This window comes from Larus michahellis, chromosome 6 (assembly GCF_964199755.1).
Source record: "Larus michahellis chromosome 6, bLarMic1.1, whole genome shotgun sequence".
Classification (NCBI taxonomy): Eukaryota; Metazoa; Chordata; class Aves; order Charadriiformes; family Laridae; genus Larus; species Larus michahellis.
The window spans coordinates 18,359,950-18,489,777 of NC_133901.1; the positions used below are offsets into that span (position 1 = coordinate 18,359,950).

Below are 129,828 nucleotides of genomic sequence, written 5' to 3' on the forward strand. Positions count from 1 at the left end.
GGCATTTCCCCGCAGTTTAGGATTTGAAAAGTAATTCTCCACAGAATGTTGCTGTTTCATGTTTTCCTTCCCATTTGAAATGATAAATATGTCAAAATATTGGGATTGTGCTCAGAGTTAATGAGGGACCGTGTTTGTTTGTTTTTAATTCTTCCTCCAGCTGTACTTCTGAGCCTTCCCAACGCTTTCCTCTTTGTAAAACACACCATCTGTCACTTCAGTTCCCAGAGACGGCCCAGGAGGAAGATCCTGGAGAAGGTCCCCAACCAGTTTTCCTGATGGGGTCACTGGGACTATTCTGGGTGAAAATACGCTGTACCCGCTACTGCTTGATGCCTCAGGGTTTCACCTGGCGTCACTGACTGCAGCGGTGCTGCTCACAGCCTGCACTGCCCTTTTGGCTCCACAAATCCTCAGATAACCACACCTCTCAGAAGAGCTGGAATCACTCCTGCTTTTGTCTTAACGCTTACAAACTGGCAGATTTCCAGAGGTGGGGGCTTCACCCAGCTGAGTCCCACGTTTTCGGAGAGTTGTTTGTTTGCTGGGCGATATGAGATTATTCTTTGGTTCAGTAATTTTATAAGCTAATAATTTTTTAAAAAGTCCCTAAAATACTTGGTTTCTCAAGCTTCAGCTGCAACTTCTACTCTTTGAAACATATCCAATATATGCACTTTAAATTTTAGTAGAGCCTTAATTCATAACTACGGTTCTTCATAATCTGTTCAGGTTTGTACTGAAAAGCAAAGTGAGACTTTTAAGATACAGTAGAATCCAAACCAGAGAGAAACCTCCTGCAAGTTGATAGTTTTTCTACTGGAAAATAACCTCTTTGTTTCTCCCCTTTGCATGTAGATTGTTTCTTGGAGCTATTCTGCAGCACAGTGCTCTGTATCTCTGTCGTCTTGGTGGTGGGTTTGGGGTTTTGCATTCGGTTGGGTCTTGGCAGTAAGTATTTGGCACATGGGTTGGGTTTTTTTTTTTATTTTTTAACTTTTTTTAAACCTTTTTCTAGAGGTATCTGAGGTTTTTTATTTTGTTTTCTTCCAAAACTCCCAAAAAAGTCATGGTATTTGATTGGTGAAGAGTGTTTCAGAAAGAGGGAGATGGCTTATCAGTGAAGTCAACCACTGAGGCAGCAGATGGGCAAGTTTTTGTCAGAAATGAAGCCACAAGCCGAGGTTATTTGGCAAAACTCATGCGTCTAGACTCAAACTCCCCAAACACAGCAGCAGCCAGTGGCGTTAGCCCAGCTCAGGGCTGTAGTGGGCCACCAGCGTAGCCCTTTTATCTGGTGGGATGTCTGGCAGAGGCAGGTGCGGGCTTTTGGCCGCCGTGGGGCCGGTGTCGCCCGGCGCCCGCTGCAGCGCCCAGCAAGGTCTGGACCAGGACTTGCTGCTGGACTCCGTGGTTGCCTTGTTGCATCTCAGGAGCGCCAAAAAGCACCTGTAAAACTATCGCACACACGGAGAGAACAGCAAGTTACCAGGGGTTTCATTCATTTCACTTCTTATAAGACAGGCTTCATCTTACAATCTTTTTATATTCATTTCAATTCCTGGGCTGGTCCTGAAAAAAAAATGGATGTAATCATATTTTGTATTAGAAACTGAATTGTTTTGTAGGAAACACTACGTCCTTGTGCTAAATGGGAGCTCGTGCTGAGGTCAAGGTCTCTATAAGCTAAGGTGGGATGCTCCCAGGGAGCAGGAGCTGGGGGAGAGAGATGCCTGCCTTTTTCCTTCATCTGGGCACACAAACCCAGCACATCAATGAAAGAAGAATGAAACCAAGGAAGAAAAAAGAAGTCCTTTTGGCCAGTGTTTCACAAACAAGGCAATGTTGGCACAACTGCAATATTTCAGCACTACAGGGGATGGGTGAACTGCTAAAATCCAGATGGGGCATTTTGCTTGCTTGCAGATTGGGTGCTGTATTTATTTAGGGGCAGTTGGATTTTTTAATTCATTTTTTAGATCGATTTATATTTTCATTGTCCCTTGATTAAAAAGCAGTAGGGAGGGGAGAGAGCCAGGAATGAAGTTTTCAGGCAGGCCTGTAACAGTCAACCTGTGGTTTTATTTAATATAAATATTACTGACTATATTACTCTACTCTGCTCTGGTGAGACCCCACCTGGAGTACTGTGTCCAGCTCTGGAGTCCTCAGCACAAGAAGGACATGGGCCTGTTGGAGTGGGTGCAGAGAAGGGCCATGAAGATGACCAGAGGCTGGAGCACCTCTGCTATGAGGACAGGCTGAGAGAGTTGGGGTTGTTCAGCCTGGAGAAGAGAAGGCTCGGGGGAGAACTTACAGTGGCCTACCAGTCCCTAAATGGGCTAAAGGAAGGATGGGGAGGGACTCTTTATCACGGAGTGGAGTGATAGGATGAGGGGTAACAGTTTCAAACTGAAAGAGGGGAGATTTAGATTGGATATCACGAATAAATTCTATCCTGTGAGGGTGGTGAGACACTGGCCCAGGTTGCCCAGAGAAGCTGTGGCTGCCCCATCCCTGGAGGTGTTCAAGGCCAGGCTGGATGGGGCTTTGAGCAGCCTGGTCTAGTGGGAGGTGTCCCTGCCCAGGGCAGGGGGGTTGGAACTAGAGGATCTTTAAGGTCCCTTCCAACCCGAACCATTCTGTGATTCTACGATTCTATCTAGCAATACAGAGAATAGGAAGGACTAAATGCTTTTTAGGCTGTTTTCAGGTTTGTAGGAGCCTGTTACCCGGCTGAGCTGACCACATGCTCAGCGGTAAATGCTGTCAGTTTGTTGTGGGGTGGAGGTTTTGGGGGGCTCTGACAGACCGCTCGTGCTACCCTGCAGTCGGGTTATTGATGTATCCCGTTACTAAAAGCATGGCAGGGATTGAGCTAATTGAATCGCCGATGGAAGCGATGTTGGCTGGTTCGATTTGTGTTTGACATGGGAAAAGATGAAAAGCTGTGTAACGTGCTTGGTTTAAGCTCTCAGATGGGGTGGGGTTGGCATCCCTTATTCAAGGGATTTTTTTTTCAGTTGCACGGAAAAACATACAGCGCATCTGAGAGTGGGGGGGAGCTCTTGCGTGAAGTTAAGGAAACTGCCTTTTGCAGAGGAAATACATATTTTAGAAGGTATTTTAGACATATTTTAGATTGTCTGCATGGCCTCCCTACAACTGCACAGTCAGACGCTGAGAGCTGATCTCTCTAGCGTCAAGAGAGTCCAAACCAACTTTAATAGTGACTCTCTGTACAACGCAGCTGATAGCAACAAGCCCTGACAGCTCTTGCTATTGGCAGACAAGGGAAAAATCACGCTGCTTTTTGTCGGCAGGATTGCTTCCTAGGGAAAATGGCTTTTGAGAAGTTTCACACAATTTTTGCATCAGCTGAAAGGCCTTTTTTTTTTTTTTTCATGAGAAACTGAAGTTTCACAGGAATTACAGACTTTATACAAGAAAGTAATTATCATCTTTATTTCATTATATTATATATAATGTGTGTATATATATATTTTACTTATTAAAATGTCTATTTTTCTGGGGTTTGCTTCCCCCCCCTCCCCTCGTGGTCGAGTTTGTGTGGGCGGGTGAGGCTCTTATCAGCCATCTTTCTGTAGTTGCTTAATCCCCAGGAAATTTCTGTTACAGCGTAAGAATCTCTTTTATCTGTTTAACCTTCACCTACCCCTTGCCTGGAGGCACTCGCTCGACACAAATGTTATTTTATCTGGCCTGTTCTCTGATTTTTATCCAGCCCAATCAGAGATTTCTGAACATTTACCAAAGCTGGGGGGAAGCCGGGATGTAGAAGTGTTTTAGAAATACCATGAAATTAGAAATTAAAACTGCATGAGTTAACAAGATATCCCCTATAGGTTTCCATAGCGTCAGGAAAGCTGTCTGTGTTGAACATTGTTATCTGGGTGACCGGCACCTCCTGTTTGCACCCCAAATCTGCACCCCCGGGAGGCTGGGTGCGCTGCTTCTCCCTGTCCTTTCCCAGCCTTGAGTTTGCAAGAGGCCCCAGGAATATTTTGCAAATCAAAAAGGCAACAGGGATGCTGCTGGAGGAGAACCACCTCGCTTTGGGTGTGAGGGCAAAGGGGTGATTCTGGTGCAGGTCTCATGGTACCGGACAGGCTGTAACTCTCCAGGAGCTGGATTGCTGCTGGCAGACGGATTTTCCTGCAAGAGCTGGCTCCCAGCTGGTCTCTACTCTGCTGCTCATCAGCACAGTGAGCTGCGATCCCAGGGGCAGCTGACAGTCACGCAGGGGTCAAGGAAACCCCCGTCTCAAAACGGGAATAAAACATCTGGGACCAGTTAGATGATCCAGCAGCCAAAGAGGTCAGACATCTAAAATTCACGTATAAATAAACACCAACGTTTTGAGTGCGGCATGAACAAAACACGCTAGTTCCTAGGAGTTCCTCTTGTGACCATAGTTGTGGAGCTTAATTTAGAGATATGGAAACCATTGACCTGCAGTGTTAGACAGGAAGGGCAGGCTGCCTGAGAAGGTGGATGGGATGGAGAGGGCGGTGGAGGAGAGGTGGAGGCAGCACTGAGTCGTGCTGAAACATAGCCTGAGACAACTCGGGTTAACTTGCGTCATTATTCTGTGTGTTTTGGCGTTGGTTTGTTTTTTGGTTTGGGGGTTTTTCTGTTGCATGGCTCACTAAGGAGTAAATCTCACTTTATCCTGCTCTGGCCATCCCTCCTCTCTGCACACAGCTCACTTTTGAACCAGTTTTGGAGCAAGATCTAACGGAGGAATTAGCAATGCCACTTTCCTAGATGAGTTTTATGAAGGGAGGCAGCTGGACAGAAGTGGGAGAGCTGGAAAGACAGAGCAGAGGAAGCACGAAGGGTCGTACAATCCACCACAGAGCCCTCCCTGGGCAGAGCCCGCAGGACCCTGTGTTTCGTGGCTCTGCTGCCTCCGGAGCAGCCTCTGGGTGGGCGCTTGGGGTGTCCCTTGCATGGGAAAGGCTCCGGTGTTTAGTACGAAGGATTTCACACATGTGTGTGAAACATCAAAACAAACTGGGTCAGCGTATTCTGATCTGAGGTGCTTCTACTGTCTGCTCTCTTGAGCGTAGTGAAACTCTGAGTATTGACTTCTTGGTGGTCTGTACTGAATATAGAAACCTGAACACTGATGGTTCCTAAAATACTAAATGAGCAATGAAAACCGAGTGGCATTTAGAAGAAAAATAAAAAAAAAAACAAACGTGTACGTAACCCTGGTAGTAAAAGTTTAGCGTGAACTTAAGGGATGTGTTTGACATGGATAAACCCTGTTTAATTTGTGTCTACCTGCTGCCTCTAAGCAATATATTTAGTAAAAAGATTAAATAAGAAAGCAGCCATAGAAAAGATAACTCCTCCGCACCCTCTCTGTTGTTTCATAGGGTGATGCTTCCAGCCCATGAACATGTTAATATCAGCCTGTGATTTTTAACCTGCCTCTCCTGATTTAACTGGGGTGGAAGTGATGCAGAGTCGCCTTCGCAGGGCGGAGGCTCTGGCCATGGGAATGGGTCAGGTGCAGAGCAAGGTGGTGAGTGGAGAGTCAGCCAGACGACTTCTTCGTGCCTCCACCACGGGATTTGGGATGAGACGGCAGTTACCAGTTACCGTAATTAGCTCAGGCTTCCACCTCTCCCCTGGGTACCCGGATCGGCAGGTCATGCTGCTGCAGTTTACAAGCTTGGCTCTGGCTAGTGCTCCCAGCGTGGGAGCAAGGCTTGGGGCTGCGGGAAGCACAAGGGAAGCACTGGCAGCTGTTGGGCTGGCTGGGTGCTTTTCCCCTGGTAAGGGATGGTAATCTCCCTTCAGTGTTCCAGGCAGCTTCATGAGAGAATTTATTTAAAAAAAAAAAAAAAAGGAGAAGGCAAAGAATTGTTCAGGTCACAGGGAAGAAGTCGGGGAGTTCCGCAGGAGGCTGAGCATGAGCAGAGAAAGCAACATACTCCCCGAGCTGTTAGTGACAGTGAGTAGAGCTGACGGACCGTGTCATGGAAACTTTTTACTCCTCGGGAATTTCTCACGCACCGGTAAAAACACCTACAGTTACTGCCAGACTTCAAATCAATCCTTTACCATCATCATTTGTTTTCGAGAGGGAGGGAGTGATTTACTGTCTGTGCTTCCTAACAGCTTCCAAAACTTAATTAAAGTGGAAGATTTGCTGGATTCAGAGAAACAAATTATCCACCTGCTATAACACCAGAAATGCAAAGAACAATGAAATGTGCCTGACTTACATGGGCTGATGGAGCTGTAGATGGTTGAGGGGCTGAACTAGCTCTGACAATCTCTGCTTGTTCTCTGTAGATCTCTGTTCACCCCCCTTTCCTCTTCTGAGGTTTTATTCTCCATCCCTGTGCAAGGGGCTCCTGCCCATTGTGTGCTGTGCATCACCTTGATGTGGAGGTGTTCAAGGCCAGGCTGGATGGGGCTTTGAGCAGCCTGGTCTAGTGGGAGGTGTCCCTGCCCAGGGCAAGGGGTTGGAACTGGTTGATCTTTAAGGTCCCTTCCAACTCTAACCATTACATGATTCTATGATTTTTGTCATTAACAGCATCATGTTTTCTTAGCTTGCACAAGAAAATGTAGCCTACTGGGAGGGGAAAGGGGAAGGTTTCATGATTTCGAACTCTTTTCCCTGCTGGATCGTGAGTTTTCCCCTTGCTGGGTGTGGGACTACAGCTGGGACCGGCACATGGTCCTCCCCCTGCCCGCATGCAGGGAAGGGCTCAGTAGTACCTAGGGGGTACCCAGGGGGTTAGAAGTGTAAATAGGGGAAGAGGAAGTTGATGTTGCAAATAAGAGACATGACCGTGGGCAATGCACTGTGCCAGGGCATGGCGTAGGGTAGCAAAGGCTCACGTCCTTACAAGACTTCATGTGTCTGAATCAACTTCAGACAGTATCTGATGCCTTCATGCTTGCCAGAACATTGTTCTCTTCTCCTCCACATTTAACTTGTTGTTCATCAAATTGTGTAGTGGAAAGAAAGGGCCCATCAGTTGCCATTTGGACATGTGGGAAGTTGGTTATTTAACTTCCAAAAGTCTGGACTTGTCAATGAAATTTCCTCCTCATAGCAATTTTTCTGTGCTTCCCTTTCCTGGGGTTTTTCAGTGATGTGACCAATACACTCTTTATTTCCCCTCGTTATTTCTTTACTTCCTGCATACATTGAATCTGAGTAGACGTAAGGATAACGTTTTACTTACCTGTTTGTTCAGAAATATGTAGATGATGGGGTTGTAGACTGTGCTGCTTTTGGCAAGGATGGATGGGATGATGGTGGCTGCAGGGGTGATGAGACCAGGTTTCCCAAAAGTAGCTATAAGTGCCACAGTCGCATACGGCAGCCAGCAAAGGAGAAAGCAAATTACCATCACCACCACCATGATCAGGACGCGCTGCTCCCGGGTCCGACCCACCCCTTTGTTGATGCCACTCACCTGGGTGGGAGAGAAGCACAAATACACTATTAGCAGTGCTCATAACGGGAGCAGATGATGACACATGGGAGCTCCTGGAGCGGCCGCACTAGGGACAGGGTTGGCAGTGCCATCTGAAATGTTGTTGGCTGGAGAAGAGCTGGCCAATGCGGGCAGGGTTTGTATGTTATGTACCCAAACTGTGCACATAACGGTTGGAATAGGATTAGCAATAGTGCTTTTCATCTGGAATAGCCTTCTCCAGCTTCCTCTAAACGACAGCATTTAACGTGAGTATCTTGGGCCGGAGGGAAGAAGGGGGAACCTGCCCTGGTCTAACTGGAGGATGGTTGACCCAGTGGTCCCAGAAGGACTGCTTGTCCGTGTCCTACCAGCAGCGATGCACCCAGCCAAGGGTGGAATGCTCTGTACCCAGAGGCCACTGAGGCAGGACAGGAGACAGGCAAGAACATGAAGAACAAGGGTTTGAGAGAACTTTCTCCCTGGAATCCATTGGAAAAGTCAGAAGTTGAATTAAACAACTGATTTACAACAGGCTCCTTCTCTGGACTTGGGGTTCCTGTGTACTCATAAATAAATCATACTGTATAGAAATACTGCTGTCTTATGCCTCACCTTGTTTCCTAGTTTTCAGTATGTTTTGAAAATTGGACCTTTTCCTGATTGCTGTGTAATGCCTGCACTGCAAAGTGCTGCCATAAGCACAAGAAACTATTACAAGCACTTTTACGGGGAATCCAGCGGGATGTATTCGTGTGCTGGAAGTCACCTTGAGACCAATTAAAAAACCAAACCAAAACTGTTCAAAAAGCAGAACATATCTGTAGTTGCCTGCTGAGGGAAATCTCCTACCGAATACTTTATAAATATCCTGTTAATGTGCAAATGAAATCTTTTATGACACTTGTCTGTGATTTAACAGAAAAAAAAAAAGTGGTATTTGCCACGAGGCAAATAAAGTTGTTAATCAAAATATTTCCATTAGTGAGAGGTGAATATTTCACTCAGACGCCCACAGGCATCAGTAGCTCGGATTTATTCACAGACATCTCAGACAGAAAGCTCACATTCATCTTCTTATGTTTCATGGAGTTGATTCTGGATGACATTTTCCCTGTGTTCAGATTTTTTGAAAGTCTGCCCCAACTTGGTAGAAAACTTTACAAGTCGCTCAGGCTGTGGGATGAAGTAGAAGCAGCTGGATTGGGGCACATGGATACAGGGGTGGAAATGGAAGAGGAGCTGCGTTTTGCATCAGGTGCGCTTGATTTTAGGCTCCTGAGAAGAGGCACCAAAAGGCATCAGCAGACGGCTGCCAGAGTCCTTTCCTTTATCCCCATGAAAAATACCCATTTCATTGTGCCTTCCTGGGGCCCTTCTGTCTGCCCTCCCATGCCAGGAGACACCCGGGGCAGGTGATGAGCGATGCCTTGTGAGTGGTACACCTTGAGGAAAACCAGAGCTCCTTTTTTTTCTATTGACTTCTATTGATTTTAGAAATGGCAAGCTAACAACCCTTTCCTCTTTCTTCAGGTAAGGTCAGAGAATGCAAATGTTTTCTGGATGTTTTCTAGATGAAAATCAGCATGGTCTTGAGAGGAGAGCGGGACTCTGGAGATATTTCCTATCTAATAACCTCCAGCAGAGCTCAGGCCACAGGGCAGCCGGTGTATTACTTGGTTTCTACGTCTCTCCCTGAATATCCTGATGCTGTGTGGCACAGCTGAACAGGGAGAAAAAGCTTCCTTTTGTCACTGGCTTGAACACTGAAATAAAGCTAGTGGGGTACTTCTGATGGCACGCGTTCTACCAGGGCAACAGCACCCTTCTCAGGCAAACCTATGTCATGTATTACTCTCTTTACTTTTTAAAGTATTCTCTCCTTTCCTTAAAAAAAGAAAAGCTTTCAGTTTTCAAACTGATGCTGCCAGGGAATCGTTTCATGGGTAAGCAAGGAAAGGTTTTAATTTCCTTGCCAGCAGTAGGAAGTGATTATTTTCGTCCTGAAGCCAGAAATTTTGAATATCCTCCCCCTTCTGTAATTCTTGAAGCATTTTTGCTTTCAATTGCGAGGCTCCCCTGGTCAGTCAAGGAAACCTGGGACCTTGATATTAATATTCAAGGCACATGCAGAAAACTTTTGCAAAATTAAACAAACTCAGCACCCTGGAAATGTTGCTGGCACATCATCAGCAGATGATGATGTGCATATAACAGACAACGCCAGGGCTGTGCCCCGACTTTTTCTGTCGGATCGACTTCTGTGGATGGACAGGAGCTTGTGCGATGCTGACAAGTGATGCCGTGGGCTTTTTCTTTAATTTAAGTCCTGATAACTTCCAGGGAAGGTAAAAGCACAAGTCTGTCGCAGGTAGCTTGTCCGTAGTTGCTGGCCCGTAGAGGTTGGAAAGTCAGCCCGGGTTGTTTCTGTCTTAGGGCTAACAGCAGTGATGCTGCTGCAGGAATTTATCCCAGGGTTACCCTGGCACCGCACTGAGCTGCTGTAGTGTCCTTCACTTCTGGTTTGGTCAAAAGTCTAAATCTCAATCTGCTGTGCAAGAAATAAAAAACAAAACAAAACAAAAACCCCCTCACTATTTCTGTAGGTTTCGGTACAGAAAACACCCACAGGAAACGTGCTTTTATAGCTCTATTTTTTCTTTCTGGAAACTGAGTCTCTGTTTCTCCTAAAAATGATCTTCTCCATTTTCTAAAATTTACGATGCCTCTGTATCACTCATTCCATACATTCCATGTGTGGTCCAGTGTACGGAGTTAGCAGGATTGGGGGGAGGTGGGGGGTTCATCTCCACTGTAATTGGAGGCCCTGGTCACATCTTGCTCTTAGAGTGTGTGAAAGACTGGAACTTCAAAATAATTGTCTCAAAGCTTACTTAGGCTTCTGCAAATCGACGGCAGGCCTGCAGGCCGACAAGAAGCTTGCTTGTATCTATTTAGCACCTTCTGCAGACCATCCTCCTGCTTGCCAGTCACCACCCAGGATTGCCATCAGCTGAGGAGGGTGAGCTGCCCCCCAAGCTGGGGAGGGTGCAGGCCTCTGGCTATCAGAGTGGCCAAACCCTGCCTAGCCCGGGGGCCACCTGAGCCTCTGATGTTAACTCCAAAACTGCTGAAGCACGTGCCAAGCGCTGCCCAAACAGCAAGCGGGCAGGAAAAGCTTATACAGCAACCGTGTAAAATGACAATTAGCCGGCCAAAGGCCACCGTCACGCTGATTGGTCAAGCTATGGACCCCCACCTGGGCTACCTGGACTATAACCGGTGCCGTGACCCACCACAATTTGGGAATCAGGACTGAGACTCCCACCACCATCAACCACGGATCAACGGGACGCCGCTGAACTTCTGGAGGATCGCTGAGATGTTGTTGTGCCTGTGGTGGTGAGTATACTCTTGCTACGCTCCGTAATACTGCTTCTCTTTTCTGCCTTTCCTCTACTTCTGCCTTTACTCTATCGCTTGTCTTAGTCACTTTTGCTGGGGAATAACAATAAACCTGCAAACCTGCAGTGAGCAGCATCTGACCTTATTCGCGTCTTAATTTTGCACTTGGAATCATTGCGAACCTCTCCTGGGCCCGATGTAGTTGGACTGGGATGTAACAAAAGTGATGTTTTCACATGCTTCCCACAGGTGTTAATTTTGACACGGGAAACTAAAAAAAGGTCAGGAATAGTTGGCAATCTCTGCAAACATCTGCCATACCCAGTTAAGGTCCTAATCACGTTTATCCTGGGCTCTGCTCAGCATTCAGTCCATGGACAGCCAGCAAAGGCTGACGTTGGGGACCATCACTGCCTAGTGAAAAGATGGTTTCCCGATGGGCTGGAGTCACTTTCCATGAGAACTTACGTGAGCAGAACGAAGGCTAATGTACTGGAAATGTTACTGTGCATTCATTCTTGCAAGTAATCTGTCCTTTTTGCCATAACAGTCTTCACTGTGCCCTTTCCAGCTAAAATTCAGCTAAAGCTTGATCACAAAGATGCCAAACACTGGGGCCAATGAAGTATTTAGTCCCATATATTATATAGGCATTTCTAGATGAGCTGATGGAATATGCATTCTCCTAATACAGCCCATGACTCTGCGGGTTTGCTGGATGCAGCAGGAGTCTGTTGTGTTGCCTGTTTGCCTCTGCCTTGGACATTATAAACCATGATGTGCTTCTGCCGTGTACGAACTTCTGCTCTTAGACAGGATCCATGGTGGAGACGGCCATGGATACAGGAGAAGGACAGTCCCTGTGCTGAGATCTATCATTTAATAGCCAAGTTACTTTATGTTTTCTACCACAGAGAAGCACCTCTAGATGGTGATTCAGCCTGCAGAAGTGATTAATTTGCCTCTCTTTCTTTTTTTTCATTGACCGTAATCTGTTAATGACACATCCATCCTCCTGGTGTAGGACGGGCATGCTCACAAATACAGCATTTGTGTGGTGTGGCACTGGGTGCCACGGACAGGAGAAGGACATGGATGAGAGAATAATGCAACAAACAATAAGAACAGGTTTAAATAGAGGTCACTGTGGACACAGCACATTCCTGGTTGATATTGCTGACACATACTGTGCAGAAATAACGGAGTCATCACATTGCTAGGAAAGTCAAATATGCTTTTTCAGCAATGCATATGGGATTGCTCAGTAACATCCAGGACAAGAGAGCACAGCTGAGTACACCCAGGGCCACCTGGGAGCTTTAGCCATGAAGCTCCCACTGGGATTAATTCCTGAATCCCCAGGATGATCTGAGAATCTCAGCTGAGTGACTGATCGTGTTTTCTGTTGGGTTTTTTTTGTGAAAACACCATAGTATTTAGAGCTTGGAGAGCTGACAAGGATACTCACGGGACTAGGAGGGGGATCTTTGAGAAAAGTTGGAATAAAGCGAGATGGAGGGAGGAAAAAAACCTCAACCAAACTGGTTATGCGATGGCCTGAGCACACCAGCTGAGTCCCCTGGCCTACGTGAGCAAAGCTGATGTATTTCTCTAAAACAGGCAGCACAGACACCCCTGAGCTGTGGCAGCAGCTGAACCACCTCAGACATCACTGCCTGTGCATCAAGAAGTAGTGCCTGAGAGCTATGAAATCCCATATACCCCGTCATACTCTGCCCTGGTGAATTAATAGCGGCAGTTACTTGAATACGTACTAGAGAACCAGACTATAATTTAAGAAAGTTGCAATTAAATTGGTTTGCCTGTACATTAAAGGTCAATTCAATCTCCTAAAGTGTGTGTGAGACTTCTTGATGGTCCCTGCACATCAGCGTATGCCCTACTTTCAAGACTTGATAAATGTCGGTAGTGGGTTTGCAGTAGATATGCTGGATGCTTCAGGGGAAACTCTCAGCCCTTTGCAGTGTTACTGTGCTGTCTGTTCTTGGTTGATGCTCATACCTCAGGTCAGGAGAGCTATGGGCACACACGTCAGTACATCTGTGTGTTGCTTGGAAAGAGCTACGAGGTGCTTAAAATGCCATCAGGCGTATCCCATGCACAAAGCCAAGGGAGCCTGACGAGCGGGGACAAGAGGTCTAGAGTCCACGAGACCTCTTGGCGTGAGAATAGCCTACCTCTGCAAGCACAGGCTTGCTTAGCAAAGGCTGAGCTAAAAGAAATGGAAGCCCAGCAGAAAGCTTCAAAAAGTCAATAGGGTGCTTAGAGAAAGAAAGAAGTTAGCCTCAAAAGCTTAATGAGAATGTCCTTGAAGCTCTGAGACAGGGGGCAGTGATACGGTGGCTGGTTTCACAGTAGCTCATGGTCTCTCCTAATAATGAGAAAAAGTTTGCTTGGAGAGGAAATACTGATGTTTATCAAGGAAAAGAAGTGGCTGATGCTACCATCCAGAAACGTTGCAAGATCAGGTTAGATTTTAATTTTAAGGAAGTTTTTTTCTATCCTTCCTAGCATCTGAGTCTTTGAATTATGCTTAAAATCTTCTCACTGCAATCATAAAACCTAGAAACACGTTACCCGTGTTGATAATGACAATATTTTCATACAATCTTTGATTCAGAGCTTAGGCTTTCTTAAAATTCCCGTGCATTCAGTGCCTTGTTGTGGAAACAAGAGTGAGAAAAGCAAGTCGCCAACTTTATGTTGTTTTTCCATTTTAATGCTTGTCCATGGGAGGAGCGCTTTGCTCCTGGCAGACCTTGGGCTTTTACTTCACCAAACAGATTTTACATCGGTGTAACAGGTTTGAACCCAGCTGGTCAGACTGCAGCACAGCACAGAGAGAGATGGGGAAGAACAAAACAGGAGACAGGGCTTAAAACGACTTGAGGCAAAAAGCAGCAGCAATGCTGGTTTGTCACTTGGAAACTTCTACCTCTCCAGTTTCCTGGTGTGCTGCTTTCCTGGTCTAGATCTGGTAAACTAACATCTCGTGAGGCTTAGCAGTATCACTGTCTTAGCGGCAAAAACTCAGATTCCTTCATCTGAGTCAAAGATAAACCTTTTCTTGTGCCCCTTGTGCGATAACAGCTGGTTGGCCTTGTTGGGGTCCAGGTCTTTCCTATGTACAAGAGGGCAGCTGCTAAACCTCTCTGGGATTTATATATTTATTTTTTTTTGCATACTAGCTTTTTGCATGTGTGCGATTCCTTGTAGAAACTGTGAAATGGAAGAGGTTTGTCAGTCCTCCGCAAGTCAGAGAAAATGCACCACCACCTCCCGCAGCTTCCCCGTTCTGCCTTCGGTGAAACCGGGAGGTTCTTCTGGCTCCTGCTTCAGCCCGAGCAAAGCTGAGCTAGCGGTGGGGAGCAGAGGTGGAAACTGTTTTAAAATACTTAGTTTCAAGAGCAAAAAATGCAATTATCCTCAAGATTGGGAAACCTTCCTCGGGATTTCCAGGAAGGAAGCGAGCGTGTCGGCAGGTGGCGGGTGGCGGGCTGTGGAGACTCTCGCAGTAGCAGTTGCACATTTCTTCCATGACCACAGCACACAGCATTCTTGGCGCCTGGTTTCTTGCCTGGGACTAAGTGTAATTTTATGGATAGTGGAACACCTTATGCACAGGGAGGACTAAAACATCCGTAAGAAATTGCTTTTGCCTCAAACCACTAATCAATTTCAACCAGAATTCCATCCTTTTTCTTTTTTTTTTTTTTTTTTTTCAAAAGCCATGTAGCCTGAGGGAGCTGAGCCTCGTGTGTGGGTTCACTTAGGAGATGCTCTGCTTTCCCTGCCCAAGGTCTCTGGTCTCACCTGCACTGCCCCTCTGCCCACTTCTTGCCCGAGTAGAGATTTAAGAGCGAACGTCTGTGGATTACACTGCTACGAGATGGCACCCTCTCTTCTAGGGCCATGTGAAAATGCAAAGAAATCTTTAACTAGATGAGTACATTTTTATTATTGAGGCTTGATGACAGTCCACGTAAGTGATCTATTTTTCCAGCCAAACATTTCCTTTTCCCTGCCTTTTTCCTATGCTGTTTCACCTTTCACTCCCTCAGTGACTGAGGCACAGTTTGGGCTGACCTGAGCATCCCATCGCTTTTGGAGTGCTGTAGAGACGTCCACCTCACCCGGCTACAGGGGAAGGGAACCAGATGACAGATGTTATGACCATTCATGATGTGCAGAATGTCTTGTGCTCCTGAACCCCGCTAATGCTTATGCATGAAATTGTATTTAAAAACACACAACTTCAACCTTAAAGGCAAGTTCATATACCTTAATGAGTTGGGTTTACGCCAGAATATTCCAAGTTTGCTTATTCTTACAGAGGGGACACTAAGAGGTGGGTCCAAATAAAACTCTTGACCCTTGGGCTGTGCTCTCGGTGCTGCCCGGCCCTAAGAGTCAGGTGAAAACTTGCCTCCGCAAGTCGTCTTTTTTTCCAATAAATTAAAGCCATGTAAAATCTCCCGTGGTAAGCGTATTAACAAGAACGATACTGTGGAAATTTGACCAAAAGCACTTAAAGGTGGTCCCAGGCTTTGTCCCGTTGGAAGGGGATGACACGGCCCCTGCAGGGACCTCCACTGATTGCTTTCTGGAAGCTGTGGTTTCCAACATTAAGGCAGACCTCTGCCAAAGATTATAGGGAGGCAAGCCGGGGGAGAGAGAAGAAGAATTCCATTTCCATCTGCTGTGCTGACCTCTTTCACCTCTGCTATTGTAATTTTTCTCATCTCTGAGAGGGCTTGGAAGGTGCCAGACGAGTAATAGTAAGGGCCTTGTGCTGTGCGAGGGAGAGAGCGCTGTGGCTCAGACATGCCCTCAAATGCTCACAGCATCCTCTTGCACCTACCCCCATCCTCACAAGGGTGGACCGCCTGATTTAAGATTAAAATTTAAATCTAAATTCAGTTCCTCGCTTGCCTTTATAAACACAGAGGGCTCTATAACTGTAAGGAGAGGTCTTGTAATCACTACAAGTGGTTAATTATTCATATTAAATATCAGAATATTGAAATAATTCATCGTGGTTGATGTTTGCAAAAGCTTACGTACCAAGTGCGGGCACGGTGCAGCGCTGCTGGGAGGTTTCTGGGTTCTCAGCGTTGCCTCGTCCTTCTCCTATTTAGCTTTCTGTAATGCAGCGGGTGAGCTTCTAGGCTTTGGGGCGCTTAGATGGGTAAAGCAGGAAACATTTACAGTTCGAAGGAAGCATGTCCTTCGGAGTTATTAATCTGCATAGCACATCTGTCAGTGAGAATGAATATTAAAATACTTCAGCGCTATTTCTGTTCACACTGGTTTGGTTCCCCTCCTTCTGCATCTTTCTTTGTTGCTGTAATTGGTAATGACTGTGATGATGGCACGCGCTTCTCATTGAGAGTGGAGCTTTTCTCAAACACTGTGATTTCTAGATATAAAATCAAATACTAGGAGAATAGGACCCTCAGGATATGTTCACCCAAGTCTGTCCAGCGTGTCCTTGGGGTGTCCAGGAGGGCAGGCTCACTCCTGGCACGCAGCAGAGCCCACCCATGAGGAAGGGTGTCCTAGTGCTTCCCCTTCCAGGGGAGCGGGACACCCTGCACGGGTCTCCCAAAGAGCACAGGCAATAGCCGTGCTCAGAGATGGGTGTGTTTTAAAAGAAAATTAATTGAATTAGTGCTACTGCATGTGGTAACAGCCAAGTATATCTGTATAGCAACTCTGTGCTGATGTGCACTCTTAAGTGGGACCTTTGCAATTGCAGGACATCTCGGAGAAGACTCTCAGGCTCCTCTGTGTGGAGGGTTTGCAGTGCCAAACCTCGTCTCCTAGTGAAGGGGGATCCCTCTCTGTGAACCCAGGGAGCTGGCGATGTGCTGCTGTGTCTGTTGTATCTTCCGGTATGCTCAGGTAGAGTATTTGGCCATTTGGGGGTGAAACCTGGCTGCTATCATGGAAAACCTATGGTGTTTGGAGTAGAGCTTCATTAGGCTTGAAATGGCTTTGTGCTGCGGGTTAGTGTTTTGCTCTCCTTTCGGTCCCCTGCAGATCTATCTCTAGTTGTCTGGGCTCAAAGAGCGAGTGGGAGCCCCTTTGGGGGCAGGTTACTGTCGGGGCAGGGGAGCTCGGACACAGTCCACCTGTAAAAGTGAGGCAGTGAATCTTACTCCCAGACTTGCATTTTTGTGGTATTTTTCTCTGCAGAGCCTTAAAGACCAGTCATTAGACCAGGGATTGATGGGTGAGCGGGTGTTCTCCCAAAGCAACTGCTAATGAGAAGTGATTTGCATCTGGTTGCTGAGTTGGAGGGGATTTTAAGCAGTGCTTCAAGGACTGCTGCGAGGGGTGCTCCCCTAGAAAGGTAGAGATGGGATTTGCTCATTTGCTGAGTCTCCTCGCTAGTTTTTTTTCCTTTACCTAATGATAAAATGGCTGAGTTCTGGGGGCCGATTTCTCCCTTCTCACTCCCACAGCACACTTTCCCTGCAGGTTAGATGGTCGTGGGCTGAAACCCAGGGCAGTGATGGGGCAGAGAACAGGATGGATGGAGACACTGCCTGGCAGGTAGCACAGTGCGGGATGTGAGCCTGGGCTGGCCCCGCACCCCTGCGATACGCAGAGAAGTATCACGTAGAGCCAGTGGAGGAGGAAAATGTGGTTTCTGGCGCTGGCGGGTGACTGTGCTCTGGGAAGAAGGAAAGTGCAGCTCTGCCTGCAGGGCACGGCTGCTCCCTGCTGTCCTGCAGCCTGAAAGCAGTCTGCAAAACTTACCTTCCCCAACTGCAAAGGCTTCAACCCTTCGCTTCTGAGTTTTTGAAACACCTGCTGAAAAATATTTGAGCTAGAAGGGGGGAAAAAAACCCCCAACGTTCACAGCTGCTTTGTTTTCAACTAGAAAAATCCTTAGTGTGTTCATCAGGTAAGTGACTGCTGTTGGAAAAATCTCTGCTGCACTCAAACGCAGTGGCAGAGCACAGGCTATGTCTCCTCCTTGGAGAAGCTGAGGACAGTCGCAGTGCCCTCCCTTAAAGCAAATCCTACAGGGAATCACAGCACCCGGGGGTGGAAATGTTGCCCCTTGCTTCAGAGCCACCACGTGGCCTGTTGCCCTTGTTGTATTTGTATTTTGTGTTCGCGTAGATGTCTGATCTTCCAGTGCCCATGGTTATCATTGCTAATGGAAGAGTTCCTCCAGCTCTGAGAGTGAGCACTGACTGCAGGAGAACCTGCAGCAGAGACCAACCAAGTATGGGCAGCTCTGATGATGAACCAAGTACGAGCAGCTCTAATGAGGAGAGCGCCCGCTACCATTCGAGTGGGGAAAATATAAATGCATCCCACAGTTGCGTTTTCTCTGGGATTGAAGTCGAGTGGAGCAAAGAAAACCAATTCCTTGTTTATTTTGTACATGGGTAGATTTTCTTGTTTCTAAAGGTGATTGCTCCCTTCCATCATTGGGGCTGTGCTGTTACTGCAGGCTCCTCTGGGTTCAGCTGTCTGAAGTCCGATTTCTCTTATTTGGCATCTGAAGGGTTTCAGTGCTTAAGCTTTAATGCTTCCTGCCTTTGGGAATGTGTTTGTCTCACATGCCCAGTTCAGTCTCAATTTGCTCTGGGTAAGCAGTGCAGCAGCATTAATAATTGTCTTGATAAATGCTCGAGGGCCAGTGTAATTACCCTTTCCCCTTCTCATCAGTGGAAGGGAATCGTTGTCAAACAGTGCTGTTTCCCCCCATTTTCCTCTGCCCAAGCCATACGAAACTATTACCCCAACACTAGAAACTGTTGGATTAATTAATGAAATTAATATATAACACATCAAATGCCTTGCTATGTTTTTTTTTTCCTTTCTATAACACTTGAGGAACTAAGAGGGCAGAGGTCTGATGGAAAGCGTGCCTAGATCCTGACTTTTCCTGCCTTGCTTGTGATTCCCCCTGGAGCGAGGGGGCTCAGAGGGCTCTGCAGTGGGTAACGAGGATGGTACGAGCCTGGATACTCTTTAAGAACCCACAGGTGATTATTTCCACACCACAGTCCCCGACATGCCTTTGGTCCATGGATCCAGCATGCCTGGGAGGTGCTGGGGGCAGCGAGCATCGCCTGGGGCTGTGCTCTGCCTCCTCACCCTCCCCATGCCAGCAGGCCAGCCTGTGCGTTGGCATGGGTGCCCATGGCATGAATGTCCTTGTGGGCCACTGGTGCTGGCTACCTGTCCCCTGGCTGGTGTCCCAGTGCCAGCTGGAGAAGGGGAGATGAGGCCGCAGCCCTGCCAGAGAACCTGGCCTCTGGCAGGCTTTGCTGCTGCGCTGCTGCTCCTTTTCCCCCTGCGAGGATGGATGCTCTGGCGGGGTGGGACAAGAAGGGGAACTGAAAGTCTGGAAACTGGTCAGATTTGGAGTCTGAGGTGAAAGAGCTGCTAACCCTCCCTTAAACCTCAGGAGCTCTGCATCACTGCACTTATGGTAGTTTTATGCTGATGCAACTCAACCCGGGGCAGGAATCTGTGCGGAAATGCAAAGTATGGAGCCAATGTACTAATTTCCAAGGATAAACCACAGATAATAATTTGGAGGCAGGACTTCGGATTCATTTGTCAAGGAGATGACAGAAGAGTAGCCTCTCAGTGAATTAAGGAAAAAAATATAAATCCATGGTGTAATATAGTGATACAAAAGCTGGAATGGATTATATTTGCATTCTGACAATTCATGTGAGAGGACTCTGCCAAGCTTGTCAAAGACTCTAAATAATGACTTTTTAAGCCCTGTGCTCAACAAATCATTTATCTGTTTCCAACAAACATTTTTAACGTCTCATGTGCTGACTACAGCTATTCCAAAACTGAATGGTTTTGCAGCAGAATGGTTGTCTCCTGCAAGTTTTATGGATGCAACAGGGGAACCGCTGCCTGTGTGTTACTTTCAGTGAGCCGGTTATTTCCAGTGGGGGAACTCGGATGAAGACCACATTTGATGTGACAGTTCACCCAAGCAGGTATGTACTTGGCATCCTTACTCCCCATGCGCCACAAGGTTGGGCGTGCTGGTGAAACCCAGGAATGGCCAGAAAGATCTCTTGCTTCTCCAGGACATCCAAGAGCTCAGGTTGAACCTGATGCTGGCTATGAAGTATTTGTCCTAGAAGGAATCCCAGACTATGGTTTTCGGTAGCCCATGAATGGTTTGCATTGCTGAAGTTGTCTTTGAGACTTGTCCATGTCCAGCACTGTTTCTGCTGGTTAGAATGGTTTTGAAGCAGCAAAATAACAGACGTGACTGGGCTTTTCAAACCAGTACGGGGATTTGGATGGAGGATGCATCCAGCTTTCCTGTGCTGCTCAGCTTCATGTCCCAGAGGATTTCCCCAGCTGCGAGCAGCCGCCTGCATGGTTCATCCTGAGCACTGGAATGTGTTAGCTTGATGTCCCCTAACCCTGCTCAGGCTCCTGGGACCTCCTATGGCACTGGGCTATTCAAAATAAGCAGCAGTTGTTTGATTTGCTTTTCAGCTTCTTGCAGCAGGCTGAGGGGTGGCTGCCAGCTGTCTCCCAGGCTCTGCTTCACTTCTGTCATTTTTGTGAACTTCTAAGTCCGTCTGAGCTGAGGGCTTACAGCTTCCCTGCTGGGGCACGTAGCATGGATCTGATCCTGTGTACTCATCTGAAGCTACCTGCTCAGCTATAGGGGAAATAACACGCTCCCAAAACTCTGCTAACAAAACTAAGGAAAAAGCATCCAGCCCAGAAAGCCAACTGCGTCCTGGGCTGCATCAAAAGAAGCGTGGCCAGCAGGTCGAGGGAGGTGATTCTGCCCCTCTACTCTGCCCTGGTGAGACCCCACCTGGAGTGCTGTGTCCAGCTCTGGAGTCCTCAGCACAAGAAGGACATGGACCTGTTGGAGCGGGTCCAGAGGAGGCCACAAAGATGATCTGAGGGCTGGAGCACTTCTGCTATGAGGACAGGCTGAGAGAGTTGGGGTTGTTCAGTCTGGAGAAGAGAAAGCTCCGGGGAGACCTTATAGCGGCCTTCCAGTACCTAAAGGGGGCCTACAGGAGAGATGGGGAGGGACACTTTATCAGGGAGTGTAGTGAGAGGACACAGGGTAGCGGTTTCAAACTGGGAGAGGGGAGATTTAGATTGGATATTAGGAAGAAATCCTTTCCTGTGGGGGTGGTGAGGCACTGGCCCAGGTTGCCCAGAGAAGCTGTGGCTGCCCCATCCCTGGAGGTGTTCCAGGCCAGGCTGGATGGGGCTCTGAGCAACCTGGTCTAGTGGGAGGTGTCCCTGCCCAGGGCAGGGTGGTGAACTAGATGATTTTTAAGGTCCCTTCCAACCCAAACCATTCTATGATTCTGTGATCCTCCTCTTTGCAGCAAACCCCACTCAGGAGCTTTCCTCTAGCAACTCCGTTATGGGAACAGCCATGGGAGGCAAAGCCGGCTCTTGCCATTCCGCTGAGGTGCTGTGGTGAACCCCCCCACGCAGGAACACTGGGAAGGAGAGGTAAACCCTGGCACCCAGCTGTCTGCCGCTGCACAACTTCATTGTGCTTCTGCAGCACAACAGCCTCCCCCGGGAAAAGCAGCAGCCTTTGCTCTCACCTGGTCCCACACAGCGCTTCACAGGGGAGGCATGAAATTGGTATCAAAACAGAAAGGAGATAACAAAGAGGAAAGCTGAAAGTGTTTGGGAACCTAAATAGCCCTCATTTTCTAATGGATGTTTTCAGTATTCAGATTTATTGTCAGCAGCGTACTGTAATATGTTCAAGCTCCTCTGCTCTTCATTTGGAATGGCTCAGAGCGAACCCTTCCCGCTGGCTGTCGCCTGCCACCCTGAAATGAGATGTGGGGGCAAAAGGGGGTCCTCCCTTAGTGGTGACAGTTTGGCTTAAGGAAACTGAGAGCTCGAAGCAAGACGGTAGGATCTGTCAGCCACTTGCAAGCAGCACAGGAAACTATGAGAGCCTGGACTGATTTCCAAGATTTTAAGCATCCCTGCATACCTCCTGTGATGACAATCATGTCAGAAACCAGAGCATGAAAAATCAAATGTCAAGCGAAAGGATATAATTTTTCATGCCTGGCTGAAACCAAACACCCCGATCTCCCACTGCAACTTTACTTCTGTAAGCGATGCAGATAACCTCCGTCACAGGGAGCTATTCATGGCAGGAGCTGAAGGCACGATAAAAGGCTTACAGAGTATTCCCTATAATTTGGGGCCTTGTAAAAGCAAAAAAGTCTGTTGTTCTATCCCTTAAATATTTAGCTTGCATGTGAAGCTTCTTTTGTTCAGCCTTTTTTTCCTCCCTCCTACACCCACCAGGGATTTTGCTGCTTCTTCTGCACCTTGCTGCTGCAGGGGAAGATGAGCTGGGAGAAGCCTGTGGGCAATGGGAGGCTCTGGGGCTCCGCTGCCTCCTGCCTTCCCCTTGCTCTGCAGCTTCCCAAATGAGCTCCCCAGTGTCCAGCCCTCGTGCTCCAGGTGTCTCCGGCAGCACTGGCTGGTGTTGACTTTCCCTCTTCATGAAAAATCCCCCTTCATGGCAGGATAACTTGCATCCAGACAGAGGCATGTTTCTGGAAAATCAGGTGTGATGACACTGGTAGAGGCTGAGCCTCAGAACCAGCTGTCCTGGATGCTGGGGCTTCAGGAGCCCCGTCCCGCAGGGTCATGAAACAAATATAACACATCACACGCGCAGACTTGGCACAAACTGCAGAAAAATGGCTCTTCCACTTCCAAGAATAATTTTCATGTTATTTCCCAGATGGTTTCCCATATTTTGGGGTCCCCACAGGACCAGGCAGCCCAGGAAAGGCAGCTCCTGACCTCCACACTCGTCACCCCTGAGGAAAGGTGCTATAGCCCCCTGCCACCACCCTGTCATCTTTCCACACCACAGTGGTCACCAGAGGACCAGTTCATATCCCTGAAGGGGTCCCATCACTCTCTGGGTTTGCAGAGGGCTCTGCTAAAGCTGCTGAGTCCTGCTGCCGCCTCAACTGGTGGCACACCAATGCTCACACCCGTGAGAGTGTCCGAAGCTGTCCTGAAGACAGAGAGCTCTCCGGGGCCAAAACCTCACATGTTATGTCATGGATGCATCAGTGGGAAGAGTATTTCATTTGAAAAGTCGGAGCACCCTTTGGTGCTCCCACCTAGGTGCAGCCCCAGCAGAAATGAAGGCTCTGCTGCCCTGGGGAGGACAGGGACAGGAGAACCTGTCTGAGCCCTGGGGCTGGCTCCGACTATGGGACAGCACGGCCTTCCCACAGGGGACAACCCTCCATCCAGGTTATCTCGCTGGGTTTTGCCCGTGGAGTAGTTTTGGAGAGGAAGAGACTCTCCCGCTCCAGTCTTGGCTGCCAGGACTGGCTTGCAGCACCTCTAAATCAGTTTTTGTAGCTTCAAAAGGTGGAAAAAACAGAGTCCTGTGGGAGCCAGCCGCTGCCCGCACTCAGGGACAGGTCCGTGGTGGTGCCGGAGCAGTCGCCATTCCCAGCAAAGGGTGGCCAAAGAGGGCTGAGCTCGCTACCAGGGGAGCGAAAGGTGTTTGTGACGAGGCAACTGAGAAGGATTAACTCAACCATCTCCACTGGTTTGATTTAATTCTACCCAAAGTCCCAAAGCAATAATAAGCTTAAGTTAAATGTTTACATCTGAAATGTGGCTTATAGAGTGATTTTATCTAACTCCCTCTTATCTTTCAGGCACTTGCTGCACGAGCTGGGACAAAGCCAGACCTCCTAGCACTGACGGAGCTCGCGCCCAGCCCGGGGTGGGCTCCCAGGGTGCAGGGGCCAAGGGAGGCTGGGTAGGGTGGCGAATGCTCCCTTTGTGCTGGGGGAGAGCGGGTGGGCTGGCCTGAGCTGCCTGGTCCTTGCCTGCCCGCAGGCTGGTCCCCGACAGAGGGGTTGCCACGCTCATGGGTCCTCTCCCACGAGGGCCATTGTCGTGCCGTGAGCAGGCAGCGCTGGTGCGTCGCTCCTTAGAGCTCGGGCTAAATGCAGATGCTACTCACCAGAAAACAAAAGAAATACTGCATCAGCATTTCCAGCTGCCTGACGGTGCCGACCTGACAGTGCTCCGTACCAAAGGCTGCACTGGGTGGGTTAGCACTATTAAAAGCGAATCTCTCTTATCTTGGGAAAAGATTAACAGCTCATGGTCATTTATGGATTGGCTTTGCTTTCTGTGCAGGGAGTAAGCTTCATACCACAGGACTGCCTTACAGCTTGCGTTTGCTAAACTCCAGCTTCTCACTTTGCCTGGATCCTGCCAGCAGCTGGATTCTATATGACTTTTCTTTTTAGCACCCTTTTTTTCCAGGGTTCACTCTTACGCTTTCAGAGAAGAAGCAATGATCTTCAGAAATCCCAGCTCCCAGCCCCACCCCGGGTCATACAGCCTCGGAACCTGCAGGCGATGCTCACTCCTCCGTAGGCTTGCTGCGGATTGAAGTCCTAGGACCAAGCTCATCAAGGTAGGTAAGTCCCTCCTAGTTTTAATTCGAGGTAATTAGGAGTATCTTGGGTGGTCTGGCAAACTGTCTGTGAAGCTGTCCTAGGGACCTGCAGCTGCTCACACTGGAATGTGATTTTGAAAGCCCTGGTAGACTGGAGCCAGTCACCAAGGCAGTCACGGGAGAGCCAGTTTCCAAGGGTGGCAGCGCATCTGACAGCAGAGAAGTTGTAATGGTGGAAAATGGTGGTTACTGGTTTCTGAGTGGTTTGGGGTCATAGTACAAATGCAGTTGAGGAATCTACTTACCTGCCTTATCGCGCACAGCAGCTTCCCATACGAATAAACAATAATGACAAAAGGGATTACAAGGCAAAAGATGAAAAGACATATGATGTAGGAGGCGTTGTTAATGTCCTTTGAATGCCAGTTCACGGAGCACGTTGCCCCTGGTCCTTCTGGCCCGTAACTGCTCCAGCCGAAAAGAGGGGGTGCGGTCCAGACCAAGGAGTACGTCCAGGATAGGACAATGCCTGTCCATGTCTTCCTGTAGTTTGTGGTATCGGCCTCTGTCGTTCCCGTCATGGTGCAGTAACGTTCGTAAGAAAGTACAGCCAGGGAGATGAGCGAGACGATGCCTGTATGAAAAAAAACACATCTGCATTAGCAGAAGTGGCTGAATTAAGGCTTTGGTTTATCTCCCTAAGCGATACTTCAAGCTAAAGGTGAGACTGATGGCAGTGGCTTTGTGGGGCAGTGGCAAGGGCTGGGGCTGGAGGTGTCCCTCCAAGGGCGGGAGATGCTGAGAGCCTGAGCTCCCTCACCAAAAACTGGGGAGTCTTTAAACATGTGTCCAGCCAAAACACTGATTAATAATTGAGCACATCCCTCTGCATGTATACCTATGCGTGTGTGTGACCTGCAGCAAAATCCTGGTTTCTCTACCGGATTTGGTGTTCAGTGCACTGGTAAGACTTAAGGATTAAGGGCTAATAGCAGTATTTTCCCAAAGTTCAGGGCTTATCCAGCTTCACAGGCTTCCTTAAGCATCACTGCTTCTGCCTGAAATGGTAGTGTTGGCTCTGCTTCCTGGGATTTATGTTTTCTCCCAGATGTCTTTTTTTTTTTTTTTTGTATTTTTTTTCCCCCGCGGGAAAGGTGTGTGAGGAACAATAAATGCCCATGCCTGTATTCTGAGCTCTTCACACAACCTTCCCTCTCCTTGCCCACTTCCCAAACGTTACAGTCTCCAGGCACTTCTTGGATGTTTTCATGCGGCCGTATGAATGCTGGAGACTCGCACAAACCCCCCAGCCTTGTGCTGTGCTGGACCTCGAGAACGTGGCATTCTCACAACAAAACGTACGTGAGCAAGGGCAGACACTGCGGAGGAACAAAAGTGACTTTGCTTGAGAAATTTCAGTTGTGGGAGAGAAAAGACCTTTCTGTGGAAGTGGGAAGAGGGCGTGCGTCACCAGAGGAACCTGCTTAAATAAATCTCCCGGTGAGAGACACGAAAGCTTTCCCTGCAGAGCGTTTGTAACTCCCGACGAAACCACAAAGTCAAAATAGAGAGCTGTGTCTCTCCGTGTTAGACCAGAAAAAGCAGAAAGAGCGTGAGGAACACGGGCGCTTTGTTGCTTGGGTTTGAAACCTAACTCGATTCCAAGGGCAAGATTCACAGCTCTTTAAAGCGACACTTTTCTTATCTAAAGCTGACTTTAATAGTCAGCAAAAATCTAAGTCCTCTTCACAGGGCAAGGCACCTCTTCTGAGATGGGGAAAATGAGAGGTGCCCCTCTGCCTCTGCCGGCTGGCAAGTACAGCAGCCTGAACCCCCTCTGGGGAAGCACAGCACCCCAGGTTTTTCATACGGACTTATCGCCATATGCCAACGAAGAAATGTAGATTAAAACATGTCACGAAGCCCACTGTGCCAGCAGGTGCCCTGGTGTGCCTCAGCACGGCCGTGCTGGGCTGCTCGTGAGCCTGCACAGAGACATTTATGGGTCTCTTGCAACTGGGGTACTGTCAGCGGATAGGAATGGGGCGAGAAAAGCCCTTAGCAGCAAAGCAAAGATTTCTTCTGCAAACAGTAGTGCTGGGGGGGAGATAATTTGTAATGCTGATGTTAGAGTTGTCCTTTCCCCTCCACACACGCCTCCCAGCCTGCTTTTTGGAAGCGATGCTGGCAGGTACAAGTGAATGTAGCTGGAGCTGCTGGTTAATGCTGACATGCTCTCTTTAAACTTTCCTTGGCATGTAAAGGTTTTACGTACGCAAAGCTGGTTTGCTACCCTGTATAACTTCATCAGGGAGAGAGGTGGCAGCGAACACCTAAACCGCTGCTGCAAGTATCTTTGTAGTGGGTTTAAGTGATACGTCTCCAAAAGCCACGGCGGGCAGGCTGGATGGGATGCTGAGCTCTTTTCCTCTGGTTGTTCAGGGCTGTTACTGATGGGCAGAGCAGTGACCCTACTGCGAAAGCTTCTGACCCGTATGAGTGCTAACTGGGGGGGAGCCCCACTGCTGGGTGTCCGTGTCTGGAGTGGTAAAGGAGGCTGGGAGAGATTTTGAGTGCTGGGAAGCTTGTAAATAGATGATATTGTTACTCAAAGTGACATTACTCCAAACTTCTGTTTCTAAAGCTCAGGCAGCAACACCACAGAGCTGGGAGGATGAGGCAGGGGCAGGTCTGTGTACCTGCTGTCCCCATGGCCCCCTCTGCAATGTGGGTCTCCCTCCATGTGCCCAGCTGGCAGGCGAGGAAGGGGCTGGTAAAGGCAGAGGTGCACGATGGATGCTCTAGTCCTTCTCACCACCCTCCCTGGCTCTGCAAACACTCCCTGCCTTGCCGGGAGTCACGCCAGTCCCCAGGAGCTGGAGCTTTGTACTCCCCTCCTGCACACTGGGGTGCTCCTGGGGTCCCTCTGCACTGGCATCGCGACTGCCCTGCATGGCAGCATCCTGTGGCTCCTCTGCCCCCACCTCGCTCCCGCTGCCCCGGGGTGTGCAACCTCCTCCTGGCCTGCCCAGCGCTGCCTGTACCCACAGCCAGGACCTGGAGTCGGGTCTGAAAGCCAGGAGATTTCAGAGAAATAGCAGCTCTTGAGGCTCAGAGCTGCCTGCTCCGTTTTCATTCTTTAAAGTTCGTGGAGCTCTTCCGCAAGTAAGTAACTGCAAGAAACACGCACTTGCAGCCCGAAGGACTTGTACTTAACGCTGCCTGGTGGCTTATGAGCCTTTTTTCCAGAAAAGCAACTGAAGTTGGGCAAGTTTAACCCCAACCCTGGGCCTTGAGCATCCTCGGGGAGCTGCTCCCCACCGACAGCGCCCCACACAGCCCGCTTGCACTCGGACAAACCCTCCTCCATGGACACCTCACCCTCTGCTCCCCTGCACCTGCCGGGGCTCTCCTGTCCCCGTCCCCTCCCCGACGGCAGGCTGCGGGGCGCAGCCTCGTCCCCCCGTCCGTGGGCGCAGCCCCCCGCAGCCACCCCCCCGGTGCCGGTGCCGGTCCCACTCACCGCAGAGGGCGTTGGCGAAGCCGTGCCAGGCGCAGGCGACCCCCGGGGAGCCCCGGCCGCGGTGGGCGGCGGCCACCAGCCCCAGGGGGGTGCCCAGGGCGCAGACCAGCAGGTCGCTGACGGCGATGTTGAGGAGCAGCAGGTTGATGGGGGAGCGCAGCGCCCGGTAGCGCCAGAAGAGCAGCAGCACCAGCAGGTTGCTGCAGAAGCCCAGGCTGCCCAGGGCGCCCAGGCAGACCGCGGCCGCCAGCCGCCCGCCGGGGCTCAGGCACGGACCCGGGTCGCGGGCAGCGGCCGCCGCCCCGCAGCCGGCAGCGGCGGCGGGCACCGGCATCCCTGCGGGGCGCCGGGCATCGCAGGACCCCCCCCTGCCCGCGCTCCCCGACGCCTCTGCCGGTCCCCGAGCGCCGGCCGGGGGTTTCTGCTTCGTTACGCTAAAGGGGGAGGCGGGTGTGTGTGTGTGTGTGTGTGTTGGTGCCGGCCGTGCTCCACCGCGCGGCCGGCAGCAGCTGGCGCCTTTCCCCCAGAGGGCTGAGACCGGGCGCGACCTCATCGCAGGTGTGGGTGGGGAAAGCGGCCCCGGGGAGCCCAGGCTGGCGCAGAGCAGCTGCTGCGCCGCGGGCTGGGGATGAGCGTCCTTCAGTGCTCTCCTCCCACGGCTGCGGCTGGGAGACCTCCACAGGGCAGAGGTGGGGCGGGGGGTGGGGGGGTATCGCGGTCGAGCGAGGTCTCATAGCTCGGGGAGCTGCTGCGAAGCTGGGAATACAAATACATTCAGATCAGAGCAAAAGTCGGCTGCATTTAGGCAGCAAGTTACATGAAATGCAGGACGTACTTAACTCCAGCGGTAAGTGGCATATAGAATCATCGCCTGATAGAATTGTCATAGAATCATCATAGAATCATAGAATTCTACAATTCTATGAAATGCAGAACATACTTAACTATAGCACTAAAAGTGATGTATGTCTCAGATCTGCCAGGTAGAGCCTTTCAGGGTAAAGCTGTGAAGAGCATGGGATGATCCAGATGCTCCTGTGAACTATTGCTGATGGGTCTACTCTTGGGAGCCCATAGGAAGTAAGTTTCTGTGTGCTTTTGTAAAAAAAAAAAGTCTGATTGATTTCAAGCTTTGCATGCCCCTATCTGCGTAGATAAGTCGCAGCGCTCAGGATGGGCTGCTTACAGAGGGCACTGCCTGTGCAGGCAGGCAAAGAGCTTTGCCCGCAAAAATGAAGAAAGGCAGAGTTCACATGTGGCTGGCTTGTTGGATGGTCAAGAACACTAGGTAATCTGCATGGAAACTATAATATAATCATAAATATTAATAGAATTAAAATAAATATTAATATAAGTAAAATTCAGGTCCTATGTGTTTCTGAAAGGGAACTTTGATTAGAGGTGGAAAGAGGTGAAAAGCCAAAAGGTTGTTTCCACTGGCTTGAGACACTTCAGACCACGTACTGAAAAATGTGTCAAATAATCATTTTGATAATACAAAATCGCTTTGAACTGATCATCTCATTTTAAGTGATATGATTTTCTAGGTGAATATTGTGGAGTAGGAATTTTCACTCCCTACTAAAGCGAAACCCAACAAAAGAATGTATTGGATGTGAAACAGTATTCAGAGAAGTAAGTCCGTGAAAAGCATCTGTTGAGATTTCACATTTATTTCTAGGTAATTCCTACCCATTTTTCAGAGGAGAAACAAGTTTCACCAGCAGCTGTGCAATTTCAGTCAAGTTCCCAGATGATCAAATCAACAAATGTGCTGCTGTGCGGCACCTTTGCTGCACATGAGATGCCAAGTCCCTTTGCTGCCTTAAATAGTAAGTGAAGAGGAAAGCAAGGCAATGAGAGATTTAGGCAAGGCAGAGAGACAGCAAAGGAACGTTTTGCACTTTGCAGAGGTGGAAAACTGGGTTGCCTGTGTAGGACCTGTGGCTGAGTGTCCTCGGTGGCTCTCATTTTGGGTGTCCAGTCTGCATCCCTGGCTATTCTAATCCCCTGATCACATACCACTGCGATACAGCCTGCGGGACTCATTTTCCTAAATTCTCTTCTTGTCATTGACTTGGGAACTTAATGGCACAGAAATCTATTTAGGTATGCTCCCTACCAGCCTGCAGCTTGTTGATTTTCAGCTGGATGGAAATATCAAGGTGCTGAAGTTCCTTTGAGGAGCAGGTCTTGGATTTTGAAGGCAGAAGAAAGGTATTGGCAATGACGAAGGCAGAAGAAAGGTATTGGCAATGACAAATGCATTTATCCCCACGACAGCTCTTTGGGGATGCTTCAGGAAGGGTAAATTCTAGTTAAAAAATTACGATAGGAACAGTGAAGAGGGAAATGTTGTTTGTTCACAAAAAAAAAAAAAACCAAACCCAAACCAGCTTCTGCTTCTGGCTTAACAGCAGAGTTTCACCAGTCGAGGTGCGGAGGATGGGCTGCAGATTGGAAGAGCCACTTGCCACACCAGTATCTTTTGCAGCCCTAAATTCAGTAAGATGCGGGGATTTCTCAGCGCCGGGGCCAGCAGCGGCTCTCCGCGGCACTACGCAGGGATGACTTGCCCTTCAGGACCTTCTGCGAGTGGGTGCAAGGGAGGGCAACTGGGGGGAGAGCAGCGCAGCTGGCAGGGGGGCAGCCCTGCCACAGCTGCCCGCGGTCCCTTCCCCGGGGAGAGTGTGGCCGTGTCGGTGGCATGTGAACATGGGACAATTCACCCTTTTTCCAGGTCTCCCCTGCTCTGCAGAGACAGTGGAATGTACAGTTTTTGCAATGCGTATTTATGTCTCAGAAGATTTCAGAGCTAGGCTGGAGCTGGTACCCAGCAAGGAGCAGGGTGCCGTTTGGGCTCTGGGGGAGCAGCAGAAGTGCCTGCTGAGAGCACCAAAAACATTTTCCACCAGTCTTTGCTGAAGAAAAAAAAATAATCCATATTGTCCCGATGGTTTTTCTCTCTGCTTTCGTGGACAATCTTCTGCTAAAGGTATTTTTCATCCTTCCTGATGTGAATAAAGAAATAATGCACTTGTCCTGGGGTCTTTGCACTGCCCCACCTTAATTTAGGATTAATTTATAGACAACGAAAGCTTGCGATGTGATGATTTGTGAGTTTTGCTGCCCTCTGGGTCTGGCCAGATCCCTATGCCCTGGCTGGGACCGCCTCTGGCCCTGCCTGCTACCCCCTTCGCGTATGGCATTTGGTGTACATTTTCGGGGGCAAGTCAGAGGTAAATTTAGGACATATTTTCAAGCAGAAGCATATCTTATTTTGCTTTAATTCTCTTTTCCATTTTATTTTTTTTAAAAAAGCCGATTTCGCTGCCGAGCTGCTGCAGCAGTGGCACATCCCCCACAGTGGGGGCCGGGGCTGGGGCAGGGGCTGCAGCCAGCGGCAGGTTTTTTATTAAGTTTGATTAAGTTTCCCTCCATTTTCACAATGGCCACAAGATGGCACAGGGCCCCTCCGAGGAAGATGCGAATGTGACCACGGGAGAAATGGGTTTTCCAGGTTGCCTGAATCCAGGCTGAGGAAAGGCTGCTGGAAAATGAAATCCAGGCATATGATGCCCATGAGACCTGGGCTTCAAGCCGTTTCTGGGATGTGCCAAGCAGTTTTTCTCTCTTAATAGTGATAAGAGCGGTAATAATCCTCGTCCTGGGCTAATTACAGCCAGTGAAAATATGGTAATGAAAACAACTCCCATTGCCAGTATTTGAAGAGTTACAATTTACATGAAAAAAGACGCTTATGTGAATAGCGATTATTATTTTGTACATGGCTCTCTCTTGTCCCATCTATTCTGATCTCAGTAAATCACGGTGTAATTAATCAGAGAGGATTAAATGCTGCAGGGAAAGGGCTGGGAGATTATGTAGAAGCAAAACTCCGGTTGGTTTTGACTTAAACTTGGGTTGTGTGTCACAAAGAATGTATTGCCTGCTCCGCTTCCTACCTGCCAGCCCTTTCTTGCTGCTGTCAGAAACCAATGTTATTTCCCCAAAGGTTTAGCAGTCCAACAGCTTTCTGGGTGTCTCCCTGGCATTGCACGGCTGGATCCCTGTGGATTTGGAGGCAGCTCCCCAGTTCTTTGGGACATGTGTTGAGAAGGTTGGGGTGCTCTCCTGCCTTATCCATCCTTGCTTGCAAAACACACTGGTAGGGGTCAACCAAGCAGACGCAGGTTGTGGCCAGCCCTCTGCTGGGAGGTCACCACCCGGCTGTGCTGGGGTCAGTAATCCTAACGCCTGCCAGTATCTCCCTTGCCAGAGCTGCGCATGGTCATCTGCCAGTAACACACATGATAAAGTCCTCTCACCATTAATTTACCTTGTCCTGGATGCCTTGACTCTGTAATTCTAATTACTGCACACTAATTCTTGCCCTCCACCCTTTGGGTTGGCCATAGATGGCAAAGATGTGGTTTTGCTGGCAGATCAGCCCAAGTTCCTCCAAAAGTCACTCCTCTAACTGCTCGTAGTTGAACATTTGATATTATCTGTCTTTTTGCTGTTGCAGTCCGTGATGACATCTCATCTTTATTCCACGAAATAAACTCTGTTAGTTAATGAGTTTCCTAATGTTTGTGTTAGTAATTCCCGTGTAAACCAGTGCTACTCTTTGCTATAAATGGGCAGGCTCAGAACAGACTTTCCTATTTGATTCTTCTTATTCTTGTATTTTGGGCTTGGTATTTTTGTTTCTTAAAGATTTATTTTTTTTTTAGTTCCTTATAAATCATCATCTGCTTGCAGGGCTGTTAGCCCCAAGGTATCTTAATGGGACTTGGTGAGTTTGAATGTGCAATGAGTTGATGTCATTTCATTATTTTGATATAGATCGTTATAAATATTAGTTGATGCTTTTAGGGAGCACTCATTAATGACGGTCCTACTAGATTTTTGGTAGGATTTTAGTGAGGTGCTGGGTGCCTACGATGACCTATTTTTCTAAGCACCCAAATGCTTCCCTTGGGATCCCTTTGGGTTGTCCCATCAAATGTGCGTTTTGCTGGTCCTCTACAGGCAACTTTGGGGGCAAACTTGTTGCTGTTGTGAGTGCAGCAGCTTTGGTCTGTGCGCCCTTTTCTCGCCAGTAATGAACAGTTATGGAATTAAACTGTTTTTAACTAAAACTCAAACAACAGTAGCCATGGATAGTAATGAAGCCTTTAGGAACCGTACTAATTAGCAGCCAGTTGTCCCCAGGTTATCAGGAATGTTTTGCAGTGTGTGGACAAATACCAGCGGAGATTTAATTAGATGCTGAGGACAAGCTTTGCCTGCGGTAGTGCTGTCCTGGGACACAGCAACAGCGATGCTGCTCCCAAGGGTGCCCGTGGGCAGGCAAAGTACGGCAAGGTGAAAGTGGGGGAAGGCAGCGGCCAGCATCTGTGCCAGCCCTGGAGGTCCCCAGCTGGCACGGCTTGCACGGAGCCATCCTGCTGCCCAGGAGCATGTGTGTGCATATGCACACGCACACACAGGCTATATCCTACTGACAGAAATACTCCCCCATTAAAATGAGACCTCCACTGGGCAGCCTGTTGCTGGTTTGGTGGTTGTTCTCTAAAATAGCCCCTGATGCTACATGAAACCTATGCGGCTTCTGGTAATGTCCCTGGTCTGAGCATAGTCATGAAGAAGAGAAAGTAACACATTATCATCGCAACATTTTGAGGTCTGCTTTGTTGTGCTGGGGTTAGAGGAACCCAGTGTGCCTCAGCCCCGAGCTGCAGGCTCAGCTCTTGCCACAAGGTGTGAGCAGCCTGTATCACGCTGCTTCCCAGGCTGTAGCCTTTCAGATGTCCCCACAAAATGTTGCTCTTGGTAGTTTTTATTAGTGCAGAGCTGCAGTCTGTACTCCTCTCCAGGCTTCCAGCTTCACAAAAAGATGGGGCGTCATGGAAAGAACGAGCATAGCACTGGTGTCCTTATGGAACCAGCAGAGCCGAGAGATAGCGTCCTGCTCCATGCAGCGGAAAGGGTCCCGGAGAAAAGTGTGACTCAGGGAGACTGAAAATTTAAACTGATGGGTATCAAACTGGAAAGGCAGCTTTCATTTAGCATTGAGGGCAATTACACACCAAAAAGACAAAATTCTTCCTTGCTTGAGATCCTAAAGCCGGTAGCGGTGAAAGCGGAGCCGGTACAAAACCAAGGTGTTCCCTACGCAGAAACCTCAACGGAAACCAGGGAAGGGCATTGGCTGCTGGGAGTCACTGGCCTCTTTCCTTGCCCTGTGGCCCAGGCAGGGGGGTACACATCACGTGAAGCTCCCCCAGCACAGCTCAAAGGCTACAGCACCGCCATGATATGAAAGGGATCCATGCTGCAGAAAATGTATCCTATGAAATTGGTCAATGACACGTTGTCATTGTTCACAATGTCATTGTCTCAAATGTTGAAAGTATTAAATCTTACTTTCTCCTGTTTTTTTCTTGTTTGTTTGTTGGTTGTTTTTTTTTTTTTTTCTTTTTATGTTCCTGGTTTTTCTGTACAGGAGTAGAAAAATCACAGTCCCCAAAGTATTTCTCGTCCACCAGCAGCCTGCATAGCAAGAGGTCTGTCCTCTCCGCCAGAGCCCCAGCCGGATTTCACACAGCAAAGCATTTGCTCGCAGTTGAGCCACAAGCCATGTCTTTGCAGTGACAGCTGTGTGTGTTCCAGGATGCAGAAAGTGTGGATACCCCCTCCTCGGGGAGCTGGGAGACCCCGGTGTGGCGGGGTTCACAGGTGGCCCCCGCAGCAGCGGCGTGGCCAGGGCAGCGCAGGACAATTACTGGCAGTGAAGGCAGTTTATTGCATTATTTTCCCTATGACGGGTCACGCAAGAGACTGTGAAATAAGAGGGTAGATAATAGCCTGTGAAAACAAAGAAAAAGCTTAATGGCTTTTTCTTCTCCTCTTTTTTCAAGGCCTATTAAGGCTTCTGGAGTGAGCTAAAAGCCAAAGAGGTCCCTGCACTCTCAGTGTTACAGACATTTCCAGAAATTATTTTTTTCCAGAACTAGGAAAGGGCAAATACTCAGGGAGTCCTTCCCTTTCAGCCATCAGATGCTTCTGCCCTGCTCCCACGGCCGTGGGCATCCCTGGCCCCATGGGCGCAGCACGGAGCTGGTCACAGCAGGACAGTGCTTGGAGCTCGGGGGGGCACTGGCTGTGGATGCGGCTCCCTCAAAAACCCCCAGCTGAGAGTTAGGCAAGCCCATTGGATAGGTTACTGGATTACTTGCTCACCTCTTTGCACTCATGGCTGCAAAACATGGTGAGCCTGGTGTCAGCTGCCTCTTTCCACTTTGAAGGGTGCACACGTGCCATGGCCACAGCACCATGAAGGATTAGGTTTAAGTGAAGGTTTAGGGTCAGTGCCGAACAACCAGGGTGTGCTGGGAGACTCCAGCTATACGCAGCTGGATCCCAAAAGCAATTCTGGACCTGCTGGTTAACTTTTTTTTGGTCCAATTGCAAGTATTTAAAACATCATTTGTCACATTCTCAGTCTAAACGTCTTACAGTACAGAAAGGTGAATGTGGTCCTGCAGTAAGTCTTCGATTTTTCAGGACAACTATTTACAGCATGTAGGAATTTCATTAAAAGCAGGAATCTTCTCATTTAAATGTACTTATGACTTTTCTTCTGGAGAGTTTCAAAACTTTGCAGCAGTCATTAAGTTGTAAGAAGCAGCGGCACAAAGTGAACACGCCCTGGGGTGAGCAATTGAGCAGCGCTCTGTTACAGCCGCTCCTCAATGTTAGCTGCAAGGTGACACTGATGCCATGGACAGTGTGAGCTCCGTCAGCAGCTGTTGAACCGGAGGGGATGCTGTCGGTGTGGGGAATCCACAGGCAGGTTTCCAAAGCTCTTGCTGGGTGTGCACTGAGTTAAAATTTCAAGACTTTTTAATTCTCATCCCCAGTGGCCTTATCTTGTCCTCGTACGCCACTTCGCCATGCTTCACTGCAGGATCCAAGGACCTTGTCCCCGCACGGCCGGGTTCCCTGTCACTCTGCGTGCTTTGCAGCTGGGCTTGCCTGGGCAGCATCCGCGGGGCTGGGCTTCCCGCAGGCTTGGGGATCACCGGGATGTGACAGCGGCATCAGTACAGAGGGGTCTCTGGAAACGCGCCGTCTGCCTGCATGCACTGCTCTGTTGTGATATTTTGTTGAAATTAGGGGGCTAGAAACAGAGCCATCCCTGGGAGCGGCACCTGGGGCTGCCGGGAAAGGGAGTCAGTGAAAAAGGCTGTGTGTGTTATGGTCTATAAGCCTCTGTCGGGTAAGATATGTTTGAAGTCTTATAACTGTAAAATGTCGAGCAGATGCTACCCTTTACAGTGCTAGAGACCTGCAATATTGCTGCATGCCTGGCAGGCTAGGAAACATAGATAAATTGTGGTTCACACACCCAAAAGCCATACATTCCGCTGTGGTTCAGGTGTCACTTTTCTTCCAGACAAACGAGAGAACAGCCTCCTGCGGAGCTGAGGTGTCCTGCTGGCAGCTGCACCAGGGGAGCTGTGCTGACAAGACGTGACACTCGTTGCTCTGATAAATGACCAGTTCCAATGGGCCGAAATGCAAATGTGAATTTCCCAAAGCCCGGTGTTGTTCACACCTGATATTCGTGGTATCGATGGGAACATCTGCCAGACAGACCTTAGTATCTCAAATGAGCCAATTGCCCTCTTTGGCTGCATTAAAATTAATTTGAGCCTCTGTCCCCCAGACAAATTTAACTTTGGTGTCAGCGAAGCCCTTTAGCTCAAGGTACCAAAGATGAGCTTCAGCAAGGGCACAAACCCGCCAGACACATCGAGGAGCGTGGGGGTGAGAAGCCCTTCCCATAAGAAAGAATGATAATAGTGGCTTTTGGGTTTGTTCTTATTTCCAAAGGGCTGAAGACGGTCTCAGCAGCTGTAGGTGTAAACCTGCATTCTCTGGGGTTATGATGTGGCAAAACTGCGGTTTCTGGTTCTCTTCCCTGCACTACACTAGCTCTTGCTGCAGAGCTGGGCTTGCTCTCAGGAAAATCAACTCTTCTCGGCCCCAAAACCACCCCACCAGCCCCTGCCCACACAAGCAGATCAAGACGGCAAAGCTTATTAATTTGTGCACGTCCCCTAGACAGAAGACATAAACAACAAGGTTCACACACCGCGGGTACCGCAGCGAGCTCCTGTTGGGTTGGGAAGGCTGCAGGGGTACTCCTTCAAGAAGACAAGACCCAGGGCTGTAAACTCTGGCATTTCAAACTCTATAAGTACAGAGTGCCGGCTGTGAGAGACCTATCCTGAAATCTCAAAAAATGCAGCAAAAGCTCTGTGCTGGATGCCGAGGCCTCAGCGGGGCCGTTGGCTGTGGCAGGTAGGGCTCATCGTGTGGCATTGCCCTGGGCACGTGTACAACGCCGGGCTGGTAGGGCTGTTTGGGCCGTGTTTGGACTAATGCTGGTGATGCCGTGCTTTCAGAACTGGGTATTTTAAACCCCAAGATTTTTTGGGCAGCAATGGGTTTTACTATGTATGTGTAGAACCTAAAAATAGCCCCAACCGGATTTAGGACTTCAGGTCGGTAGGGATGACTGCCTCCCTCCTAGGTGTGGGCTGAGCCCTTCCCTGGAGAGGGGCTGGAGGCCATGGGAGCTGGACGTGCCCAAATGTCAAGAGGAACCATGGCTGTCACGAGAACCTGCCCACACGCAGTGGGGCTGATGCAAACTGTGGAGAGGGTGCAAACTCTCGCACCTAAAAACTCTGTCTGAGCTGCAAGTGGTGACACAAAGTTAAAAAATGACCTTCAGACACCTAGTTCAGACACTGTTTTCCCCTGGATATAACCTTCTCATGACCTGCGTTGTTACAGCATCCAACAGAGCGATTAGAAAAATAGTAGTATTAGTTCCCCACAGAGCTACTGCAAAATAGCCTGCGAGCAAAATGAAGACTGATCGCCGTTTAGAGGAAAAGCAATTCAATGATCCAAACGCAAATCAAGCAGAGATTTCCCGTGACGAAAGGTTTTCGATGAAATAAATGTCACTGAGTGGAAGGGAAAGGAGGAACCATGACTTTTGAAATTAAGCACGTAAGCAAGTTGAGCAAATCATTTCTTCCCTGTTCAAGCAGAGGACACGGTTCTGCTCGGATTTACTGGACGCAGGTATTTCTATATGAGGGCCTACGTCTGTCCAGCTGTTAAAGTGTCACTCTGGATTTACGCTAATGCGAGGAGGAACAAAACACAGCCTGCATTTGGTAGGAGGTGCATGAATTTGGGAAGGTCAAAGGAAAAAGTGTGCTTGGAATGGTCCTGGAGAAGAGGGCTCCTCCGGGAGCCATGGTTTCCACTGGGGAGAGCAGTCCTTTGCTGCTCAAAGGCAGCTCAGGGCCCCCTACCTGTGCATTATCCTTTATCAATAGCAAAAAGAAGCAATTCTCTGGGAAAGTACAGCTTGGCAATGGGAAAAAAAAGATGAACCGATGGGGGCCGTGGGGCAGCAGGTCACAGTGCTGCGGGGTGCGAGGGCGGCTTGGGGCAGGGTCGGTGCTGGCGGTGCCTGTCCCAGCTTTCCCCTCCCGCTGTGCCCAGAGTCCCCCGCCATCCTCACCCTGGTTTAATGGCTGCTGCCGGCTCCTCGGCGTGGGGCAGGGGATTGCTTACACTGAAGGAAAGCCCGTTGCGTGGCTGGTGCCCCTTCAGCGGTGTGCTGAGCCCGTGCAGCAGACCCTGCCATGGTGTCACTGCTGAGGGACATCTCGCTGAGTATACACGCAGGTTTCCATGGCTAAGGTGACAGGTCTGCGCTCGCAGCCACGTAGGATCACCGTCCTTCTTCCTACAGTGACTAAGGGTTACGGGCACATTAATAGTAACCGTGTTTTAGCAGCCCAGAGTTTCAATACAACCGATTTATAACTCTGCAAAGTAGAAAATGACTTTAAAAATTAATGTAAGTCACGGGGAATTACTTCCTGTACTTGGAAGTTTTTAAACCTAGGGGTCTATGAGGCAAAAAATAAATACCACATCTGACTTTGTTGTATGCCTTCTGGTAATACCAGCAGGAGAGACTGATTTTTCTTTGACCTTTTACTTCAGGGAGGAGAGGAGAACTACTAGATGAGAGGTTTCGTCTGTGTGCAAGACACACCGTACTGTGCTCAAGGCCGTGGCGAGTAGAGCGACTGTACATCTTAGTCAAAAATGCCAAAAAGATACTGATTCGCTGAAATGATTTAGGCGTGTTTGAGGGGCTGTTTGAAAGAAGCAATTGTCCGAAGTCGCGTCAGCAACTTGCAGCAGCACATGTGTCCCCAGAGGTTCCTGCTGCAGCGTGACCCAAGGGTTCATGGGTTTACTATCTATATATTACACTAGAGGGTGGATTTTGAGAGTGCATTTTAGAGAGTGCCCGCAGCCGATTTGCTCAGAAACCTCAGGTTTCAGGTGGGGATTTCTCACGAGCTTCTACGTGTGCAGCAGCATTGACATCAGCAGCTGCCAGAGACTCCCAGCAAGTGAATGCAAAATTTTGTCTCCTGAATGGTTAGCACTGACCTGCTAACGCGGGCCCGTCGCTGGGAGAGCTGCTCAGTGCTTTAATCCATCTCCGGGTTTTTGAAGCAACTGGACGAGCGCTGGCAGAGCCGGTCACATCACTATGTTTCAGTGACAGGCCCTGCTGGATAAGGGAGTCAGGAGATGCCGGTGATGTTTCCTGAGGACCGACCTCACACAGGAGGTCCTTCCTTCTCCAAAAACACCAATACTGCAGTAAATGAGTATTTTAAACCATTAGAAATATTTAAACCATTAAATCTAGGGAGAGATAAAGGAGGGGACCCTAATAAGAGCCTGTTGTGAGTACGATGACAACAAAACTTGGGCAGGTGTAGAAGTCACATGACTAACACCAAGTGAAACCCTGCCCTGAAAAGGCAGGAGGCGGCACTGACGTCGTAAGCTCCCTGCGTGTTTATCTGCAGCCTCAGGGTCCGTATCACTAGCATCTGGAAAACGCACTGTGGTCAGACCTTTGCACAAAGGAACTGTGGGGAAATTTGCCACTTTCATGAGTAGGAAGTTGTGGTGAGAGGCTGTAGCACAGAAGAAATGTAACGGAGCAAAGCAGACAAAGCCCCAGCCACCAAATGAACTTTGTAGTTAAACGGGATCCAACACAACTTTACGCGTTTCCTGGGTTTCCCTTCCTCGCACGCTCCCTGATGCCTGCAGCTCACTGTTCTGTGCAGCCCCACGCTCGCTCAGTGCTGGCGAGGGCCAGGGAGGAGAGCGGCCACCACCACTGGATGGTGTCTTTTTGGCCAAATTTCCTGCCCAAGTTTTGTTTCTTTCTTTCTAGACAACACTGAGGTCTTCAAGTGGGAGGCCTATGGAATGCGCGTGTATGCCGGCAAAGCTGTCGCGTTTTCAGGGCTTGGGACTAAAGGCTGTCTGTGGCACGAGGTCAGGGGGTTCCAAGTGTCGTGCTGCCTTGAATTCTCACTGGTGATGGGTAGTTGGATGACACTGAGTAAAAGAGCAATTCAGAGTGAAAAACGCGTTGGTGCAAATCACTCGTTCTCTGTAGGTGTGTTGCTTTCAGCTCCGCTCCCTCACGCTCGTTTTGACTGTGAGATGCTGAAAGCCAAGATGTCCAAGCTCAAAATTAAATTCCAGTGGCAGAATCTGGAGCTGAACTTCTCAAACCACATTTTCCTTGCTTCGTGTCCATGTAAGGGGGAAATGTGCCCATCTTCCAGAGCCCGTGCTCATTGGTCAGGTTCACGTTCTTTGCTCGTCTGTTTTATTCTCTGAGTGTAATATGTCAGCACAGCTCCAGAAAAAGGAAAGGCTGACATTTATAGGTATGCATATATGCTTCCCTGTCCTGAAAATCAAAGCAAACATGAACAACTTACTCTTTTAATCTAAGAGGCAGTCCTGCAAAGGTTAAAAATCAATCCAATCACTGACCTTTTACATTTTCTATAAATGCACAGACAGATCTATAGCTCACACCACCCAGCAGGCTCAGGTAGCGTCATTTGCTTTAAATCCCTTTATTCCAGTTGCACAGTTTAATTATCTTGAATGCTGGGTAGCATACACAGGAAGGAAAAACCCAGCATTAGCTGGTGTGCCCTCTGTCCCAGTGCTTTGGAGCTGTGAAATGTCATTGACGGATCTGGTAAATCACTGATCAGAAACAAGTGTTTAGCCACTTAATCCTTGATGAGACATTGATCTTTGTTGGAGCTGGGACAGGTGCTGGTGCATTGTAGCGTTATCCACGTGCTCACGCAGGAGGGATAAACAACATGCCTAAGTCCTTCAGCGCAGTCCTGCCGTGTCCTTGGTTATCTGGGTGCGGGCTACACCTCACGTAGGGTTTGGAATCCGATGGTGTGCTCAAGGCCAGGCAGAGCTTCAAATGCTGGGTTTTGTAATGACGCTGTTAGCAGGTCTGGTGCAGTCACCTGTGGCATCTGGAGGACCAGGGGGGGATCACCATCTGGCGACTCCTCCATGCCAGTCTTCCTTGGTGGCGGGCACTTCGATGTTCCTGACTGCTGACCCCCCACCGAATGCTTTTTGGTGGGTTTCCACCTCCCATTCGGTGCAGCCCATTGAGGACCCCAGCCCAAGCACTATAAGCAGCGGTCACCAAGTGCAGGCAGCATCCTGAGTGACGCTGTGACATGTCCGCTTTATCACCTATCGCCACTGTATCGCTAACAAGGCTGCCACGCTGTATTGCACTTTTTCATGCGGTTCTACGGGCTTTTTTGTTTATCTGCTACCTTCCTGTGCATGACTCACCTCTCCAGCAGAAACACGCATGGTTATGTGGTACACAGTAATCACAGAATCACAGACTGGTTTGGGTTGGAAGGGACCTTAAAGACCATCTAGTTCCACCCCGCTGCCCTGGGCAGGGACACCTCCCATTAGACCAGGCTGCCCCATCCAGCCTGGCCTTGCTGGATGATGAAGAATGAAGAATGAAGTAATGAAGAAGACATTAAATTATAACTCTTTGGCACTAATTATCTCTTCTTAACCTCAGAGACTTAAGTCAGTTAGCTCATTGACCTTCGGAAAACATTGACTCTAATTATTATTATTATTATTAAGTTATGATTATTATTGTTAAACTGTATTCCTAAGTTTGTTTTCCATTTCAGGAAATGACAACAGATCAGATGAAACATTTGCTCCTAAATGTTTTTGAGATCTGTGATAAACCATCAGCTTTTTGGCACAGATGCATTATCACCTTTCACGAATTACATGAGATGGATTTGAACCTAATTTGTCACCTCTCCTTTGCTGATTCATTGCTAGTTCTTAAATGATGCGATAATTTTCTTTCTGAAAAATGCATATGTATGGAACATTCTTCCCCCAGTACCTCTGTGAACCCTCTGACTGCTTTCCTGTCTCTGGCCTCCAGCAGCAAAAGTTTCACAGTTTAATGATGCATTGGGTCTTTGTGGCAGGGTATGGCCATTTTTCCATAAAGGCAAGGTCACCTGTGGAAACGGGACCCTGAGTGGTGACTTTGAAAAGGAGAAAATGGCCATTAGCTTTTGACTTCTTCGCTATGCTGTTTCTATGCGCTCTGTTTCGCGTGCCTGCGGGCGCAGGGTGCACCGTTGGCTCCAGGTCTTGAGCAGCGCTGTGCTGGAGCCACCCCCCACCTCAGCACCCGAAAAGGCTGATAGTGTGCTGATTAGCCACCCCTGCCCCTGTGACGAGGCAGCAGCGGGTGCAGAGAGTGGGGGAAGGGCTGGGGAGGGGGCTTTCTTCTGTGTGCTGTAGGAAATGCCACCGCATGGGGCAACGGAGCCATTTCTGTAGGCAGCAGCTAAACTGTAGGTTCTCATCTGCATTTATAAAAAACAAGATGTAATGTAATTTACAAGACAAGTAGAAAAATAAGCATGGGGGAAGAAAGGTAATGAATCCAGAGGGCAGTGAGTTTTAAGGACACTCTTCTGCCAGGAAATCCGTGTATTTAACCTAGTCTATGCCAGTAACACTTAGAAAACGAGGAACAAAAAAGTCCCATGGGCAAAGGCCAAAAATATAAGCTCTAACACTTGCATGTGCTACATTGTGGGAGTGAGTCCTCCTCCTAGTCCAGATGTGCCTCCGTTCAAATGTAGAAACGGGGAGGCAAATTACAGACCAGCTGGCGAAAGCAGAGGGTAAACTGATTTGTTCTCCTGGGAAAAGAACAAGGTCAGGCACGCATGTGTTACAATTATCAGACCTACCTCCACTCTCCTCTGTTGCTTCCTATTAGCAAAAACCAATTATGTTTTTCATGCATGTGTGTCTTGCAGTTGAAAGAAAGATAAAGAAATCTGCTGGAGCTCTTGAAATATCAAGTGTCTCCACCCAAGCGCAGGGCACTCAGAAACAAAATGGTTCTTATAATATTTTAAGAACAAAAGGGTTTCTTTCAGCTCAAGAAATCAATGATATGAGTCTGTAGCATCAACATCAACGAGGCTGAATAGGCTGGTATACAGCCTGAAGAGCACTAATGATCCATTCCAGTATGCGTGCAGGTCATACATAAGATTCATTCAAAACAGAGGCACCCGTATGATGTATTTCTACAGCGTTGTACAAGTGGGGTATTGTTGCAGCCGGCCCTTGAATAAAGCATGGCTGGCTTTACAAATAGTGCTATCCTTACATCATCTTTTTTTTTCCTCCTCCTTGGACATGTGAATGTAAATTGTAAATTAAGCTTTGAATTTGGAATTCAAATAAAGGTGAAGACCTTCCACACCCAAAGGATTGCACAGCAACGAGACCTTTTCAAATTGCTAACGTAGGAAAGAGATGTTGATCCTTGAGGGGTGGGAAGTTAAAAAAAAACAACCCAAGTTTAACAGTGTTTTTCTTTTGCTGCCATGGAAAAGGTGGTATCCTCAAAGGTCACCCAGATTGTCTCATGAAGGTTTGCAGCAACCCATGTAGGCGGTCCCCCTGTTTCGCACAACAACCAAAACCACATCGTCTAGTCCTGCTTAGTGTACTATATTTTAGCAAAACACAGATGTAATCTGTGTTAGTTTAGCATCCTCCAGCACTGAGATTTGGTAAGAGATAGGTGAAAAATGTCAGGAAAACATACAGGTCCTCAGGAAGTCCCAGCATGAACAGCCTTCTCCTATCTTCCTTGGAGGAACAAATCCCTGTGTCCAGGCTAAACACCCTGCTTGCAGGCAGGTGCCACCGGCCTTACTTGCACAGACCTACCTTCTCCCAGTATTTTTTGGCTGCCACCATCCAAGAGGTTCTCTCCTGCCATGTTCTTGTGTGCCCTGGTCACTTCCAGCCTTTGCGCAGGATGGAGCACATCAGTCCTGACCATGTGGCCAGCCTGTCCCCACATCCATGGTCTCCTCCCCCACATGCCCTACCCTCCTGGCCTACATCCCTCTTCGGGGCTCTTTCCTAGGCCACCATCTCCAAATTAGCTGCTTCTCACCTGCACCTCCAATCCTCTGCCATGAAATACTCCTCCATCCCTTCTCCCTCCTCCCTGGGCTGAGTTCAATCTCCTTCTGGCGCTGGCACTGTCAGCCACCACCTTCTTAGTCCCCACTGCCAACTGCGGCCTCCTGCGTGCTCATGCTGGCACACGAGGCTGTGCTAACACCACTGCAGCCACCATCTCTGGAGGAGCTCATTTGCTTCTCCGCTTGCCAAAGGCTGTACCATGCAACCCAAAGGATTCTTCCACCCAGCACAGGGCTGGCAGGGTCTGTCCCCTGGATGACACCCTACTCTCCCCAGTCCCTGAGGAAGGCAGAGACCCTGGACAGGAGGCAGCGCATGGGAGTCCAGCCAGGGATGTATCCCACCACACCTACCTCAGCTGGTCCTTGGGTCTCAGTGCTAGGACAGGTGACCCACGACATCCTCCTGTCTTCATCTGAGAGAGTCACCAAACCATGTGGGGGCCCCTCAGGTCTTTCTGCCTCACCTAGTGCAGCTGAGCGGTCTGTCCTGCTGGCAGGACACCTGTCCTCCCAGGACCTGCTTGTGGATGACAGAGCTTGGATGGACAATGCTGACAGCTTGCTCAAGGACTTAGGCTATGGACAGGGTTTCTTCCACAGGCTGCCCCAAACTGTGTTCGAGTCCTCTCAGGGAGACCTCTGTGCCCTACAGGCAGCAGGCAGCTACCCACCACATGGGCCACACCACCCTACAGGAGCTTCCTGGCTCCCACCATGCAGTGAGATAACCACAGCTGTGTGTAGGTGGGTGACAGGCGGGTGACCTGTGAGTCACCGCTCACCCCCATCCTGCCTCACACGACAGGGCTCATCACCGAGCTCACGCATCCCAGTGAGCCTGGGCACCATTGGCATGGAGACAGCCAAGGCTGAGGGCTTTGCTTTCCCTGCAAACACAGGGAACAGGAGAAAATGAAGCTCTTGTGCCGACCTTGCCATGGAGGGGACCTCTTTGGGAGTGATGGACAGTGAGCATGGCTGCCTTGGTAAATACAGCGGTGTAAGCGTGCACGGGGACACCCTGCTCTCTGCAGCCTGCTTTTGCTTGTCTAGCACTAACTGAAAGAGCAGGACATGTTTGCACAAGTGTGTGTGCGGCAACCGGGATGTTTCCTATGACCCGTTAGACACTTTTCAACACACGAATTTGCTGCACTGGTAGTCCAGAGTACTGCCCTGGGAAGGTTTATGTGGGGCACACTCAACAGTCGTGAGACAGAAGTGTCCTTATGCAAAGGCATTTGTGTCTGTTTAAGTGACAGGTAGGACTGGAAAGTGAGCTGAGCCGTGGTGAGGAGGAGGAGGAAGGATGAGATAAGACACACTGAGGCGATAGCACTGTACATGTACGCCACGGGCAAACCTGATCTGAAACACCCTCACAACCCCTGGTGTGTTTCACACAGGAGCTCTGCCTCCACGTGGCAAAAGCCCCTGCCATGACTCTGGTGATGCCAGCTGTGTGTCCCCCTGCCCGGCACCCTGCCCGTGGGGGCCACCCTGGCAGGTCACGCAGGCAGCGCGTGGTGCCGAGCTGCCACCTTGCCCAGCCCCACGGCAGCACCAGATGCTGCCACCTATTCCCACCCTGGTGCCCCACTGTTGCACAACTCCCCCTGCAACCAGGTGTGCAACAGCCGCTGCGCAGGGGTTCGGCAGGCTCCAGCTCCCTGGCTCTGCCTGGCTGACAGCTCACCTGCACAGCCACGGCGGGGATCGGCCTCTCCCCACGCTGGGTGTCTGGCTCTGTCGCAGTGGGGCCGTGGGCGCAATACCCCCGGCAGTGGGCTCTCAGGAAGGCGCAGTCTGGCGCCCGGGGCTGACAGATGCCTTTCTGCAGAGCTGACACTCGTGTGACTCATCTTGATGCTGTCTCTGTGGCCACAAACACACTTACCAACAAGTACCCCCTGGAAGGGAAAGCACTGTGCTTTTATGGTTTCCACTGCATCGTTTCCATCATGCTACACTCTCAGACACTGAAGCATGCTGCTGCCCCAAAGCATCACCCCTCACAAAGCCCCAGGGAGGTATTTGCTCCCTTCCCCACTGGCCTGTGGCTTTTGTTCACTCAGCAGTTCAGAGTTCAAAGCCTTGGCTGTGATTTGGAAGATGGGTGTTCCTGCCTTTCTGCTTCCCCTCCATCAGTGCATCCACTCTGCAGCTTTGAGGGGCTGCAGCAAGCACACTCAGTGCAGCGTTTCTATTTGAAACTGCTCCTGTCCCAGGCGCTATACACAGATTTTTGGACAGCAGCAGATAAAGCTGGAGCTGGCATCTTCCACAGGAAAGCTTAGCCTGCTCCTTTTATTTTTCTATTTTTTTTACTTACTGCCCAAAGTAATTTCCTACTGCTGCTCGTCTCTCTTTTTCCAGCCAGGTCTGCATGTGAGCTGGCACTCATGGTGTACTCTTCCCTTTAACACTGCTGACTTACTCAAATGTAACCCCTGTCTTCAGGAAAGGCAGGAAGGAGCATCCGGAGAACAACAGAACAGTGAGTCTCACCTTGATCCGTGGGAAGGAGGTGGATGAAATCTTCTTGGAAACCATTTAAAATCATGCTAAGGACAAGAAGGTGATCGGATTTACAAAGTCATGCCTGGCCAGCTTGGTAGCTGCTTCTAAAGAGATGACTTTGCTTGATCAATGAAGTGAAAGCAGTGGATGTTGTTTATCTCAACTGTAGCGTTGAAAGCCTTACTGCCTCCCATAATACCCTCATAGACAGACTGAGGAAGTATGGGCTAGATAAATGGCCAGTGAGATGGACTGAAAACTAGCTGAACTGCCAAGGTCCAAGGGCTGTGATTAGCAGCATGATGTCCAGCTGGAGGCCATTCCTTAGTGGAGTCCCTTGGGGGTGGAGACTGGGGCAAAAAAATGAAGATGCCAGACAATAATGTCCTGGTGTTAGGACGGAGTGTACCCTTGGCAAGTTTGCAGATCATACAAAACCGAGGGCAGTGGCTGATACACCAGGGGGTTATGCTACCATTCAGAGGCACCTTGACAGGCTGGAGAAATGGGCTGACAGGAATATCATTGGGTTCAACAAGGGGAAGTGACAAGTCCTGCACCTGGGGAGGAACAAGCCCAGGCACCAGTAGAGGCTGGGGCTGACTGGCTGGAAAGCAGCTTTGCAGAGAAGAACTTGGGATCCTGGTGGAAACCAAGCTGACCATGAGCCGGGAATGTGCCGTTGCAGCAACGACAGGCAGCAGCATCCTGGGCTGCATTAGGATGAGCATTGCCAGCAGGTCAAGGGAGGTGATCCTTCCCCTCTACCTAGCACTGGTGAGACACATCTGGAGTGCTGTGTCCAGTACTGGGCTCCCCAGTACAAGAAAAATATGGACTTACTGGAGCAGGTCCAGAGAAGGGCCACAAAGATGATTGAGGGACTGGAGCATCTCTCATGTGAAGAGAGGCTGAGAGAGCTGGGACTGTTCAGCCTGGAGAAAAGAAGGCTCACAAGGATCTTATCCATGTGTATAAATACCCAATGGGAGGGAGTGAAGAAGATGCAGCTCTTCTCAGCAGTGACAGTAGAGGACAAGAGGCAATGAGCATAAACTGAAATACAGGAAAGTCCATTAAACATAAGAAAAAATGTTTACTCTCAGGGTGATGAAATGCTGGAACAGATCGCCCAGAGAATTTGTGGAGATATCCTTGGAGATATTCAAAACCAGACTGGACATGGCCCTGAGCAATGGTCTCTGGGCAAGGGGTTGGAGGAAACCTCAAGAGGTCCCTTCCAACCTCAACCACCTTGTGAACAAGGCCATCATCCTGGGCTCTCAGTCAAAAACAACTCACAGCATCCTCCTTTCTTTGGGAAGGACATCTGCGGCTAGTACAGGAAAACAGCTCTCACCGCCTTTCCTTTGTGGCTCTCTTCACACATGTCTTTCCTGGCCTTAAACACCTGCAGTGACCCTCCAGTCCCTCTTCCATGCTGCGACCCAGGGAGCCACCGCAGCATTTCATATCAACACACTTCCCTGCCCTCTTCTGTCACAGCACCTCACAAATGCCAGATGGTATCTGAGGGTCTTTTCAGCATGTGGTTCAGAGAGGTTTTACGTGGCTCCTACCTTGTGCAATGATGGTTTGTCCTCCATGACAGATGAACTGGGGGGCTTTGGCTTCCTGGTTTCCTCCTGAGGGCTATCATCGGCACGGACATCTCTGTGGTTATAGGGTGGCTGCAAGGTTTGTAAGCCATGTGGCGGAGCAGAGCGAGTGGGCCTTATCTTCAGGATCTTCTGTTGGGTACTCTCCCTTGCACAGCCTTGCTGGACAGCTGTGCTGCAGCACTTGCTCTGCTGGATGTCTCACGGTGCCTTCTGAGCCAGGGACACCTGGACCATGTTGGCATCCTACCATCCTTTGCTCACCACCCAAGCTCTCACCCCTGAGCTCAAGTCAGCAGGCTTCTCTGCTCTCACAGCTCACATAGCCAGGAGACTACCCATCGTGCTATTTTACGAGCAGCGAACCACCATTAGCGTCACTGCAATGAAGAAGTGTTACAGCTGGTCAGGTACTAAGGCTAAACAGGCAGCAAGACAATTCTCCACTAGCTGTATTGCATGATGATTATCGACACCAATTAAATAGCCCATCACTGAGCCCTTTAGGGCTTACAGCTCTCACCCCCCCTCCAATTCCGTCAATGCATGGTCTGACAAGTGAGGCTCTTTGCCACCCATGTGAGATGTCAAGGCCTTGATTCAGAGAGCCTGAAGATCTCAGGTGCTTTGGCTGTACCTGTGCTTAAACAACAGTGCAGGCTGGAGCCCTGCCGCTGGCCCCATCATGGCCATCTCCTGCCCCATCCCTGACCCAGGCACTAAACCCACCCCAAGGTGCCATTTGGGTGCAGCAATCTCCATTTGAGGAGGGTTGGGGAGACCTTCTCCAGCCTAGAAAGCCCATGCTATGTGCCAAGCTGCTCAGCATGCCCACCTTCCCACCCAGAGCTGCTTAAGCATGACTCAATTCAGCACTCAGCTGGAGGGCCCAGCACCTCCGGCTGCACAGGGTGATCTAATACCAGATATCGCATCTTCCTGGCCTTGCTTGGCTTAGGTTGCAGCCCAGCATTTCAAATCCAGAGTAGCGCAGTACCACTGCTCGCTGCTGAACACACCATTTTAGAAAGTGCTGAAAGACGAGGTGCCAGACCTCACTGGAAAGTATTGCTGCCATCTATTTTTAAGACCAAACTGACATGTAATCTTCCCCTACGCAGGAGGAGGAGGTGCTATAGAAACCCTCAAGTACCAGTGAGCATGCAGCCCGTGCCTGTCATCCAGACCCACTGGGTGGCCCAGCTAGCCCTGCTCCTCCTGGCCAGGACGCGTGGCTGCATAGCCCCCACATGCCCTGCCTCCAGCAGGACCCGCTGCTAATTTTGTGGCATTAAACCTACAGGTAACAACACTTTGATTCTCTCTTGCTCTCTGTGAACTGCTGCTCAGGGTCCTGCTGTGGGTGGGAGTGGGCAGGGGAGGCTTAGACGCCTGATTTCTGCAGGGCAGTGCAGTCCCTGCGATGCAGAGGTCCCCGCCGTAGATTGTGATCTCTGAGCCTTGTGGTTTCTGTTCTTACTCTACGGTATTCTCTGAGTACTTTACCTTTATGGCATATTACTTCCTAACAACAGCTGGGAACTGGTAGCTAAAATCATCCCAACGTGGGAAACGAGTGATTCCGAGAGATTTCTCCTTTGTCTAAGTGAACCCTTGCGTCCCCATCCAGGGTCTTTCAAAGCAGTTCTGTGGTTAGGGTGAGCACGTTACTGTTTTCAAGGGATGCACTGTCAGATAAGCCTGAAACAACAGAAGTTTCAAAAAAGAAAAGAAACGAAATGTGTTGTGCCTTAGATCACTGTGTTTGAGAGCTGTAAACAGCAGCAGCAAAGTCAGAGCGGGCAGTTTCCAGGTTTCTTTATGCTGTTTGGAAACACAGAGGAAAAGCTCCTCACTTAAGTGCTGTGGCAGGGCACTCACCTAGAGCTCTTCTGCCATGGTGACAGTTTATCTGCTCTCTCTTTCTAGCCGTGCGTCCCTCCCAGGCCAGCTTGCCTGGGCAGCAAGGCCCTGTGAGCAAGGCCCTAACACGCCTGTGAAGCACTGCCCTGTCCAAGTCTATCCTCATACCTCTGCAGCGTATTTATTAAATCTTCACCGGCAGCTCATTCAATTTATAGGAAAGCTGGTGAAAATCAGGGCAGTTGCTGTGGGCGTGGCAGGTTTGAAAGCAGTCGATGCAGAACATGCTGTGGTGTACCCCATCCTCCCTACCCCATTCTCCTTCTTCCTCTCCCTCTGCTCAGTTCCAGTTCCCTTCCCTCACCCACCCCTCGGCTCCCGCGGTGTCCTTAGGCATTTCACCCACCACATTTGCCCTTTGCTCCTCTGATACCTGCTCACTTCTGAGTTTCCCCCAAAAGGCAGGAAGAGGATTTTACACACAAGACCCCCCCCTCCGTTGCAGCTGCTTCTCCACAGGCATCCCACTGGGGAATACATAGGGTGTTTGCCCCCATGGTGCTACTGCAATGCCCACTGCTCCTTCAGCCTCTGCCTTGCTTCTCTTCTTCCAAGCTCTCCGCTAAGGGTGTGGAAAAAGCCTGCTGCTTCTTGAGCTGCTGGAGGAAATGAGCCCAGACCTGGCCTTCCTCTCCAGATGGTCACCAGCTTCTATGGTGGAGGACGGCTGCTGGGGACAGCTCTCCCCAGTCTATGGTGAGGGGTAAGCAGGACACACTCCACAATACTGGTGACCCTGTCTGTCGAGCCCCAGCCTGTTCCTGGTCCTCCAGCAGGCAGCAAGATGCTGTTTTACAGCCGTCTCCATCCTTTTCTCACAGCTGTAGGTTGCTTAGCCCCTCTGATGCTGCAGCCACCTCACCTACCCCACCCTAAGCATTTGTGGCAGCCACAAGATAAGCTAGCTTATCAAACTCGATCTCTTTAAAGATATTTTGTGCTTAGTCATATCCTATCTGTGCTATGTGGCCTTCTTTAAAACCCTCTGCTTGTTTCCTCCATCCTCCCCCCAGCCTCTGGGCTGTCTTGTGGCCCGGGGCACTTGCAAGCCCTGATGCTGGGAACTGCATTTGGGCCACATCTCCAGCTCCAAAGGTGGTGTTGGCCGGAGCCCTTTCATGCTGCAGAGCACACCAGCATGGTTTACCTGCGTTGTACTTCAGCACGGGTGCTGCTGCTGGAGTTGCAGACCAGGGCCAATGAAAAGCAACCTGGGCGTCAGCCAAATACATCTGCCTTGTGCAGTTAGTGAGCGTAACGATGTGGCAGCTTCAGCCCTTGGCGTAAGGTGTTTCCTTGCTGCTACTTACTGCAGTTCAGAGAGGTTTTCCTCGGGTGACAGCCATCAGCTTCCTTGCAGGGCGCAGGCAGCAAGTCTCTGCTGGGAAATCCAGACCTGACCACACAAGAATTGGGAGAGTGCTCTACGCAGGAGTCACATTATTGTCTGCTAGTGCCCAAAACACTTACATATCCCCCCAGCAACTGAGTTATTTGTGTGTTTATCAGTTACTTCAGGACTGAAGTCTGATTTTGCAGGCAGTGCCCTCACCAACTGACCAGAAAGCCTGCATTGCTTGCAGAGGCAAATAACTGCTTAACCAGGCATGGTCAGTCACGGTGTCCCTTCCTACACCTCGGAAAGCTGTAGGATTTCACCAGCTCCCTCACCACTTCACTCTCCTGTTAGAGTGGTAAATAGCTTATCTTAAATTAAAAAGATAAATTCTTTACAAAGCGCATTCAGATGCAAGCAGAAATTGAGTGACACACAGAATCACCAGTTCAGAGAATTGTTCCATGTGCACGTCACATAGAGCCACTTTGCACAGGATGGGGTCTGACGAAAGCTGATTTTTATCAGCCCATGAACTCACACTCTTCACACAACCAATACTCTTGCGGAACATCTAGCAGCCAGTGTGACAGAGGCTCAGCACCTACTGCTTACACCTCAGGGATTTCTCAGGGCGGCAGGATGCCTGCCTTGAGCAGGAATCACCTAATGCAGGTCCTTATTATGCACTGGTGTTTCCTCTTCCAGGTGTATCTTTCTGCCTTACATCTGCAGACTTGTACTCTCTCCTGGAATGAACGGGCTTAAAATCAGGTTAATCCTTCCATCCCATGTTCCCCTCCCAAGGAGGTGGAGGGCAGCAATGCCTCACTCACTCCCTTAGGGTTTCAAGCATGATTTTGGGATGCAGGAACTCAGATTCAGCTCTGTTTTCCTCAGTTTGGAGCAGGAGCTCCAGGTTCGCAAGGCAGCCCAAAGGCTCGGAAATCTGCCCAGTTAGAGCAAGAGCATGAGGGTGTCTACCAAGTGACATCTGCAATGCCTTTGTAGCCCTTCACCCCCCCTAGTCTGTCTCCCAAACCAGCAGAACTGTAGAAGAGCTTTTGCTCATGGGTTGTGCTGGGCTTTAGCTTTGGTTGCTGCAATCCCTGCCTAGCTCAAAAACAGCTAAGGGTAATTTTACCTCATTTTCACAGCCTGGCTTAAAGAATTAGTGTTCACACTGTTGCAGGATGCCCCTGATATCTGTGAAGGCTCTTTTAAGTGCTATTCCACCCCTCCATTCAAGATCCCCCTATTTAATAAAGGCTGTCTGCCACATCCTATTGGAAGAGTACCTGGAGATACTTACTCATAAACTGAATAAACATAAACAAAGTTTGACAAAGGATGCATCCCAGTTACAGGCTGACTGAGGTGGTCAGCTTTGTAGGCTCAAATTCACATTCATAACAAAGTAAATATTTACTTAAATACCCTTTTTTATAGGAGCCATTAAGAGGTAGGAGGAAAATCTTACTATGTCTTTTCCCATTTCAGGTCTCAGAAGATCATACAACACCTACACATCAGGACAATGAATGTGTCCAACAACTGCAGTGTCGCAAATCTAGAACTGTATCATCATGTTCGTCTCACTGAATTTGTTCTGTATAACCTCATTTTCTTTTTTGGAGCACTATTTAATGCCTTTGCCCTCTGGATGTTCTTCTGCAAGATAAAGAAGTGGACAGAAACCAAAGTGTATGTAATCAATTTAGTCTTTGCAGACTGCTTCGTCATCTGCACCTTGCCTTCCATGTCTTATTTGCTCTGGAATAAGTCAACCCGAAATGAACTCTGCCAGTTTGTAGAGGCAATGTATATTATCAACATGGTAGTGAGCATCTACATCGTTTCATTTATCTCAATCGATCGATACATTGCCATAAAGCACCCCTTGAAAGCCAGGACTTTCAGGTCTCCAACAAAGGCTGCCCTTCTCTGCGGATCTCTGTGGGTCTCTGTGATAATCGGTGCCACCTTACAGCTTTGGCAGAGACAAGCCACTCTCTGCTTTCAGAAGGATACCACTGCACCCGCTGCTCTGAGCCTGCTTTACATTTTCTTTGTTTTTACTCTTCCGTTAGCAATCCTGACTTTTTGCTCCACAGAAGTGATCAGGAACCTTAAGACACATCTGAACACAAATTCACCAGATGAGAAATCAATCCAGAAAGCTGTTCACATTATTTATGCAAATCTGGTTGTATTTCTAATATGTTTTCTGCCAGCCTACCTTGGGCTACTTGCCAGGTTCATAATGGAGAGAGTTGGAGCTACCTGTTTCCTGCTCCAGGTTATGAAGAACTTCTCCTCTGTGACAAGGTGTATTGCCACGTCCAACTGCTGCCTGGATAGCATCTGCTACTACTTTGTGACCAAGGAGTTCCACGAAGCCCTTCCACTGCCCAAACCCAGCACTGAAAAAACAAATCAAATCCACCCCTCACAGACACACACTTGCTAAAGGAAGGGGGGGAGCCGAGGGGGATGAAAAACACCAAACCCAGAAAACACCACAACAACTCTGTACGATCAAGAGACGATATAGCTTCAGCGTCATTGGGATAACTATTGCTCCTTATCTCTAGGTAGATCTTTGTTAGGTTTAGCATTACTAAGTTAATTGTGATTTATACTCTATGTTTCTATGAAACAAATAAGTTATTTCACAGAGATGTGTAAAAGTGTGGATATAATCGCTGGTCACTAACATGTCTGCATTCCACCCTCCAGCATCTACTTGTTACTCTGACAGGTGACCCATGCATATCTCCCTTTTTTAGTTCATTTTGCAGCTAAAGTCAATTGATCCTTATTGCCAACAAGTACAAAAGAATATATCATGTTTACCTCCCTGTGTATTTCAGGTTGTTTACGTTATTAAAATAATCCAATGTATTTTTATCATTTTCCGTTGGCGAGGGGTGTGTGTGAGAGCATATTACTAGGTACATGGCCCTACAAAACAGCCTAGATTCTGCTGACTGCCCTTCTCCTTCAAGTCAATGGGTCAGATAGATGTGAGAGAACACTTTTAGGATGAAAGCAAGACTTGTCCAGTGCTATAAAGGCACAAAGACCAGGAGATTTCAGAGCTGGGTCCTCCTGCTGGCTCCCCTCCTGCTGTGCTGCTGAGCCCTGGCACAGAGACACCTCCTTAGAGCAGCCATTCCTGAGGGGCTGCTGCTCCCACCCACGGGGAAGCCCTTTTAACTCTGTCTAGACCTTTACCACCGTGCATTGCTATTCCCTTGATTTAAGTTGTGGCACCAGGCTGGCCCCCAGGTTCACTCTCCAGCCACAGCTCAGGGTCAGAGTATCACCCCCCAGCTGGACATGGCTGGGTCCGGGATTCTGCAGCCTGCCCACATTGACACCCCTGACATTTCCATGGGGGAGATGCATTTGTCCATGAGTCAGCAGCCTAGAAAAGCCAGGGGAGATGCGGGATGGGTTGACCCCCTACATGTTATTCAAATGCTCCCTAGGACTGGGCTTTTTCCTTTCTAAATGCTGAAAAATCTCCAAAATGGCCTCCAAGCTCCACCCAGGCAATGCTCAGAGTGCTCCAGGAGACAGTGTGGAGGAGTCTTCCCTGCCCATTTATGCAGTTTCCCCCGGGACCTACATCTGCCTTCAGGGAGCCCACGGCTGCTGCTCAATCTGCTGTTGTCACCTTTGGGACCACAGTCCCAGGAGACATGAATTAATGGGACAAACCCTGAGGGAGTCAGAGTCTGGCTCCCATCAGCTGGCTCACATAGATGGGACTGCAACTGCTAGAGCCAACAGAGAGCAAAAGTCACCAAATGGCTATAAAATACCACTGGGGCAGGTTCTTAAACATGTTTCTAAAGGTCCTGACACCGATGGTGTGCTCAGTGCCACACCAGTATTTCACACCTGTGCCCAGTTGGCAGTTACTGTCATTACCAGCTTGGGCTTTACAGTGATGCTGATGAGCAGTGATAGACACCTGCTGCTTCACAGAGGACAAGCAGGCCTGTAACATCCGTCACCGAAGAGAAGCATGCTGGGTCCCCTTGCCCTGGGCTCACTGTCACAGGGTGCGGGAGCACTGATGTGCCCCCTCAGAAAGGCCATCAGCCCCCACGCAACTGCCAGCCTGGGGCACTCTCTGCAACCACACTGGAGGCTGCCCGGGCTGCTGTGCTCCCTAGGGGACCTTTCACTGCCAGAAGCGCAATTTGCAACCATTATGGGTTTTTTTCAGAAATTATTTGCTTTCCCATGACTGAAAAATATTAAATTTTAATTGCTGGTTTGTGTGAGGTGAGTGGGGGGGGAGCGCAGACTGGGTGGAAAAAATGATGGTGAAGCATTGAGCTGATGTGAGAACAACAGAGGGCACCAGAGACTCCACCGTCCCAAAAAGCAGGTGATAAATGAACCACTTCTGGAGAAGAGGAGTTCATTGCTGTGTTACAGCGCTCCTGAGCTGTTGACAGCAGCTCCCGGGCGGCTGTGCCCCTGCACTGACACCCATGGCCCCAACAGATGTCATCCCCTGCTAGGACGCCCATGCCTACACTGCAACCTTTCTGAGGACTAAACCCACCTGACAGCCCCAGAAGAAGCAGGTAATGTCTTTTAATTCTTCCCACGCCGGTGTGTAGCAGTGTGCTCTGCTCAGTACTTCAGGATGTGCTTTCTCACCTCTAACCTGAAGTGCTAGCTGGGGCTGCCTGCTTCTTAATTTACGAGTTAGTCCTCAGCAGTACATAAATGCCTCAGTCTCCTACTGCTTTCACAACTGTTACGCTTCACCGTTTTTCAGACACGTGTGTCATTCGGGGGGGGGGGGGGTGTCTTCATTTCTTGCTGCAGTTTCACACCAGTGTTTCTTATCACGCCTTTTCCATGAGCATGGAGACACCTGGCTCCAGGCACACTGCGGCACGGGACCTTAGGAACCACCACCGGCTCTGTGCTTTCATGGCGGATTCGGTGGGGCTGGGGTGCCCAGCCCAACCTGGAGGGCTCAGCTGCTCCTCGGGGCAGTGCTATGCATGCAGAAAGCATGCACTACGGCATTACCACAGTAGGGTGGCAGGGAATGGCTGCAGGATAGGTGGTACCACAGTGCAGCCAAGGACCTGTGAGGCTGAAAGCCCGAGAGAGCCAGGACACTGACCCTATGTTAGTTCCTCCATAAATTCCGCCCTAAAAATGACTGTATCCCTATGGCTCAGTAATGCTGTACCAGTTCTGGTGCTAGGGCAGGTGCTGCGTTTTCCTCCGTGGTTGCCAGATCTGTCTCTGAGTCTTGGACACTAAAAACAGTTCACTTTTTTCATGCAGTCAGGCACTTTCACTGTTTGGACGTTGATGCTTAGAAGCTGCTGACTTATAAGGCAATGTATTTATAAGAGATTGTAGGAATCTGGGCATTTTCCTTTCCTGCCTCACTGTAAACAGTTCCTTTATGAGCTGCAGACTAAGTCTGCTTCATCTCCCACGGCCTCCTTGCTGGTAGTGGATGCCCTGAAATATTTAAAGGAATACCAGGAGATAGTCTAAGTTCTTGGATTCATATTTTCTACTCTAGCAACATTTTGGCTGCCTGTCTTTGAAGGTTGAGATGAGGCACCTGTGCTCACCTTCCCCTCTCTCTTTAGAGAGCTGTTACCTGCTGGGGCTGGTAGCACACATGCTGAGCTGTTCCTCCCCAGCACCCTGCAGTGAGAGGAGCATGGTCGAGCTTGGGGACAGCCTGCCCCCAGGTCACCCACCCACCATCCTGCAGCAGCATTCCCACCACCCCCGGGAGTAAAGCCACCTGAACTACCTGGAAGGGCTCAAGTCCCGTGGAGGTTCACAGGCCTTGTAAGACTCAGAGTAAACCCATGGGGTGGTTTCAGCAGCAAAGCAAGGGCCTTGGAGGGGAAAAGGGGAATGCTGCCCAGCTCTGCTTCGGGCTGCCCTAAAGCCAGTAGCTCTCTGGTAACCACAGCAGCAGCAAAGGTAAGGGAGCACAAAAAATATCATTCTGCTTTGCAGACCCTTTGCTATTACTCAAACTGTGCAAACCAGGACTGGATGGAGGGGAAGGCAGGCTTAACCCCATAATAGCTGCAAGAGAGGGTTGCTTCTGTGTTTTTGTCTTAGCTGGTGCCGAGAGACAGTGTTACTTTGATGGCTGAGGGACAGACGGTGCTGATGAGCCACCGAGCCCTCCAGGGGCTGCCTACACATGCAGTACAGGTGCGTGAGGAGCCACAGAGCCATGACAGCAGCGGCTCTGCAGCACGGCCGCCCCCCAGACAACCTGTCCCTGAGCTCAGTCTCGTGCTTACACCCTTTTCTTGCAGAGACGGCCCAACATGCAGAACTGCACTGAAGATAACACGCTGCAGGACGGCATTCTGCTATTTCAACTTATCGTCTACATCCCAATGCTCTCTTTGGGGATGCCCCTGACCATGATTGCCTTCTGGGTCTTCTGCTGCAAACTCAAGAGGTGGACCGAGACCAGGGTCTATATGATCAACCTCATGGTTGCGGACAGTTTCCTGCTCTTTGCCCTGCCTTTTGTGACATATTTTACCAAGCACAAGCATCCCACAGGCAACCTGTGTGCCACCATAGAGGACATCTATTTTATAAACATGCCTATGAGCATCCTGATCATCACCCTGATTGCAATTGATCGATACATTGCAATCAAGTTCCCTCTAAAAGCAAAGATGCTTCGATCCCCACTAAAATCGGCTTCTATCTGTGTGTTTCTTTGGATAACGCTGATAATTTATTCCTACTGGCATCGAAACTTCTATCAAAGAAAGGAAACAGCCTGCTTTCAGAAAGAATCCACTCAACCTAATTATTCATTGTTATTCTCCCTTATCTTTGGGTTTTTTATTCCCTTAGGGATTGTGATTTTTTGCTCAGTACAAGTCATCAAATGTCTCAAAAAGAAGACGGCCAGATGCCCTTGTGAGACAAAGTTAATCCAGAAAGCAATCCACATTATTTCTGTGAATTTGTGTGTGTTCATCGTGTGTTTTTCACCTCTCTACATCTCACTGCTCTTGCGGTTCGTAGTGGATTTTGGTGGAGCTTGTTCTCTGTTATTGAAAGTTAGAGCCTCTATTAAGATCTGTGCATGCTTAGCAAATTCTAACTGCTGTTTGGATGCATTTTGCTATTACTTTGCAGCCAAGGAATTTCCGGAATTTCCTTCTGTGTTCCCCACCTGTATATCAATGAGGTTCAAGATGAACCAAAGCCAAGAGTCACAGCCACCCACAGATCAAGTCATCACATAAACAAGGTGTGGTGCATTATAGGTATTAAGAGCCAGAGTGCTGCTGAAGTTTCGAGGCAGAGGTAATGGGACCACCTACAGCATTTGCAATCATTGTAGGTATAGGCACACCCACAAAAAGGGGCAACCCCCTCCCAGGGGTCTGATATTAACTTGAATTTTGTCCTTCTGCCCTCAGTGACTTGACTCTACCTCTGACTATTGTCTTGGATCGTTGTATTGCAGCTTCAGGCATCTCCTAGTCAAGGGGGAGAGCCACGTGGTATGGAGAATAGATTATAAAGGCCATTGTTTCTGCCATGTGTGTATTTGTACACGTCATACAGCTAAACGTAGGAGACTGAGCACCCTTACAGTAATACACAAATCCACTTCTGGCACTGTAATATATACGGACCCTTAAAAACAAGAAAAAGCCCCTATACTACAACGCCAGACCTAATACGTCTGTGCTGCTCACATCAAAGAATTTGCTCTTACAGTGGTAGTTTCCTACCAGCCTATATAATTTTGAAGCTTGCAGCTATCACCAGGGTGCAGCTATTGCTGTGCATGGAGTAAACTGCAGAAGTCAGAGAGTGGCCTGAGATTATTTCCCTGTTCCTGCCATATAACACTTGTATTAGCTTTTTGCAGCGCCCTGGCATTTGTGAGACTAAAATCATTGTGGGTATAAATAAAGTCATTATTGTATGGAAAAACTGAGCTATGTAAAGCATTGCGGACCACAGAACAGACCCTTAGCATTGTGCATATCAAGTATAAAGCTGTGAAGATCTGACCTCACACAAGTGACTACCATAAGCCCTGGTGACAGGTTTGTTGTACTTTAATGGTACCACATCTTCAATGGGTGTCCTGTCTGATGAGAGGTAATTGCATCTGCCCCAGTCGTCACAGCCTCACGCTACAGCAGTGGTGATGTGCAGAAAGCAGCAGTGAGCAACGCGAAGCAGATGCAGCCCTGATCCCTCCCTCACCATCCATGAACAGTTTTCAGGGGAGGTTCATTGAAACTGGGGTGTATAAGGCCCCTTCTGCAGAGACAGGGCAGGCCCACCACTGATGGCTTCTCGGCATTGCCCTGTGTGATGAAGCATTGCTTTTGCTCTGGATTTGGGTTTTTTTCCTCTGGCAGCTGCTTGGACAGTACACAGTGGGGGTTCAACAGCTCTCCTGCACCTCATTTTGAGACATTTAACTCTTTCCATGCATTATACAGACAGCCTTGATCTATCCTAGCTGCATCCCAGACCAGACATCAGTTTTAATGTCTGGCTTTCCAGGTACCAAATTCCTCTATAATATCTGTGCTTGCTGACTTTGCACCACGTATCCTCCCACCCCACAGGGAAATGACAACAGAGCAGCACAAAACAGTTAAGCCACAAAGGGAGGTCTTGGGGCACCAGAAGGAAGCAACCCATACAGAAACCTGGGCTGAGAGGGGAGCCAATGCCAGGGTGTGACTACTTTGTGTTTATCTGCGTAGATATTTAATCTAACAATTTACCACGTAGTCACTCCAATAACTTAAAGTCAGCGTAGGAAACATTCTAGAGTTTTTGAAATGCATGCGATAGCTGTATGTTGGCTTCATGGTCCCTGACTTTCAGTGTCCTCTGACTTGTAAACCCCTAAAAAATTCCTCCGGGGAATGCAAACCCATACTCTGCTCATTTAAACCTACAGACAATTAACTTCCCTAGTGATGACTTACGAATAGATCCCCTACAAGTGGCCTGTCACCCCTTGGTGCCTGCAGACCACATGCTGACACCATTGTCTAGCCATGGGCCAAACAACACGGGAAACAACTATTCCTGTCACAGAAAGCACTCCCCGTTCAAATGTTATATCTACCTGCTTTCTGTCAATATTCTGGCAGAGGTCCCAGCATGATGGAAGCTGCAGTGAACAACTGCGGCACAAAAATGGATGAAACTGCTCAGGTCATTCAGTTGATCGTTTATGTCCCCATTCTCTTCTTTGGTGTACTATTTAATGCTCTGGCATTACTGGTATTTCAGTGCAAGCAGAGCAAAAGGGCTGTGTGCCTATGGGACCAACTTGATCACTGCACACTGTTTGGCCTTTGTTCTACCTTTTAAAGTCTGTTTTCAAAGACAGGAAAAGATACAAGAGACAAACTGTGTCTAGTTCTGGGCTCCCCGGTTCAAGAAGGACAGGGAACTGCTGGAGAGGGTACAGCAAAGGGCTACCAAGATGATTAGGGGACTGGAACACCTCTCTTATGAAGAAAGGCTGAGGGATTTGGGTCTCTTCAGTCTGGAAAAAAGACGGCTGAGGGGGGACCTTATCGACACTTCTAAATACTTAAAGGGTGGGTGTCAGGAGGATGGGGCCAGGCTCTTTTCAGTGGTGCCCAGTGACAGCACAAGAGATAACAGGCACAAACTTGAGCGTAGGAAGTTCCATCTCAACATGATGAGGAACTTCTTTCCTTTGAGGGTGGCAGAGCCCTGGCACAGGCTGCCCAGAGAGGTGGTGGAGTCTCCGTCTCTGGAGACATTCAAAATCTGCCCGGACGTGTTCCTGTGCACCTACTCTAGGTGATCCTGCTCTGGCAGGGGGTTGGACTAGATGGTCTCCAGAGGTCCCTTCCAACCCCTGCCATTCTGTGAAATAGTGCCTGATCTTAAAAACATCTATTGCTTAAGGAGATGATGCATGAGTGGTGTCACCCTTGCAGTTGTCAACAAATACGCTGCAATTAACTATCCTCAGAGAGGAAGAGGCTTAGGGTCCCTGTTAGCCCATTCTCCTTTGTGGTGTGCCATCGATCTTCAGGACAGGCATCACTCCCGTGTCCAGGCAAGTGGTGTTCAGCAAGGGAAAAGACTATTTTTGGAAATAGTGCAGAGGGCCTCCAAAACCACTTCTGGCTCTGGGATCCCCTCTGGGATTTTGCATCTCATTGGTTATAATGAATGCCTGTTCCAAACAGATTATTATGAAATTTTTTAGTATTTTGAAAAAAGATGAAGGGTGATTCATATCAACCTGTTATCCTACTGTTAATCCAGAAAGCGAACAACTTACTTTTTTGGCAAACCCAGTCACGTTCATGCTTTCTCCCTGTTAACATGGGGCAGCTTGTCCAATTTAAAATGAGCTCCAATTAGGTTGTCTACTCTGAAACACAAAATAGTAATGTTTTTGTGCACGTGGCCTCATTTATAGGCCTCAGAGTATAGCAAATACTAACAGTCGTTGAGATGCCATCCGCTACTGTTTTGTAACCAAAGAATTTCAGAGCACTTTCTTCTTAGCCAAGCCTATAGTTTTTAAATCAAGGAAGGATCACAGACAAGGCACTCTACTAAACTAAACAGCTGCCACAGTTTCACCCAAGCCAGCAGCAAAGCACCGCGCAGCCGCTCGCTCATTCCCTGTCGGTGCCAAAACCAGCACAACAGCTGCACTAAAGAATTTACAGTTGCCATTCCTATAGAATCATAGAATCATAGGGTTGGAAGGGACCTCTGGAGATCATCTAGTCCAACCCCCCTGCCAGAGCAGGGTCACCTAGAGCAGGTTACACAGGAACATGTCCAGGTGGGTTTTGAATGTCTCCAGAGTTGGAGACTCCACCACCTCTCTGGGCAGCCTGTTCCAGTGCTCTGCCACCCTCAGGGTAAAGAAGTTCCTCCTCATGTTTAGGTGGAACTTCCTATGCTCAAGTTTGTGCCCATTGCCTCTTGTCCTGTCCCCGGGCACCACTGAAAAGAGCCTATACATATCCAAGCTTAATGCTTATAGACCTGGATGAAGTTAATGTTTTTTTCTTGTAAGGAGCAAACTGAGGTCTCCTGCCATTCATGTTCTAAATTTAAAAAATAAAGGGTTCCTTTTTCGTATTGTGAAGTGGAAATTTGTTGACTTCACAATCCCTGTCATCACTAAATAATATTTTTTGTTGTTTGTACTGAACGCAACAAAAGCAAAAAAGGAAATATTCTTTTGCTGTGTGAAAATAAAGTGAAACAAAGTGCAAATAAAGCTATCTCTTAGTAATATATTTGTAAGTAAATATTAATTTATTACCATTATACATCGGAGTCCTCTATTATCAACGGTCAACCTGTACTGGAGATGGTGAGAAAAGACTTAGCTACCATGACGTAAGATCTGCCTTACAACAGGATATTTATAGCGCAACTCAAACACGAGCAATAAACTTTCTGATTATCTGAAGACGTATGTACTACCTTGGACAAAAATTAGTATCTGGTTTATGCGTCAAGTTATAATGATGTTTACGATGGGTTTCTGACACCTTTCTTCAGTCGGAACAAAAGCTCCGCTCCCTGAGTGCTCCCAGTAAATGAAACAGATGATCTATCAGCAACTGGGCTACAAGTGACCAGCCATCATACAGCACTGGAATGGCAATGCATGAGGACAGTGACATGGTTATCCACAAATCTCTCCCATTTCCTAGCACAAGAGTCTGGCTAATGATAGTGGGGAGCAGCAGCCACCATCCATCAGCAGCTTCAACAAGCAGGGCTGGACCACTGCATTCTGCTGACATTTCCGCAAGATACAATCTCTCTGCCCCTTAAAATAAAAAGATGCTAAGAACAGCTTAAACTTTAAATGAGCAAATTGATGCTGCAGTCAAAATTTAGGCTTGAGAAAAAAGATAACGCAAGGAAAAGCCTACAAAGTAATCCAGAATCTTGCTTCTAAGTGAGCAGCCATCAGATTTAGCATTTTTTGGCCCTTCTAAGCAGGGAAGGCAGGGGCTGATGTAAGACAGTATTTTGCTGTTTGGTGGCATTTGGGCAGGCCTGAAATCTGAATTCTCACCATAAGTTTGGGCTCCAGTAGCACTCTTCTCCCGGTGGCTGAAGGACACATATCGGGGAGTTCTGCATTTTAGTGAGTCGGGTGCTGCTTTCAGCTTTAGAGGTTTTTCTGGGGTTTTGGTTTTCAGTGCAGCACAGTTGTTCCAACTGCGAGCATGGCCCAGCAGTCTCCAGGGCACTCTGCAAGCACCAAAGCAGTGGCAGGGAGCTGGGAAGCACAGGCTTTTCCCTGCCCTCCCTGGTATGTTTGCACAGAGACACATGTCTGATCCCTTCAGCGCTGATGCTGTTGATGTTGACAGTACAGAGAGCCCTGGGAGCGTGTTATCTGACGTGGCTCAGTTCCTGTGTGGTGCAAAGGAAGGGGAAAGGGGAAACAGTCTCAACGATCACGTGTGAGGTTGATGCAGCTAACCTGACACTGCCATTTCACAGGCTTTCTGTGTTAAAAATAAGACTGACACGTTCTGCTCTGCTGTAGTTCTGTTTTGGTCAAGATCTGCTGTTGCAACATCCTGTCTTCCCACGAGAAAGCCAGGGAAAAAGCCACATGGGGCAGAGGCACTGAAGAACCCGAATGCCACAGGGTAGCACGGTGTCCCGTGTCCCCCTCACACCTGTGGAGGCACCAGTACCTCTCTTACCTTGCCAGAGGTTCTGGCCCACTGTGACATGACAGTGGCTGTAGCCAGCATATTCTCTGGGGGGCACAGGAGACCGAGATCTTCCCTGGCAGGGAAAGGAGGCAGGAGCCTATCAAATCTGAGCTGTCCTGTCTATTAGCAATCTGCACCAGGAGCACAGGAAAACTTCGTGAGAAGGGCTTTCTTTGTCTGGGAAACAAACTCAAGCAGGCTATCAGGCAGAACTTACAAGGGAAGAAAAAATGATTGTACATTGTACAGAACAGAAATAAGTCTTAGAGATCAAGAAGTGTAAAGATCAAATGGGTCTTAGCAAATTCTTCCCTTAGATATAAAAAGCTACCTACAAAGTACAGACAAAGAAGTGAGACCACCCAGTACTCCTGCTGATAAAAACAATAAAATTGCCCAGGTACGTTCTGAAAACTATCCAATTGCTTTGTCACAGCTTTCAGTAAGGATGAGGAACCTGAGAAGCCTAGAATTTTAAAGGAATTGGCACATGAAATCTCACGTCAGCAGCAAGGCTTTTAAATAGGTCAGCCAAAATAGGATCGGGGGCAGCGACCATCAAACACAGTCCCTTCTCTAGGATGGGGGAAGAAAGGGAAGGGTCTGGCCAGTAGCAGCTCTGCTATGCTCAAATCTGAAAAATGTCCAGTTTTACAACATGTCTGAATAACATTAAATGGGAGGGAACAAATAGAAAGGCAAAAGTTAAGTGGTGCTTCAACTGACAGGAGTATTTTGTCTCACTGGCTTCTTTCACTGAGAAAAATCACTTTTCCAGCCAAGGTGTGGTAGACACTGGTGTTGGTAAAAGGTCTTTTGGAGCATGTTGTGAGCGGTAATGCACTTTGTACAGGCACTGGTACTCAGCAGTGCCATAGGCCCCCCTGACTACCCTACCAGAGATCTGCCAGCAAGGAAGAGAGCAAACAGCACAAGTGTCACCTGCACTGCGCCACATGGTGACAGCACTTGCAGGGCTGAGACAGCCTGAGAACTGCAGAGGCAACGGAAAATACCAAGTGAGCATTATTGGTCCATGACAGAGGTGACAAAACCTGCAACTGGATAGAAGAAGGGGGCCATAAGCAGCTGCAAGAGCCTAGAGGGTGGCTGATGGGGAGCTGAGGTGCAGATAAGAGAAGCATGAGAATCCTGACCCAGTGCTGCCCAAGAATCAGACAGGGACCTGAGAGCCACACCAGGAGACATGTAAGTTCTCCACAGATAACACTTCATTGTAGCTTTGCCTACTGGTAGCTGCTGTTGAGTTGCTCGGGTGTATCCTGGTGAACTGCTGATCACAGCCAGCTGCGTTGTGCCTGAGTAAACAGTTTGTCACTCCCTTGAAGCTTCACTGGGCTGATGAGAGACATAGCTGCCCTCATCTGGCGGCCACAGCACCAAGCTGTGTATGGGAAGCATCAGACTGGAGAAATGCTATGAGCTGAGTTCCCTCCAGGCTTGATTTTGGCTGCTCATCGTTAATACCGGCAGTGATTGCCCTGAAATAGACAACAGGAGTGAGCAGACAACACTTGAGGATGATGCAAAGTGAAGTGTTTTCTATACAGTGGTGAAACTATCACAACCCAGAAGCTGAATGACTTTGAAAACTAAAGTACTAACAAGGACCATGACATGAAAATGATGGCAATTGGGGATCAACGATCTGGGTGTACTAATAGGTCAGTAACTACTTGTCAGTAACTACTTATCAGTATCCACCAAGAAGCAGCCACAAGAAAGGCAAAAGCAGTCCCTGGAAGCTCAGGAGAAGTATGTAAGCTAAGCTTTATACTGACTATGCACTGGCAAGGAATTAATCTCAAAGGCTGGTTTGCAATGCGCAGGCAAAAAATGCAGAAATATTCCTGAATCTGCTCTAAGGTGACTTGGACAGTGGGAAGGGGAAACGCGCTTGCCCAAGACAGCAATTCAAGGTACTAACACACAGTGGGACCTTTGAGCTTGTTGATCAACTTGTCTGAGCTCTTCTTGTAAATGGGTTGCAATGGACAGCCAAGGAGCAGACCCTGGCCAGCAGGCACCTGCAACCACAGAGCAGTCATAAAGTCAGCAGGTCACAGGGTCACAGTGCCACGCTTTCTCAGAATTGGTGGCTGATGAGAACTATGGAAGATGAGAGAATTATCATGATTCAGAGTGAAACCCAGTTATAATAATCACAAAACTGTCTGCAAGCCACGGCCCTCACTTCTCCAACAGCTCAGTGAATGGGTCTGGGGGCCTACTGGGGCTGCTCTGTCCTGGGGCTCGGCAGTGTGACAGCAGGCAGCAGTCCCTGCCCCAGCCCCAGCAGGAGTGACAGTCTAGAAGGCAGAGAGAAGACCTCAGAACCCTCCAGGGTCCCCTCTAAGCAATGCATACAGCCTGTTGGGCGAGGAAGGTCAACGGCCATTGCCTAGTCAGACATCAGGCACTGGAAAGGAAATCAACGGAAAAACACAAAGCCATTCCATCGCCGGAGCGACTGCTGCAGGGCTATTACAGGCTCTTCAGTCAACAGGGGGTGTTACGAGCCATGCCAGTACTGACAGAGGAAGCTCAACCCCGGGGAAATGCATTGAGGAGGGGTGGGGGTGCTTTCTCCACCAGTGTTGCTGGTGCCACCGGCAAATGGTCATCACAGGACACCTCGCTGGTCACAGCACTAGGAGGGCTCATCGTGACTGCATGCCACACCGCACAGGTCTGGAGGAACATTTACTCTCTCTGAGGACGGCGAGCAAGCAGGTAATTCCTCCTGGCTCTTTGCTGACGTGGTTATTTGGGCTCCGCAGGGCACTGCCTTTCCCCAGCCATAGTGGGACACCAAAATGGCGGTAGAGAAACTGAGAGAAGGCTAGAGACTGTGTATTTTCAAAGGCTCATTTGGATACTGGCCACTTTAGACATGTTTTGGGTGCTTAAAGGCTGTCTCAGCCTTTGCTAGATCTTTCTACTTTCTGTTATGATCTGCCTTTATATATTCTGGGCTCATAACTCATTCCTTGTGTTCAAAGCACAGAGCTGCTGCAGGTATTGGCTGTAGCACATTCTCTCACCTCCGAAGAGGTTTCCTGGCATTATTCCTCAGCAGCATGGTTTTCAAAGCTAGCCAAGAGCTGCTAGCACGTAGATGCTGCAGCACTGTCCTATGGTTTGCTCGCTCAGGATGCTTTTGAGCCCTTGGAACCTGCACCCATGGAGCCATGTTCCCCTTGCAGGGAAAATCCAAAGACATCTCAGACCTCCCAGGTCTTTTCTGTCCATGAACAATTGCACCTGAAATATACTCCTGCATTAACTCCTCCAAAGCAGGAGGGCAAACAACAATATTCCCCTTAGATCTAGGGTGATAAAACCACCCACTGGACCAGATACAGCACATCTCTCTATTTCACATGGCTGCCGATCACATTTCTTGCCATGGCATTGGTGGAGTGTTTGGTCTTGGAATTGTGGCAGATTAATGCTTCTGAGACGAAGACCAACTTTTATGATCCTTGAAAGGCAGCATACAGATCCCAGTACTATGATTCTTGCTGCAGAACACTAAATGCTGCCACTGAGCACAGGATTTAATGGCAGCTAAAACCAATGAGCAATGTGCTAATAATTGCTCTTATCACTGATGAGAAGTGTTGCAGAGACAGCTTAGGACTGAAGGAGAGGACAGCTGTCCTTTGGCTGCACATGTCCTGGAGAATTTTGAGCTGCGAGGATGCTGGCTGGCGGCTTCTGAGCACTGCTATAAGGAACAGGATGAGAGATACGTTTAGGCATCCCCTTTCCATTATCAGATGGTTGTAACAGCTCACATAACTGCTAGCTGTAGGACACTTCCTGCCGCCTGATCTGAGTCTGGCCTAAACCAGAGGCCCAAGCATTTTCCTCTGCTGCTTTCCGCAAGCAGTCTTCCCCACATGGGACCCAGCAAGAACCTGTGCTTTTCTCTCCTCCACAAGTGATCAGGCTCGTGTCCTGCACCCTCCTCTTCCCGCTAGGTACCCACAGACAGCGCTCTTCTGCAGAGTCATCTCTACGGTCTAGTTTTCACTGTTGGTAAAGCCCTGAACTATCTGAATTAATCACCGATTCAGTCAAGACTCTAGATTCTAAAAGGTTTAATCTGCTTTTGCAGGAACTGTGCGTCTTAATACTCCCAAAATGAACCTCAGCAGCTGCAATATCACAGCCTATGAAATCTTTCCACTTGTCCAGCTGTGTGTTTACATCCCAGTTTTGGTTTTCGGCATTTTACTGAACGTGCTGGCGCTGTGGGTGTTCTGCTGCAAACTCAGCAAATGGACAGAAACCAGAGTATACATGGTCAACTTGGCTGTGGCTGACTGCTTCCTGCTCTTTACTTTGCCTTTTAAAACTTTCTCCCAGTTCCATCAGCTGAAGGTAAGTAGATGGTGCCTGGTTCTGGAAGGTGGCTATTTCATAAACCGCTTAATGAGCATCAGTATCATCACTGTCGTAGCAGCTGATAGGTACCTCGCAATCAAGTACCCTTTGAAAGCCAAGGTGCTGAGGTCACCGCTGAAGGCAGCTTTTGCCTCTGGATTTCTTTGGATAGTAATCATCTGTGTGATGTCCCTCATTAAAAAGTTAGAGGACCGAGGAGAAGATGAACTTTGCTTTGAAAAATCTTCCGTTAAGCCCTCAGTGATCACACTGTGTGCGATTATCATAGGGTTTTTCATACCTTTGATCATCCTGAGTTATTGCTCCATACAAGTCATTGCAGAACTCATGAGAAAGAAGAATGAGAAGTATCACAAGGAAAAGTTAATCAGGAAGGCGGTCTACATCGTGTCTGCAAACATGGCTGTGTTCATCATATGCTTTTTACCTCTTTACCTCGGGCATCTCCTTCGCTTTGTAATGGACTCCATCAGCTCCAACTGCTCTGCAATACAGAGGGTTAATAATTTTGTTCACCTGGCCTCAGTCTTCGCCAACACAAACTGCTGCCTCGATGCTATTTGTTACTACTTCGTCAACAAGGAATTTAAGGAAGCATCTCCCAAGCTAGCAAAGTCCAAATCTGAAGCCAGTGAAGAAGCTGAAATTCAGCTCCCATGCATAACATATTAGTGCAAAACACATGCAGCACACGTTTTATACTTGCTCTGTTCAAGTTAAACTGGGACTCACTATGTTCAAGTTAAACTGGGACTCAATAGCAGGCTTTCGCAGTTTCTTTTTGTGTGAGTGGGATGGAAGGACTTTCTGCTAATGGGAAGGATTCAGACACGAGAAAACTGGACCACCACAGCAGTCCAGATCCTGCTGTAATGACCTAGGTTGCCACTGATAATTCTCTGCCTTATGCAAATTTGAGAAAAATTATAGCTTTCCCCTGCAAAAACTGTCTTTCATTTTCCCAGAAAACCCCGAACAAGTACATCCAGTGGTAAAGGGGTTTTTTTTGTCCCTTGCGTCCCTCTTGGATCAGTTTTTATGCAGCTGTAGCTGTGACAAAGAAACAGAGGTTATTCCAAACATCAAAAAAGAAAAAAAGTCAAAGAGAAACCCCAGCAGAAAAAGAGAGTATTTTTGTAAGTCACATCTTGTATTTTAGTGAGTAACAATGCACAATCACAGTAAGAGAAGCAGATTCAGCCTGCTTTAGACAACTTTGCATCACCATTCATACTACGTAACAGCTACAAAATAATCATCAATTGTAATACAAGGTCAGAAGAAATTGCAATTCCTTGTACTGGGGAAAAACTTTACATCAAAAGTGTTTAAGTCAAATGGCATTAAAACTACTATCCAGAGAGTTGAGGTGGGGCAGTGGGATTAAGGACTCTGTATTAGGGGTCTATTCAACCCTATAATGTAAAGGACTGTCTAAAGAAAACAGCAGCAAACTGTTCCAAAGAAACCAACATTAATAAAGTTGTGTTACTGGCACAGAGCTCAGTCTCTTAATGAGTTAAATGGAAAAGGTGGGAGATTGGGTGGTACAGGACCTGCTCCATTGTCTGTCCCCAAGAGGGACAGCTCATCTCCTCGCTGTCCACGCAAGGGGCAGTGGGTAGGAGCTGCAACGGAGAGCAGGATTTTCAAAGGCAGAGCAGTGCATGCTACTCTACGACGCACTTACCCACAAGCAGCTAATTAGGTAAAACCATGCCACTGGATGGGACGTACCAGGCACAGACCTCCACTCACCCCTCCCAACCCCAGGCTGGGCTTCCATCTGGCTGCTCATGCTGGGCCAAACCCTGCCACCACCTAAGCAGCCTTACAGCCCCACACCCAGCTCGGCCTTTGCATCTCCTCCTACTCAAGCCATATGCCAAAAGGAGAAAACCCTTCAAGGAGAGACCCTTCTGCAGACAATCATTGAGCAGAGCCCTCCATCCACCTGGCCAGTGGCTGCGCTGCTGCCCAGTAAAGCCCACACCAGCTGCACAGGACAGTAGCAAAGCCCTGACACCTTCCCAAGGGGATGCAGGCTTGCTGTCACACTTGCCAGAGATTCAGGTAGAAACGGGTTATCTGCTTTGTCATCACCAAAATCTGAAAGCAGTATCTCGCCTTCACTCACCGCACAATTGGAAAGGGGAATTAGGAGAGGGTCTGGTTGCAAAAAAGACATTTTAAAGAGGTTGGTTTCTCCCCTTTTCTACCCCTACGTTTTCTTTGAAAAGATCAAACGAATGGCGCTGTGCATGCAGAGATGGGTATCTCCTCCCAGCCCAGACTAAGGTGCAGCACGGCCCTGGCAGTGATTTCACACTGCTCAGCCCGGTGCAGCAGGACTCGCACTTTACCTTCCCCATCCCTGTGTGATGGTGGGTCTCCTGCATCACTGTAGTAACATATGCACCTTTGTGACTTTAATTTGATAGACTGTTCCCCAATAGGGCTAAACATGCCTTTAAGATTTCCTCCCCAGTATGGGATTTGTGTGCTGAGAGCACAGTGATTTGAGAGATCACCTGATTGCCAGTGTGTTTTATCTACACCTTCAGTCCCACCAACATGAGGTGAAAGCTCTGCACAAACAAAACTGCTATTTTAGATGCACAGGAAAAAAATACTTGTCCAGTAACCGCTAATTAAATGGGTGGAGGAGAAACAAAGCTGCCTACAAACAAAGAATTTCCGAGCAGATTCTGCTAACCCGTCTTGCTCCGAGTAACGCCCCTTCCTCTAGCAGCCATTCGCCCAGATCTATGTACCATGAACACTTGGCCAAAGATGGCAAAACGTCCTCACCACAGAAACCTCACACCAAAGCCTCTGTACAGCTCAGGTGCTTACTGAGGTTTGGAGAGGGAGGGAGCCTCGGAGAGACTGTGGAGGAGACAGTTGGGTTGTGCCAGTGCAGGATGGTGCTGGGCAGGGAACGCAGGGGTGGTGCTCACTGCCACAGCCAGCCTCCACAGCAGCTCTGAGCAGGACCACTGCCGCTCCTAATGACTGCTCAGGAGCAGCAGGTTAGTGTGGGCAAAGAGGCAGGAGAGCGTGTTTCACTCTCAGATAAGAGGTATGATAAACTATCCTTTTGACAGAGGACCAAAACCTCTGTTCTTCACCATTTGAACAGGGTCTGTCCAAGTACAGGGCAGCCTGGTATTCAGATGGGCTGGGGCTGAAATATGTGGCACAAGGACCAAGAAACTCCCTCAAGGCTCCCCAGCTAGAAAACTGGATTATGCTGTTCTGTTTACTCACTTTTTCTTGTGCCTTTTCCACCTGGAGCTTTTGGGCTGATTTAGGAGAAGGAGTGTCCTCTAAATTCATAACCCATTCTGGCCAAGCTCTGCCACACCCTACAGAGAAGAACTAAGGGGTGAATTAAGCAGCGAGGAGGCAGCAGCAATGTACAGTAATAAACTTCTGGTGGGCTCGGCAACCTCCGGGAGACAAGGGTGATCTGAGCACTTGCCAACAAGATACCAATTCCTTCACCGCTGCCTAGAAGGCAGACAGCCCCCAGCCCACGCACAGACAGACCATAGCTATTCAGGTGGAGTAGGCCTTGCCTGGCTTCCTTTGATCTTGCTGCAAAAACCTAGCTACCTCATCACATGCACCAAGCTTTCGAATATGTGTAACTTAACCTTCCTAGCATAGGATGCGCTCTGCCTTTCAGACTTCCCGTGTTTCTCTGGAGCCAAGTCTGGACAATATCAACCTCACAGTTTCCAAGTGATGAGGGTACCGGTGTGAGGAGGACCAGAACATACACCTCGCAGCCTGGCTGAGGCAAGTTTCTCCCACCACGCATGACTGCATCCTGCCCTCCTCAGGCCATGCTGCCCTCCCGCCAGCTGCAAGACACAGGTAAGCACAATCATCTTGCCCTGGCATCTCCGACATTACATTAATTCTGATTCTAGGAACTGATGGCAGAGCTGGACACAGCCAAATTGATACCCTTCACAAGCACTGAATGGACTTGTTAGAAAAACAGATCACTTGAAAGCAGGAGTGCAGCTGCTGCAGCGCACTGGAGGTGGCTGCGCAGGCAGGACACACACACAGCGTCGTGTAGGAACACATCCAAACCTCTCACTAACTTTCACATTGTTGCTCACAGAGGTCTGGTAACGTCTCACACCAGTTTTCTTGCTGGGGGCTTTCCATTTGCTGTTGCTGTCACATTTCAAATGAAGCCTGCTGCCAAGTACTGAACCAGAAAACGAGAGTTCAACTGAATGTCAGATGGGGGGGGAAAGTGTGAAACCTGTCACCAAAAAACTGTGACATACTTCAAAGATGCTACGATCGAAGACAGAAAAAGAGGGCACTTCTGCGGAAGTGAAAATCAAGGTGGCTCATTGTCGTTAGCTTGAGATAGAAGCATTCCTATGTCTCTCAGTTTCTGAATTAAGGCTCTGAAACATCACCAGGTCACTCCAACAGGATGAGTTATCCCATGTGGGCACCACATGCACCAGCTGAGGACAGCGTCTGACACCAGGCATTCCTCATCCTCAAAGGTGCTAAAAGGCTGCAGCATCTGCAACCCTGTCCATCAGAAACCCCAGCAGCACTCTGCCAGCAGCTTTACTAACTTCAAAACTCCGTTTCACTTCTGCCTGCTGACATTTTTCTACCAGATGGATACTTCTTACTTCTGCCTTTCTGGCCCTTGGCCTTCAAAACAGGGTCTCTGCTTTGGTTTGGTAAAAATCTGGCACAGATATTTCAAGCCTGACTTTTACGAGCCTCAAAATTGCAACGGCAAGTCTGTAGGTCTCTTGTCCTTGGTGGGTGCCACAGCCCACAGTCACTTGTTTAACCCTTGCCTTTTACCCTTGTTGCTGTACAAAAATGGGCTGCAGAAACATCACTTTTCCACCAGAAGCCACATTTCACCGACCAGGGACCAAAGGACAAGCTTTTCTCAGCGCCCCAGCAGAGAAACTCTGCATCATGTCTCCACCACAGAGACGTCACACTTCAGAGGGGCAGGACACCATCACGCACACTCTATGTGGGTCACACAGCTCCTCTGCGCTGCCGCAGCTATTTCATGACCTGCTTAAGTTAACACATTTATACTTCTACCTGTCACAACAGCTATTCAATAATTTCTTCTGAGAAGAGCACTGGGTGGCAGAAGGAAGGGGACTGCATAACCTAATCTGGTTTCACAGCAGAGAGGCAGCAACGGACAATTGCTCAACAACCACCATGGGCAAGGCAAGGCAGTGCGGGCAGAAGGAGCTCAGGAGGGATCTTGGGGCAGGAAGGAAGAGATTATTGTTTAAGCTAGAATTTAATGGTAAACGCTACTGCTGCTCACTTCCTTTCCTTGCTATTATTCTGGTGAATGGAAGAATGCAGCTGATGTTCAATACCTTTGTACTCTCCCAATGGCAACTGAGTAATCATGAAGAATTAAGCCCTTTATCTTATTACTTCGAGGCTGCTTCCTTTCATGTTCTGGGCACTGACCATATCAGACTCAAGTGACACAGCCATATTCAGAGTAGTTTAGCAGTTTTAGAGCAGGGGTGGGGTTTGGCTTCTGTTTTGTTCTTAAAGAAACAGAACTTTGAAAAATTTCAAAGGTGCAATGAACTGTGCAATGATAAAAGATATATCTGACTTTAATAACATACCTGGAATTTTTCTCTTTTACCAGCTGGCTGGATCCAAATGGTGGATTTTGTCCCTTTGGGATGAGCAGGTGATACTTTCAGCAGGCAGAGAGCAACACGGGGGGATCTCACCTCCTGCCTGCCAGAGGGATGGTGGCCTGCAGAGGTTCCAGCTCTGGAAGAAGGGACAGGGGAGGTCAAATAAAACAGCAGTGCTCCAGATATGCATGTTTGGGTTGTTTTGGTTTGTTTTGTTTTTTAAGATTCTTCTGTTCTCATCTCACACATCAGGGATCTCAGAGCTATTTCAGTCCCAGCAGGGAGGTCTCAGTAGAGGCAGGTGCTTGACCAACTTCCCCACTAGATAAAGCACAATCTAGGAAATGGAAGACCTGCCAAAAAGGTCCCATGGAGGCGATGCACTCACCTGCACCCAGGTGCCCACCTCCTCCTGGGCTGCCCAGGGCAGGGCCACCCCAGCACCCACCTCCCCGGACACCCACTGCCTTCCCCCCACGACAGAGAAGTGGATCCCACTATCTGCCTGCCTGGGACAGGGATCCCAACGAGGCGGCATCCCCCACTGGTTTTCAAAAAAATAAAACAAAATTAAAAAGAAGAGAAAAGGCCTCCCATGGAGATGAGAACATGGCAGAAAAAGCACTCTGTTTCAAAAAGAGGTTTCCTAGATTTTGCATTTAAAGGCACACCCCAGATTCAAACTGTGCTGCTGGTGACAATTCACGTGATCATTGTGAGGCAGATTTGAGGTGATGATACTGAAATCAGTTATTAAATCCAGCATATTTCTGGTTTATGATTAATTCACATTGGCTGTATTTTTGCCAGTAAATCCCGGGCTGATTTAATTCCACTGGTTTATTTCAACACTATCCTCCTCCTCATAAACACACAAGTGCCTCACATCTTACTCTACTTTCCCTTGAAACTTTTCCCTATTTAACTTCTTAGAATTTTTTTTTTGGTAAAAGTGACCAAAGGAGGAATTGCTCTTCTGCTTTCAGACAGGGCTGCGTAAGCTAGATGCTAAAGAGTGTGTGTCACTTGTGCTTGGCCAAGTTGCTTCAATTTCCAGCTGTGCAAAGGCACAGCATGTCAGTCGGCATATACAGAAGAGAGAAATCACAAGAGCTTCTTTTTTGTGCACTTAAAACCACCCCCTTAGTACTGGTGAATGCCCCAATGGCACAAAGGTTTCTGCCAGTGTTAGAAGAGCAATGGGGACCGGCAGCTTCCTGGTGCAGTGCACACAACAGCAACAAAACAGCCCTTCTTTGCTCCATCACTTTTGGCACTGATGGTGCTGGTTCACAAGCCCTGTCCCCAGGGCAGGGACTGGCCTGTCCTCTTCCCCAGCATGGTTTGCACCTGGATCTGCACTGGAGTCAGCCAATGAACCTCTCCTCCATGAAGGGATGAGCAGAGAAGCTATGGGAGTCTTTCAGTCCCATCTGTGACTCAAGAAATGCCCTCCCTTGGCTCCATGAGGTGTGCATATCATAGAACCATAGGGTTGGAAGGGACCTCTGGATATCATCTAGTCCAACCCCCTGCCAGAGCAGGATCACCTTAGAGCAGGTTGCACAGGAACGCGTCCAGGCGGGTTTGGAATGTCTCCAGAGACGGAGACTCCACCACCTCTCTGGGCAGCCTGTGCCAGGGCTCTGCCACCCTCAAAGGAAAGAAGTTCCTCCTCATGTTGAGATGGAACTTCCTATGTTCCAGTTTGTGCCCATTACCTCTTGTCCTGTCCCTGGGCACCACTGAAAAGAGCCTGGCCCCATCCTCCTGACACCCACCCTTTAAGTATTTATAAGTGTTGATAAGGTCCCCCCTCAGCCGTCTTTTTTCCAGACTGAAGAGACACAGATCCCTCAGCCTTTCTTCATAAGAGAGGTGTTCCAGTCCCCTAATCATCTTGGTAGCCCTTTGCTGTACCCTCTCCAGCAGTTCCCTGTCCTTCTTGAACCGGGGAGCCCAGAACTGGACACAGTACTCCAGGTGTGGCCTCACCAAGGCAGAATAGAGGGCAAGGATGGCCTCCCTTGACCTGCTGGCCACACAATATCCAGCTGTCCAATATCCCTGTCGTCCTCCAGACTCTCTGGCATGGGAATCTCCCACCCCAGCGCTACTACCCATGCCCAGCCTGCCCCAGGATCCTGCTGCAACGGCAAACTGCCTTTGTGTCTTATACTGCTGGGACCGAGGAAAAAAACGGGGGTACAAGACCCACGTGAAAATCTAGCTTTAGAAATTGCTTTAGAATTGCTTTAGAAATTCTAAATTTAGAAATTTAGAATGCCGTATTAGCAATTACTCTTTTCAGAGAGTGAACTGTGCTGCACAGCTCTGTTTTCTTTTTACCTTTCAGAGGCTTTCTTTCCTCAGGTGGCTCCGTCCTCAGCAAAAGCCAGTGCTTGGCAGGATCACTCAAAGTCTCTGACTATCCAACGTCACTGCAACATGCCACCAGCTGGGCTGGCCTGCCTGTGAATGGCCACGCAAGATCCAGCTGCTCAGCAAAACCACCCGGCCTCCCCTGCCATCAGCTGAAGAAACAAGGGGGTTCCCCTCCCCTTGGAAAGGCTGGACATGACCAGGACAAGGGGATGAACATGCTACCACAGCTGGAGGAGGCGGGGAAGGTCCCATGCCTGCAGGGCAAGCTTTTTTCAGAAGCCCTGTGATATCCCCAACCCGCCTGAGGGTACCCAGCGCAGTTCTCAGTGAGGAAACACATGCACCACATGCATAAATGCAAGGAAAAAGAAGCAAAGAGAAGATAAAAAAAAAAAAAAAACAAACAAGCAAACCCCAAAACAACACACAAAACCTCAACAACAAGCAAACTAACCGATCTACCAGCCATAGAAAAGGTGATTCGTGTGAGCAATTCTTGGGTATGCAGAGATGTGGCCACCAAATGAGGAGGAAAGAGGTGTGTCTTACAAAACGCCACTATTTCCATCAACACTTGGACTCATCCTTTCCAGGTCTTGGGGTGTTTTTTTTCCCTTTTTTTGTCATCTTCTCCTGTAAATGACCCCAGAAACAGCTCAGTAGTCACAGGGACACATTCTGGTGGCCAGAGCTGGTTGCTACTGCTGTGAGTTACCCTGACCAGCGCTGAGCATCCAGCCCCAGTATGGGCCAGTCATCCTTGCCCAGGGCATTTTTTAGTGTGTTATCAACTACAGTAAAAATTATCAAAAACCCACAAACCTAAAAACAAGCAAACAAACAAAAACCATAAAAAAAACCCAAACCCAAACCTTTCCACAAGAAGTACCGGATTTTTGTCTGTCTCTGGCATTGTCTCACTCACACTCCTTTTCCTTCCCTTTTTTAAGAAAAACCATTCTTAATCTAAAGCCAGATGTAATGGTCAGAATATTTTTATTACAAAAAAAGGATGACCGAAGTCAGGGATCTTTCCATAAGGCCTGGCTGCCCTGCCTACCTGCCACCCCAGCTGTCAAACGCATATTGGAGGCGTGAGCATGCTGAGAGCCTGATTCATCACAATGAATTTACTTCAGAACAGAAGCTGAAACCACAGCATGAGGGCAATTTTTTTAACTGTGAACTTGCAAAGTGCTGAGCTGTGCAAGCCCATTCCTTTCTGCAGCACCTTTTGCTGCCCAACCACCAGGTGCTGCACTGGTGCTGTAAGATTGCGGCACTGCTGTGGGGCAGGGATATAATGAAGGATAAGTAGCTGGCTTGGGAAACAGCAATATTTTTGGGGAAATGCATGCAAGTTAAAAATAGACACTTCCTCTTATCAGATAAGAGCAGTAGGTGCCAGAGCTTTTCCTCAGGTCTGTATTTACCGTCTTGTTGTTAAATATGTTTATAGGCCATGCTGATGCAGGTGGTAGGGAGCCTTGGTTTCATGAAAATACAGTGCTTTTCTCTAAAAGCAACATTTACTGCTAACTCTGGTGCAACATAACCCACCTTTCCAGTGGCAGCAAAAGTGGTCTAACCCCTCCCAACAGGTGCCAATGCAGGGCCAGTATGGTTTCACAAGACTATTAATCACCCCTGGTTCAAGCAGGCACTGGGAAAGTTGGGACTGGGAAATCAGACTGTCTTGGTCCTCGGTGAAGCCCCTTCACTGCCACAGCTTAACAAAACAGCCCATGACTGAAGAGAAGACAGACAGCGAAGAGAGGAATGTGAATGGCTAATAGACCCCAACCAGCAATCCCTCTTCCCCAAACGGAGCAATGATTATTCAAGGTCTGCTCCTCCAACCCACCCGTGCAGGAGTGACAAACCCAGCAGGAGAAAGTCCCTAGCCCCGAGGGCCAGGTTGACCACCCCCTGCACCAGCATCCCTCACTGACCCACTGTCGTGGTTTCAGCTGGGACGGAATTGACTTCCTTGCTGGCAGCTGGTGTGGTGCTGCGTTTTGGATTTGGGATAGGAATAATGTTGATAATGCACTGACGGTTTTGGTTGTTGCTAAGCAGTCTAGGCCTTTTCTGCCCCTCACACCACCCTTCCAGCCAGCAGTCTGGGGTGCACAAGAAGTTGGGAGGAGATACCACCAGGACAGCTGACCCCAACTGACCAAAGGGATATTCCATACCATGTGACGTCATGCTCAGTATATAAAGCTGGGGGAAGAAGAAGGAAGGGGGGAACATTCGGAAGTGATGATGTTTGTCTTCCCAAGTAACCATCACATGTGATGGAGCCCTGCTTTCCTGTGGATGGCTGAACACCTGCCTGACGATGAAAAGGAGTGAACAAATTCCTTGGTTTTCTTTGTTTGACTTATTAAGCTGTCTTTATCTCAACCCATGAGTTTTCTCACTTTTACCCTTCTGTTTCTCTCCCCCATCCCACTGTGGGGGCAGTAAGCAAGCAGCTGCATGGTGCTTAGTTGCCAGCTGGGGTTAAACCACGACACCCATTTTATTACCAAGCTCCATAGATAACTTGGGACCAGCCTGAAAAATGGAGGAGGAACCATCTTTCGCCTTCCTCATCTGACCTGTTGCTTCTCCACCTTGTGCCAGAGTAGCCCGTCTCTGATCAACAAAGCCTACACCATTAAATGATTTCTAGCAGATCTGATTCAATAAATGACCTGTACAAGAGCAACAAACCCTAGATGTCAGTAACTTAGGGGAGGTCAATCAACCAGAAAGCTGTCACAAAAAAAGGAAGGAAGAAGAAAATATTTGAAGATTCATTTTAAGACAAGAGCTAAAGAAAAACTCTCCATGAGTCATCCTCTATCATCTCTAAAATCCTGATTTGAGAAGAAACACTGTGAAAAAAAACCCTCAGTCTCCAGTTGAAAAGTACATAACACATCAGTCAGGGTAGAGACGAAATACTCCCTTTTTCTGCTTTCTTCCCTATGCTGGTGACAAAAAGTAGCAGTGTGTCACAGAGGATGTAAGGGGAACAGAAAGCAGGTAAGCATCTAGGAGACATGCAGCGATGGAGAAATGGCAGTGGCTGCAGAAAGCAGGAGTGGAAAACAAAAACTTCTGCATAAATTTAGTTCCTGATGCATTAGGCTTGTAAAACTAGAGAAATTAGGAATTCCCCATGACTAATATTTCTGAGCAGAGAGCATGGGTAGTTTACTATATATCTTTTCTTTTTTTTTTATAAACTGCTTTATTTTCTTGAACTCCTGATTCTAAGATGTTCCACATGAACCAGAAGTTTTAGTAAATATTCTCCAGATGGGACTTCCAAACTGAAAGTAGGCTTTTTCTATTTTTTTGGCAATACAGTGATTAATTTCTGTACTAAGCTGCCTTTTCAAGTGTCTGAAGGAGTCGTGTTCCCACACTTCTCTGTGGGTCTTTTGAAAACAACTGTCTTCAGTCACTGGTAGCCAAAACTTCCTTTGGCTCAGATTTAGCTCTGCTGCACGGTATTAGCAATTTTTGTGAGCCTCTGGGTTCCCCTGTCAGTACAAAGGTCTTGTTTGTAGGCAGACAGAGAAAAAGTGCAAGTGCATGCACTCACCGCCTCTCCCACGTGCCATGAGGAAGAGAGCCTCGCATGGAAATCAGCCTCTCGCAGTACAGGTCGCCTCCCCACGAGGTTTTTTCCAGCTGTAGTCCGGCTGGTAGGAAGCAGAAATCCAGCCCACTCCATGCCGTGCCAGTCCTCGCTGCAGCTGCAAGGCTGTCTGTCTACAGTATCTGAGCCCAGAGAAGGTTGGATTTGGAGGGCCCCGGAACTATACCGCAGAGCTGGAAGACCATCCTTGCTGTAGCAGGTTGGAAGCCCACCAGATACTTTCCCAGGTTACTGCAGCTTGTAGTTTAGGAACCTCCTAAACCAGAGATTAGTTCTTTATGTAAAATGGCCCATCAGGGGCTTTTCCGCCTTCCATGAGCACACAGAATAACTTTTTATACCTGTAAAATTATTTAAAAAATTAAAAATCTAACCACACCATCGATATCTAGCTCTCGCAGTGTAGTCAGCATGTCCCTGTACTTGCCAGAACTTGGTGCAGCATCACACCGGGCAGAGCAAAAGGAGCCAGCTGGAGCCAGAGCCCACCAGGTAAATCCTGAGCTGGATACTCCTCTGAATGGAGAACATCTGCACCCACCTAGAGCTGCCAAAGCTAAAGATTGCTCTGAAACTCCAAAAGGCCCAAGTTATGCTGTCAAGACTACAGGGCTGCACAGAAAGTGTCAAACCACTAGAGGGAAACCTGACCTCTGCCTGCAACAAAATCTCCAGCACACCTGGGAGAGAAAGGGCAGAAGGTCACCTTAGAAAGCAGGGAAAAGTGTTTTGGGACAGACTTCTGCTGGGCTGCCCAAGGGACACTCCCTGGAAACTTACACCAGGGTACCAGATACCTTTGCTTGGGTATCTACAGAGACATTTAAAAATACTCATGCAGCAGTATGTCTAACACATCTGGAAGAGAAAAATCAGTTGAAGACTTATTTCCTAAATGCTTTTCCACATCCTCCTTTAGCCATTTTCTTCCTTCCCACAGGTGCTTATGCAGGTAGCCAGGGAGACCTCAGCTCACCTCAAAGTCAAGCAAATGGGATTTGGGGAAAGAAGGAAATCAAAGTTGGGGTTAAATGAAAGGGAGGAGGGAAAGAAACATGGGTGTGAAGCAAACGACCACTGGTTTTGATATTTTTGAAATGCATTCAGCTCCTCTAAAATGCCTTTATGCTCATGCTCTCACTCTACTCACTTCCATGGGCGACAGGAGGGGAAGCAGGGGCTAACATTAGCCAAGAAATGTCATTTTTTTCAGTGGAATTCCCATTCTGCTTCAGAGGGATAATCTAAAAAAAGAAAACTTGTCACAGACATGTTCCCACCCCTGACAATAAGCAGGAAGATGCTGATGAAGCTGCTCCCCACCCCTCTCTGGGGATTGGCACTCACTGCAGGGGCAGCCCCTCCTCCTGCATCACTCCGGCTCACAGGGCAGTTCCCTTTTGGAGACAGCTTCGTGGAAGGATTGATCCATTTCACCCGGGCAGCACCTCTCCCATGTGCTGTCATTGCAACTGGCCAGACACTTCCCCTTTGCTGGGGGGAGAGAGGGAGGCTGATGTGGTTTCGCTTCTGGAAAAGCTTTGGTCTGTGATGAAAAACATCTTGCACACAGAAAAAGAAACATTGAAGTAGTTTTTCTTTTGGGAAGGCCTGCCATGTTGCTGTACCTTGAGAAGAGCCTCATAAAAATGGTACTTTCCTGGTATTGTCAGTCATATGGGGCCATGTATGCTATTAGAGATATCAGGGATGTTGGAGTTACTGAAGATAAAGACTTTAAAGGTAATACTTTAACCTAGCTACTCTCCTCAGCTGAAGCCACTGCAGCAAGCTGAAGTGATGCATTCAGCCCTCAGCTAGCACCTGCACCAGCTCGGGTCAGAGGCAACAGCAGTGGCTCTGGAGGGCTAGGGCCACTGGACCCAGACACCTTTGGCCACAGGTGAGGGCACTGATTTGCAAAAAGCAGCTAGCCACAGGGGTGTTTTGTGGCAAGTGAGTTCATAGGATGAACCGATCAAGTGAGTGAGGCGATATCATGTCCTTTGTACACACCTAAAGTGATATTGATAGGGTTAACACCCGGCAACACACATCATACCTGCTTCCATCTCATAGACCGTAAATTTTTTATAAACCATAAGTAAATAAAAGAAGTCTTCATTCTTGGCTTCACAAGTTAACAAGGGAAATACAGGCAGTGATGTTTCCAGGCCTACCGAGATGCTGGCTCGACCTCTGACACCCAAGACCCCAGGCACCCCCCTCAGCAAAGTGACAACCTGTGAACCAGGACACGCAGGACACAGCCACAGAGAGAGAGAGAGAGAGAGACAGACAGACAGACGTCCTCCCCGGCCTCAGCCTGCCAGCAGCCGGACACCGGCCATCCCTGCCCGCGACAGAGCCCGTCCCGGTGCACACAGCAGCCTGCGCTCGCCCATAAGCTGATGCAGCACGGCTCGGGGTTGAGAGCTTCGGGTGAGTTAGTCAAGTGCCTTTTCCACAGCGTTGCCCGTCCAGCCCCGCGGCTGCGGCAGCTCCCAGCGCTGTGCAGCAGCGACCCCTGCTGACAACAGCCCTGCGGGCACCAGCGCTGCTGCTGCTGCGCTTCTCCCCCGCGCCCGCCCCAGCCCCAAGCCGGGCTCTCCCACGCTTCTGCCCAAGGGCTCCTCTGCCCACGACACCCCCTCAGGCGGTCTAGATCTGAGGGTGCGGCGAGGATGCTGATCAAATGCTAGAAATACCAGACGAAGAGGCAACACTTAAAAGTAATGCTCTGACCACCGTTAATTTATTTGCAATGCAAGCAGCACACTGAGGCAAGCTGTCCTCATTAAATTTCAGCAGGACAGAGCAGAATCATGCTGACTTTTTTCTACAAGAGCATAATCTTCCACTTCATTTCCAGTCATACGTCATTTGCAATCTACTGTAAGCCCCAGATCCCCTTTTTCAGGTCTGCAGCGTATCAAGCTCACTCATACCTCACATTTGTGCTTACAACTATTCCTACGTATGTGCAAAACTTTGCATATGTCTTTATTCCTCATTGAATTCTTTCTTTCCCAAACTATTTATCCAACTTGTCAACACCGTTTAAAATACTAAATTTCATTTCCACTGTCTTGGAGACTTTCTCATTCCTGCAACAACGAATCATGTTGTAAACAGAGTTAAGTCTCAGGTAAGGAGATCGCAAACAGTGAAACACTTTTCATTTCTTTATAATAATATAGGGAAATATCATTCTAAAAGAGTATGTTCGTACAGTCACAAAGTACAGCCATTTTCTTTGTGCCATTATGAATTACTCTAGTCGCTGTTAGTAAAAAGCCTACACAAAAATTGGGAAATACTGTTGCTTTCTCATGAAAGAACTCTGTTTTATGCACCAATTTCTTGACTGTAAGTTGTCAGAGATCTAAAGAGAGCATGAAGGTAAAGCCCTTTCCCACAGGCTGCAAAAGCGAGGCGTTTTACCCTCCTCTGCGCGAGATCAGAGAAACGTGACAGATGCTGCCCCTCCACAAGCTGTGAGCTATGCAACACAAGCAACACCGCTGCTGTGCTTCAGAATACCAAAGCTGAGAGGCAACACAATTTGGTTTTACATTAACCTCAGTTTAAGACCTTTTTGTTAAACAACAGGGAACAACACGCACAGCAGAGACGCAGCGTAACGCTGCAGCCAGGCACTCTGGGGTTCATCGGGTGGCTTCTACTTCACCCCACGCCTGACAGGATAACTCTGTCAGGGCTAAAGTGATGACCAAATTTGTCTTTATGTTTAACTAGTGACCGATGAACACATCCCCCAGGCCAAAACTGCCCTCTGCTGCTCAGGACCAGAGGAGGCCCTGAACCCTCTCCCACCATGGCCCTGAGCAGAGCTCTGGGGCTCCATCATGCTGGCCTTCCCTGGCATCCCTGCAGGCTGCAGCTTCATCCCATGGGAGCAGAGGGTCTGATCCTGAGAAGACCCCCAGCACCCATTCTGGCAGAGTGGCAAAGGCCTGAGCTGTGACCAGACTCTGGCGGGCTGCAAGTCTCTGACTCGCTTGCTGAAGGCATCTCCAGGGAAGCTTTGCTCTTTCAGGCTGGGAGATGACCCTCAGGCTGTGATCTGGGGTGTAAAGATTTGCTCTTTGAGGAATGCTGCAGATTTAAGGTGGAATTGGAGAAATAGCTGCACATCTGGTGAGCTGCCATTGTATAGCTGGGTGCTCCAGAACAATCCCAATTGGAGATTTAGGCTCAGTGAAATGATTTGCAAAGGAATTTCTTCCTGTGGCCTGGAAAATTTAAGCCCAGCATCACATATAAAGCCCCTTTTTGCAAAGACCAAAATACGTGATAGTTTCTGCCATTCTAGCATCAGTTAATTTGAAAGGTTTTCACCTGTTTGGGGTTTTTCACTTTTCTGCAAATTGCTTTCTTGATCCCTTTTCTATACAGTCTATTTATAGGAATGCACCTGTGCTAAAGTGAAGGGGCCTTTTCACCATTTCAAATAAGTCTCTAGCACTTGGTTTGAAGTGGAAAGCTAGAAGGTTATCTTTGTAAGTGGTGTGATTATACTCAAATGAAGCGTAGTTTTATTTCCAAAGTCATTCATTCACTCTAACTCATGTGTAAAGACACTTGGCTATGGCAGGCAGCCAGAACAAAGACAACCGTTATCAACTCAGCTAGACTAACATTACACATCAGAAAGAAATAAGTACCTAGCCACCCTCAGGCTCAAACATCAGAACCTCTCTGTGCACAAAGGAGGATGAATTCGGCAAAACAAGCCAGAGTGCCTTTCCCTGCTGGGAGTCAGCTGGGCTGGCACCACATTGCAGCATCCCCACCTTGCTCCCCCTTCTGCAGCATCCAAGACCCACCAGTTATATTTTAAATACTAACTAGCAAGGGCAGATAACCTAAATACATAGAAGAAACAAGTGCAGCTGATTGAACTTACCTCCATTACCTCTTCAGAAGCCAGATTTAAGAATGGCCAATTCTCTTCATGGCAGAGACCCCTTCTGCACTGGAATAAATAAATAAATTCGCTTAGTTGCCCTTTCCAAGGGAGAACAGACAAAGCCATGTTTTCACAAAGAGGCATTTTTTTTAGCAGCATGAAACAGAGCGCTCTCTCTCAAAGGCTAGCTATCTTACTAAAATAAAGAGTGGTTGGCCAAGACAGAGTAGGAGAGATGAGAACAAAATAAAGCTCATAAAGCAGGTGTGCATGCAACCCACATGCATAAAGTAATGACTGTTAATAAGTCAGTATAATATTGATGCACACAAAAATATATAAATACATTTTTTTTACATATACACATATGGGGAGAGAGAGCAGCTCACAATGGAAAAGCCAAGTTCCACCTTGATGCCTCTTGTCCAACTCATAGACAGAACCTACCCCAAGATGGCACTGTTGGGTAGAGTTTCCCCACCAGCACCAGCAACGACACAAAACTACGACTTTGAAGTAAATATAAGGATCCCTGTAAACATTTTCTTAAACTTCCCTTTTATTTTTTTGTCTTTTTTTTGTCTGTCTCACTAGTTCTTCCTGGGCACTTTCTATTTCTCAGCAGCACTCACTGCGTCTCCACATTAACTCACTCAGTGATTCAAGTTAGGACTTTGGTGCCCTGGGATCTGTCAGGACACTCTTACGGCAACAGCAAGGTTGACAGCAATTTTCATACCCTCAGTCTAAGTGCCAACATGAGGGGCCACAGGCTGGAAGTCTGCGCTGACAAGCACACCCTGCCAGTACACTTGGGCTGTGATGGAGCAATTCATACTATAGCCTGCAGAAACCTCAAGAAAAACCAAGCTAAGCAAACACGAGAGCCATGGGCATGCTAACTGCCATTGTCCAGGTGAGACAATACCAGCAGGAGAAACAATCCCCAACTGTTGTCTCAAACGGCCTTGTCCCTGGGACAGCAATGTTCATTTTGGCCATACTGCAAGGTGCCAGAGCTGGTCCTGCCTCCTGCAGTCCTTTGAGACATGCTTTGTGACATGCTTTATTAACGCACAGCTGAATACACACTGGTCTGAAAACAATAAAAAGGTAGTGGCAACACCTAAGCTAAAATGGGAAAGAACCAAAGCGCAAAGATGACACGCACTAATGAAACGAGGCAAATCTCAGATCTGGGAAATGTTACTTTTAGGCCAAACTGGGATTTTCTTTTGACTCTAACCCATTGCAGTTATAGGCTTCAGTGTGTAGGGCTTCCTTTACAGAAATGCCACTCCCTACGCTGAGGATAGATGAGGAAAAGTTAAAGGAAATGAAAAAAATGCAGTTTCCACACAAGTCAGCTCTCCAAGCCATTTGACAGAAACGGGTCTTCCAGAAAGTTGTAGCACTGAGAATGCATAAACCCTGCCGATGAGGCAGCTCCTACCCCTTCGTGCAGGGCCATCTGCGGAAAGGTATAGGAATGACTGTGCAAGGCACGAGCATGCAGTGTGGCTGCTGCTGCTGCTTTCCTGCACTGGCGTCTCTCTGCACCAGACTGTAGTGATGGTTGTTGACTTCCACCAGTCCAAATGGAAGACAGTGATGGTCCAGTCAACAGTGCTCAGGTAATACTCGGTATAATGAAAATGCAAAGGAAATAATTTTTATTGTGTGTTTCATTACCAAATGTAATGCAAAGGCTGAGAAGAAAAGTTTTTTCTCTGAAAAAAAAAAAAATCTAGGGACACCAGCTGTCAGAGTATGAGGTGATATGGTGTAGATGGGCGAGGATAACATGACTCTCTGATCTGATCACTGCCTGTGTCAGGAAAAAGAATAGCGTGCAATAACCATGCACTGCCACTGGCGCAGTAAGACAGAGCAGAGAAATATCGTATTTCACTGCAATACGATTTTATAACCTACAGAGGCCTGAGTGCTCAGGAAGCCTCCTAAGAAGCCATGTGGTCTCCCTGCTCAGGTCCTGGGTTTATATCCACACTGCTGCTAATCATTAGCTACTTTTACTGGATGATTGTGAAATTAGCTGGTGGTTTAATTTGAAACCTTAATTTTGTGCACACCTTCCATTTCCTTTGGTAGTGCGACTGCTCAGTGAGCCTGCCATCTTCATTAAACAAACCCTTTCCTCTGTTTTAAGAGATCAACATAGCAGTCTCGCATTTTTCGCTTTCCAGGAGACTCCTCGAAAGAAACAGTCTGTATACGTCCCATGGAAACACCTGTAAGAATTGCGTGCATCTTGGTGGATGGCAATTGCTGTGGGCTGTGCTTCACCAGCACCAGACCAGCTATCCTGAGCAACCACAAACCTTCTCGACTGGCCAGCTGGCACAGGTGGCGTGTGCTGGTGAATCTCGTGGAACGGACTGCAAAGCACATTCGTGCAGGAAGCCCTGTGTCTATTCTTACACAGTTTCACTAAAGCTGAGCTCGCAGCTTGACTGGCTGCTCCTTCCTACAAATACCCAAGAAAAGCTATAGCCTATTGGTACACCCACAACCAGAATTGCTTTTGGCTAGATGCAAGCTGCTCTGTCCCTGCCTCGGAGGAGGGATGGACTGGCCATGAAACGCATGTCCTCATTGGCACCTGGCTGACACTAGCCATGTCTAACTGGCCTTTTTGGTTCTGGAAGACCAAACTCAACTATAATTTCAGCTCAGTTGTAGACTGTAGGTCTCTGAAGTTATGAAGGAGATGCCACCCTGCATGCCTGGTGTCCTGTTGGTGAACTTCTGATTCAGATACAGCTGAAGATATTCGGTACCTTCAAATATTGCTCTCACGGTTCTGCTCACTCAACCATACTAGCGTGAGACCGGCTGCTCACCAGACTGGCCAGTTCCTTTCCTCTCAACATACAACCCTAAGAAACCTTTGTAAGGTTTCTCAAATGCAGGCAGAAACAAATCTAAACTCATAGCTGGCCAGCTCCAAAAACAACTGCATTTTTTGCTCTGCCCTGGGCTGCCTTTAAAGGTCTCTGCCTCATCTTGGAGAGGCTGAAGGTGGCTGTTCCCCATAAAATACAGCGGTTGCCAGGTTTCCTGATTTACAGTTTGCAGCCTCTTGCACTTGCTGCAAAAAAGCGGCTACATGAGAAAACCACAACCCCATAGCCATCCAAAGTTCCCAACTGCACAATTAAGGTAGTTCACTGTAACCCAGGCTTTGGTTGCTTATGAAGATGAGGAAAAGAGTACTGAGCAACCCAAAGAGCAGAAGTGTGAAGTGAAAGGCCTTCTGATAAAGAAAAAAATGTTTGTATTCCAACTCAAGTGCAAACAACAATTTCTAAGTCACCAATGAAAATTGAGCTTGTTCTTTAATTTACCTGTTCTTTAGAAAGAAAGAGCATTAAGGTACATCTTTGGGTAGGTGCTAGCAACACGAGCTCTTTGTGTAGTTCTCCTTTCCAGGAGTGTGCTGCTGCTCATCTGGAGTTAGATGAAGTCCCCAGCATCTCCCTTCTTAAAAGAAGGAGTCCAATCCCTTTTGTGGTAGCAAGCTGTGGCAGCCTGCTTAGAACAAGACTTGTTAGCCTAACTCACTTTGTCCATCCAGTTTTTGAAACCTTTAAACACAAATATATCAGAAACCAGTCACAGCACGAAACAGCAGGTAAGTTAGACTCAGGTCTGGGCTGATAAGCCTTCTATTTCCCCACTGCATCCAGCACTCTTCACAAGGACAGACAGTTTTTCACTCATCTCCTAGCTCTCTACTGGGCAATGTCTTTTCCTGACTCTTTTTGCCCTGGATGATTAAGTCTTGTTATCTGAGGTGATGCTTTATAGCTGTCTGGGAGAAGAAGTCAGTCACACATGCCTTCAGAGTGGCAGAGAAACGCATTGGACCCGACCTTTGAAATTTGATTCATTTGCACTTGAGCATCCTAATTCTAGATCCTAGACCCAACTTATTCCATTCTGGACGTTAAGTACAAGCAAACACATATTTTAGACACTTGTGAAAGCTGAACTGCAAAGCTGCTTTCATATATTTTCCACTTAAAAAGAAGAACAGCAGAATTCATGATGCTGTAATGCAAATGTATGTGGTTTTGCGCTGTACAAATGTTTCCTCTGAAACAGATTTTGATTACTTGAAAATGACAAGTGCTGCCTGCCGTTGCCTGACCTTAGCAAGAGCAGCACTCATTGGACCTAGAGGATAAAAGATGGAGAAAGCTCACCAACCTCTACAAAAGCAAACAAACAAAAAACCAAAAATCCTACTCATCTTTGCTGTAAGGGTTACAAATTTTTTGCTGGTACATTACCTTTTAGTTAGAGTTTGGTTAGGTTCTTCCAGTGACTATTCATTTGCTAGCTGGAATGATTGATAAGGTTGTTTCTAGGCAGGCCAAACAATATACATCCATCACATTTTTGTGGTTAATTAAAAAAAAAAAACCCTGAAACAAACAAAGCCCTTCTTCCCATTTAAAACCTCAGAGCCATGCAGCCATCTGGGTCACTGGAATTCAGCATTTAGCAAGCAGCAGTGTGCTGGGTGATAAAGGCACTGGGAGCACAAAGGACTCACAGAAATAATTCCTGTTGAACATATTCACATGTAGTACCTGGTGCGAGAAATTACAAAAGCAGTCACCAAAGACAGGGGGGCAAACAAGCTCTGACTTCTCAGCCAGTAATCTATCTGCAGGTGTGGAACTGAGTCATTCATAACTTGCCCTCATTAAATATGCTCTAGATTAAAGTTGTCCTAATTTAAACCAAAAAGGCCAACCTGCAAAAGAATGACTTATATGCACACTAACAATTACACGCTCACCTACCAGCGATGAACCCAGACAAATCACAAACAAATTACCAACTTAGCAAACATGCGGTTGATGTATGCAGAAATGCTGACTTTTTGTTTAGCTCTGCTGTACCGAGTGATACTAAGTGGGAAGTTCATAGAACCACAAGGAATGAACCTAGTGCTGGGAGTGACAGCACCACAAAGCATTACGATTATTTTTTAAAGTACGTCTGAAACATGCCTGTGGCGAGAGAATTAAAGAAGCAACCTTATTTCAGCTGCAACGTGACACAGAATAACTCATTCAACGGTTACACATAATTGTAGGGTATTTGTTTTTTGCTAATATTTAGTTGCACTCTTTGATTTCTTTTCATGACTCCAGGTTCATTACGGTCCATTACTGAGACTGGTAGCTAGCCCACAGCTCGGAGAAGACAGAGGTTGAAAAGCCCTTGAAACCTCCCAGTTCCATAATGTGTTTCTCAAATGATATGAATCGTATTGCCTTCATTTCCTCTGCTATGTGATTTTCTTATGAGGTTTACCCAAACTTTGTTTGGGTTCTGCTTACTTTTTTTTTTTTCTTTCTTCATATCTCATTTTTAGATAAGACAGGAAGAAAAAAAAGGGGTTAAGAAATGGCAGGTTTTTTCTTCTCCAAGTCCTGTGGTACAAATGCTGGTGCTGCTTTTTCTGTAGAAAGTGCAGAATTTCCCCAGAAAGACCAAATTGCCACCAAAACGAGGCGACAATTTGAAAAATGTCACCGAGCTTTTATTTTTCTGTACTTATTGCCGCAGCAAAGGCTTGCGGCGTGTACAGTAAAAGAGCAGTCCACAAGTCAGCAGAGTGGCTCTCAGCACTAGCAAACGAGTCACACACTTCAGCCAGAGGGTTCCAGAGAGGCATTATTTGCACTCATCCAAATGAAGCATCCATATGACACACACAGATGAGCCCCTGCTCAGGGTTCTATTCTTCTCCAAGTTTTGTTGCTCATGAGAATTGTCATCAAAGAGCAATTAAGTCTTTTTCAGTAAATTATGTCACTTCGTGTAACCACAAACTCTCATTTGATGCCAGTCCCAACCAAGCCACAGCTGGCCAGGGCCTGAGGAGACCAGGAGCTTGGGGTCCTTTGCTATGTCCCACACTTGTCCATTGTCTCCTGAAGACAGCAGTGGATGAATGCCCCCGTATTCCTGCTGTTCATTCTTTGCAAACATAATTACCTTTCCAAAAGGTGTACAGTGCATGACATCTCCTAGAGCAGAGGAAAAGCTTCAGAATCCACCAGGGAAGTCCTATTGATTGAAAAGCCTTGAAAGATCATTTCAAGAAAAGTGTGTCCCGGCCGCTATATGACTCACATATAAGGCACTAGTTTAGTGCTCCATATACCTCACTCGTCTCACCAATAAGCATTTGTTTGCTGACTTGCAGTTATGAATCAAACACCTGAACTGGCTAAAACTGGCACATGCCCTTTAAATAGTTTAACAGCTGCGTGCATTTAAGTAGCTGTATCTTTCAGAAGCATCTGAGTGCTGAACTACTGCTCTCCAGTATGCAAATTGAGCAGAAACTGGGGCAAGAAGCCCTATTTCTATGGCAGTCTCTCCCACAACTTTCCACTTCCCCATCTCCCCTCCAGCTCAAGGAAAAATTGGAAATTTGGAGGTAGAAACCATAAGCCCATAAAACTCTCAGCTGCTTCACACCAGGTAAAGTCCAGTCCAAACCCATTAGAGACAAACTGCTCCCCGCCCTACATTGACTACTAACTGGAAACAGCTGAGAATTGAAGTCTTTACACTCTTTCACCTTCACTTGTCTATATAAAGAAACACAAAGTGTGTTTCGAAATAGGAAAAAAAAGAAAAAAAAGAGAGAAGAAAAGAAGGATGTGGTTATGCCATTTAGTAAGAGTACTGGTAGGGTATGCTATGTAAGCAAATGCTCTCGTGTTTTATAGAACAACTCAGACTGAAGCAATACTGCTGCTCTGCCTGCTGGGGTACAGGTAAAGTAATTCATATTTTAACGAATAACTCTTTTTTTCCCCAATAATTTAATAGTAGTGTTGATTGTAGAGCACTATTTTTAAGCTAGTTAGATGATTATTTCTTATAAAGATCAAAGAGATCAAAGATGTAGTGTTGCTTAGCTTAGAGCAGAAAGAAAGATTTCAGCTTTAGTGATAAGCATAAATATATTCTGTTGCAATCAAAATACTCAGAATAAAATGATAAGAAATTATCCAACTACAGATGAAATGTATGGCAGATGTGGGACTTACTGCTGTTCATTGCACTGAGCCATCTTACTCTTCTGTGCCTCCACAAGAGGATAATTTATATCTAACATGAATAATGTTCTAGAAAATAGATACAAATAAAGTCTGCTTCATAGCAGTAACATTACTTGGTTTGTATTGATTAGGAGAGTAATTATGGTAAACGCTGCAAAAGTCCTTGCTGAAGCAGTGACCTGAATTTTCCTTATTCCTCTTTTGCAGCGCAGCTAGATTAAGAATGATTGGTTTGCTGTGTTCTGTCATCTGATTATCAGTTCCTTTTTATTAAAGCTACACGTACATGTACAGTAAGTTATACATTTTATGATGAGGATGTTCCTGATAATGAAGCTTTCATGGATAAGAATATCCTCAATCTGCCATCCCCAATCTGTGCTAACATACAGACTTGTGTCAATCTCAACCAGAGCCAGACAAACATAGATCTGATCTACAAAGAGAAAACCATTCATGCATCCTGCTGTGCTGCAAAAAAGTGTAGCAAAGCTAATACTGTAAAACCTTGCTGTTCCATTTCCAGTAGACCTTTGCCGCTAGCTTAACCACAAGGCCCCTGCTATCAGTAAACCCAATGAACATTTAATTAGTCCATAGGAAGTGGAAAATCCTCACTCAGGAGGAGAAATGGAGAACCAATGGAGCAGTGATGACACAGGGTCTGGACCAGCTAAGACAGACTCCCTTGAGTAGTGTTAATTACAGGTTCTTATGTTACCTTTTGGCTTCTAGAACTTGTCTGAAACAATCCTAGAGCTGCAGGCAATTCCTTCAGGAAATTCTTGGAGGACAGAGGAATTTTCTTCAGAAGACGAGAAAAGAGCAAACGTGGTCACTATCTCTTAAGAAAGTGGAAAAGGAGGAGTTGGGAAATGGTACATCACTAAGCCTGGTTTCAGTATTTGGAAAATATTGGAATCACCCACCAAAGATCTCTTTGCAAGCACCCAGAAGACAACGCAGCGGTAAGTAACAATCTGCAGAGATTCATCTGAGAATGACTGAAATAGAAGTAATTTAATTTTCTTCTGTGACACACTGACAGCAGTGGGGGACAGAGTGTAGGAGGGGGAAACCGGCTTCAAACACTATCTCTAAAGAAATTCTCATAAGCAAAAAACAAAGGAAACATGATCTGTATGAAACTTCTATATGATTAGTGAGTACCCACTAAGATACTAATCAGTCTCTACTATACAGGAAAGATGCATTTATTACAGTTCAGTATCTTTCAGATTCAGTATCATCAGTATTTTTATTAATAATTTACACAATGCAGTAAAGATGATGCTTATGAAACAACTGCAAGGTTATTTGTCAATTAAACTAATTTTGGGCTAACATGTTACTGAGTGTGAACTGTTTGCAAACAATTCCCTTGGATTACTCAAGATGTGAAATTTAAATTTGAGGGGAGGCAAAATGATAAAAAAATATCAAGTTTTTGAGAATCAGGCGCTCCATCGGAGTACTTGAAATTACCAGTTTAAAGGCTGGGTAACATCTTCTTGACATTAACCATTTTCAGCAGTAATGCTATACGTAACTTTGTACTAATGAATTCTAAAAAAAAAAAAAAAGCATTCAGTGAAATAAAAAATGAATAAAAGTAGAATCAAAACTCATACTTTTAAGATACATCACAAGCAATTTTCTGATACATTTATGTAGCACATGAAGTCCTGGATTAACAGGGATTGTCACTCCCCCAAAATGTTTAATGTCACCTGGATTTCACCCAGCTAAATGGATGCTCTTTGTCACAGGACACAGGTTCACACAATAGCACAAAACTCCTATTTCTTCTTACCTGTCCAGCCTGCAGGTGATAGCTGCATCTGCCTACACTAATCCCTTGTACATGTGGCACCAATGCATCTCCACCTGTAATGGAATTATCTCACCTCTCATGTACCACAATCACCTGATTTTGTAAGCAGCTGGCTCAGAGGGATTGACTCAATCCCGGATTGACTAACAAACCAAGGTGTTTTTTTTTTTGTTCTCATATCTGACAGATAAATCCCCCAATAACAATCCGATTTCCTTTTGCTATTTCCTAAGTTCACAAAGCTGCAGCAATTCCACTCATGCAGCTCAGTCCAGTTCTCTGGAAGTGGGATCCATCCCCTGACCGACAGCACCTCCCCGCAGGTCACGCTCGCTCCTACAGTGGGGTCACTGGGGGAAACACTGCCAAGGAGTGGACTCTGTGAATTTGTGCATTCCCTCAGTAACTGCATCCAGCCTGTTTGGAGTCCTCATCAGCCTTCCTGCAACCATTTCCTCACCTACTTAACGGTCCTTGTTCTAACCCCCAGGTTTTCTAGTGCTATTTAGTTATTTCTAGAACACTTTACTGAAATGCAAGAGCCTTCAACCTTCAGCCTTTCCCTTATCTGAAAAAGCAGATACATCACCAAAGATGGTAATGGTCTGGCAACATCTGTCAAAGCTTTACTCAGTAGTTTTCCTTAAAAATCTGTACAAAGCTTTGACTCAACAGTTATAGAATTGCTTTAATCACATTTGACACTCTTTCCTTCAACAGGATAGACTAGATTAGATTGATCCTTTCCCAGACACGCTAGTAACATACATACTTCGTAACAATTACTGGGTTGGACTTTACATGGCTCTTCTTTCTGTAGTCTGAGCTGGAAATAAACTGTTTTCCCTAATACAAGCAAATTAAGCTCTGAGTCTATTCTGTGTTCAGATACAGTTATTTCCATTATCACTCACCTATTCCTGTAAGTCACCCCACCTCTGATCTCCAGCACAATATCAGCATCTCTATGAAAAGCTGAGATACAAGATTTAGCAAAACTCAAGGCCATGTCCTCAGTTAAAATTAGCAGATCTAATTGTTCTCCATTTCTTTCTCTCTTTTTTTATATTTTATTTTAGCTATGTAAACAAACAAAAAAAAAATCTTTCTCTAATTGTTTTTTGGTTTCTTTAGCATAGTTCAGCTCCATTTGATTGTGCTTATGAGCTAACTGTCACTTTTGGCCCTCCAAAGCAGAGATTCACCTCTTGATCAAGTTCTCCTTAAAACGCCTTTTACTCCTAAAATTTCTTTTGACCTACTTGATCGGCTGAGCTGGACTGGAAACTTTAACTGCCAATTTCTTCTCCTTCACTAGGATTTTTTGTGATTTTGATTTAAAGAGGTTATCAAAAAGCACTTTTAAGGCATAGTTTGTTAAAGCATATGTATATTTTTAAGAATAGTGATAACACTTACTCCACACAAATTATACTTTTGTAAAGAACTGTATTATTAAGATGTCATGGCTTCCATTTGCTAATCTTTGCCAGATTATCTAAGATAATCAGTTAAAATTTAAAGTACTTGCAAACCCAAATTTTAACCAATGCTGAAAGTTAAACACGAGTTAGAAGATGCGCTTACTCAATTTTCACCTAGATAAAAGATCAGTCTTCTTAAGATGACCTTCTAAAAAGCTGCATCGGATACAAGTACTACATGACATTAAATTATCCATATAAATACAGGTGTAGTGAAAGCATATCAGCAAAAGGTACTCATGCACGGGGAATCATGGATATAAGAGTAAAATCCCAGCAATCAATTTGAGCTGCCTTAATACAGAACAATAATTTCATTAATTTCTGTGTAGGGAAGGAACCGAACGCGTGTGTTACAGAAGTTTCAATAGATGTACAAGTTCCTAGGGTTAGCCAGTGTACTAAAGGTTTTTAGATTTTGAAAACATACGTTTGAATGGGTCAGTCTCTTCAATATCGACATGGGATTATCTTAAAGGGCATGGTATCTATGGATGCTGACCACCTGCCATTGAGAATCAGGCTTCTTTATAACAGATCAATCCACTGAAACTGAAAATAGAAAGCTCGGTGCTTGAAATGAGGATTGACAAAGACTGATTAAGTGTATAGCTCAAAACAAAAAAAGCCCAAAGTTGTGTTTGAAAGTATCTTGCTCTGATATATCAAGGCATTAACTGAGAGCGTTACACATTTCCAACCTGTTCTCTCTGTCATTTTAGGGGAGAAATGACCAACAGCAGCAAGGAATGCAATTTTACAGATATTGACAGATTGGCAAAGACCCTGCAGCTGGGGATCTCCATCCCCACTTTCATTCTTGGGCTGATTCTCAATGCCCTAGCCCTCTCCGTGTTCTGCTGTTTTTGGAAGAAACAGACCAAAACCTCAGTTTACATGATCAATCTTGCACTTGCAGACGTCTTGCTGATTCTCTCGCTCCCGCTCAAGCTGTACTACTCTACCAACACAGCGCCCGGACTTCTGTGCTCATTCATAGAGTCTCTCTATTTCATCAACATGTATGGCAGCATCTTCATCATTGTCTGCATTACTGTCGACAGATATATCTGCATAAAACATCCATTTGAAGGGCGAGCTAACCAGTCCCCCAAATGGGCTATCTTGAGTTGCTGCTTCATCTGGGCAGTCACTTGGCTTTACAGCAGCCCAATGTATATTTTTCAAGAGAAAAATTATTTGAAATGCTTTCACAACATGTCAGAACAGGTTGCATGGAGCACCCCCGTCATTGTTTCTCTGGAAGTCTTTGGATTTCTGATCCCACTCACAGTGATGGTTTTCTGCTCTGCCCAAAACATCTTGATTCTTCTGAATCACAAAAGTCAAGCTAAAAAGAAGGTAGAAGGCAGTGGCTCCTTACGAGTCATTATCATCAACCTAGTGGTGTTTTTGGTGTGCTTCACTCCCATCCACCTTGCTATCTGCCTACAGTGCCTGGTAAGACAGCATGTGATAGTGGACTGCAGTCTGAAACAAAGCATCAGCTTCTTCATTCAGGTGTCAATGATATTAGCCAACCTGAACTGCTGCCTGGATGCCGTCTTTTATTACTTTGCTGCAAAAGAGTTTCGTGAGAAAACACACCTGAAAAAGGTTATTGAACTATGTCCTGTCTTTAAGCCTCGTGCCACATGATGGGACTGCCTGTGGTGGAAGAATGCCTCTTCCTCCGCTCCCACTTGCCTCACAGGAGGCCAACAGCATTATCCCCAACACAGCAGTAGGGTGAACTTGACCATGGCAGGGAGGGTGCAGGAGGGAGGACAATGTTTTTCCAGTGAATGTGAACTTGTTCCATATTTTTCTTCCCTTTAAAGACAAAAGGAGAAACATATTGGGAAAGAACCAGCATTACCAAAGTGACGGAGTGACACCAAGAGAAGCATTAGCCTTGACGGTATATACTAAATGTGAAAGACTTGCCAGAGGAAAGCTACCCAGATCACTGGAATGCCACTAAAAATCAGGTTTTGTCATTGCTGCACCAGTTTTCTTTTTGTCAATGTGATCAGAAAGTTGTTGCTAATGGCCAAACATAGAAATAACTACTCAAAATCTTCTTCCTAACTTAGAAAGTATCTGAGACTTAAAAGGCAGTATCTGGCCAAAAGTCTGACAGTGCTTTTTCCTTCTGTAAATCTTACAGAAAGTCACTGTCAGCGCTCATTTGCTTTGAACAGTTTGGCCAGGCTGCGATAATAGTGAATCCTCCTTCCTGTAAGCATTATACACTGGTCGGGGCTGCTACACAGGACAGTGGTATACTGAGCAGTGTGTCCTCCACAAAAGAGCAGGGCCTTCTCTTTTGTGGAGGACAGGCTGCTCAGTATAGCACCCCAACAGAGTATCTTGGGTACCAGCAATTCCTTGAGCAGCAAACATTTTCTGATTATCTTTGCTGAGGAATCAGCATGGTTTTCTCCTGCAATTTTAAACCTGTTTTTGCACATGAAAACCAAAGGAACTCCGTCAAATATGGCATGAAAGACTGTATGTGATTAAATGTATTTCTACGTCTCTGTATTTCTATCAAAGATATAATGCGACATATGTATGAAATTCTTCCGCCTGTCTTCTCATTCTTTCTTGGAGGAGGGGAATCAGGGAGGCAAGCCCCGCATCACAGAAAAATAGTGAGCACCTGTCTGATATACTCCTTGCTCCCAGCTGGAAGACTGGACCATCTCTATCCCCCTCATTCCTTAGAGAATTCCTTTTAGCCTGTACTGTACGCTTCACGAAACTTCTCTGAATATGCCTCAAGCCTTCTCAGTCACTACCCTTATGCCATGTGCAAGTTTGGCTCTGAGTCTAAACTAAAGGTTTCCTTGTCGCAATTTAAACCTATCGTTATGTTGGCATGGTTCATGCTCTAGCCAGAAACACTTTCACATCAAGAAATCTATTTCTGCGCCCTTTAAAAAAAGCTGTAAAAATGGTCTAAAATTGGTTGTAATCAAGTCCTCATTCTGGGGCAGATGTTCCCTTTATTCAAAATGTGAAAAGAAATTACCTTCTGTCTGGAGCAAATTAAAAAGAAAGGGGCCAGTTCTGAAAATACAGTTTGCCATCAATTGATTTCCATAGAAATGATTGATTGTGCAAGTGGGCAGCTGCACGTAGCTAATACTGGGCCTAATGTACAAGCATTTTAAAACTTTTTAGCACTAAAACTGTGATCCCAGGTGAGGTACGCAAGCATCTCAGAGGCAAAGAAAGGTTTTTATCATCGTCTTCGCCATTATCTGCAGAGGGGCAAGAGGAAGAGATTTCCAAAACAGTAGGTTTTCAAAACATTATTTGCTACTGCCTCAATCATTCAGAAACTTGCAGCCTTTTCAGTTTGAGTTAACCTTTTTTTTTTTTGCACCTTTCACATTACTTTGCATATGAAACATGCGTGAGAAAGAACAAGTTCCGCTAAATAAACTGTATATAAAGTGTATGATTTGAAAATACATTTTAATTCCCCAATCTGACAGCAGTGTATGATTCTTATCTACCTATTTCATCACCAACTTTTACCATTTTCTCCTTAAAACAGCTCCAAGACTTAGTTGGAGATTTTTCTTCCCAGGAACTGCTTCAGGTTTGTAACTATGGCAATCAAGAACAACTGAACAAACAGTAATGAACAGAAAAAGTAAAACCAGGAAAGATAATCACACCCAGAAGTCTGGATTATTATAATTTAATAAATTTTCTGTGGAAACCCTCTCCATAAACTCTTGACAATCCCCTGCTAAATCCCCTACAATCTTTCCTCCAAAATGCTCTGAGCTCCTGCTTTTACAATTAGCCCACTATCTGAAAATTTACATTACCATCAGTGCAATTTGTGACTGCAAAAACCACAGCACTTTAAGGTACAAAGTATTATACTGGCCTTTTTATTTAAAGCTTTTCATGCAGACGCGATGATAGAGCGCACACCCTTTGCAAGCCTGTGCACAACACTAAACCAGTGGTATGGCTAAGATGGCAAAGCCTCATTCCAGAGGCCCTACAATCTCCAGGATAGGGAAGAAAAAGCCTCTTGAAGTGCAGCAAGGAGAAACTTAGAGTACTGCACCCAGTGCAGGACAACCCTATGGGCCAGCACAGGCTGGGAAAATGCGGCTGATGTTCTCCAAAAAGGGCAACAGGGAGCACCAGGCTCGATACAAGCCAGTGGTGCCCTCTCTGTGTAAATATGGCAAAATTGACACCAGGACTCACTAAAAATGGGGTCAGTGCAAAAAAAATGGAAAAAAAAAAAGAAAACAACAAATTTATTAACCTCTTCTACTCAAGCTGGTGAGGCTTTACTAGAATAGGATGTCCAGCTCTGAGCATCCCACTTCAAGAGAGATGGGGAGAAACCAGAGACATTCAAGCAGATGGTCTGCAGGATGGTTGGGGATCTTGGGCACAGTTCTACAAGGAGAGGTCAAAGGAGCTGGACTGGTTTCATCCAGCATGCTGGAAGGCAGTGACAGAGATGATGGAGCCAAGCACTGCCCAGTAGTTCCCAACAACATAACAAGGAGTTGAAACCCACAGACTCACTCCCTTGGTTCAGGTTCAATATTGGGAAAAACATCTTCACTAGGAGGGCAATGCAGCACTGGAAGAGGTTACTCAGAGAAGCTTTGTAACAGCCTCTCACAGAGGTTTCCAAGATATAGCCAGACAAAGTCATGGCTGATCTGATCTACTGTTGGAAGGAAATTGTCTCCAGATATCCCTTTCCACTGTTCTGTGACTCTCAGCCAAAGCAGGTTTGTTTATTTTTTTCTCCTTCAAGACAAAAAGCCACCTCTCAGTGCTGCTGAGGTTATGGCACTGGTTGTCAGCAGCTCTATTGCAAGCACAGCGCAAGACTGAGGAAATGCACTAGCTGCCTAAAAATTACTAGGTCGCAGCAACTGTGGCCCATCACACAAGGCTATGATATTTAAAGCCAGGACTAATGAAGCGGTACCTTTGTCTTCAACTCATTTATCACTAAGTACTTGGAAAAGACAATTTTCTAATCTTCAAAGGAATAAGCACACATATGGAGCAGGCAGAGAGGAAAAGTGTATAGGGACTCTCGTATGTGTGGGTGGGGAAGAAGTTTGATCTGCCAGGGCTAGGGAGACAGGATTCACTCCTGCCAATGCTTGGTCAGTGGTTGAGGTCCATCACACTCAGGCAGGGCGAGATTTCCACTTACAGAAAGAAATCAACGTAATTTTCTCAGTAAAGGAAACAGAAGTCAGTTTATGAAAATCAGCTGTAATAATGAGGAGTGGTGGAACCCACAGACTCACTTTGCTCATGTCATGCATGGCAGCAAACTCAGAGCACACAATCTGAAAATTAAATTGGACTACTTTCTTCCCACCAGTGCCACTTCTTTGTTGGCCAAAAGTGAATTTATATATAAAAATTTGTCTAAATTTTGCCTATTATATATGTAAATAAGAGCAGCCTGTCTAAGCATACTTGAAATTTCTGAAAAAAAGAGAAAGAAGGAAGAGAGCCCAGCTGTGTTGGTTTTACAGGGCTATTACAATAGTCAAAAATTTTAGCACAAAAAGAGCAGATCTTTTGAGCAAGAAGGTGTCACTTTCAATTCACCGCTTTTCAAGATGAACTTACATTTAAATAGTACACTTAAATTCTGCCTTTGACCTGCAGCTAAGACTACAGTTCTTTCTAAATCATAATTTTACATACAGGCTCCTTTATGAAATTTACCATTAACTCTGGAGAATCTCCAGTTGATTCTATTTTTGTGCCAGGACAAAAGCAATGAAAAACTTCTTGCAGCTTGAGAAGGTGCTCAACAATTTTGTTGATGAATAAAACTGAAAAGCATTTGACATTTTAAAAACAAAACCCTTCCTGAGTCAATACACAAGTTCACAATTTCTATTTTCAGACAGCACAACAAAAGAGATTTCTTCTCTCTTGATGTTATTCTTAATACACAGAAAGGCAGTGGGAATGTGAATGTGAATGCCTCACATACCCAGGTCTCCTCCCAGGGACTCAGTTATACTGTAAAGCCAAAGAAGCATCATCCTAGTGGAAAAATAAAAAAAATTTTAAAAAATCAAGTACTAAACAAAACCACCAAAAGTAATGCCTTTAAAAATTATATTTTCAGTGCTACTCTCTTCTGTGAATTGAAAAAAAAAATAAAGATGCAATTAAGCGCAGTCCTTAAAGAGCAGTTGTATTTAACCTTAATTTTTCTGGAGAAGGCTGTCTCAGGACACCCAGGTGAGAATATTCACAAAAAGTGATTTTGTTTTTATCCAGTCAAGCTTCTCCAGCTGGTCCAAAGCCCACATGTCTTCACAACACAGGAGAGGGCTGGCTGCTCTCAAGAGTGTTTTTATCAATGGCAGATTACTCCACCAACATCCTACAACTAGCATTTGTTCAATAGCGAATGTGATCCCCAAGCTATATTTTGTAGATTCACGCAGCAATTGAAAGTCCGTAAAGCATAAAAGTAGTTTGGAAAAAAGGAAAAAACCAAAACCCAACAAAACCACAAAGGGTTTGTTCCCCAAACTCTTTTCCTGTCCCTTTGCCTGGTGTGTTATATCATCTTCTGTTTCCCAAGCCTGCTTGAGCACTGAACTTCAGATCAGTGCCACTCCACTAACTTCTAATGCTATAAAAGTACTGTCAGAGCAATGTGGGATTTTTTGAAAAGTAATATTGCCCCAGAAGTCCCTTGGAAATAACATATCTAAATGATTTTTAACTAAAAAAAATTTAATTTAAATTCAACTGGTTTAATAGCAAGTAGAGGATCTAAAACGGAACTTCTTTTTATAGCCTTCATAAAACTGCTTGTATCAAACTAGGTGATTTACGAGCTGGAAGGCATCTGAGGAAGGATCCAAGCCTAGATCAAAGCACTGATAGTCTCCAGCCTTCTAGCAAGGGGCCGTGGTGAGCAGAGGTGGACATGCGCCCTTGTAGGGGCAGTCCAACATAATTTCATTATGATTAAATATGTTAGTTATAAAACATAAACCAGGCAGTTTTTCCGTGTGAGAATGATCAACCACCATTTCTTCTTTGTGAGTTTTACTCACAAAGAAAGACTAATAAATACCAGTCTAGCAGTCCATCATATCAAGTAATTTCAAGTGCTCGGAAATCTGCAAAGTGAGAAGAGCAGCCACCTCACTGCTTAAGGCAGCCTCCAGATCACAAAATGAAGTTGAAACAGGTTTGAAGACTGAAACTGATCTTCAGAGAGATACCGTCCTAAACCTCATGTCTTTGTGTGCTGCTCTAAGCGGTATTTCACTCAAAGGTTATTCTCCAACACTGCAACTTAACCTGTCCAAAATGCACGCAAAGGAACGGAAGATAAGCCAATGCTACTCAAAGGTAGACTTCTGCCTCTCTCATCAAAACGGTTTTGCAGGTTTTTCCCCCTCACATCCAAAACGTCTTCCACTTTAGACTAACTCCTTCCTACGAGTCTTGGGAGCACTCTCCATCCTTCTACCCAAACAGAAGGAGAGGAGCTATGGAGAGGCAGCGTTCTTTGAGGAACTGGCAAGTCTAACAGGAGAAAACAGAGAGCGGAGAGCCCACAAGCCCTGCATACAAACCTCCCAAGATGACTCTGGCAGCTGCCACGAGAGCCTGCAGGGGACCTGCTCAGCACCAGAGCGGCAAATGGCAGTAGCTCAGAAAACCCCTTTATGAAGCCAGGAGGATGATGAGACCTTGGCTGTCACACACCAAAAGCAACTTAACATTTCCCAAAGGGAACTGTCTTTACAAAGAGGGGCAGAAATGTGCTCGCCCTGAGCAAATTGAAAAGAAACCTGCCCGTCTTTGTTATTTACCTAACAATACAAATGGGAAAGTTGGCTTGGTTAGATTTCAAATTATCATGCTTGCTAAGCATGTAGAGAAACACAGAGACAAGCTACACACACACTCTTTGCTCTGGCTCCTCTCCCAGCACTGCCAAAATATGGAACATGGAGAGAACAGTGCAAAAGCTCAGTTACCAAAAGGGGTAGCAGTTTCTTCTCTTACTCTCTAGCTTGCTGTCTCTGTATGGGGGAAGAAAGGCCCAGAGGAAGAGGAAAAGAGGATGCTGCAGCGTGTAGTGGAAAGTGGTTATTGCAGAGGGTGAGCTGAGCCTCCTGCCATGGGAAGGATCTGCCTGGGCAGCCCAAGGTGCCCACCCAGCACTCTCAAAAGTCATGCCCTTTGCCATAGCACCCCACATCCCAGCTCCCACCCGTCCCTCACACAGGAGACAGACCCTGCTCTGCAGGCAGGACATGGCAGGGCAGGACTGGGTACTGGGGACACGGTGTGGTGCCCATCTTTCTACTCAGGGGAGGTGCCCACTGTCACAGGGATGGACGCTGGTCTGCATAAACTGAGGCTTCCTTCAGCTACAGTGACTGCGTCTGAAAACAGATAAAACTATTTCTCTTGTAAAGCTGCATAGGAGAAAGAAAAAAAAAAACCCAAACCACCTATTTTTTTAAAGTTAGGAAATTTTAGTCTATGGAAAATATTCAATGAGGGATCCTGTGCTGCTTCTAAACACACAAATGAAATGAGTTTCTGTTGGCATGAGAGCTATTTGCATTGGAATATCACTCCTAGGAACTGCTTGCCACAAAATATCACCATGTGATCTTCTGTAGTTCTGTTACCTCAGTGTTAGCTAGAAAGCTCCAAAGAGATGAAACTCACCCCTTCAGCACAGACATGTCAAGTTCACACAAGCAATCTTCTGTTTATCTTTTTATCATCAGGCCAATACACAGACTAAAGCAAGCGTTAGCACTGAAGCACATCTTGCCAGACTAAGAATAGCTGTATTTATATACTGTCTTTCATCTGAGGAAGTCAGAATGACTGAAGAGAGACACGATCCTCCGCTGCACAGACTGATCTCCATCTAGTGCCGACAACATGGGAAGCAGGAATGGTGAACCAGATGGACAGCAGCCAAGCAGCCGGTGTAGCTCAGGTCCTGCAATGTGATTCTGCGTCCCTGGAGTGGCACAATTCATTGCCTTTGGCCCTGTAGGAAATTTTGCTGTCATTTATTTCACTTTAAAGTATCTATAGAATGAGAAATGTTGGCAGCACTCACTGCAGCATACTGCACGACAGAGGGATCACCAGAACCAAATTCATGCAGGAAAAAGGGATTTTTAATTTACTTATTTTTTAAATCACTGCCATTTCTGCCTTGCCAACAGGCCATAGGGATGGCACTGCTTTCCTCAGCACCCATTGCTCCAAGGTGAGGACTCATCCTCCCAGGAGTAAACTCGGACACTGCTGGACTGCACACACCCAAGTCAAACAGACTTGCACTAAATCTGCTCTGGGGCACCAGGATGCCATCTATGTTGTCTGATCTATACCATCTGAAACACTTCACTGCAAAAAAAAAAACAACCCTCCCCCAGCAGCTGACACATCCTCCACACCATGTCTGCTTGCTTTTACACACGCTTTCTGTACTGAAGGTCGCAGTGCTTACTCATTTAAGCCGTGAGAGGCAGTGCCACGGGGAGGCAGTGCCATGGGGAGGCAGGGCACGCTTGCAGACCTCGTGGCACGTCTCAAAGCTTGTCTGAGATGCAGGTGTTTCAAAGCAACCACGCCCTGCCATTTATCTTCTCACCCCAGCTTGCCACTTCTGCAGCTCCTCTATTAGCCAGTGTCTTGGGCCCTAGCCCTGGACCCACATGCAGTGGCCAGCTTCCCACAAGCACGAGAGATCCTATCTCAGCTGAACGACGCTGCCACCATGGCAGCCCCCTCGCAGCCTGCTCCATGGCACTCAGCTCATGCCCAGAATTGCTGCCAAGGGCAGGCTGCTGCTTGTGAACTGTTAGGTTTATGGAAGGTTCCAAAACCCAGTTACTTTTCCCCCCCACTTACTAAAGCACAACAGCTTCAAATACAGGTGGATTTCTGTGTTAAAAGAATAAGAGGGAAACTGCTTTTTTTGTTCAGTTTTAAGGCCCTAGTCTACTGCTTCCTTTTTCATATTTCCCGAGACCTGGCAAACTATACTTGTAAGTAAGTGAGAGTAGTTGTTCCACAACTAATCTTCATTCTGACCAAGACTGCATTTACCTAGTTCAGTGCATGGGTAAAGTGTTACTACAGTTCTGGAAACCGCAAACAGCAGCATTCATGCATACGATCACCACATCAGGATCACACACCAAAAGCCAAAACGCAGCTTTAAGTAAATACACGAGACATTCCAGTTAAAGCTAATACTGCCTCTTGCAAAACAACTGCTCCTACCTCAAGCGAAGCACCCAACTGCAGCGCCAAGTACAGAAACTAATGAGGCTCCCTCAACAGTCAGTGAAGAGCTTCTGGCATCTCCAGCAAGCAGTTCAAATTTTTAACATCTGGATTGCCCTCAACAAGAACCAGTCCATCCTCCCCAAGGACAGCAGGCTGCTAGGATATCTGGGCGCTCAGATCACCTATCTGTGTACTCCGCATCTGTTAGATACTTGCGTATCTGTATCCTGCAGATGAAACCATAGAGCTGCTTATTAAGCATCTCTGCCACCCCGATCAACTCACTACTGAAAAAGATGCAGCCAATAATTACGCCAGAAGCTATCTGAGCCCTGGAAAGGAGACCACACATGACTGCCCTTGTAGGTTAATAAGAGTTCAAACAGTCATAAGTATCTGTATTAAATCTACTGATTGCCTGGTGTTACGGGAAATAATGAAGATTCCGGTGTTTTTCTGAAACCTTTGATCCATTTATTTACTGAATATACATAACTACGATTCGTCTCCCCTTTCTTCAAGTTTATGTTGGCTGGGGAATTTTCCTCAGTATTTCCTACAATCATATAAATGCATGTGGAATATGCCATTTCTTTTAAAAAATCCTAATACCTCAGCTTTGAACGGTTTACAGAACATTGCCTTTTCTCTGCTCCTATACCAAGCCTTTTCCAAAGGCAAGTAATTCCAATCCAGTAAAAGTAAGATTCACTCCTAGTTCCTAGAGCAGTTGAAAAAAATGCTGAAACAGTGTAAAGTCATCAAAATAACTGCATTGAATTCTTGCAAATCTCTGTCCCTCTTTTTCCACTGCACTGTATCTTCTTAAGCATGCCCAGCACGTTACAGTTCCAGTAAAATCAGAGAACTCTACGTATCTCCAGGTCACTCCTTCTGACTTACTGGGATTATACTGCAAAGCAGGGCCCTGTGACACCATTGCCTTGAAACTACAGGAGATCACTTGACTGATTAAAATACCAAAATCCAAACTGCGGCAAGTGTGATTTTTTATTTTTTTTTTTAACTAACACCAAGCACTAAGCTCAATAAAGACAGTAAAATTATTACAGAAAGTATCACCTTCAAAAGCTATTTCTCTTTAGGCTTGTGTAGCAGAAACACAAAGATATCCTGAGAATTAAATCTTTTCTTGAAAGTAGACAGCATGATTCATTTTGAGTCACAAACTTCTCTAAATGAATCTAAACCACACTTGCCTGATTGACATAGCAGAACCTGCTGTTCTTTCTCCTGTTTTGACTTCCAGTGCTGGAAATTCAGCTTGGGGAAATTCAGCTGGATCATTTCTTATTTATATATCCCTGTCAAACAAATTCAGTGCTGGCTGAACTTCGTAAAAGTCTATTTCAGTGCTGTTTTCTGGCAACACACAAACATAAGAAGGGATCAAAGCCGATGCTACAGCCAGGGCCTTGCCAGCAAGGATGCTGACAGCGTGTGAGAAGCAGCACATGCTCCCTTTCCACGCTTATGCTGGAAAGCAAACGCCTGCTCTCTCTTACACCATTATTCATTTAGAGCACAGCCTTAAAGTGTCATCACTTGCAGATTTCAGTCTAACTCAGTGGGAATTGCCCGTGTGTTGGTTCAATACTGCAGACGGGAGAAAAAGAGTAGCAAAAAAAGTCCTACCATCAAATAAAAACATTCCAGTATCTCCTAACCGCACCAAGTACCAGGTCTATTATGTAGAACAGGTGTTTAAGTTGATCTTTAGGTCAGAATATACTATCACCACCTTTGGCCTGACTCCAGCAAACCAATCAGTGAGAATTGTCCCCTGTGAGAAGCTGACAGGATTTAACATACAATTTTTTTAACAGAGAACGTAAATCTTTCTCTGTCTCCCAGCGTGCAGTAGGTGGGAAATGGCAAGGAAACATATTCTTAGTTTCAGCCTTTAGCTACATCTTCCCTCCAGCTTTCTGCCCTTGAAACACCCTTGGTCATGTAGCCAGGGTTCAGGTGTTTTGTCTCCTGCTTTTAAGCTGCTGTGTCTTGGCTCTCTTCTACATTCTTTCTACAATTGGGCCCCTCTACAAATCAAGAGCTGTGATCAGACAAATCTTTCATCCTGTTTGCACCCAGTCCACCCACTGATGGAAACCTTTTTCAATGCTAACACCAAATGTTTTTTAAAATGAACTAGAGCTCAGTGTGGCTGATACCATCGCCGATCTCCATCAATCCCAGAGTTAACATCAGTGCCAGGGACTCACCATCATAAGTCTGGTCTTCAGGTCCTCTTTTTTTCAGTCATTACTGAAAAAGAAACAGTCAGCTGTTCCCTCAATTCGTTTGACTGGAAGGTGGAGAGCACACCTACAAGCTTCAGTGAGATCTGTAAATGCCTGAAGATCAGAGAAACATTAGCAGGAGGCACCTGAACTTCAGAATAATTTCAGACTATTGTAATTTCTAAAGCCTTTTAACAATAGATTATTTTTTTAATTTTTTTTTTTTTTTTTAAGACTGGGTGTCTACAGGGTTGAGTTTTTTGGTTTTTCTTACTGTAACTAGAACTCAGGAACCAAAAGACTAGCTCAAAGTTGCACAGACATCACCTACCAAGATCAAAGGTGTCACTCGGCTTTTTAACCTATCTGGGCACGAAGTCACAGACAAATTTCAGGCATCTTCATTAAATGGGCAGATTGTTCCCTTTCTGGCAGGCTGTCAGGAGCAGTAGGGCAGCACCTGGCGAAGCCCCATTTGACAAAGAGGTTTGAAGAGGAGGAAGATGTTGCAGGTTGGCGCGCTCAGGACCACAACAGTGACACTCACTGCTGAGCCGTGGTCCTTTTAAACATGTCTGCTCGTGCATCGCATATATGTGATGTTGTCCATGACTCACCTCTGTGGCCAGAAACCTCTTTAACAGCAGGCTGTCATGAATCATAAGGTACTGATTTTTTTTTCAAGTGATTAAAGACTTCAGCTCCGCTCTTTTTCTGTGATATACTTGCATACTTCTTTAACACAAGCACAGCCTGGAGAGCAGCACTGAAGTTGGGCCATGTTGAAAGCCAGTCCCTAAATGACAGAGCGTGTAACACACACCTGCTGCATTGACAAGACCTGGCAAACAGCTTCAAACCAATTCCTTTTGCAAAGGTCAGTAAGTCAAAAAATACGTGTATTATAAAACAATATCAATAAACCTCTGTCTGTTCCCCATCACCATAGGCAGCCAAGCTACCAACGCACACTGGCAGAGGGATCCAACCCACACTAGCAGAGTGATCTCAGGAGCACTTTCAGCCTCTCAGCAAGTGCAGAGCTTGGGCTGAGACAAATTCTGAGCTAGCTATGCTCTTCAACCAAAATTTCTTTCATTTTTTAAGTGGCTGTACCATCTAGCATACCAAATACATCACAATCCTCCTCCAGGTCCTAAGGTAATACCAATTACTGCAAATTTTAACATGTTTCTGTCCCTGAGCATGGCCTCGGCTGAAATGCAAACCCTCTTCCATTCCCAAGACTTGCACCTAAAATTTGGCTCGTTAATGTTACATTTCAGTTCTCAAAACTGGACTGTGGTTTGGTTGCTTAAATTGATTGTTTGGTTCCTTACCATACTTTCCCACTGGGAAACTTACCAAGATTCCCCGGGCCAGGGAAAAGGAGAGCCATCCCTTCCAGCACCCATGGTGGTCACCCCAAGCAGCCATCCCCCTCCTCCTGCTCCTCAGGCATCCTCTGCCTTCTTCCACCTTGTGTTGTCCATTCAGGGATTCACCTGTCTACGGTGCTCTTTCCCCAGTCTTGACATTTGCTAGAAAGCCACAGCTGGGACTCTTCAGAGAATCTGCCTGGGATTCCCCTCAGCAGTGAGAAAAGGCCGCTTTTTCTTGTACATTGAAAGGTGTGAGATTGAGTCACCTTTCTTCTCATTTCTGTGAGCTGGGAAACCTGAAAATGTTGTGTATACCTGGGGGTGGAGAACATGGTGCTAAGTAAAAAGTGAAGAACTGGGGGAAATGAAATGACTGGTGTGCAACATGAAAACAACATGAACATGAAAACCCTGCCTGGGTTTCCTTCTTGCTGGGAGGTTCACTGCACAGCACCCAGGCCATTCTCAATCACTCGCTCAGGTTTGCCTTCAGCAGCACGACGCAGCCTGGGTGTCTTCTGTATCTTGGTATAGGAGACAGACCTATCTGAAGTGATATGAAACACCTTTAAGTAATGGAAACATCTTAAAACACAGCTCTTTACCAGAGGCAGCGAGATTTCTGAAGAGGACATTGCCCATCTCTGAGCATGGCCCATGAGGAGGAAGGTGCAAGGTGGCAATATTTAGGCTCCCACAGAGCCAGTGCTGGGGGCCTGGCCTGCTTTTCCTGCCCTTCTGTTGGGTAGCAACTGGGCCTTGGACCCCCTGCAAGCTGGAGGTGGGGCTAAAGGCAAGCTGTGGTTCCTCTATGCCTGCACGCCACAGCAATGCACGACCTGGCTGTGAAAACTCAGCTGAATGCAAAACAAAACCCAGCACTCACATTCGCGCTGTGATTCCAGTATGTACGAAAAGAAGCGTTGTGGTTTAACTAGCACCAAGTTAACAAATACAAATGGTTTTACAGCATCACGGACCTCTTTTTTTTTCCTAGCCTGTTGCTTACACATTGTTAGGACCAGGCCGTAAATCTCTGTCCTGCTGAGTAGCAGCTCCCTCTACCAGGGGTCATTTGGACACTGGTGTGGAAAATGCTATTGAGCAGAAGAGTGGTAAGCCAAAATTATATAGTGCATCCATTTGTTTGTGGGGGAATTACAATTAAATTTGCGTGCATGGGTTTTCCTCCAAACATGTATCTTCTCCTCAATCCAGAATCATAAGAAAGAATTCCCCTACACAGAAACGGTCAATATTGCTTAGTTTGATAAACCAGATAAGGTTAAAAGAAGAAGCAAGCAAGCACAACAAATAGTTAATTTAGGGTGGTTACTCATTTTTCCTACACAAGAGGCACAAATTTTAAACCACTAGTTAAAGTTCCAGGAAGATATTTGGCTGAAATATGGTGGACTACGTATATGCTATTAAACTGCAATTTTAAAAGCTTGGACGCACCTTGATCTCAAATTTGATCTAACTTTTCACAAATTTATGAGATACAGAAGGAACGGAAGAAAGAGTATTCTGTATCCAGGAATAATGTCCTCAGAAAAAACAGGTGTCAACACTACAAAACATGAACCAAGTGTCAACTCTGAAATGACTGAACTATGGTAGGAATATTAAAAAAAAAAAAAAAAAAGCCTGTAGTTAAAGAAAAAGGTATTCTAACACTTTCTCCCCCTCTCCCCCTCCCCCCTTAATTCAGATCACAAGCCTGACTGCTAGATCAGCATCAAAGCTATAGCCCTAGTTATTTTTTCTTCAGTGGTTGTGGTTATTTAGAAAGAAATGTTCAAGACCAGAGAAATTTTATGCTAAAATGTTTAAATACTTGACTTTAGAACTGCTTACCAGGAAAACAACAGGAAAAGGATGTGGCCTGATAAACGCTTGTAACAACTTAATCAGTGTTATATTTACTCATATGAATTTGATTTCACTAAGAATTAATAAATGTAAGAAGTCTGAAGTGTACACATATCATGGTACAAAATTAGCAGTTAAATAAGCTCCATTTTTAGGCAGGAAGAGACAGACATTTTTAAACTCACAGCAAATGCTGTCCACTAAAAAAAAAGCCCTTTATACCTTTCACTGAAGGCGTAGGGGGGAAAAAAAAAAGAAAAAAAAAAAAAGAGGCGGCACAAGATGGTGCAGCCTCAGCCCCTGCACATCAGCCCTCTGAAGAAACCAAGAGATGGCCAGTGGAAGGAGGAGGAGAGAGATGGCATGAAGGGGAAGGCAGGAGCAGGGCCTCTCCCTTCCTTTGGTTGAAACCCAGGCTGTGGTGCCATGTGGGGCCCTTTATATATATATATATATATATATGTATTTGTATGTATATATACACACACACACACACACACATACCTAACTCTGCATAAACACTATAGCATATAGTTGCATATAGATACAAAGTCTAGCTTAGAATTATGGGTGGCATGAACCTCTCCCTACCCTAGTTCCGCAGGGCAGGAACATCCTGCACACACCTGCAGCAAGGACAGACGCAAAAATGTAAAGAAAGCACATAAGGACAAAAACCCCCCTCACAATTTCAGCCGAATCCATGTGAAAAGGTGGAAAGGCCATCAAACCCCTTTCCTCCATCTTTCCTCCCCCTCCCATTGTGTCCTGTCTCTCCCCACAAGTATGTGCAGACAGACAGCAAGCAGAGGCTTCATCACTCCTGTCTGCGTCAGCCTCCTGCACCTCTAAGGGTTCTCTCTTGGAGAGAACAAATAGTAAAAACTGACCCTACATTTGGCCTTACTGAACAATTAGGGGCACAGGAAAGCATAATGCAAATATAAGCATAAGCAATAATATGAAAAGTCTTTACTTGCAAACATGATCAAAACCCACAACTTCCACAGTGTAAAAAAAAAATAAAAATCAAAAACCAAACAAAAACAACAAAACAACGAAAAAGCCAACCCACATTCTATTAAACCACATTTCTTCTTGTCTCAAAGCCAAGAATTTAGTACGATTCAATGGAACAATAAACAGATGCAAAACAATGGATATTAGGAAGACCTGCTTTCCTTAAATGAGGTTATTTACAGGTTATTTCTTGAGACAATGCTTGAACTTTTCTCTCCCCAGCCTCTGCAGCATGAGGGGCTCAGAGGGTTAAACGTGCCACTTGCTGATTGCTTTTCTGAACAAGTCCATCAGTTATGTCCTGAATGCGGTTCAACAAACCTTTTTTAAGGGCAACGTGGTGGCAAAACTAAACTGTACATATTGCCCCACAAACATTAAACCTCGTACATTCCTCATTTTACAGGTAAACCAACACTGAGGGGGTTAATTCACCCTGTCGAGCTATAGGGCTGCTGGTCGACCAGCTTCTTCAGGCACTTTGGTCTGCTGCTTTGGTTTACAACGAGCACGGCTGCCAGCCTGCAGGACGGAAACAAGCCAGTGACCACAGCTCAACCTGCCGTGAAAAGTCCCAGCCGATGCATGAGCCAGGGTCCCTGGCTCCTGTCCCGCAGCAGAGCCCCTCTCCGCCCTATCCCATGAAGAGCTCTCCTTCCATCAGCCTCGATGCCAGGCAATGGGAAGATGCCCATGAGGTCATCGGCAGCCAAGAGGGCAAACCGCATTCTGGAGTGCGTCGAACACAGTATAACCAGCTGGTCAATAGAGGTGATTATCCCAGCATTGGTGCAGCCTCACCTTGAATACTGTGTGCCATCTGGCCCCCACAATTTAAGAAGGATGTGAAGATCCTTGGATGTGTCCAGAGGAGGGAAACAAAGCTGGTGAAAGAGTTGGGAGGAATGTCCTGTGAGGAGGAGCTAAGAGCTTTTGGTTTGTCTAGTTTGGAGAAAAGGAGGCTAAGGGGCAACCTCATTGCTCTCTGCAGCTTCCTGAAGAGGGGAAATGGAGAGGCAGGTGCTGAGCTCTTCTCCCTGGTATCCAGCGAGAGGACATGTGGGAACGGTTCAAAGCTGCGCCAGGGGAGGCTTAGACTGGACGTTCGGTAGCATTTCTTTACTGAGAGGGCGGTCAAACAGAAACAGGCTTCCTAGAGAAGTGGTTGATGCCCCAAGCCCGTCAGTGTTTAAGAGGCGTTTGGACAATGCCCTTAACAACATGCTTCAGCTTGGTCAGCCCTGAATTGGTCAGGCAGTTGGACTCGATAATCGCTGTAGTACCTTCCAACTGAAATAGTCTATTCCATTAGTCATCTGCTTTTAAAGGCATTGGGTGTTAAAAATAGGGCTGGAAATTCAGAGTTCCCTTTCTGTGCCCAAATGTGGTTATTGCACAGTAGCTCTTCCGAGAAGAGAGAGCAGCTCAGAAGGTAGCTCTTGCAAAGATAAGTAATGCCAAACGGTAGCAATGATAAGGGACACAAAGCTCTCAGAAGTCTTCCTTTTCCTCTGCCTTTCATCTGAACTTGAAAGGAATAAGAGAATGGGCTTCCTTCTGCATAAACTTCTTGCTGTTAGCAACCAAAGCTATAAAAATCAGAGCCTCAGAAAAAAAAATAACTAAAAAAAATACTGTATCAAAGGTAAGAAAACTACAAATGTGTGAAAAGGAAACAAAAATGTGCAGACTATTTTCTGTGATTCAGAGACGTGTGATGCCGCACGCATGATTCATATAGGAGAAAGCAAATGCTTAACACCACTGCATAACAGTAGTTCAAAAACCATCAGCAGCACTACAATAGGCTTTAGCGTAACCAAACTGGTGTTTCAGCACCTGTGCCTGTTATGAGAAAAATTGTGCTGGCAAGGCAAGGCAAGACACGAAAAGAAGAAATCCTTCTGCTAAATGCACAAGAGACACTTGGCCAAAGAAACCAAATATTTAGAAGTACAGATTCTTTCTGTAAGCTGGTATCGTCTTCAAAGGACTAATAATGGAAAAAGAAATGATGAATTATGAGTGCTCAGCAAATTTACATAATTTAGGTGACTAAATGATAAGTTGAATAAACATCATACCATCAACACACACACAACAGTGCAAGATCTGCTTGAAAGCCACCACTTCCTGAGTTCACCTACAGAAAAAAGGAGGGAGGGAAAGATACTCTTCTCTCAATCCTTGCTGAAATCTGCACAGAGTATAATTGCAGAGACACTATGCTTTTATCACATACATACAGCCTCACCCTAACTAAAACGTTACTGAAATTAAATAGAAAGACTGAAAGATTAAAATTAATTTAGCAATCACATATATACAGAAAATGCCACGAAATACACATTGTCATATTCTTGATTACTTCTTTTGCATGTTACTACATAGTTTCAACAGTTTCAGCACTTACCAACCAAGAATTGTTATTTCTGAATATAAAAGGGCAAACATAAAAAATATTTATGAAAAATGCAGGAATTCTGGGAGGAGTGTGAGCATCCAGACATGATTCATGCCATGCTGTCTCTCCTGGGGTGCAGACAGGGGAGCTGGGCCCCAGGAAAGCACAGGCTAAAAATAGTGTTGGCATTGGAAGGGAGGTTTCTGGATTTGGGAAACCACACTCCACTGCAGGTGACTTGTGTCACCTTTGGAAAGTCCTTTTGCTTATCTCCACTTTGATTGCCCACATGTGAAATGGAAAAGGTAACAGATCCTACCTACACCACCAGGACGACACCAGAGCAGATACATTTAGGAGAGGATGGAAAACCCCAACCTTGAGAGTGTCAAGCAGGCAAGCTTGCATTGCAATGTCCGGTGAAGACATCCAAATGACCCTAAAAGCAGTGTGGTTAGGCACAGCAAACACCACACCTCAGCAGCACAACGCTCAGCAGAGCTTGTATTTGATGACCAGGTTGTAAGGCTAGTGAAGCACTAAACATGTCCAACTATGCATACAACAAGAGAGGGATTTTCATCAACAGCCAAATCCTCCGTGCACTCTACCTCTAATGGTAGCAAAGTTAAATCTTACGTCATGATATAATAAACATATGCATTGCTGCTGGCCTGTTAATGTTATAGTAGGCCATGAGTTGATGATTGGCACAATAATGGTACACACAGTTTACATAATGAAGAAATAGAATAGAACACAGAGAAAGCAAAACAAATTTTAATAAAAATTAATTTTAAAAAAGTTTTCTCCCCCCCCCCCCAAGTCCTTTGAAAATATATCATTTTGTAAAACTATTTCCTTTGAGGAATATGTTATTAATATAAATTCAGGAAAAAGTAGCATTGCCAAACTCTGACTGCTGTCACTGCATTTCTAACTAATTCATCTCTTCACGCTAATTATCTAAATTTGGAGGTCTGCTGTCTTTCAATTTCTGCCACATTAGAAAGACCAGAAACCACGATTCAGCTGACAACCTACCTGTTTTTTCTGTTAAGCAATTCTAACAAACAAACTACCTCTACTAAACAATGGAAAATTTTAAGTTGTAGTATCATGCAATTTGTTTGTTGTTTTTTTTTTAAGAAATGTTCCCAAAGCAGCAATTTTCAGGTAATACAGGTCATTGATATGCAACTGGTTCCCTAAAATACGACAGATGATACATGGATAAAACATTTTGGTAATTTCAGCATAAAGATGCACAGGCATATCGTGTTCAGTACATGGCATATATCTGTAAGGCCTCAGTAGAAAAACACTGTGGAATAGGGGAAGAGGAAAGTCTGGAACCTAAATAAGGGAGTCTTTATGACCAATCTTTCCTTATTTTCTAAACTTCTTATTTCTGGGAGCACTGTCAGCAATAGGAATTCAGTCTCTTACACGCTTGCCCTATACATCCACTGCCGGCTTCAGTCAAAGACAGGATGCCATATTAGACGCACTTTTTCTCTCGCCTAAAATGACTCTTATGTTCTTCTTCAGTTCATTATTTTCTCGTAATGACATTCAACAAAATTCCCTCCCTGCTATGAAGGCTGCTGTAAATATGCCTAACGATTTCTCATAGACACATGCTGTGCCATTACACAGGCCCCAGAAACAAGGCAAGGAAAACTGACCTTTCCCATTAGGAAGAAATGGAGCCGTGAGCCGTGTGGGGTTTGACCGAGATTCTCCCGGTCACCACAGGGTGAATCCCAGAAGGACGCAGTTCCTCGGCCATACGAGCAGCCCAGTTGGCTCAAAATGTGTACAAGTGCCTTGGCAAAAGGAGGTCCTGTTATGCAGTTACTTTGCTGGAGTTGTACGTGCACTTCAGCACTGTGAAAAATAGAATGAGATCTCCTTGATCATCTTCAGTAACTGATTTTTTTTTTTTCTCACCTTGCAAAATTGCAGTTGAAGTGCCTACCTCATCATGCTGGGGGAGGGCAGAGTCTTATGGTTTGGAGATTTGTATGACCTGTTGGGAAAGAGTTGATTTACGAAAATGCTGTCTCAAGTCTTTCAAAGGTAATTATGAGTTGAAGACCAGTGCAGCTAATGGTTTGAGTAGGGAAAAAAAAAAAAAATAGAAAAATACCTTAGAAGTGTCAAAATGACTCAGTCATTAGGCTAGAAAGAGACACACGCTGTGATGTGGTATGTAGAGCCCTCAGCCGGGGTGTGCAAGCCCTGCTTGAATGTCTGCTCTGCGGAGTCGGAGAATAACTAAAAGTGCAAAAGCTGCAACGCAAGAGACAGATCTCCACCAAGTTGTTACCGTTGGTGCTGCAGCTTGAGTTAGCAGAACAAGGATGCAGGGGAATGAATGCCTGAATTGCCTGGGCCTTAGGTCAGAACGTAGTAGAATACTTGGGAAAAAAGAGTTTATTTTCATAGAATCGTAGAATGTGTTGGGTTGGAAGGGACCTCCAAAGGCCATCTAGTCCAACCCCCCTGCAGTCAGCAGGGACACCTTCAACTACATCAGGTTGCTCAGAGCCTCATCAAGCCTGGCCTTGAACGTCTCCAGGAATGGGGCCTCCACCACTGTTCTGGGCAACCTGTCCCAGTGTCTCACCACCCTCAGTGTAAAGAACTTCTTCCTAATGTCTAATCTAAACCTGCCCTGCTCTAGTTTAAACCATTGCCCCTCGTCCTATCGCTACATTCCCTTGCAAACAGCCCCTCCCCATCTCTCCTGTAGGCCCCCTCCAGGTAAGGAAGGCCGCTATAATGTCTCCCCGGAGCCTTCTTTTCTCCAGGCTGAATAACCCCGGGTCTCTCAGTCTGTCTTCGTAGGAGAGGTGCTCCAGCCTCTGATCATGTCCGTGGCCCTCCTCTGGACTCACTCCAACAGGTCCATGTCCTTCTTGTGCTGAGGGCTCCAGAGCTGGACACAATACTCCAGGTGCGGTCTCACCAGAGCAGAGTACAGGGGCAGAATCACCTCTCTGGATCTGCTGGCCATGGTTCTTTTGATGCAGCCAAGGATGCGATTGGCCTTCTGGGCTGCAAGCACACATTGTTGGCTCATGTCCAGCTTTCCATCCACCAGTACCCCCAAGTCCTTTTCCACAGGGCTGCTCTCTATCACATCATCCGCCAGCCTATATTGATAATGAGGATTGTCCCGTCCCAAGTGTAGGATCTTGCACTTGGCCTTGTTGAACTTCATAAGGTTTGCTCGGGCCCACCTCTCTAGCTCTTCCTGGTCCCCCTGGATGACATCCTGTCCCTCTGGCACATCAACCGCACCACTCAGCTTAGTGTCATGGCAAACTTGCTGAGGGTGTACTTCATCCCACTGTCTATGTCATTGATGAAGATGTTGAACAGCACCAGTCCCAGTACGGATCCCTGAGGGACACCAGTTGTCACCCCTCTCCATCTGTACATTAAGGCATTGACCACCACCCTCTGGATTTGACCATCCAGCCAGTTCCTTATCCACCAAACCGTCCACCCATCAAATCTGTATCTCTCCAACTTAGAGAGAAGGATGTTGTGGGGGACCGTGTCAAAGGTCTCGCAGAAGTCCAGATAGATAATATCTGTAGTTCTCCCCTTGTCCACTGATGCAGTCACTCCATTGTAGAAAGCCAGTAGGTTGGTCAGGCAGGACTTGCCCCTGGTGAAGCCATGCTGGCTGTCTCGAATCACCTCCCTGTCTTCCATGTGCCTTAGCATAGCTTCTAGGAGGATCTGTTCCATGATCTTCCCAGGCACAGAGGTGAGGCTGACAGGGCGGTAGTTCCTTTGGGTCTATTCACATTTCACCAGTCCTCAGAGCACTGACACAGAAAATACCCACCCTGCTGAGTCCTACAGGAGCATCCCCAGCTGATTTGTCTGTGGAAACCAAAACATGTCTCTCAACAAATACCAGACCACTTCAAAACTAAACATGTCAGGGCTTAAAGAGAGAAACCAGCTCACCTGCTCTCCCAAGCAGCAGATTTAGCTTCTCCAGAGTTGAAAGGATCCTTTTCCACTGTGACACTCTTGGCCCTGGTGCACCCAAGGTTTGCTGGTGCCTCCCTCAAGCTGTAGGGTCCTTTCAGAGGACACTAAATGCCAGTGAGAAGGCCATCACTGGGGTCAGACCCCTATCCCAGCACAGCAGCTTCCTGGCTCTGGCCCCAGTCTCACCAGCAACCTACAGGCAGCACTTATGGTCACTATCTCTACAGAAAAGTTCCGTTTCAGCTGCTTCTGTGCTTTGGCCCTCTCCGCGCATCACCATCAGAGCTTTTGGATCTCTGTTTTCTCATCACTCCCGGGCTGTCCACAGTGTGGACAGTGGAGCAAACACAGAGGCTGGTGAAGACAAGGAGTTTAGTGCTCGACTGGTGGAGGCAAGTTGTGGGATAAGCTATCTGAACTACAGATGTTTGTTCCTCCTGGTGATCAACCACAGATAGTGACAGAGACATCACAAGGCTGAAGTCGTGTTTCTCATTTCCCCTGCAGCCACGAGATGGTGCAATTCAATAACAAACGGCTCTGCAGAGTGACTGGATTTAGGTGATTGGGTATTTCATCCCAGTTCTGGCTCACCCGGAGGCTGCAGGCAGCCCTGGTGGGATGCTGCAATAGCCCAAGGTGAGTACGTGGCCCATGGTGGGCAGGAGCAAGCTCCAATAGCTTCCTGGCGCATGTCCCAGGTGGGACACAGGGAGAGGTTGGTGTTCCTGGGTGCCACCCAGCGAGGCCTCATAGCAGGACCAAGGAGCTCAAACATGCTCTCAGCCACCCATGGCAACCCCAACCAAGCACACTCTAGCAGTAAAAGCTTCTCTGGGACCATCACAAGGCTCCACACATTGCTCTGTTGTGGCCTGTGCTGCCCAACCTCCTGCTGTTTCCTTTTGGCTAGCTTCCGGACCCTCCTCCCCAGCACAGAGATAGACCAGCCCTTCAAAAAAGAGAAAATCCAGGGGCCTGGGGACATGGGAGGGCAGTGGGGAGGTGAATAAAACTGAAAAGTGGAAAAGACTTGAAGGGCATCTGGGGGAAATCAAGGAAGAAAGCAAGGGATCACAGCACTGGATGCTCTGTCTTCTCAATCAGAGAAAATCTTTTTCTCACTGGTTACACTCTGATTTAGATCAACAAAAAAGCACCATGTTTCCACTGCATGATCATGTATGGTGCAACGGTTACTGATTTAGCTCCTAAACTGGAAGAATGTCAGCAGCACCAGCCCCATACTGAAGAGCCAGGACCATGGCACTGCTGCCTGCAGTGCGGTCTGGTGTCAGGGCTCAGCAATGGACTGGCAGTACCTTGGGAGGGCTGGCACAGCCCAGCACTGCAAGGAGAAGGTTGGCCCCAAGGGCAAGCACAGGAAATCAGCAGACCTTCACTGGTTGCCACCCAGGGATGCATACACAGCCTGAATGGGAGGTCTGTGTGGCAGCGGCGATATGGCAAAGTTCTGAATACTAGCAAAAAAAATGCATGGGAAACAGCTCCTTTGTTTCACAAAAAAAAAGGAACAAGATGATGCGTTCAGCATCTGAAATCACAAGTAGCAGCAGGTGCTTCACACACTGGTGGCATTGGTGACACGCACAGAGGCGCCAAGGACAGAGCAGAGTTTGCAGGGTGTGGCCCTCTTCTCCCTGGTCTGCAAGAAAAGGGACCGCACACTTGGTCTTGAGGACTTTGTGAAGAGTCACGTCCCATTAGCACACGTAGGGCCTGCAGTGAGAAAAGAAATGTATCTCAGCTGCCCACAGCTTTCTCACCTCTGCATCACAAGTTGAGGTATTAATCAACAGGCTGAGAATCCTTCACGGACTATCCCAGCCTTGCCAGTAGTACACTGCTCACTTGGCTTCATTTTCCCCTCACCATCAGCCCTCAGCAGCATCCTTTCTCACCCTTTTGATTTTGAAGGAAGAGCAGGCCTTCAAACCGTGTCCCAAGTGCACCTTGTACCCACTGCGTGCCTTCCTGGCCATTTCTCGTCAGATCCCTCCCTAAAAATTCACAAGGGTGTTTGCTAGAAAACAAAAGCAGACCAACTACTGGTGCTGGCTAGACTATGACGCGTGAACTGCGGCATTGTTGCTTCCTCATCCTCCTCTTTCCAAAGCGTCTTTCTCCAGGCGTGTAGCCACACAGGGCTTTGTGCAGCAAGCACGCCCAGGGAGGCATGCTTCTGGGCAGCCTCTGGCGAGGTGCGCAGTGTTTAGATGTCACGAGAATATGAGTATCAAAGAGAAAATGAGAAAGAAGAGAAAGCTCCAAGTGTATGAGGGGAAAACCTTGAACGGGGAAGAGAGAACACGCACTCTGAGCATTGGTGGCAGTATCAGAACTGGCATGTGCAAACCCTGGACCAGGACAGGAGCAGAGAGCGGACTGGCAACTGGGCTTGCGTCCCATGCTTACATCAGCCTTGGTTCCCACCACCTAGGCTGGCTCAGGCCCCACGGGTCTCATGATAGTAGTGGTGCCTGCCTGTGTTTTGTGGCGTTTTTTGTTAATATCCAAAATGCAGTCACGGTCACAGGACCAGCACTGTATCACAGAAGTGAAACCTAGCTGAGGAATGTGATGAGGTATTGTTCACTCAGACCTTCTATCATGTTTTTCCCCCTTGGTGGTGTTTCTTTTTTTTTTTTCCTTAAGTAGAGTCATTTCAACTAAAATACCATGGGGAAACCCCAAGTACTGTTTCTTCTCTTGTCTCCTATCCCCCATCTCTTTCACAGACACACCATTTGAATTCAGCCAATATAATTCTGTTTTTATATTTAAGGGCTATGCAGAGGACCAAGCAAAACTACTCCTCTGGCCTTTCTTTCCCCTTTTGGTAGGAAGATTGCAAACATGCATACAATGGGCAAAAAAGTCTTTCTTTTCCTTTACCCCATGAACAAAATCAGCACCTGACACTCTCCATGGGTACATTCCCTGCTCCCTAGGAGTATAAACAAATTTAAGAGTAACCTTTGTCTTTTATTAAAATACCAACTTGAAGTGAACATATCAGATCACCGCTGAAAATCAATGATCTCTTTTTCCTTTTCGGTATCATGAAAATTAAGGGCAACAATGACAGTGGTAGCTCACGATTTAGCTTAAAGCACGTTTTGACATCTAACTCTACCCACAGATGTTACATACAATGAATAAAATCACAACTTGTAGAAAAAAAAAAATCAAAAAAATCTGTAGGGCTAGAATTTCCTTCTTTGTTACTGGAGACTTTTGAATTGGTGACTCACAGAGACACTAGCCCCGCAAAGCCATCTATTTACATCCTTAAATGATCTCTGTGTGACATACTATGTACATAGTGCGTGCACGCAGCCACAGTGTGGGGAGATGGATGTTGTAATAGAAATATGTGATGGAACAAAAAGCAGCAGCACTTCATACTTTCTGACATCCTGACCAGCAGTTACTTTGCATGCAGCTCACTCCACCACCTTAAAAGAAAACACAGGACTTGAGAATTCTACAAGCTGAGAAGCAGAAGTCAACCACCAGAGCTACAGAGCGTCCAAAGGTAAGACGAGAAGAGAGAATATTTCACTGCAGTGAAACCTTGCCTTAAAAGCTTTCTTCTTGCTACAAGATCCAGAAATTAATAATATTTTACATGACTTGTTCTGTTTACGGCATATCTACATATTTTTTTTAAGAATGAGCAGAGCTACCCCTTGCATTTATGCTTTAAAAGTTTTTTTCTATTTTGTTTTTAAATTTACACAACAGATTCTAGTCTAAGATGCCTTTTTATCATAACTAGATTTTTCTCAGGTAAAATTCTTGATAAGAAGCTGGAATTTTATTTCTCTAGACCCAGAATTTCCTAGACACACTATCACACAAAACCAACCAACCAAACAAAAAAGGACTAATGAAATCTCCTACAGAGGCAATGAAGTAAAGAACTTTGTCAATAATTCTTACTTTTCAGTAATTCCTTAATTAACTTTTCACCCCTTTGGCTCTCAGTAATGGGTTCCCTCCCAGCCTTAGACTCACAGTACTTCACTTGATGAACGGGACTCAGCAGGAAAGGAACATATTAGGCTGCCGAGCCTAGACCACCCTCTTGTACCGGATAGTAGCTCTGCCTAGATTGTGAGTGTAACCCCTTATCTGCCATGAATCCGGAGGTTCAGGGACCCAACTCAGCTCCCCACAAACTCTCCAGCCCCGTGGCTGCGGGAGGGCTTAACTCCCAGGCAGTGAAAAACCTGCAGCTTAATCAGGGGTGCTTCTCCCCTCCAGCCACTCAGATCCCCAAGCGCTTGACAAACTCAGGCTTTCCTGTCCTTTTTTCATTTGAGCGAGGGAATTTCATTATTTCTCCTCAATCCTCCCTCAGTCCCTCACAGGTGGCAGCAAAGCTGCCAGGGTTGCTGCCCCACTGAACCATATCCCCCCATGCCTTACAGGCAGCAGTGCTCTGCAAGGAAGGAGGCTGTTAGGTGCCTTACCCAGTCAGCAGCACTGCCTGCTGCAGGGACCCGAATAAAACCTGTACCTGCTACAGCAGCACAAAAGCTGCAGATGGATCCCTGCACCTGACGCCACCAGAGGTATGCTCTCCTGCACCCACAGCCCTGCCACCACCTCATTCTCCTCATCAGGCTGGGTTTCTGAAGCTGGTTTTCTCACTTCCGTAATGTAAACTGGTAACTTAGAGAATCATTTGCCTGGCACCAGTGTGTCCTTAAGGAGCTAACAGCCAACCTGCTTTTGCTTCCTAACAATAATCGCTAGGTTTTAAGTAAGAAATAAATTTCCTTTTTGCTGATCCTAAACCCTCTCAAAATGATCGTAATCTCTGTCAATCGCAGCACGGAAGAGCTTACCTCTGAAACAGTGGGAGAGTGACTTGATCTGCAGAACAGGAACTTTTACTGCACAGTTGAAACCAGTTGACAAATCTGAAATGAAACAGCATCAAGATCAGTAACTCACGTAGGAAAGGCACTAGGTTGAAGTAGTAACAATGACAGAACAGTAGATTAAAGTAATTTCTGGGCGCTGACATAAAGATCCCCGAAAGGCCTTATTTACAGGTTACATTTGCTGTGACAGAACTGGCTGGAAGAAAGGACCTGGTATTCCTGTGCGTTTGCATTTGTCAGTGATTCCAGCTGAGACCAGCATTGCAGAAACCAATGAGAGACTTCCTGGTCCTTATCAGGAGAGTCTGAGGGCAGGATCAAACCAGCACCCTTCCTCCTCTAAAGAAGAGAATTACTTCATGACCCCTGCTCAGGGAGTGCCTACCTCGGCATTTTTAGTCCCCTCTTTGTGGAGGAGAAACCGCTGCATGTTTTCTGCAACTCCTGTCTCTGCAGATATAAATTTATCCACTGTGGTAAGTCTGGCTCATTTAGGCAAAACGTTGGCAAAATCTCATTCTTCTTCTAACGACTTAACCTCTGCTAGAAATAGCCTGTTTGAAACTTCCTGCCTGCCTCCTAGCAAGCTTGTCAGAAGGGCCAGAGGTAATCGCAGCCCCTCTTTGCCCAGCGGTGGTGGGAGAGCATGCAGGATGGCAACGACTGTTTGGGATCTTCACATTAATAAATATGGGGGACCCGCATGCTCTTGGCTCCCCAAGGTCTCTTATGATAGCTTGATTCAGGAAATCTGATCCAACTAATTGCCTTCATCCCCACAATCCAAGTAACCCTAAAATCAGGGGCTGCTGTTCTGGCTCTGCAAAGAGATTGCTTCACTCCAAGGAGACGGTGCGGTCATAGCTATACTCTGCCTAGACTAAATTATAGTGCAGCACCGTTTGGGGTAACATGTAACAGTGCAAGTGAGGCTTGGCCCCCAGAAAGCTTTGGTCCTTGAGGCACAACCTTGCCCCCAGATCCCTTGGCACTGAGCAGCTCCATGCTACTGGGACCTACAATTCATCACACAGCAGCCCAAAAGGAAAAGATGTCTCCAGGTCTGTGGACACACAGAGACCTCACTGGCCTTTGTACCAGGTCTTAAATGTGATTTGCATCCTTCCTTGCGGGGAAGGTGATTTTCTTCTCTTCCAGCATACCTGGAGATATGAACGACACCCATGCCAAGAACAGTATCAGCGATACCGTGAAACTGTTCCAGCTCATCGTGTACGCTCCCACGTTCACCCTGGGACTGCTGTTCAATGTGATGGCTCTGTCATTCCTGTTTTTTAAGGTCAAAAAGCTGTCAGAATCTACAGTCTACATGATAGCCCTTATTTTCCTGGATACTTTGCTGCTGTTTACTCTTCCTTTTAAAATCATTTCCTACCACCTTCAGGACAAGTGGAACTTGGGGTCTGTGTTTTGCTCCACTTTAGAGAGTCTTTACTTCGTAAACATGTACGGCAGCATCCTCATCTCCCTCTGCATCTGTGTAGACCGGTATGTTGCTATCCGGCACCCTTTCACAGCTCTCACCCTGCGATCCACCAAGAAAGCTGCTATGGTCTGTATTGTCATCTGCCTGGGCACCTCAGTTGGGACAATCTCTACTTTCCAACTGCATGGAGAGGGCCACAACATCTCGTCCTGCTTCCATAACTTCTCCAAGAGCACGTGGGAAAACGTAGGCCTGCTCAGCGCCTTGGAGACTGTCTTCTTTGGCAGCATGGCAGCCACGACCTTCTGCACTGTTCAGACCATCAGGTGTTTGAGAAAGCGCAGAAAACCAGACAACCCTCAAACACACACCACCAGAGCGGAGAAGATAGTGGTGGCAAACTTTGTGGCATTTTTGGTCTGTTTCATGCCTTACCACGTGGTATACTTTGTGTACTTTTTGGTGAAGAATAACATCATTCATACCAGTTTTCAGCAAGTGCTACGAGACATCATTCAGGTCACCCTTTGCTGGGCAAACCTGAATTGCTGTCTTGATGGGGCGTGTTATTATTTTGTTTTAAAGGAGTCCTTGGAGGACCTGTTAGAAAACAGTCAAAAAACAGCCATGCAAAAGCCTTGATCCACATGCTGCATGTTAGTTTCTTGGGATGATGTGTGGAAATGTTTTTATGGAAAGTGCAGGGTCCTGAACTACTTATCTAAGCAATTTATTTTAAATATTCAGATCTGAAAATATTCCCTAAAAAACAAAACTAAGTTCTTTCCTAGGAGACTGCTCTTAACTTTATTTCCTTCCATAACATTTTGTGTTAGCATTTACGGGTAAAAAGAAATTGAATTATTGCCTATAAATGGTGATGCATATGTCTTTAGATGTGATTCCTCTTTACTGTGGAAAAAAAAAATGTTCACTTATACGCGTCCCTGCTTATATATGTCCCTGGTTACTGCAGGGGGGTTGGACTAGACTTTAAAGGTCCCTTCCAACCCAACACATTCTATGATTCTATGCAGTAGCTTCTTTCAGCCTCCTTGTCCGTATTGCACCTGCAAACCTCCCCAGGCCTTCAGTCACTACAGACTTGGGCTGCTGAGAAACAGAGACTCCGAGTTTACGGTAGAAAGCTTCAGACTAAATTCTGTTGCCTCCCCTGCCCTGATCATGTATACTCGTGCTCATGTACATGCACACTTGTCAGGTTTAGATTTGCCCATGCTATTTTAAAAAAAATGAAATGATTGTAACTCTGAGTCCAAAGGCAGCTTGAAGTTAACATGGGTATAGCAAGATCTGCATGCCAATGCTTGTTTTAGCAACAGGTCTTGTGCCTACCACATTGCACTTCTAACTAATATTGCCACTAACTCAAGTCCCGGGATAGCTCAGATTAACGGACCATCCCAGTTTCAGGCTTTCTCACTAGCTCCTCTCCTGTTCACAGGCTTTTCACATATCTGTTCCTTCCTGCTTGGTTACAAACCTAGTTTCATGAACAAAGCCAAACCAAATAAGAGCATGAAATAAAAAGCCTGAGGTCCAATGTAGTGGCAAACACATGAATCCGAAGGAACAACCCCCACCTAACTGGGGTATAAGATAAGAGCAGCCCTGATACCTAAAGCAGCAGCCAGCAACATAGGATCCCAGGGGGAAAGCAACCTTTTGGCCCTCCTACTTCCCAAACAAACAAGGCAATAAAAAATAATCCACCAGCAGGACCCTAACATGCCAGTCAGTTACTTCTTGTCAGTGCTCACAGGCATCTAGATAATCTGAATGACAACATGCTCCCAGCCTGGAGAGGGGCAGCTCACAGCTCTTGGGGGCCCCATTTCTGCCCCCTCCGCTACCCTGGTGCCAGCTGCCACTTTCCTGAGTGATGAGGATGATGACAACAAAAGCAATTAGTTCTCATATTCAAGTTGAGCTGGATCTTTGCAGTGTATCTTCTATGCAGAAGTACCAATCCCAGCCTTTGAACTATCTTTTCTCTGTACACTTTTGAGAACGATAACACACAAACCATGTATTGATTTCTTCCCTGAGCTAGTGACTTTGCATGTGGAGACTTCAGTCTGTAAAAGTGAAGTTTTTTGAAGGCACTTATATGAGACTGTACCACAGAAGTTCAGTTGCTGAGGAGGGTAACACTGACCCAATATAGATATAAGTGTGTGCTGGTGTTTACAGGGTCCTTCTGCTGTTCAGCCTATGAACCGTGCTTCTGAGGACACAAGGGCTGTGCATTTACACTAGCCATGTCCTGCTTATGTCCAAGCGCATGAAAATAAAAGCCACAAGGATATTCCAGCAAGAATTCTCTCTCCATATCAATTGCCATTTCAATTGACTCCCTCAGTAAATTCAGAATACGGGACCAGCTTTCCTGCCAGCAGGTACTGAATCCTCATCATCTCCCTGTTCACAACTTATCCCTTAACTAACTGCACTTCAATAGACACAAAGGTTTTACCACTGAGATTTCAGATTCCTTTTGGAAGCAGAGTTAACAAATAATAGAAGAAAATAGTGTTGATGCAGAAGATTCATTTTACATTTCAAAGCAGTGGGTCATGCCAAGGCGGCCTCTACTTTAACTGGTAACGCCTGAACACAGGGAAAAGAGATTTTGTCAGCACCTCAGGAGGCAGAAAATGCTAAAGTATATGAGGAAATTAATCTCAGTTGCACTTCTATAGCCCGAGGCAGCTCCATTAGTTTTACTGACACGACTTAGGGCTTACGCTGCTATAATTGAGAACAGAAGCTTACCTGTACCTTTATGCTTCCTGTTGCTCAGCTTTTTTTCCCATTTTTAAGTGTGCCTGTTCTTATTTGTTTGCTATCCTGCTGTCCTTGGTCCCACAGATCATAAAGTAACTTGCACTATAATTTCATTTGGAGTGCTGGTAGACAGTAGTGAGATGAATACCATATTTAGGAATTTTTGCCTTGACTACCTCTCTCAGCAATAACACACTGCTTAGAACAGGCAGGGATGTTGACCGAATTAAGCATCATTAAAACTATATGAAGGACAAGTTAAAAGCACTTGAGACATTTCTTCTCCCAAGCCTCTCCCCTAGGTTTCTCCAGCATTTCCGGCCACTGATTTTTTTCTAGAAACAGACAGGCTGAGGCGTGGAAAAGCTACTACCTCCCCACAGACAGGGTAAAGCCAACCACTGTCTGAGCTCCCTGCCTCTACACATGGCTCACAGTGCCTCTGCCAGCTCTAAGAGAGCAATAATTATCAGGGCACGGTAACAACTTTCATTCTGTATTTCTGGTGGATCTCATTGCTTTTAGGCCTCTGAACATCCAACTTTCCAGGTCAAATCTGGGGTGGTCTGATCCATTCTCTTCGCTCAGGTGGGTAGATGTAACAGCTTTTTCCTTTGTAGGGCTTTATATCCAAATCATGACACTGGGTATCGAGTGAGACTACAGAGATTTCTGTTTGCACCAAGAGAATATTAAAGACATAGAGTGCTAAGAAATAAAAGGAAAAAAAAATCTGAAAATCTGCAATTTAAAGCCATCACAGGCTTTACAGAATACAGGTAATGATTCACCTGAGGAAAAAAAAAAAGCAAAACTCAGGATTTGTTTCGAAATGATTCACCCCTAAGAACTGAGGACTAACGCATAAAGTTCTTCACTAAAAATTGTTATTCTGAAAGAATGAGAATGGAGACTAGAGAGCTGCTATGGACCACTTTTTCCACTTGCACTTGGTTTTGCATTTGGATAGGGAAAGGGTTTAAACCAGCACTGATTGCATAGCCGGTCACGGGAGGTGGTGAAGCTGCTCTGCCAGGCCAACCAACCCATTTCGTTTGAGAGGCCTTTCACAAAATGCACCCTGAGGCTGCCAGATTTCTTGCCGAAAGACCTGTCTTGCAGACATTCATGCATGTATCATATTCACAATAGTAACTTTCCACTTATTTGCAGGTTTCACAAAAAAAACTGGGCATGTGTTTCAGCAGCTT

The 129,828-nt window shown here is 46.9% G+C and overlaps 6 protein-coding genes across 7 annotated transcripts; 5 read left to right on the plus strand and 1 right to left on the minus strand.

Annotated features, from left to right (window-relative positions):
* Positions 1-618: 618 nt before the first annotated feature.
* On the minus strand, positions 619-28,217 carry LOC141745353 (pinopsin-like). The gene is made up of 4 exons (XM_074593030.1): positions 27,884-28,217; positions 24,666-24,994; positions 7,236-7,469; positions 619-1,457 (listed from the first exon to the last, which is right to left on the minus strand). The coding sequence occupies exons 1-4, from the start codon at positions 28,215-28,217 to the stop codon at positions 1,248-1,250; spliced, it is 1,107 nt and encodes a 368-aa protein (XP_074449131.1). The 3' UTR covers positions 619-1,247.
* Positions 18,655-54,666, plus strand: LOC141744665 (G-protein coupled receptor 35-like). 2 transcript variants are annotated; one of them, XM_074591112.1, is made up of 5 exons: positions 18,655-18,904; positions 19,749-19,885; positions 24,225-24,378; positions 49,700-49,881; positions 53,338-54,666. In XM_074591112.1, the coding sequence occupies exon 5, from the start codon at positions 53,375-53,377 to the stop codon at positions 54,305-54,307; it is 933 nt and encodes a 310-aa protein (XP_074447213.1). In that variant the 5' UTR covers positions 18,655-18,904; positions 19,749-19,885; positions 24,225-24,378; positions 49,700-49,881; positions 53,338-53,374; the 3' UTR covers positions 54,308-54,666. The 2 variants fall into 2 exon arrangements, with proteins under 2 accessions (XP_074447213.1, XP_074447214.1); XM_074591113.1 differs by lacking the exons at positions 18,655-18,904; positions 19,749-19,885 and having other exon boundaries at positions 23,923-24,378.
* Positions 54,667-56,312: 1,646 nt separating this feature from the next.
* Positions 56,313-59,243, plus strand: LOC141745109 (G-protein coupled receptor 35-like). The gene is made up of 2 exons (XM_074592270.1): positions 56,313-56,444; positions 58,176-59,243. Exon 2 carries the CDS (start codon positions 58,188-58,190, stop codon positions 59,130-59,132), a length of 945 nt encoding a protein of 314 aa, XP_074448371.1. The 5' UTR covers positions 56,313-56,444; positions 58,176-58,187; the 3' UTR covers positions 59,133-59,243.
* A 7,809-nt stretch (positions 59,244-67,052) lies between these two features.
* LOC141745235 (G-protein coupled receptor 35-like) lies at positions 67,053-70,422 on the plus strand. Its single transcript, XM_074592596.1, has 2 exons — positions 67,053-67,376; positions 68,767-70,422. The coding sequence occupies exon 2, from the start codon at positions 68,793-68,795 to the stop codon at positions 69,726-69,728; it is 936 nt and encodes a 311-aa protein (XP_074448697.1). The 5' UTR covers positions 67,053-67,376; positions 68,767-68,792; the 3' UTR covers positions 69,729-70,422.
* A 26,462-nt stretch (positions 70,423-96,884) lies between these two features.
* GPR55 (G protein-coupled receptor 55) lies at positions 96,885-97,814 on the plus strand. Its single transcript, XM_074592035.1, has one exon. It carries the CDS (start codon positions 96,885-96,887, stop codon positions 97,812-97,814), a length of 930 nt encoding a protein of 309 aa, XP_074448136.1.
* Positions 97,815-125,527: 27,713 nt separating this feature from the next.
* LOC141745160 (G-protein coupled receptor 55-like) lies at positions 125,528-126,451 on the plus strand. The gene has a single exon (XM_074592355.1). The coding sequence runs from the start codon at positions 125,534-125,536 to the stop codon at positions 126,449-126,451; it is 918 nt and encodes a 305-aa protein (XP_074448456.1). The 5' UTR covers positions 125,528-125,533.
* Positions 126,452-129,828: the final 3,377 nt, after the last annotated feature.

Bases quoted from the DNA above. Each gene is read 5' to 3' on its own strand.
- LOC141745353 (XM_074593030.1), bottom strand. From the start codon at position 28,217: ATGCCGGTGCCCGCCGCCGCTGCCGGCTGCGGGGCGGCGGCCGCTGCC. The intron at 7,470-24,665 runs GTAAGTAGATTC...TCTCCCACCCAG, and splicing joins TGCTGTGCGCGATAAGGCAG to GTGAGTGGCATCAACAAAGG. The intron at 1,458-7,235 runs GTAAGTAAAACG...TGTGTGCGATAG, and splicing joins ACATATTTCTGAACAAACAG to TTTTACAGGTGCTTTTTGGC.
- LOC141744665 (XM_074591112.1), top strand. From the start codon at position 53,375: ATGAATGTGTCCAACAACTGCAGTGTCGCAAATCTAGAACTGTATCAT.
- LOC141745109 (XM_074592270.1), top strand. From the start codon at position 58,188: ATGCAGAACTGCACTGAAGATAACACGCTGCAGGACGGCATTCTGCTA.
- LOC141745235 (XM_074592596.1), top strand. From the start codon at position 68,793: ATGAACCTCAGCAGCTGCAATATCACAGCCTATGAAATCTTTCCACTT.
- GPR55 (XM_074592035.1), top strand. From the start codon at position 96,885: ATGACCAACAGCAGCAAGGAATGCAATTTTACAGATATTGACAGATTG.
- LOC141745160 (XM_074592355.1), top strand. From the start codon at position 125,534: ATGAACGACACCCATGCCAAGAACAGTATCAGCGATACCGTGAAACTG.